The 121,998-nt window shown below is 45.2% G+C and overlaps 2 protein-coding genes and 1 pseudogene across 2 annotated transcripts in view; 1 reads left to right on the top strand and 2 right to left on the bottom strand.

Moving 5' to 3' along the window:
* The window catches only part of LOC115121665 (excitatory amino acid transporter 2-like), a 142,037-nt gene extending 111,040 nt beyond the window's left edge, over positions 1–30,997 (bottom strand). Inside the window, exon 1 of the mRNA XM_065010261.1 lies at positions 30,840–30,997. Within this exon, the coding sequence (XP_064866333.1) occupies positions 30,840–30,960 (121 nt within the window). The 5' untranslated portion in view covers positions 30,961–30,997. The remainder of the gene's footprint in view (positions 1–30,839) is intronic.
* Positions 30,998–39,066: 8,069 nt separating this feature from the next.
* On the top strand, positions 39,067–54,004 carry LOC115126257 (uncharacterized). Its single transcript, XM_029655867.2, has 2 exons — positions 39,067–39,673; positions 50,051–54,004. Exon 2 carries the CDS (start codon positions 50,070–50,072, stop codon positions 51,675–51,677), a length of 1,608 nt encoding a protein of 535 aa, XP_029511727.1. The 5' UTR covers positions 39,067–39,673; positions 50,051–50,069; the 3' UTR covers positions 51,678–54,004.
* A 593-nt stretch (positions 54,005–54,597) lies between these two features.
* LOC115110917 (liprin-alpha-3-like) lies at positions 54,598–95,005 on the bottom strand (annotated as a pseudogene).
* Between the last annotated feature and the right edge of the window lie 26,993 nt (positions 95,006–121,998).

Raw genomic sequence — 121,998 nt, forward strand, 5'->3', positions numbered from 1 at the left:
ATGATCAGTATCTATCACTGTGACTGTCACTATGATGATCAGTATCTATCACTGTGACTGTCACTATGATGATCAGAATCTATCACTGTCACGGTCACTATGATGATCAGCATCTATCACTGTCACTGTCACTATGATGATCAGCATCTATCACTGTCACTGTCACTATGATGATCAGAATCTATCACTGTCACGGTCACTATGATGATCAGCATCTATCACTGTCACTATGACGATCAGCATCTATCACTGCCACTGTCAATATGATGATCAGCATCTGTCACTGTCACTATGACGATCAGCATCTATCACTGTCCCTATGACTGATCAGAATCTATCACTGTCACTGTCACTATGATGATCAGCATCTATCACTGTCATCAGAATCTATCACTGTCACTATGATGATCAGCATCTATCACTGTCACTGTCACTATGATGATCAGCATCTATCACTGTCACTGTCACTATGATGATCAGCATCTATCACTGTCACTATGACTATCAGCATCTATCACTGTCACTGTCACTATGATGATCAGCATCTATCACTGTCACTATGATGATCAGCATCTATCACTGTCACTGTCACTATGATGATCAGCATCTATCACTGTCACTGTCACTATGATGATCAGTATCTATCACTGTCACTATGACGATCAGCATCTATCACTGTCACTGTCACTATGACTATCAGCATCTATCACTGTCATCACTATCAGCATCTATCACTGTCACTATGATGATCAGCATCTATCACTGTCACTGTCACTATGATGATCAGCATCTATCACTGTCACTATGATGATCAGCATCTATCACTGTCACTGTCTCTATGATGATCATCTGTCACTGTCACTATGATGATCAGCATCTATCACTGTCACTGTCACTATGATGATCAGTATCTATCACTGTCACTGTCACTATGATGATCAGTATCTATCACTGTGACTGTCACTATGATGATCAGCATCTATCACTGTCACTGTCACTATGATGATCAGCATCTATCACTGTCACTATCACTAGCATCTATCACTGTCACTATGATGATCAGCATCTATCACTATGATGATCATCTATCACTGTCACTATGATGATCAGCATCTATCACTGTCACTGTCACTATGATGATCAGCATCTATCATCACTATGATGATCAGCATCTATCACTGTCACTGTCACTATGATGATCAGCATCTATCACTGTCACTGTCACTATGATGATCAGTATCTATCACTGTCACTGTCACTATGATGATCAGTATCTATCACTGTCACTGTCACTATGACTATGATGATCAGCATCTATCACTGTCACTGTCACTATGATGATCAGCATCTATCACTGTCACTGTCACTATGATGATCAGCATCTATCACTATGATGATCAGCATCTATCACTGTCACTATGATGATCAGCATCTATCACTGTCACTGTCACTATGATGATCAGCATCTATCACTGTCACTATGATGATCAGCATCTATCACTGTCACTGTCACTATGATGATCAGCATCTATCACTGTCACTATGATGATCAGCATCTATCACTGTCACTATGATGATCAGCATCTATCACTGTCACTGTCACTATGATGATCAGCATCTATCACTGTCACTGTCACTATGATGATCAGCATCTATCTGTCACTGTCACTATGATGATCAGCATCTATCACTGTCACTGTCACTATGATGATCAGTATCTATCACTGTCACTATGACGATCAGCATCTATCACTGTCACTGTCACTATGATATCAGCATCTATCACTGTCACTGTCACTATGATGATCATCTATCACTGTCATGACGATCAGCATCTATCACTGTCACTGTCACTATGATGATCAGCATCTATCACTGTCACTGTCACTATGATGATCAGCATCTATCACTGTCACTATGACGATCACTGTCACTGTCACTGACTATGATGATCAGCATCTATCACTGTCACTATGATGATCAGCATCTATCACTGTCACTATGATGATCAGCATCTATCACTGTCACTGTCTCTATGATGATCAGCATCTATCACTGTCACTGTCACTATGATGATGAGTATCTATCACTGTGACTGTCACTATGATGATCAGAATCTATCACTTCACGGTCACTATGACGATCAGCATCTATCACTGTCACTGTCACTATGACGATCAGCATCTATCACTGTCACTGTCACTATGATGATCAGTATCTATCACTGTCACTGTCACTATGATGATCAGCATCTATCACTGTCACTATGATGATCAGCATCTATCACTGTCACTGTCACTATGATGATCAGTATCTATCACTGTCACTATGACGATCAGCATCTATCACTGTCACTGTCACTATGACTATCAGCATCTATCACTGTCACTGTCACTATGATGATCAGTATCTATCACTGTCACTATGACGATCAGCATCTATCACTGTCACTGTCACTATGATGATCAGCATCTATCACTGTCACTGTCACTGATCAGCATCTATCACTGTCACTATGACGATCAGCATCTATCACTGTCACTGTCACTATGATGATCAGCATCTATCACTGTCACTATGATGATCAGCATCTATCACTGTCACTGTCTCTATGATGATCAGCATCTATCACTGTCACTGTCTCTATGATGATCAGCATCTATCACTGTCACTGTCACTATGATGATGAGTATCTATTACTGTGACTGTCACTATGATGATCAGTATCTATCACTGTGACTGTCACTATGATGATGAGTATCTATCACTGTGACTGTCACTATGATGATCAGTATCTATCACTGTCACTGTCACTATGATGATCAGCATCTATCACTGTCACTGTCACTATGATGATCAGCATCTATCACTGTCACTGTCACTATGATGATCAGAATCTATCACTGTCACTGTCTATGATGATCAGCATCTATCACTGTCACTATGACTGATCAGCATCTATCACTGTCACTGTCACTATGATGATCAGCATGTATCACTGTCACTATGATGATCAGCATCTATCACTGTCACTGTCACTATGATGATCAGCATCTATCACTGTCACTGTCACTATGATGATCAGCATCTATCACTGTCACTATGACGATCAGCATCTATCACTGTCACTGTCACTATGATGATCAGCATCTATCATCACTGTCACTATGATGATCAGCATCTATCACTGTCACTATGATGATCAGCATCTATCACTGTCACTGTCACTATGATGATCAGCATCTATCACTGTCACTATGATGATCAGCATCTATCACTGTCATCTATGATGATCAGTATCTATCACTGTCACTATGATGATCAGTATCTATCACTGTCACTATGATGATCAGCATCTATCACTGTCACTGTCACTATGATGATCAGCATCTATCACTGTCACTGTCACTATGATGATCAGCATCTATCACTGTCACTGTCACTATGATGATCAGCATCTATCACTGTCACTGTCATCTACTGTCACTATGATGATCAGCATCTATCACTGTCACTGTCACTATGATGATCAGCATCTATCACTGTCACTGTCACTATGATGATCAGCATCTATCACTGTCACTATGATGATCAGCATCTATCACTGTCACTGTCACTATGATGATCAGCATCTATACTGTCACTGTCACTATGATGATCAGTATCTATCACTGTCACTATGACTGATCAGCATCTATCACTGTCACTGTCACTATGATGATCATCTATCACTGATCACTATGATGATCAGCATCTATCACTGTCACTGTCACTATGATGATCAGCATCTATCACTGTCACTGTCACTATGATGATCAGTATCTATCACTATGATCAGCACTGTCACTGTCACTATGATGATCAGCATCTATCACTGTCACTGTCACTGCATCTATCACTGTCACTATGATGATCAGCATCTATCACTGTCACTGTCACTATGATGATCAGCATCTATCACTGTCACTATGATGATCAGCATCTATCACTGTCACTGTCTCTATGATGATCAGCATCTATCACTGTCACTGTCACTATGATGATCAGCATCTATCACTATCACTGTCACTATGATGATCAGTATCTATCACTATCACTGTCACTATGATGATCAGTATCTATCACTGTCACTATGATGATCAGTATCTATCACTGTCACTGTCACTATGATGATCAGCATCTATCACTGTCACTGTCACTATGATGATCAGTATCTATCACTGTCACTGTCACTATGATGATCAGCATCTATCACTGTCACTGTCACTGTCACTATGATGATCAGTATCTATCACTGTCACTATGACGATCAGCATCTATCACTGTCACTGTCACTATGACTATCAGCATCTATCACTGTCACTGTCACTATGATGATCAGTATCTATCACTGTCACTATGACGATCAGCATCTATCACTGTCACTGTCACTATGACTATCAGCATCTATCACTGTCACTGTCACTATGATGATCAGCATCTATCACTGTCACTGTCTCTATGATGATCAGCATCTATCACTGTCACTGTCACTATGATGATCAGCATCTATCACTGTCACTATGATGATCAGCATCTATCACTGTCACTGTCTCTATGATGATCAGCATCTATCACTGTCACTGTCTCTATGATGATCAGCATCTATCACTGTCACTGTCACTATGATGATGAGTATCTATTACTGTGACTGTCACTATGATGATCAGTATCTATCACTGTGACTGTCACTATGATGATGAGTATCTATCACTGTGACTGTCACTATGATGATCAGAATCTATCACTGTCACGGTCACTATGATGATCAGCATCTATCACTGTCACTGTCACTATGATGATCAGCATCTATCACTGTCACTGTCACTATGATGATCAGAATCTATCACTGTCACGGTCACTATGACGATCAGCATCTATCACTGTCACTATGACGATCAGCATCTATCACTGCCACTGTCAATATGATGATCAGCATCTGTCACTGTCACTATGACGATCAGCATCTATCACTGTCCCTATGACGATCAGAATCTATCACTGTCACTGTCACTATGACGATCAGCATCTATCACTGTCCCTATGACGATCAGAATCTATCACTGTCACTATGACGATCAGCATCTATCACTGTCACTGTCACTGATCAGCATCTATCACTGTCACTATGACTATCAGAATCTATCACTGTCACTGTCACTATGATGATCAGCATCTATCACTGTCACTGTCACTATGACTATCAGCATCTATCACTGTCACTGTCACTATGATGATCAGTATCTATCACTGTCACTATGATGATCAGCATCTATCACTGTCACTGTCACTATCAGCATCTATCACTGTCACTGTCACTATGATGATCAGCATCTATCACTGTCACTATGATGATCAGCATCTATCACTGTCACTGTCACTATGATGATCAGCATCTATCACTGTCACTGTCACTATGATGATCAGTATCTATCACTGTCACTATGACGATCAGCATCTATCACTGTCACTGTCACTATGACTGATCAGCATCTATCACTGTCACTGTCACTATGATGATCAGCATCTATCATCACTGATGATCAGCATCTATCACTGTCACTGTCACTATGATGATCAGCATCTATCACTGTCACTATGATGATCAGCATCTATCACTGTCACTGTCTCTATGATGATCAGCATCTGTCACTGTCTCTATGATGATCAGCATCTATCACTGTCACTGTCACTATGATGATGAGTATCTATACTGTGACTGTCACTATGATGATCAGTATCTATCACTGTGACTGTCACTATGATGAGAGTATCTATCACTGTGACTGTCACTATGATGATCAGTATCTATCACTGTCACTGTCACTATGATGATCAGCATGTATCACTGTCACTATGATGATCAGCATCTATCACTGTCACTGTCACTATGATGATCAGCATCTATCACTGTCACTGTCTCTATGATGATCAGCATCTATCACTGTCACTATGATGATCAGCATCTATCACTGTCACTGTCACTATGATGATCAGTATCACTGTCACTGTCACTATGATGATCAGCATCTATCACTGTCACTGTCACTATGATGATCAGCATCTATCACTGTCACTGTCACTATGATGATCAGCATCTATCATCACTGTCACTATGATGATCAGCATCTATCACTGTCACTGTCACTATGATGATCAGCATCTATCACTGTCACTGTCACTATGATGATCAGCATCTATCACTGTCACTGTCACTATGATGATGCATCTATCACTGTCACTATGATGATCAGCATCTATCACTGTCACTGTCACTATGATGATCAGTATCTATCACTGTCACTATGATGATCAGCATCTATCACTGTCACTGTCACTATGATGATCAGCATCTATCACTGTCACTGTCACTATGATGATCAGCATCTATCACTGTCACTATGATCAGCATCTATCACTGTCACTGTCACTATGATGATCAGCATCTATCTGTCACTGTCTATGATGATCAGCATCTATCACTGTCACTATGATGATCAGCATCTATCACTGTCACTGTCACTATGATGATCAGCATCTATCACTGTCACTATGATGATCAGCATCTATCACTGTCACTGTCACTATGATGATCAGCATCTATCACTGTCACTATGATGATGTATCACTGTCACTATGATGATCAGCATCTATCACTGTCACTGTCACTATGATGATCAGCATCTATCACTGTCACTATGATGATGTCACTGTCACTATGATGATCAGCATCTATCACTGTCACTATGATGATCAGCATATCACTGTCACTGCATCTATCACTGTCACTATGATGATCAGCATCTATCACTGTCACTGTCACTATGATGATCAGCATCTATCACTGTCACTATGATGTCATCTATATGATGATGATCAGCATCTATCACTGTCACTGTCACTATGATCAGATCAGTCATCTATCACTGTCACTGTCACTATGATGATCAGCATCTATCACTGTCACTGTCACTATGATGATCAGTATCTATCACTGTCACTATGATGATCAGCATCTATCACTGTCACTGTCACTATGATGATCAGCATCTATCACTGTCACTGTCACTATGATGATCATCTATCACTGTCACTATGATGATCAGCATCTATCACTGTCACTGTCACTATGATGATCAGCATCTATCACTGTCACTGTCACTATGATGATCAGCATCTATCACTGTCACTATGATGATCAGCATCTATCACTGTCACTGTCACTATGATGATCAGCATCTATCACTGTCACTATGATGATCAGCATCTATCACTGTCACTGTCTCTATGATGATCAGCATCTATCACTGTCACTGTCACTATGATGATCAGCATCTATATCACTGTCACTATGATGATCAGCATCTATCACTGTCACTGTCACTATGATGATCAGCATCTATCACTGTCACTGTCACTATGATGATCAGCATCTATCACTGTCACTGTCACTATGATGATCAGCATCTATCACTGTCACTGTCACTATGATGATCAGCATCTATCACTGTCACTGTCACTATGATGATCAGTATCTATCACTGTCACTATGACTATCAGCATCTATCACTGTCACTGTCACTATGATGATCAGTATCTATCACTGTCACTGTCACTATGATGATCAGCATCTATCACTGTCACTGTCACTATGATGATCAGCATCTATCACTGTCACTGTCACTATGATGATCAGTATCTATCACTGTCACTATGACGATCAGCATCTATCACTGTCACTGTCACTATGACTATCAGCATCTATCACTGTCACTGTCACTATGACGATCAGCATCTATCACTGTCACTATGACGATCAGCATCTATCACTGTCACTGTCACTATGATGATCAGCATCTATCACTGTCACTATGATGATCAGCATCTATCACTGTCACTGTCTCTATGATGATCAGCATCTATCACTGTCACTGTCTCTATGATGATCAGCATCTATCACTGTCACTGTCACTATGATGATGAGTATCTATTACTGTGACTGTCACTATGATGATCAGTATCTATCACTGTGACTGTCACTATGATGATGAGTATCTATCACTGTGACTGTCACTATGATGATCAGAATCTATCACTGTCACGGTCACTATGACGATCAGCATCTATCACTGTCACTGTCACTATGACGATCAGCATCTATCACTGTCACTGTCACTATGATGATCAGAATCTATCACTGTCACGGTCACTATGACGATCAGCATCTATCACTGTCACTATGACGATCAGCATCTATCACTGCCACTGTCAATATGATGATCAGCATCTGTCACTGTCACTATGACGATCAGCATCTATCACTGTCCCTATGACGATCAGAATCTATCACTGTCACTGTCACTATGACGATCAGCATCTATCACTGTCCCTATGACGATCAGAATCTATCACTGTCACTATGACGATCAGCATCTATCACTGTCACTGTCACTATGATGATCAGTATCTATCACTGTCACTATGACTATCAGAATCTATCACTGTCACTGTCACTATGATGATCAGCATCTATCACTGTCACTGTCACTATGACTATCAGCATCTATCACTGTCACTGTCACTATGATGATCAGTATCTATCACTGTCACTATGACGATCAGCATCTATCACTGTCACTGTCACTATGACTATCAGCATCTATCACTGTCACTGTCACTATGATGATCAGCATCTATCACTGTCACTATGACGATCAGCATCTATCACTGTCACTGTCACTATGACTATCAGCATCTATCACTGTCACTGTCACTATGATGATCAGTATCTATCACTGTCACTATGACGATCAGCATCTATCACTGTCACTGTCACTATGACTATCAGCATCTATCACTGTCACTGTCACTATGACGATCAGCATCTATCACTGTCACTATGACGATCAGCATCTATCACTGTCACTGTCACTATGATGATCAGCATCTATCACTGTCACTATGATGATCAGCATCTATCACTGTCACTGTCTCTATGATGATCAGCATCTGTCACTGTCTCTATGATGATCAGCATCTATCACTGTCACTGTCACTATGATGATGAGTATCTATTACTGTGACTGTCACTATGATGATCAGTATCTATCACTGTGACTGTCACTATGATGATGAGTATCTATCACTGTGACTGTCACTATGATGATCAGTATCTATCACTGTCACTGTCACTATGATGATCAGCATGTATCACTGTCACTATGATGATCAGCATCTATCACTGTCACTGTCACTATGATGATCAGCATCTATCACTGTCACTGTCTCTATGATGATCAGCATCTATCACTGTCACTATGATGATCAGCATCTATCACTGTCACTGTCTCTATGATGATCAGCATCTATCACTGTCTCTATGATGATCAGCATCTATCACTGTCACTATGATGATCAGCATCTATCACTGTCACTGTCTCTATGATGATCAGCATCTATCACTCTCACTATGATGATCAGCATCTATCACTATCACTGTCACTATGATGATCAGTATCTATCACTATCACTGTCACTATGATGATCAGTATCTATCACTGTCACTATGATGATCAGTATCTATCACTGTCACTATGATGATCAGCATCTATCACTGTCACTATGACGATCAGCATCTATCACTGTCACTGTCACTATGACGATCAGCATCTATCACTGTCACTGTCACTATGATGATCAGCATCTATGCATCACTGTCACTATGACGATCAGCATCTATCACTGTCACTGTCACTATGATGATCAGCATCTATCACTGTCACTATGATGATCAGCATCTATCACTGTCACTGTCTCTATGATGATCAGCATCTATCACTGTCACTGTCTCTATGATGATCAGCATCTATCACTGTCACTGTCACTATGATGATGAGTATCTATCACTGTCACTGTCACTATGATGATCAGCATCTATCACTGTCACTGTCACTATGATGATCAGCATCTATCACTGTCACTGTCACTATGATGATCAGCATCTATCACTGTCACTGTCACTATGATGATGCATCTATCACTGTCACTGTCACTATGATGATCAGTATCTATCACTGTCACTATCACTGATCAGCATCTATCACTGTCACTGTCACTATGATGATCAGCATCTATCACTGTCACTGTCACTATGATCAGCATCTATCACTGTCACTGTCACTATGACTATCAGCATCTATCACTGTCACTGTCACTATGATGATCAGCATCTATCACTGTCACTGATCAGCATCTATACTGTCACTGTCACTATGATCAGCATCTATCACTGTCACTGTCACTATGATGATCAGCATCTATCACTCACTATCACTGTCACTCATGATGATCAGCATCTATCACTGTCACTATGATGATCAGCATCTATCACTGTCACTGTCTCTATGATGATCAGCATCTATCACTGTCACTGTCTCTATGATGATCAGCATCTATCACTGTCACTGTCACTATGATGATGAGTATCTATTACTGTGACTGTCACTATGATGATCAGTATCTATCACTGTGACTGTCACTATGATGATGAGTATCTATCACTGTGACTGTCACTATGATGATCAGAATCTATCACTGTCACTGTCACTATGACGATCAGCATCTATCACTGTCACTGTCACTATGACGATCAGCATCTATCACTGTCACTGTCACTATGATGATCAGAATCTATCACTGTCACGGTCACTATGACGATCAGCATCTATCACTGTCACTATGACGATCAGCATCTATCACTGCCACTGTCAATATGATGATCAGCATCTGTCACTGTCACTATGACGATCAGCATCTATCACTGTCCCTATGACGATCAGAATCTATCACTGTCACTGTCACTATGACGATCAGCATCTATCACTGTCCCTATGACGATCAGAATCTATCACTGTCACTATGACGATCAGCATCTATCACTGTCACTGTCACTATGATGATCAGCATCTATCACTGTCACTATGACTATCAGAATCTATCACTGTCACTGTCACTATGATGATCAGCATCTATCACTGTCACTGTCACTATGATGATCAGCATCTATCACTGTCACTGTCACTATGATGATCAGTATCTATCACTGTCACTATGATGATCAGCATCTATCACTGTCACTGTCACTATGACTGATCAGCATCTATCACTGTCACTGTCATCTATCACTGTCACTATGATGATCAGCATCTATCACTGTCACTGTCACTATGATGATCAGCATCTATCACTGTCACTGTCACTATGATGTCATCTATCACTGTCACTATGACGATCAGCATCTATCACTGTCACTGTCACTATGATGATCAGCATCTATCACTGTCACTGTCACTATGACGATCAGCATCTATCACTGTCACTATGACGATCAGCATCTATCACTGTCACTGTCACTATGATGATCAGCATCTATCACTGTCACTATGATGATCAGCATCTATCACTGTCACTGTCTCTATGATGATCAGCATCTGTCACTGTCTCTATGATGATCAGCATCTATCACTGTCACTGTCACTATGATGATGAGTATCTATTACTGTGACTGTCACTATGATGATCAGTATCTATCACTGTGACTGTCACTATGATGATGAGTATCTATCACTGTGACTGTCACTATGATGATCAGTATCTATCACTGTCACTGTCACTATGATGATCAGCATGTATCACTGTCACTATGATGATCAGCATCTATCACTGTCACTGTCACTATGATGATCAGCATCTATCACTGTCACTGTCTCTATGATGATCAGCATCTATCACTGTCACTATGATGATCAGCATCTATCACTGTCACTGTCTCTATGATGATCAGCATCTATCACTGTCTCTATGATGATCAGCATCTATCACTGTCACTATGATGATCAGCATCTATCACTGTCACTGTCTCTATGATGATCAGCATCTATCACTCTCACTATGATGATCAGCATCTATCACTATCACTGTCACTATGATGATCAGTATCTATCACTATCACTGTCACTATGATGATCAGTATCTATCACTGTCACTGTCTCTATGATGATCAGTATCTATCACTGTCACTATGATGATCAGTATCTATCACTGTCACTATAATGATCAGCATCTATCACTGTCACTGTCACTATGATGATCAGCATCTATCACTGTCACTGTCTCTATGATGATCAGTATCTATCACTGTCTCTATGATGATCAGCATCTATCACTGTCACTATGATGATCAGCATCTATCACTGTCACTGTCACTATGATGATCAGCATCTATCACTGTCACTGTCTCTATGATGATCAGCATCTATCACTGTCACTATGATGATCAGCATCTATCACTGTCACTGTCTCTATGATGATCAGCATCTATCACTGTCTCTATGATGATCAGCATCTATCACTGTCACTATGACGATCAGCATCTATCACTGTCACTGTCACTATGATGATCAGTATCTATCACTGTCACTATGACGATCAGCATCTATCACTATCACTGTCACTATGATGATCAGAATCTATCACTGTCACGGTCACTATGACGATCAGCATCTATCACTGTCACTGTCACTATGACGATCAGCATCTATCACTGTCACTGTCACTATGATGATCAGAATCTATCACTGTCACGGTCACTATGACGATCAGCATCTATCACTGTCACTATGACGATCAGCATCTATCACTGCCACTGTCAATATGATGATCAGCATCTGTCACTGTCACTATGACGATCAGCATCTATCACTGTCCCTATGACGATCAGAATCTATCACTGTCACTGTCACTATGACGATCAGCATCTATCACTGTCCCTATGACGATCAGAATCTATCACTGTCACGGTCACTATGACGATCAGCATCTATCACTGTCACTATGACGATCAGCATCTATCACTGCCACTGTCAATATGATGATCAGCATCTATCACTGTCACTGTCACTATGACGATCAGCATCTATCACTGTCCCTATGACGATCAGAATCTATCACTGTCACTGTCACTATGACGATCAGCATCTATCACTGTCACTATGACGATCAGCATCTATCACTGTCACTGTCACTATGATGATCATCTATCACTGTCACTATGATGATCAGCATCTATCACTGTCACTATGACGATCAGCATCTATCACTGTCACTGTCACTATGATGATCAGCATCTATCACTGTCACTGTCACTATGATGATCAGTATCTATCACTGTCACTATGACTATCAGCATCTATCACTGTCACTGTCACTATGATGATCAGTATCTATCACTGTCACTATGACGATCAGCATCTATCACTGTCACTGTCACTATGACTATCAGCATCTATCACTGTCACTGTCACTATGATGATCAGTATCTATCACTGTCACTATGACGATCAGCATCTATCACTGTCACTGTCACTATGACTATCAGCATCTATCACTGTCACTGTCACTATGATGATCAGCATCTATCACTGTCACTATGATGATCAGCATCTATCACTGTCACTGTCACTATGATGATCAGCATCTATCACTGTCACTATGATGATCAGCATCTATCACTGTCACTGTCATCTATCATGACTGTCACATCTATCACTATCACTGTCACTATGATGATCAGCATCTATCACTGTCACTGTCACTATGATGATCAGTATCTACTGTCACTGTCACTATGATGATCAGCATCTATCACTGTCACTGTCACTATGATGATCAGCATCTATCACTGTCACTGTCACTATGATGATCAGAATCTATCTGTCACTGTCACTATGATGATCAGCATCTATCACTGTCACTATGATGATCAGCATCTATCACTGCCACTGTCAATATGATGATCAGCATCTGTCACTGTCACTATGATCAGCATCTATCACTGTCCCTATGATGATCAGAATCTATCACTGTCACTGTCACTATGATGATCAGCATCTATCACTGTCACTATGATGATCAGCATCTATCACTGTCACTGTCACTATGATGATCAGCATCTATCACTGTCACTATGACATCAGCATCTATCACTGCCACTGTCAATATGATGATCAGCATCTATCACTGTCACTGTCACTATGATGATCAGCATCTATCACTGTCCCTATGATGATCAGAATCTATCACTGTCACTGTCACTATGATGATCAGCATCTATCACTGTCACTATATGATCAGCATCTATCACTGTCACTGTCACTATGACGATCAGCATCTATCACTGTCACTGTCACTATGATGATCAGCATCTATCACTGTCACTGTCACTATGATGATCAGTATCTATCACTGTCACTATGACTATCAGCATCTATCACTGTCACTGTCACTATGATGATCAGTATCTATCACTGTCACTATGACGATCAGCATCTATCACTGTCACTGTCACTATGACGATCAGCATCTATCACTGTCACTGTCACTATGATGATCAGTATCTATCACTGTCACTATGACTATCAGAATCTATCACTGTCACTGTCACTATGATGATCAGTATCTATCACTGTCACTATGACGATCAGCATCTATCACTGTCACTGTCACTATGACTATCAGCATCTATCACTGTCACTGTCACTATGATGATCAGTATCTATCACTGTCACTATGACGATCAGCATCTATCACTGTCACTGTCACTATGACTATCAGCATCTATCACTGTCACTGTCACTATGACGATCAGCATCTATCACTGTCACTATGACGATCAGCATCTATCACTGTCACTGTCACTATGATGATCAGCATCTATCACTGTCACTATGATGATCAGCATCTATCACTGTCACTGTCTCTATGATGATCAGCATCTATCACTGTCACTGTCTCTATGATGATCAGCATCTATCACTGTCACTGTCACTATGATGATGAGTATCTATTACTGTGACTGTCACTATGATGATCAGTATCTATCACTGTGACTGTCACTATGATGATGAGTATCTATCACTGTGACTGTCACTATGATGATCAGTATCTATCACTGTCACTGTCACTATGATGATCAGCATCTATCACTGTCACTGTCACTATGATGATCAGCATCTATCACTGTCACTGTCACTATGATGATCAGCATCTATCACTGTCACTGTCACTATGATGATCAGCATCTATCACTGTCACTGTCACTATGATGATCAGCATCTATCACTGTCACTGTCAGCATCTCATGATGATCAGCATCTATCACTGTCACTGTCACTATGATGATCAGCATCTATCATCACTGTCACTATGATGATCAGCATCTATCACTGTCACTATGTGATCAGCATCTGCCACTGTCAATATGATGATCAGCATCTGTCACTGTCACTATGACGATCAGCATCTATCACTGTCCCTATGACGATCAGAATCTATCACTGTCACTATGACGATCAGCATCTATCACTGTCACTGTCACTATGACGATCAGCATCTATCACTGTCACTGTCACTATGATGATCAGTATCTATCACTGTCACTATGACGATCAGCATCTATCACTGTCACTGTCACTATGATGATCAGCATCTATCAATGTCACTGTCACTATGATGATCATCTATCACTGTCACTGTCACTATGACGATCAGCATCTATCACTGTCACTATGATGATCAGCATCTATCACTGTCACTGTCACTATGATGATCAGCATCTCACTGTCACTGTCACTGTCACTGTCACTATGACTATCAGCATCTATCACTGTCACTGTCACTATGATGATCAGTATCTATCACTGTCACTGTCATCGATCAGCATCTATCACTGTCACTGTCACTATGACTATCAGCATCTATCACTGTCACTGTCACTATGATGATCAGCATCTATCACTGTCACTATGATGATCAGCATCTATCACTGTCACTGTCACTATGATGATCAGCATCTATCACTGTCACTGTCTATGATGATCAGCATCTATCACTGTCACTGTCACTATGATGATGAGTATCTATTACTGTGACTGTCACTATGATGATCAGTATCTATCACTGTGACTATGATGATCAGCATCTATCACTGTCACTGTCTCTATGATGATCAGCATCTATCACTGTCACTGTCTCTATGATGATCAGCATCTATCACTGTCACTGTCACTATGATGATCAGAATCTATCACTGTCACGGTCACTATGACGATCAGCATCTATCACTGTCACTATGACGATCAGCATCTATCACTGCCACTGTCAATATGATGATCAGCATCTGTCACTGTCACTATGACGATCAGCATCTATCACTGTCCCTATGACGATCAGAATCTATCACTGTCACTATGACGATCAGCATCTATCACTGTCACTGTCACTATGACGATCAGCATCTATCACTGTCACTGTCACTATGATGATCAGTATCTATCACTGTCACTGATGACTATCAGCATCTATCACTGTGACTGTCATCAGATCAGTATCTATCACTGTCACTATGATGATCAGCATCTATCACTGTCACTGTCACTATGACTGATCAGCATCTATCACTGTCACTGTCACTATGATGATCAGAATCTATCTGTCACTGTCACTATGACGATCAGCATCTATCACTGTCACTATGATGATCAGCATCTATCACTGCCACTGTCAATATGATGATCACTGTCACTGTCACTATGACGATCAGCATCTATCACTGTCACTGTCACTATGACTATCAGCATCTATCACTGTCACTGTCACTATGATGATCAGCATCTATCACTGTCACTATGACTCAGCATCACTGTCACTGTCACTATGATCAGCATCTATCACTGTCACTATGACGATCAGAATCTATCACTGTCACTGTCACTATGATGATCAGCATCTATCACTGTCACTGTCACTATGATGATCAGCATCTATCACTGTCACTGTCACTATGATGATCTATCTATCACTGTCACTATGATGATCAGCATCTATCACTGTCACTGTCACTATGACTATCAGCATCTATCACTGTCACTGTCACTATGACGATCAGCATCTATCACTGTCACTATGACGATCAGCATCTATCACTGTCACTGTCACTATGACTATCAGCATCTATCACTGTCACTGTCACTATGATGATCAGTATCTATCACTGTCACTATGACGATCAGCATCTATCACTGTCACTGTCACTATGACTATCAGCATCTATCACTGTCACTGTCACTATGATGATCAGCATCTATCACTGTCACTATGATGATCAGCATCTATCTGTCACTGTCACTATGATGATCAGCATCTATCACTGTCACTATGATGATCAGCATCTATCACTGTCACTGTCTCTATGATGATCAGCATCTGTCACTGTCTCTATGATGATCAGCATCTATCACTGTCACTGTCACTATGATGATGAGTATCTATCACTGTGACTGTCACTATGATGATCAGTATCTATCACTGTGACTGTCACTATGATGATGAGTATCTATCACTGTGACTGTCACTATGATGATCAGTATCTATCACTGTCACTGTCACTATGATGATCAGCATGTATCACTGTCACTATGATGATCAGCATCTATCACTGTCACTGTCACTATGATGATCAGCATCTATCACTGTCACTGTCTCTATGATGATCAGCATCTATCACTGTCACTATGATGATCAGCATCTATCACTGTCACTGTCTCTATGATGATCAGCATCTATCACTGTCTCTATGATGATCAGCATCTATCACTGTCACTATGATGATCAGCATCTATCACTGTCACTGTCTCTATGATGATCAGCATCTATCACTCTCACTATGATGATCAGCATCTATCACTATCACTGTCACTATGATGATCAGTATCTATCACTATCACTGTCACTATGATGATCAGTATCTATCACTGTCACTGTCTCTATGATGATCAGTATCTATCACTGTCACTATGATGATCATCTATCACTGTCACTATAATGATCAGCATCTATCACTGTCACTGTCACTATGATGATCAGCATCTATCACTGTCACTGTCTCTATGATGATCAGTATCTATCACTGTCTCTATGATGATCAGCATCTCACTGTCACTATGATGATCAGCATCTGTCACTGTCACTATGATGATCAGCATCTATCACTGTCACTGTCTCTATGATGATCAGCATCTATCACTGTCACTATGATGATCAGCATCTATCACTGTCACTGTCTCTATGATGATCAGCATCTATCACTGTCTCTATGATGATCAGCATCTATCACTGTCACTATGACGATCAGCATCTATCACTGTCACTGTCACTATGATGATCAGTATCTATCACTGTCACTATGACGATCAGCATCTATCACTATCACTGTCACTATGATGATCAGAATCTATCACTGTCACGGTCACTATGACGATCAGCATCTATCACTGTCACTGTCACTATCAGCATCTATCACTGTCACTGTCACTATGATGATCAGAATCTATCACTGTCACTGTCACTATGACGATCAGCATCTATCACTGTCACTATGATGATCAGCATCTATCACTGCCACTGTCAATATGATGATCAGCATCTGTCACTGTCACTGATCAGCATCTATCACTGATGATCAGAATCTATCACTGTCACTGTCACTATGACGATCAGCATCTATCACTGTCCCTATGACGATCAGAATCTATCACTGTCACGGTCACTATGACGATCAGCATCTATCACTGTCACTATGACGATCAGCATCTATCACTGCCACTGTCAATATGATGATCAGCATCTATCACTGTCACTGTCACTATGACGATCAGCATCTATCACTGTCCCTATGACGATCAGAATCTATCACTGTCACTGTCACTATGACGATCAGCATCTATCACTGTCACTATGACGATCAGCATCTATCACTGTCACTGTCACTATGATGATCAGCATCTATCACTGTCACTATGATGATCAGCATCTATCACTGTCACTATGACGATCAGCATCTATCACTGTCACTGTCACTATGACGATCAGCATCTATCACTGTCACTGTCACTATGATGATCAGTATCTATCACTGTCACTATGACTATCAGCATCTATCACTGTCACTGTCACTATGATGATCAGTATCTATCACTGTCACTATGACGATCAGCATCTATCACTGTCACTGTCACTATGACTATCAGCATCTATCACTGTCACTGTCACTATGATGATCAGTATCTATCACTGTCACTATGACGATCAGCATCTATCACTGTCACTGTCACTATGACTATCAGCATCTATCACTGTCACTGTCACTATGACGATCAGCATCTATCACTGTCACTATGACGATCAGCATCTATCACTGTCACTGTCACTATGATGATCAGCATCTATCACTGTCTCTATGATGATCAGCATCTATCACTGTCACTATGACGATCAGCATCTATCACTGTCACTGTCACTATGATGATCAGTATCTATCTATCACTGTCACTATGACGATCAGCATCTATCACTATCACTGTCACTATGATGATCAGAATCTATCACTGTCACGGTCACTATGATGATCAGCATCTATCACTGTCACTGTCACTATGACGATCAGCATCTATCACTGTCACTGTCACTATGATGATCAGAATCTATCACTGTCACTGTCACTATGACGATCAGCATCTATCACTGTCACTATGACGATCAGCATCTATCACTGCCACTGTCAATATGATGATCAGCATCTGTCACTGTCACTATGACGATCAGCATCTATCACTGTCCCTATGACGATCAGAATCTATCACTGTCACTGTCACTATGACGATCAGCATCTATCACTGTCCCTATGACGATCAGAATCTATCACTGTCACGGTCACTATGACGATCAGCATCTATCACTGTCACTATGACGATCAGCATCTATCACTGCCACTGTCAATATGATGATCAGCATCTATCACTGTCACTGTCACTATGACGATCAGCATCTATCACTGTCCCTATGACGATCAGAATCTATCACTGTCACTGTCACTATGACGATCAGCATCTATCACTGTCACTATGACGATCAGCATCTATCACTGTCACTGTCACTATGATGATCAGCATCTATCACTGTCACTGTCACTATGATGATCAGCATCTATCACTGTCACTGTCACTATGATGATCAGCATCTATCACTGTCACTATGACGATCAGCATCTATCACTGTCACTGTCACTATGATGATCAGCATCTCACTGTCACGATCAGCATCTATCACTGTCACTGTCACTATGACGATCAGCATCTATCACTGTCACTGTCACTATGATGATCAGTATCTATCACTGTCACTATGACTATCAGCATCTATCACTGTCACTGTCACTATGATGATCAGTATCTATCACTGTCACTATGACGATCAGCATCTATCACTGTCACTGTCACTATGACTATCAGCATCTATCACTGTCACTGTCACTATGATGATCAGTATCTATCACTGTCACTATGACGATCAGCATCTATCACTGTCACTGTCACTATGACTATCAGCATCTATCACTGTCACTGTCACTATGATGATCAGCATCTATCACTGTCACACGATCAGCATCTATCACTGTCACTGTCACTATGATGATCAGCATCTATCACTGTCACTATGATGATCAGCATCTATCACTGTCACTGTCTCTATGATGATCAGCATCTATCACTGTCACTGTCTCTATGATGATCAGCATCTATCACTGTCACTGTCACTATGATGATGAGTATCTATCACTGTGACTGTCACTATGATGATCAGTATCTATCACTGTGACTGTCTCTATGATGATCAGTATCTATCACTGTCACTATGATGATCAGTATCTATCACTGTCACTGTCACTATGATGATCAGCATCTATCACTGTCACTGTCACTATGATGATCAGCATCTATCACTGTCACTGTCTCTATGATGATCAGTATCTATCACTGTCACTGTCACTATGATGATCACTGTCACTATGATGCATCTATCACTGTCACTATGATGATCAGCATCTATCACTGTCACTGTCACTATGATGATCAGCATCTATCATCTGTCACTGTCTCTATGATGATCAGCATCTATCACTGTCACTATGATGATCAGCATCTATCACTGTCACTGTCACTATGATGATCAGCATCTCACTGTCACTATGATGATCAGCATCTATCACTGTCACTATGATGATCAGCATCTATCACTGTCACTGTCACTATGATGATCAGCATCTATCACTGTCACTGTCACTATGATGATCAGCATCTATCACTGTCACTGTCACTATGATGATCAGCATCTATCACTGTCACTGTCACTATGACGATCAGCATCTATCACTGTCACTGTCACTATGATGATCAGAATCTATCACTGTCACGGTCACTATGACGATCAGCATCTATCACTGTCACTATGACGATCAGCATCTATCACTGCCATCAATATGATGATCAGCATCTGTCACTGTCACTATGACGATCAGCATCTATCACTGTCCCTATGACGATCAGCATCTATCACTGTCACTGTCACTATGATGATCAGCATCTATCACTGTCCCAATGACGATCAGAATCTATCACTGTCACGGTCACTATGACGATCAGCATCTATCACTGTCACTATGATGATCAGCATCTATCACTGTCACTATGATGATCAGCATCTATCACTGTCACTGTCACTATGATGATCAGCATCTATCACTGTCCCTATGATGATCAGCATCTATCTACTGTCACTGTCACTGTCACTATGACGATCAGCATCTATCACTGTCACTATGACGATCAGCATCTATCACTGTCACTGTCACTATGATGATCAGCATCTATCACTGTCACTATGATGATCAGCATCTATCTGTCACTGTCACTATGATGATCAGCATCTATCACTGTCACTGTCACTATGACGATCAGCATCTATCACTGTCACTGTCACTATGATGATCAGTATCTATCACTGTCACTATGACTATCAGCATCTATCACTGTCACTGTCACTATGATGATCAGTATCTATCACTGTCACTATGACGATCAGCATCTATCACTGTCACTGTCACTATGACTATCAGCATCTATCACTGTCACTGTCACTATGATGATCAGTATCTATCACTGTCACTATGACGATCAGCATCTATCACTGTCACTGTCACTATGACTATCAGCATCTATCACTGTCACTGTCACTATGACGATCAGCATCTATCACTGTCACTATGACGATCAGCATCTATCACTGTCACTGTCACTATGATGATCAGCATCTATCACTGTCACTGTCTATGATGATCAGCATCTCATCACTGTCACTATGATGATCAGCATCTCACTGTCACTGATCATCTATCACTGTCACTATGACGATCAGCATCTATCACTGCCACTGTCAATATGATGATCAGCATCTGTCACTGTCACTATGACGATCAACATCTATCACTGTCACTGTCACTATGACTATCAGCATCTATCACTGTCACTGTCACTATGATGATCAGTATCTATCACTGTCACTATGACGATCAACATCTATCACTGTCACTGTCACTATGACTATCAGCATCTATCACTGTCACTGTCACTATGACGATCAGCATCTATCACTGTCACTATGACGATCAGCATCTATCACTGTCACTGTCACTATGATGATCAGCATCTATCACTGTCACTGTCTCTATGATGATCAGCATCTGTCACTGTCTCTATGATGATCAGCATCTATCACTGTCACTGTCACTATGATGATGAGTATCTATTACTGTGACTGTCACTATGATGATCAGTATCTATCACTGTGACTGTCACTATGATGATCAGTATCTATCACTGTCACTATGATGATCAGTATCTATCACTGTCACTGTCACTATGATGATCAGCATGTATCACTGTCACTATGATGATCAGCATCTATCACTGTCACTGTCACTATGATGATCAGCATCTATCACTGTCACTGTCTCTATGATGATCAGCATCTATCACTGTCACTATGATGATCAGCATCTATCACTGTCACTGTCTCTATGATGATCAGCATCTATCACTGTCTCTATGATGATCAGCATCTATCACTGTCACTATGATGATCAGCATCTATCACTGTCACTGTCTCTATGATGATCAGCATCTATCACTCTCACTATGATGATCAGCATCTATCACTATCACTGTCACTATGATGATCAGTATCTATCACTATCACTGTCACTATGATGATCAGTATCTATCACTGTCACTATGATGATCAGTATCTATCACTGTCACTATGATGATCAGTATCTATCACTGTCACTGTCACTATGATGATCAGTATCTATCACTGTGACTGTCACTATGATGATGAGTATCTATCACTGTCACGGTCACTATGACGATCAGCATCTATCACTGTCACTATGACGATCAGCATCTATCACTGCCACTGTCAATATGATGATCAGCATCTGTCACTGTCACTATGACGATCAGCATCTATCACTGTCCCTATGACGATCAGAATCTATCACTGTCACTATGACGATCAGCATCTATCACTGTCACTGTCACTATGATGATCAGTATATATCACTGTCACTATGACTATCAGCATCTATCACTGTCACTGTCACTATGATGATCAGTATCTATCACTGTCACTATGACGATCAGCATCTATCACTGTCACTGTCACTATGACTATCAGCATCTATCACTGTCACTGTCACTATGATGATCAGTATCTATCACTGTCACTATGACGATCAACATCTATCACTGTCACTGTCACTATGACTATCAGCATCTATCACTGTCACTGTCACTATGACGATCAGCATCTATCACTGTCACTATGACGATCAGCATCTATCACTGTCACTATGACGATCAACATCTATCACTGTCACTGTCACTATGACTATCAGCATCTATCACTGTCACTGTCACTATGATGATCAGTATCTATCACTGTCACTGTCACTATGATGATCAGCATCTATCACTGTCACTGTCTCTATGATGATCAGCATCTGTCACTGTCTCTATGATGATCAGCATCTATCACTGTCACTGTCACTATGATGATGAGTATCTATTACTGTGACTGTCACTATGATGATCAGTATCTATCACTGTGACTGTCACTATGATGATGAGTATCTATCACTGTGACTGTCACTATGATGATCAGTATCTATCACTGTCACTGTCACTATGATGATCAGCATGTATCACTGTCACTATGATGATCAGCATCTATCACTGTCACTGTCACTATGATGATCAGCATCTATCACTGTCACTGTCTCTATGATGATCAGCATCTATCACTGTCACTATGATGATCAGCATCTATCACTGTCACTGTCTCTATGATGATCAGCATCTATCACTGTCTCTATGATGATCAGCATCTATCACTGTCACTATGATGATCAGCATCTATCACTGTCACTGTCTCTATGATGATCAGCATCTATCACTCTCACTATGATGATCAGCATCTATCACTATCACTGTCACTATGATGATCAGTATCTATCACTATCACTGTCACTATGATGATCAGTATCTATCACTGTCACTGTCTCTATGATGATCAGTATCTATCACTGTCACTATGATGATCAGTATCTATCACTATCACTATGATGATCAGTATCTATCATTGTCACTGTCACTATGATGATCAGTATCTATCACTGTGACTGTCACTATGATGATGAGTATCTATCACTGTGACTGTCACTATGATGATCAGTATCTATCACTGTGACTGTCACTATGATGATGAGTATCTATCACTGTCACTGTCACTATGATGATGAGTATCTATCACTGTGACTGTCACTATGATGATCAGTATCTATCACTGTCACTGTCACTATGATGATGAGTATCTATCACTGTGACTGTCACTATGATGATGAGTATCTATCACTGTGACTGTGACTATGATGATCAGTATCTATCATTGTGACTGTCACTATGATGATGAGTATCTATTACTGTGACTGTCACTATGATGATCAGTATCTATCACTGTGACTGTCACTATGATGATCAGTATCTATCACTGTGACTGTCACTATGATGATGAGTATCTATCACTGTGACTGTCACTATGATGATGAGTATCTATCACTGTCACTGTCACTATGATGATGAGTATCTATCACTGTGACTGTCACTGTGATGATGAGTATCTATCACTGTGACTGTCACTATGATGATCAGTATCTATCACTGTGACTGTCACTATGATGATCAGTATCTATCACTGTCACTATGACGATCAGTATCTATCACTGTGACTGTCACTATGATGATCAGTATCTATCACTGTGACTGTGACTATGACGATCAGTATCTACAGTGTCTTCAGAAATCTACACACAATACCCCATAGTGACAAAGTGAAAAGAATGTTCTGAAATTTTTAAACAAATATTTAAAATTAAATACAGAAATATCTAATTTACATAAGTATTCACACGCCTGGGTCAGTAATTTCTAGATGCAACCTTGGCAGCGATTAAAGTATTTTTTGGTAAGTCTCTAGATTGTGCCACATTTGCCCATTATTATTTCAAAATTCTTTAAGCTCTGTCAAATTGGTTTTTGATCATTGCTTATCAACCATTTTTAGGTCTTGACATAGATTTTCAAGTAGATTTAAGTCAAAACTGTAACTCGGGCCACTCACATTCACTGTCTTCTTGGTAAGCAACTCCAGTGTAGATTTGTCCTGCTGAAAGGTGAATTCATCTCCCAGTGTCTGGTGGAAGCAGACTGAACCAGGTTTTCCTGTAGGATTTTGCCTGTGCTTAGCTCCATTCCATTTATTTTTATAATAAAAAACTCCCTAGTCCTTGTCGATCACAAGCATACCCATAACATGATGCAGTTTCTAAATATTTTTATTCTCTAAAGACATCCTTCTTTTCACTCTGTCAGTTAGGTTAGTATTGTGGAGTAACTACAATGTTGTTGATCCATCCTCAGTTTTCTGCTATTACAGCCATTAAACTCTGTAATTGTTTTAAAGTCACCATTGGCCTCAAAGTGAAATCCCTGAGCGGTTTCCTTTCTCTCTGGCAGCTGAGTTAGGAAGGACACCTGTATCTTTGTAGTGACTGGGTGTATTGATACTAAGGAATGACTTCACCATGCTCAAAGGTATATTCAATGTCTGTTTTTTTTACCCATCTAGCAATAGGTGCCCTTCTTTGTGAGGCATTGGAAAACCCTGGTCTTTGTGGTTGAATCTGAGTTTGAAATCCACTGCTTGACTGAGGGACTGTACAGATAATTGTATGTATGCGGTACAGAGATGAGGTAGTCATTCAAAATCATGTTAAACACTATTATTACACACAGAGTGAATCCATGCAACTTATTATGTTACTGGTTAAGCTAGTTTGTACTGCTGAACTTATTTAGGCTTGCCATAACAAAGGGGTTGAATACTTATTGACTCAAGACATTTCAGCTTTTAATTTTTAATTAAAATAATAATAATAAAACCATAATTCTACTTTGACATTGTGTGTAGGCCAGGGACACAAAATCTCAGTTTAATCATGTTTAAATTAAGTCTGTAACACAACAAAACATGGACAAAGACAAGGGGTGTGAATACTTTCCAAAGGCACTGTGTCAGTGGTGAATGAAGGATGGTCTTTAATGACAGTATATATATATATATATATATATATATATATATATATATATATATATATATTATATAAACATTATTTAACTTGGCAAGTCAGTTAAGAACAAATTCTTGTTTACAATGACAGCCTACCAGGGAACAGTGGGTTAACTGCCTTGTTCAGGTGCAGAATGACAGATTTTTACCTTGTTAGCTCAGGGATTCAATCCAGCAACCTTTCAGTTACTGGCCCAACGCTCAAACTACTAGGCCACCTGCCGCCTCAAAAGTATTAACCAATGACTGGGGTATTAATTGAACTCCACCATGCAGAGACCCACGAATGCTCTCATCCAATCAGTGACCCTCCCTGCCCCTGACCAATCAGTGATGTGGGTTTAAGAGACTGAACAGCTGTGTGATGGCGAGCCCACCGCTAAACCCCCACCCCTTGTCTACAGCCCTATTAACTAACAGGACACGGGAGTTTATATGCATTTACATTGAGCTCTGTGTATGTGTGTATGAGATTGTGTATGCATTTGTCTTTATCACATGAGCATGTTGTGTGTGTGTGTGTGTGTGTGTGTGTGTGTGTGTGTGTGTGTGTGTGTGTGTGTGTGTGTGTGTGTGTGTGTGTGTGTGTGTGTGTGTGTGTGTGTGTGTGTGTGTGTGTGTGTGTGTGTGTGTGTGTGTGTGTGTGTCTGTGAGGAGGGGATTATTTCCATTTGTTGACTGTTTGGTGTGATTTTTGCAGGGAAAGAGATATGATCCCATATCCCCGTCCCGTCTTCCAGAGAGAACAAGGGAGGGGGTCATGAAACTTTCAACTGGACACTACTACAACACTGCACTGATATGTATAGGTTAACAAGTCCATATAGAAACATAAAATCAAAGTTTATTGGTCACATACACAGATTTGCAGATGTTATCGCAAGGATCAATACAGGATTAAGATTGAATCCTACTACACTGGCTCTGATGTTCGTCGGATGTGGCAGGGCTTGAATACTATTACGAACTAGAAAGGGAAACCCAGACGTGAACTGCCCAGTGACGTGAGCCTACCAGACGAGCTAAATGCCTTTTATGCTCGACTGTGTGATAACGCTCTCGGTAGCCAATGTGAGCAAGACCTTTAACAGGTCAACATTCACAAAGCCGCGGGGCCAGATGGATTACCAGGACGTGTACGTGTCTTCACTGGCAAGTGGCAAGTGTCTTCACTGACATCTTCAACCTCTCCCTGACTGAGTCTGTAATACCTATATTCAAGCAGACCACCATAGTCTCTGTGCCCAAGGAAGTGAAGGTAACCTGTCTAAATGATTACCGCCCATAGCACTCACGTCGAAAGCCATGAAGTGCTTTGAAAGGCTGGTCATGGCTCACATCAACAGCATCCTCCCAGATACCCTAGACCCACTCCAATTCACAGATCGCCCCAACAGATACAAAGATGACGCAATCTCAATCGCACTCCACACTGTCCTTTCCCACCTGGACAAAAGGAACACCTATGTGAGAATGCTGCTCATTGACTACAACTCATCGTTCAACACCATAGAGCCCATGAAGCTCATCACTAAGCTAAGGACCCTGAGACTAAACACCTCCCTCTGCAACTGGATCCTGGACTTCTTGACGGGCAGCTCCCAGGCGGTAAAGATAGACAACAACACATCTGCCACGCTGATCTTCAAAACTGGGGCCCCTCAGGGGTGTGTACTTAGTCCCCTCCTGTACTCCCTGTTCACCCACGACTGCGTGGCCAAAAACGACTCCAACACCATCATTAAGTTTGCTGACGACACAACAGTGGTAGGCCTGATCACCGACAATGATGAGACAGTCTATAGGGAGGAGGTCAGAGAACTGGCAGTGTGGTGCCAGGACAACAACCTCTCCATCAATGTGAGCAAAACAATGTGAGCAAAACAAAGGAGCTGATCGTGGACTACAGGAAAAGGCAGGCCGAACAGGCCCCCATTAACATCAACGGGGCTGTAGTGGAGCAGGTCGAGAGTTTCAAGTTCCTTAGTGTCCACATCACCAACGATCTATCATGGTCCAATCACACCAAGACAGTTGTGAAAAAGGGCACAACAAAACCTTTACCCCCTCAGGAGAATGAAAATATTTAGCATGGGTCCCCAGATCCTCAAAAAGTTCTACAGCTGCACCATCGAGAGCATCCTGACTGGTTGCATCACTGCCTGGTATGGCAACTGCTCGGCATCTGATTGTAAGGCGCTACAGAGGGTAGTGCGTACGGCCCAGTACATCACTGGGACCAAGCTTCCTGCAATCCAGGACTTACATAATTGGCGGTGTCAGAGGAAAGACCATAAAATTGTCAGAGACTCCAGTCACCCAAGTCATAGACTGTTTTCTCTGCTACCGCACGGCAAGCGATACTGGAGCTCCAAGTCTAGGACCAAAAGGCTCCTTAACAGCTTCTACCCCCAAGCCATAAGACTGCTGAACAATTAATCAAATGGCCACCGACTGACTCGGTACCGGTACCCCCGTACCGGTACCCCCGTATATAGCCTTGTTATTGTTATTGTGTTACTTTTTTAGTATTTTTTACTTTCATTTATTTGGGAAATATTTTCTTAACTCTTCTTGAACTGCTCTGTTGGTTAAGGGCTTGTAAGTAAGCATTTCACGGTAAGGTCTACACTTGTTGTTTTTGGCGCATGTGACAAATAAAGTTTGCTTGTGTTTCTAGCTCCAACAGTGCAGTAATACCAAGCAATAAAAAAAAATACAAATACACACATACACTGAATACTGTGTGCAGCACACACACATGCGCACACAGGCATGCAGGCGGGCATCACACATAATCTCACCTCAGAAATTGTAATTCTAGGTTCAAGGAGTTTACTCATACAGCATATGCTCACACACACACGTGCTAAGGGCATATTCAGACCATATAGAGAAAATGGATGTAGTGGATTTGTATGTAGTGTATCAACTCTCTGTCTCAGGCTCAACGTTAATCAGATTTGGTCGTCGATCAGTAGAAAAACTCCACTTTAACCTCAGTGACAAACTCTGGAGTCAATAGACCATGACAGAGAGAAAACAATAGGGAGCTTGTGTATTTTTCATTGACTGTGTGTGTGTGTGTGTGTGTGTGTGTGTGTGTGTGTGTGTGTGTGTGTGTGTGTGTGTGTGTGTGTGTGTGTGTGTGTGTGTGTGTGTGTGTGTGTGTGTGTGTGTGTGTGTGTGTGTGTGTGTGTGTGTGTGTGTATGTGTGTGGCAGCCCCTCCATTCCTCTCTCTCGGACTGTAATCTGACTGTATTAATCTGTTGTTTGAACTCTTTAAGCACAGACTGTCTATCACATCTGCTCTCTTCACCCTTCTAAAGCTCTGCTATTTATAAATCCTCCCTCATACTCTCTCTTTCCTCTTTCCGTTCGATCTGTCATTGGAATGCAATTCCTCCAGCAGAACCTAGTTCTAGTTCTTCCCAATCCTCCAGAACAGTTTATCCATCCTCTCCTTCTGCCAAAAATATCCTTTGAATATTCTCCCAAAAGAAATTCTCCAAACGCAAACTCTGTCTTGGTTTTCTCTTGTTCTCACTCTGACTCTAAACACAACTGTTTGAAACGCAACAGCTGGGAAAGCACTTCATTGGAATGTAAATAGTCATATAGTCAGCTAATTCTGAGGTTCCATAGCACTGTTAATATCAAACCACTACCACTGAATACACTCCAGTGAAAGAAAAATGATGGTACAGAACATTCCATAAAATAGAATGAAGATGAACGATGTACACACACACACCTACACCTATACACACACACCTGCACCTATATACACACATCACCACAGACAAACTGGTAGCAGTACCAGGATATAAAGACAGTCAATGTGCAGCACATTCTGACTGAGAGAAACAGAGGGAAAGTGACATGAGCACCTGGACTCCAAATTCATAGCAATTCAGTGAATGAAAAATAGCACTGACAATGGTAGTACAACTACATTTCTGGTAAATCCCACATGGGTGGGGGAGGATTTGAGACGAACATGAAAGAAATGTCCAGAACATCACTCAGAAGAGGAGAAAGATCAGAGGGAGGATAGGTTAAGGGATAGAAGGAACGAAGAGTAGGGAGGTAAAGTCAGTCCTACCTGCTGTGTGTCGTCTCCCATCCAACCAGAGCAAGGCATCGGGAGAGACACAATGAAGAGATGAAAGGATGGAGCGGTAGAGAGAGACAAAGAATAGGCAAAATCCCAGTCCTTGCGTCATCTGAGAAAATTCGCAGATTAATAAAACAGCTTGGATCTCTGAGTCCCCTCGCTTGCTCCTTACTCTCTCTCCCTCACTCTCTCTATTTCTAGTTCTCTTTATGCTTCTTTTCTACTCCCTCGCAGAATTCCTAAGTTGAGTTGTTCCTCAAGGTCAACGTCTAGTGACAGACTACTAGCTCCTGATCAGCTGTATTACAGCCACTAGCTTTCCCTTGTTTTGGTTCTTTTAAGTGCTCATTTGGAAATAACTTTGGGCTGATAATACACAAAGAAATGTTTATTGTCACTATAATCATTACCATAGAGAGTGAGAGCAGGCTGTGGAGGGAGGGAGACAAAGTGAGAGAGAGATTTAGAGAGAGAAATGAGCTAGCAGTAAGAGACAGTTGAAAGAGAGTGGGAGTGAGGTTTCGACCCAATATTCTCTCCTTCCACCTGAAGTGTGCACTTGATCACTACTCTCGACAAGAGGGAGTTTCCATATACCAGTAATTTCCTTATAAATCCATGGAGGGACGTGAACAAGTGCACACTTTTGGAGGAAGGATAGATTATTAAGATGCAGAGTTACCTCATACTCATTAGTCATGTCAATCAATGGCTAACGCTTGACTTCTGATGCATCCAGGTGTACCTCCACCCTTCCACTTGGGGGCGATAAAGGGCAGGGGAACATTGATTCTACCTTCGCTAGTAGGTATGTAGAAGATAGAAGTTGCCCTTAACCACAGATCAGGATCAGTTACCCCATACTCCAATCATGAATAAAAGTGAGGTTTGCATTTGAGCATCAGATGTACAATAATATCTATAATAACGCTGAAATGAATGATACAGCAACAGTTATGTAATTGCATACTAGCATTTTATTACAGAAATGGAATAAGGAACAGTTCCTATTGTGTTATTTAAAAAAACACTCAAAGTCATTACTATGCAATTAAAGTGAAATAGCCATGATGTCAGTAGTGTTACTGAACAGACCAAGCACTATGTCAACCAAGCACTATGTCAACCAAGCACTATGTCAACCAAGCACTATGTCAACCAAGCACTATGTCATCCAAGCACTATGTCAACCAAGCACTATGTCAACCAAGCACTATGTCAACCAAGCACTACGTCAACCAAACACTAAGTCAACCAAGCACTATGTCAGCCAAGCACTGTGTCATCCAAGCACTATGTCAACCAAGCACTATGTCAACCAAGCACTATGTCATCCAAGCACTATGTCAACCAAGCACTACATCAACCAAGCACTATGTCAACCAAGCACTACGTCAACCGAGCACTACGTCAACCAAGCACTATGTCAACCAAGCACTACATCATCCAAGCACTATGTCAACCAAGCACTATGTCAACCAAGCACTATGTCAACCAAGCACTACGTCAACCAAACACTATGTCAACCAAGCACTATGTCAACCAAGCACTACGTCAACCAAACACTAAGTCAACCAAGCACTATGTCAACCAAGCACTACATCATCCAAGCACTATGTCAACCAAGCACTACGTCAACCAAACACTAAGTAAACCAAGCACTATGTCAGCCAAGCACTATGTCATCCAAGCACTATGTCAACCAAGCACTATGTCAACCAAGCACTACGTCAACCAAGCACTATGTCAACCAAGCACTATGTCAACCAAGCACTACGTCAACCAAACACTATGTCAACCAAGCACTACATCATCCAAGCACTATGTCAACCAAGCACTATGTCAACCAAGCACTACGTCAACCAAGCACTATGTCAACCAAGCACTATGTCAACCAAGCACTATGTCATCCAAGCACTATCTCAACCAAGCACTACATCAACCAAGCACTATGTCAACCAAGCACTACGTCAACCGAGCACTACGTCAACCAAGCACTATGTCAACCAAGCACTATGTCATCCAACCACTATGTCAACCAAGCCATATGTCAACCAAGCACTATGTCAACCAAGCACTACGTCAACCAAGCACTATGTCAACCAAGCACTACGTCAACCAAGCACTACGTCAACCAAGCACTATGTCATCCAAGCACTATGTCAACCAAGCACTATGTCAACCAAGCACTACGTCAACCAAGCATTATGTCAACCAAGCACTACGTCAACCAAGCACTACGTCAACAAAGCACTATGTCAACCAAGCACTATGTCAACCAAGCACTACATCAACCAAGCACTATGTCAACCAAGCACTACGTCAACCAAGCACCATGTCAGCGTTATTAAAGCAGTGTGCTACATTCTGTCTTGTGTGACGTAATAACAAGTCCGTGACAATGACAGTGTAACAAGGTACAAGGGATAAGGATAATGACAGGGTGATGTACGTAAGCGCATCACAGAAACCCCTGACCTCTGCTCTGTATTCATACACACGTACATGCAATGTCACATGGCTGACACACCTTCTGACACAGAGACACACAAATCCTCTGCCAAATGCAAAGATACACACACAAACCTCCTACAACACACACAAACACACACACACATGAACTGTCTACACAGACACACACGCACACACGCACGCACGCACGCACGCACGCACGCACACACGCACGCACACACACACACACACACACACACACACACACACCCTGTCCTGTGGGACTGACAGATGGAAAGGGGCAGAGGAACAGAACAGGGACAGAGGCTTGTGGAATTGGGCCTGTCCTTCCTTTGTGCAGTGGGTACGCTGTAAGTCTATCCTCTACTAATTGCCAGAGCGGTTCACATACAAAGTCTGCCTGTGAAACCCTATACTGCCGGGTGTCGTTCAGTGAGTAAAGTTTACAATGTGTAACAATGTTCCTCTGGCAGAAAGAGAGAGGGAGAAAAGACCGATGGATAAGGGCATGGAGAGAAAAGGCCGGAGATGTACGCAGTACGGAGAAGTGGAGATTCATAAGGGAGAGATAGAATCGAGGTACAAACATGAAGAGACATCATATTTTGCATTGATACCGTTATGAGTGAGAATCAACTGTCAACTACAGTATATACAGATCTAGGATATTAATTTGATCCCCCTGTTGCAGGAGAACTTGTAGTGTATTTAAGGTTTAAAAAAGTTCGTAATTTCCACTTAGAAATGTCATACTTGATTTTGACTTACGAAAAATATATTAACCCCTACAAAATGTACATTAATAATAATCCAAATAATATTTCCCATTTCCTGTTGCTGCAGGATTATTTTCCTGCTGTGGCAAACTGTCTCAAATTAAGATCCTACATCTGTAGCGTGGGTTGCCAGATAATGTAATGCAGAGCCCCCTCTCCCCTCAGCTCTAGTTTCTCTCCCATTCAAACCTGTTTCTCATTAAGGATTAAACTGAAGTTAGTCCTCTGTTCCCATAATTAAGACATTCCTTACATCCAACTCTTCTGATTTTTTAAAATTCCCCTAGCTCTCTCGCTCTCCCACACTTTCTCCCAAAGGTGAATATCACATACAGGATATAGACTTGAGGCTTTCTGTGTGTTCGTGTAGCTGTGTTAAATGTTTTTATGAGTGAGTATGTGTATAAATGTTTTTATGAGTTTGTGTGTGTGTGTGTGTGTGTGTGTGTGTGTGTGTGTGTGTGTGTGTGTGTGTGTGTGTTTCAGTGGCGGCTCCTCGGAGGAGAAAGGGGAGGACTCTGTGAATTTCATAAAAATGAAAATAGTGAAACATTAAGAAAGTTATCATTTTTAGATAAAACTATACTAAATATATTCACATGTTACCAAATAACTGATTAAAACATACTGTTTTGCATTGAAGGTGGTAGCCTTCTCACCCCCTTCCATAGACTTATGACTACTACTTATGACTACTAATTATGACTACTTCCGGAGGATGTCATCCAACCTATCAGAGCTCTTGCAGCATGAACTGACATGTTGTCCATCCTAACAAAGGATCAGAGAAAGATCGCATAAGCTACAGTTAGCTATAGCACTGCAGTGCATAAAATGTGAAGAGTAGTTGACTCAAAGAGAGAGAAAGACAACAAACTAATTTATTCAAAAATAAAGGAGAAAGAGAAAGAGAGGGAGAGAAATGTTGTTGTATTTCGTTGTATACATAGCGGAACTATATTAATGTAGCTAGCTGGCTAAGGCTATCCAACACTTTCAATTCAAGGTAAGCGACCGGCGTAATTGCTAAACTGATTGCTGTACACTACTGCATGATTGTACACATGGATTGGATTGATAGTAGCTATGTTGACTATGACAATAGCTAATATGGTGACAACTTTGTATGCTGTGTGCAGTGATTATGGTATGAAGGTTTGACTTGGAGAGGTTTTGTCCACAAGGGAATGGAAAATGTGAGAAGAGGAGAGCACGTAGATGTGATGATGCTGTTTGTATGGTTGCTATGAAAGTGAACTGTGCGATCAGGGGTGTATTAATTCCGCCAATTCTGTTGCAAAACTTTTCTTAAACAGAAGCAAACGCAACAAAACGGGGATGGACCTACCTGAATTTATCCAATAGAAACTATTGTTTTAGTTGCAAAACGTTTTGAAAACCATTTGGACTAATGACTACACCCTAGATCAGCTAAAGTGTGCAATATTGAATGTGTCACTGTCTGTCACCTTGATTACTCCAATTTGTCTCTTGACCTGTGCATCTACGTTAAACTTTCATTTGTAGGCTAGGATGTAGCAACCTCATGATGGTTATAGGACAAATTTCATTATCATGCAGTAGCCTACATCTATCACACTGAACTTTTTTTAAACCTTTATTTAACTAGGCAAGTCAGTTAAGAACAAATTCTTATTTTCAATGATGGCCTAACTGCCTGTTCAGGAGCAGAACGACAGATTTGTACCTTGTCGGCTCGGGGATTTGAACTTGCAACCTTCCAGTTACTAGTCCGACACTCTAACCACTAGGCTACCCTGCCACCCCGGAACTGGGTGAATGGAATAGGAATGACAGACAGACATTCAATATTCTGTAATAGAAATAAGGCCATGCTCATTAAAAAGAAGAAATCGTCCTCCCTAATGTTAAACGGCACCGACCACCACTAGTGTGTTAGTGTGTAGGCTATGTCTGGTCTGCTTTGGAACCCCATCACACAGCCTCTCTGACCCTCCCTTTCCTGTGAAATTCAATTTCCGGCTTAAGTGATTATTCCTCAGATATGTCTGCATTATGGTCAGACGTCTGTGGGGAGCTCACTTACTGCTGGGGGGCGAGGTGAGATGCTCCCCCCTCTCTCCTCCCTACCTCCACCCAGACAGAGCCAGTCACACGTTCATCATGAGATAGTATCCCCCCATCCCCTCAGTGAGCCGACCCTTTACCTCCGTACCACAGAGGGTAGTAGCGTGGCCGGTGAGGGTGACTGGGGCGTTTCCAGGAGTCGCAGGCTAATTGGGTCAGATTGCGGTGAGTGGAGCATTACGCCTGAAATTGGAAACACATGTGGCCGCTCTTCGTACTCAAGTCTGAAAAAGAGGAGGAACGGGGGATGGTGAGGTTCATGAAGAGAGAGTTTAGATGAAGTAAGAGAGCGAGAGTTGAGGAGATAATGTGAATGAAGGAGAAAGGGGGAATAGTGAGATGTGAGGAGATAAAGTGGACAAAGTGAGAGGGGAGAGAGACATGATATGAAGGGAGAGAGACATGGAAAGAGAGAGGCAGAGAGACATTACAATATAGTGGGCGGGTTAGAGAGAGTAGGGGGAGAAGGAATGAGAGTTAATGAAAGATTGACACAGCCTGGGGGAAAGGGTGAGTTCAATAATTGAAGTTAAGTCTGACGCGTCTGCCTTCATGCCCCTGGTCTCTGGTGGGGGGCAATCAGACTGTATAACCTCCACCCTGACAGCTCGGCTATTTGCAATAATTGCCACAATTACACTGATATTTGGCTGAGGTAAAATTGACGGGATATTCATTGCTATAGTAATAAATCCATGTTTGAGGACATTTTGTGTGAGGAGGAGAAAGATAGACTGATGAATCTGAAACATTAGGGTTTATTTGGAATTAGATAGACACAGTCTAGGGGTGTGTGAACGTGTATCAGATGATGTTGGTGCATTTCCAGTTTAAAATGTTTCTGTGTTTTTTGAGGTTATTGGATTGGTGCAAATTGCAATAACATGATTGTATTGTTATGTTTGTTTGTTAGTTATTGATGCCAATTAGCTACATGTACACGAGATGAATGAAAGACCAATGGATCACGAGCGTCGTTTATTTATTTATGACATTTCATGTGTCTGTGTGTGCATTTTAAAATGTGGCATGTATTTATGCAGCACGGTCTCTACATCTATTAGCAGAGAATGTTTGGATAATGTGATATGTGTTTCATGTGACAGAACAATGCTCCAGGTGAAAGGGTGTACTGATGTGGTTCTGGGAGAGAGAGAGAGAGAGAGAGAGAGAGAGAGAGAGAGAGAGAGAGAGACAGAGAGACAGAGAGAGAGACAGAGAGAGAGACAGAGAGTGAAATAACTTTTGTCCCTACATTTGTGTGTGTTAACCTTACTCTCACTGTCTTTGTTTGACTGTCATCTCTGTCAATACCTTGCTAACTCTTTCTCACTCTCCCTCTCTCACTGATGTAACCTCGGGCAGAAATATCTAAGTGTGTACAGAACAAGTTCAGACAAAAAAGCAGAGAGAGAATGGTGGGAGGGTTCCAAGGACTGCCAATGACTGCCACTTTTAGGGAGGAATGCCATGAGGGAGACACCAGGGAAGAACAGCAAAGAGAACAGCAAAGAGGTGAGGATATGAGGTAATAACATCCAAATCTTATTTCAGGGCTGCTCCTGTATGTGTGAGAGAGATTGAGTGTATTTGATGGAGTGTGTGCGGCTGTGCACATGTGTGTGTTGGGGGGAAAACAGTAGCAGTCAGTTACAGAGTGCTATCTATCAACATCCCTTTAGGTCTGACTGTATTGACAGTGGTAAGTACCCCCATCTTTGAGTGAGTTCTGCATTTTAGCTAGTTCCACTATACACAACTGACCCGTTTAGCAGTTGGAGTTTGAAAAGTTCTTTTCATTCTCCCCCTCTTTCTCTGTCTCCTTTTCTGTCCCCATCTCTCCCATCCCAAAAGTCTTTCATGAGCAGTCTCACAGGGGCAGGGTTGTAACACAAGCCTCCTCTCTTTTGTCTCCATTCTTTACCTTATCCTTTCATCTTTTTAAACATTCATGGAAAAAAAATGTTTTAGTGAGATGGAAACCACTACCTTGGTAAAGAAAGAAAGAGTGTCTGAGAGACGCAGACACAGGGAAAAGGTAAAGCCTTCCTCTGCTCATCTACCAATTTATGGTTTCCTTTTTAACAACAAACTTCAAGGTGGACAGACTCAGTGGACGCGCTGTTCTCCAAGGTTAAAAGAACATAGGCTACATACTCAGCTGGCGCGAAGACCCATCTAGATTAACTGTCTGTCATAACTCCACTGTCTTCACAGTAGCCTAGGTCTCAGCTCTCAGCCATGGTTTCATCTTCACCAGTTTGTTGTCGAGTCGGCCAAACCTCAAACGTTGGCCTAAAGACCTACACAGTAGCCTAGTATACTAGACATGTGGTCTGGTATATGTCAGCTATCTTCAAACAATCAGAAGATAGCTGTCCAAAGTCATCCAAACACCTCAAATTCTGATTAGGTACACTATTTACAGGTAGGTTATGTGTTATATGCACTAGTTAACCTGACTTATATTCATCAGCACCCAACATGTCCCACCTCATCCAATTACCTCAAATTGTGATTAGGTACAGTACTTATGGGTTGTGTTATGATGTGTTATATGTATTAGACAGTAGACAGTAGGCCTAGACAGTAGGCGAGTTATGAACCTTAACCCAGTTTAGCCTCATGATTTCCCAGGGAAAGGAAGGCTGAGGTAAAGGTAAATCATTGCTTAAATTATTATATTAAATCTATAATACTGTTTTTCTTTATCCCTAATAAACAGCCGTTAGGCTGTTTGGGGCTATACATTTTGTATTGAGAAAACTTGGCATTCGATATCCCTCTCACAGATGTTCCTCGTCCTGTTGTTTCTTCTGTGCTTTCTTTCCCCCTCTGTCCTTTACCCCTTTCAAAAAACTCGCTCGCCCCGTCTTGTCCTCCCTCTCCTCCGCTCCAAAAGCAACCAGAAGCTATTCGCGTTTAGGCTACAGGCGGAGTTTTTGAGAACTGGGAAGAAATCTGACAAACTTTGTTGATCCCAACGTAGCCTAAACGGACCGCAGCGCTTCACTGCCAGTCGTTATAGGGACATCGATTAGTTTACTGTGTATGTCGACTTCAATTTAAATAAATTACAGTTCCTCTTTTCATGGAATATGAAGAACAACGTCAGGAGGATGAGATCTTGACCGAATCATGCATAGATCTTTCTTTCTTTTTTATCAAACATCACGTTGTCTGTCTTGTTTAAAGCGCGGTTAGGACGGAGCGGTTTTTGCATATTTCTTTTTTCTTCCCGTCGTTTTTTAAAATTAGTGTTGTTTAATTCAAACGGACATGGCTAACTGATAGAATAAACTTTTTTTGTGACGTGGGAAGTAAATTTGAATTGAATATGAAAACGTAACTTTTCCATTTAAACCAATATTGAGTTTTACCACTTCGCCAACTCTCTCGGACCATTAGTCTATAACCAATGTGGTGTCAACTTGAAGGACGCGTGGTCCGGATCTCACCTAAACGGTACACATTTACTTGTCGTGTCCATTTGACAAACTGCAGTTCATGTATATGTTAATTTGTTTGCATATGTATTAACACGAGCTATGGACACTTTCGGTTAATACATCTACAGTTGGGTTTGCCACAGCGCATTTATTGGATAGCCTCATTTAAATCTCCTTCACTGTTTTGTTTTCTTTCACAAGTATTCAGATATGATAACAGGCTACGGATATAACATAATCCTAATCTGCAGGTGTATGCTCGAGATCACAGAAATTGACAGGTCATCAAGCCAATTGATCCACAATCTACTGAAATCTTGCCTATAGTCTACTCTGTGGCAATTTTTGAGATTTAGGTTGTTGCTTACCTCGTGTTAAAAGTAATCAATGGCATTAAGTGCATGATGTCCCTGAAATATTAGACTACTATGACTATGTCACTATACCAGTAGCAGAGTGCATTAAAGCCACAATCCTGAGTATGTGTTTCAGCCAAACATCAGACCCTTGGTTTGGTAGGAAGCTAAGAGATGGGGTTTAGAAAATGTAACCACTCTCGTATTCATAGTGGGGCTTTGAATGCAAGTACTGACAATCTATTGCATGCATGATAGTTTAAAACATTTTGCAGCAATACATTGTTTGTTTACTGAAGTAAATAAGGCCTACAACCCTATATTTTGTCTTGTGATGCAGTAAGAAGACAGTTATATTAAAGTCATGAGGAATAATACATTATATACAAGAATCAATGGTTATATCATTAATTGAAATAAAAATAACCAAAGAACAGCAGAATTTGCCGTGCAAACGTGGCCCTTTGCGTGTAAATAATACAATGTGCACCACCTTCAGTTGGTTAAATGCTTAAGGAAAACGTTGTGGGTTTTTCAACGCCGATTAGGTAAGAACATGGTACCATATGGAATGTTTCCTTCATGGACCCTCCCTTCTGGTAGACAGCTTCATTCACACTGCACTGCTGCTCTCCTTTCTTCCTATGGTCAGATTGACTGGCATTTATCCTTTGGGTCAGTGCCTGATTAGATTTGACAGGTCCTTGCACAGGTCCTTGCATATTCATGTTTATGTTGTGTGTGTGTGTGTGCTTTTTTGTGTGGGGTGTGTGTGTCCTAACAAAAAATGTATCAACCCCTACAAAAAAAATTTACATTATTTATAATCCACCTAATAATTCACATTTTGTGTTTCTACAGGATTATTTTCCTGCTATAGCAAACTGGCTCAAATTAAGATTCTGTGTGTGTGTGTGTGTGTGTGTGTGTGTGTGTGTGTGTGTGTGTGTGTGTGTGTGTGTGTGTGTGTGTGTGTGTGTGTGCGTGCACTTGCGTGCATGCGTGAGTGTGTGTGTGTGTGTGTATATGTGTGTAAATGTGAACTGAAAAAGCTGTGCACAAAGCCAAGGCCAGAGAGAGCCCAAGGTAGATTATTTTCCTGCTATAGCAAACTGGCTCGAATTAAGATTATGTGTGTTTGTGTGTGTGTGTGTGTGTGTGTGTGTGTGTGTGTGTGTGTGTGTGTGTGTGTGTGTGTGTGTGTGTGTGTGTGTGTGTGTGTGCGTGTGTGTGTGTGTGTGTGTGTGTGTGTGTGTGTGTGTAAATGTGAACTGAAAAAGCTGTACACAAAGCCAAGGCCAGAGAGAGCCCAGTTAGACTAAAGCGTGGAATGACACAATCATAGAATCCTAATTAATTGGCTGTTTGCACAGAAGGACCGCTAACCACTGTTACGTGCTCAAAAGTCATGAGCACAAGGCTTTTACTCCGTCTCAGGCCATAAAGAGACAGAGAAAAACAAAGACAAACAACCTGCTGTAGTGTTTCCTCTGCTCTAGGCACAGCAGGTGTCACAGGCGTGAAGTTGACCTCTGTCACAGTTAGGCTATGAAGAAGTCTACACATTGCACTGACTAATCTGGTCTATGGACGGATGATTTCAGTACACACACACATGTCCATAAGGTTACGTGTTGACTCCAAAGAGATATGATTATCCCGACTGGTCTGGGCCTTGACATAATGAATCATCTCAGACGGACAAATGGACATCCGGCCCATTACCCGGATTAGTTGTTAACAGGATAATTGCACAGTAGTCACTGCCAGGTGTGGAGCCAGCTTAATGGAATTCTCTCTCTTCTCACTGTTTCCTAACAGAGCCTCCCAGACTAATTCTAGCTTCCCAGTCTCATTCCTCTCCATCCTTTCTCTCACTCCTCCTTCTCTGTCATTTCATACCAACAATATACTTCTCAGGTAACCATCTAAAAGATCATTCAAACCAACAACCTTAAGGCACCTATCCCTAATCACCAGGTTTATTTGTGAGATTTAGGCCTAGCTGTAAGTTGTACGTGTGACTTTGTTGTAGCAGTGTTACTTTGTGTCTGTTTATTTGAAGATCATTTAAAAATGAGTATGTTTTTTGAACTGTTGGGCAGTTTGGTTTTCTGTAGGAACTTGGGGGAGTGTTTTGGTTTGGGGTTGGAAGGTTTGTTTTGACAGGGTTTGGGGTTTGGATTGTTTGTTTGGATAATGTTTGGAGGTTTTGTAAATTAGTTGGGAAAGTCTTGTGTTTTGAATCTGTGGTTTTGGGATATTTTTTCTATAGAGCGAGTGTGTTCGTTTCGGGGCTTGGGTTGTCTATTCATTTGTGAGATTGTTTGAGATTTGCTGGTTGGGACAGTGTTTGGGTCTTATCCAGACAGCTGAGGAGTGAGGAGGTCCTTGTCTGGCCATGCAGGGAGTGTAAATGGCGCGTGTCATTGTAGCAAACGGAGCATGATGATGAAAAGCTGTGCCACAGAGTACACTGATATGGTCTCCAGCGCGTGTGTCTGCCTGCCTGTCTGGTGTGTGTTCTCAGAAAACCTTACAACCAGCTCTTCCACTAAACACACACACAGCCTTAAAAGGTTGTTTTTATATACATGATCCCTATGTATAAAAATACATGGGGATCATAATGCCACTGATTGAATAATTGACTGTTGTTCACCTCTCTCTGTCTCTGTCTCTGTCTCTCTGTCTGTTGCCACATGTCTGTTGCCAGATGTCTGTTGTCTGTTGCCACATGGCACAGTGCATGTTCATCTATAATTGACAGTGCTCTTCTGCAGCTCACCATCTGTCTGGGCTGGAACTAACCAGAACCCAGAATGGCACTTCAGGACACTTTATCTGCATACAGCACACAGCACACCTGTGTTTACGAACTTACGGGTGGCCCTGTGCCAATAAGAGCAAACAGGTAAAGAGTCCTTTGATGTGATTTGTGTATCACCAGGGAACGAGGCCCACAGCATGCAAGCATAAATGCATGGCTGATGTGTCATCTAATGTCCCTGGTTCTTTTACTAATCACTACTGCATTGTGTCCCAGGTGTGGCCAGGTGTAGTGAATTTCCTGTCATTTCTCTTTCTCTCACTGTATCTTTCTTTCTCCGTCTCTGTCTAACTCTCTCAACCTCCTACCCCCCCCCTCCCTATCTATCCCCTCCCCCCCTTCTCAGTCTCCCCCTTCCCCTTTCTCAGTCTGCTGTCTGGTCTGGGGACACCTGAAGATAGCAGTAAACCCACATCACAGACATTCTGAGCATTCTACCTTTTTAAACTCTTTCTAAATGTCCTCCTCCCATTTTTCACACAACAACAGATAAATAGAAGTGACACATGACTCAGTCTTGGAAGTGGGTTCATCTTTTTCTGGGTGGAGGCCATATGCTCTCCCAGAATAATCCTCATAATCATGGTTGACTAGTCCTACATGATGTGTGACACCATCATGATATGCCACATATGTAGCAGGCCTCTTCAGACAAAACGTGAACCAGAGGAAGGCATGTGTTGTTGCTGTACTGATCAGTGTTTCCCTTATATTCCTTTAACAGTGGCGCATAGCCGCTGCTAAATTGTTGGCGCCAAGTTCAGAGTGACAAGTTCAGAACGACAAGTTATAACAAGTTACATATCTTCCTCAGATTCTCATCAGATCTTCCAAGAAACCTCCCAGGTAACTAGCTAGCTAGTTTGTAATCCTGGAAGTGCAGCCAACCATAGAGATAGTGCCCAAATCTAGTGCCCAAAATCCAGTTTGGGCATGGGCAGCGCCATTGAGGACTTTTACCATTTTGAAGTAGTCAACTGGGTGGGACTTCCTATGGGTTAAGGAAGGATCACATAATTCCATCCAGGTTATCAGGAGGGGGGGGGGGGGGGGGGATCAGCCATAACTGCAGGTGACAGTAAATCACCAACCTTGGCTTTATACCTTTTCAAACAACACACTCCAGGTGTCAGTATGCACTTTTTCAGTTTGTTTACCAACTCAGAAGTAGTAGAAGAAGAAAATGAACTATTTCAAAATGGAGATGGCCTCAATGGTGCTGTCCATGCTCTTACAGACGCCATAATGGGACATATACAATGTTGAGTCCTCTAACTATCTCTATGAGCCATCCCTATTAATACAGATGTAGGATCTTAATTTGATCGCCCTGCAGCACATTTTAAAACATGTTGTGTATTTGAGGTTTAATTAAAAGGGCTGCTGAAGTTTGTAATTTCCACTTTGAAATTTCAGACTTATTTTTCGTAAAGGGAAAATCATCAATCCCTACACAAATGTCCATTAATTATAATCAACATAATAATTTACATTTCCTGTAGCTGCAGGATTATTTTCCTGCTGTAGCAAACTGGCTCAAATTAAGATCCTACATGTGTAGATGTATGTAATAATGATGATACAGTAACTTTACGCTAGCTAAATTATTTTTAGGGTTCATATAGAATTGGCTGGTGATGTCATTGAGGTCATGAGATAAAAGGAAACTGTCCTCGATTTTCAGTAGAGGTCTAAAGGAAGAGAACATAATTACATTTTGGAGTAGAATGTCCTTTCAAAAAATCCTTAATGTTACACTTTTACATGAAACTACATGAAAGTTGACATACTAATATGACATTGAAGCTCAGTCAATAGACTATTATTGTAGTACCATATTATCTTGAAAGCGTATCAAGTTGAATATGATGGTCTGCTTTGCCCTCTGGTGGCAGGTGTGAGTGAGAGGACAGAGGATCGGGGAATTGGTTAAAATCACATTTTATTGGTCAGATACACGTGTTCAGCAGTTGTTATTGCGGGTGTAGCGAAATGCTTGTGTATTTAGCTCCAACAGTGCAATAATATCTAACAAGTCATATCTAACCATTTCACAACAATACACACAATACACACAAATCTAAAGTAAAGGAATGGAATTAAGAATAAATACATATTTGGACAAGCAATGTCAGAGCAGCATAGACTAAGATACAGCAGAGTAGAATAGAATACAATATATACATATGAGATGAGTAATGTAATATGTAAACATTATTCAAGTGACCAGTGTTCCCTTATTAAAGTGGCCAGGGATTTCAAGTACATGTATATAGGGCAGCAGCTTCTAAGGTGCTACTGATGGCTACAGTATTTAACAGTCTGATGGCCTTGAGATAGAAGCTGTTTTTCAGTCTCTCGGTCCCAGCGTTGATGCACCTGTACTGAGCTCGCCTTCTGGATGATAGCGGGGTGAACAGGCAGTGGCTCGGGTGGTTGTTGTCTTTGATGATCATTTTTGGCCTTCCTGTGACATCTGGTGCTGTAGGGCAGGTAGTTTGCCCCTGGTGATGCGTTGGGCAGACCGTACCACCCTCTGAAGAGCTCTGCGGTTGTGTGCGGTGCAGTTGCCGTACCAGGTGGTGATACAGGATGCATCTGTAAAGGTTTGGCGCTGTTGTGCCTTCTTCACTACAATGTCTGTCTGGGTGGACCATTTCAGGTTGTCAGTGACGTGTATCCCGAGGAACTTGAAGCTTTCCACCTTCTCCACTGCGGTCCCGTCAATGTGGATGGGGGGGTGCTCCCGCTGCTGTTTCCTAAAGTCCACAATCAGCTTTGTTTTGCTGACATTACGTGAGAGGTTATTTTGCTGGCACCACTCTCCCAGGGCGCTCACCTCCTCCCTTTAGGCTGTCTCATCATCCCTTTAGGCTGTCTAATCAGTCTTACTACTGTTGTGTCGTCTGCAAACTTGATGATTGAGTTGGAGGCGTGCGTGGCCACGCAGTCATGTGTGAACATGGATTATAGGAGGGGGCTGAGCACACACTCTTGTGGGGCCCCTGTGTTGAGGATCAGCGAAGTGGAGGTGTTGTTTCCTACCTTCAAACCTGGGGGCCCCAAGCTTAATGATGAGCTTGGAGGGTACTATGATGTTGGATACTGAGCTATAGTCAATGAAAAGCATTCTTACGTAGGTATTCCTCTTGTCCAGATGGGATAGGGCTGTGCGATGGCGATTGCATCGTCTGTGGATCTATTGGGGCGGTAAGCAAATTTAAGTGGGTCTAGGGTATCAGGTAAGGTAGAGGTGATATGATCCTTGACTAGTCTCTCATAGGACTTCATGATGACAGAAGTGAGTGCTACAGGGCGATAGTCATTTAGTTTAGTTACCTTTGCTTTCTTGGGTACAGGAACAATGGTGGACATCTTGAAGGAAGTGGGGACAGCAGACTCGGATAGGGAGAGTTTGAATATGTCCATAAACACTCCAGCCAGCTGGTCTGCACATGCTCTGAGGACGCGGCTTGGGATGCGGTCTGGGCCGGCAGCCTTGCAAGGGTTAACACGCTTAAAAGTCTTACTCAAGTTGGCCACAGAGAAGGAGAGCCCACAGTCCTTGGTAGCGGGCCACGTCGGTGGCACTATGTTATCCTCAAAGCGTGCGAAGAAGGTGTTTAGCTTCTCTGGAAGTACTAGGGAAGCGGTTAAAGGTTTATCTGGTTTCACTCATCATTCATCATTGGGTTCAAAGGAGGTTGTGATGTAAACTTTCAGAGAATTGGCCAAGGGCCAGGATTTTCTGGAGCCTTTGAGAAGGAAAACTGTTCTTCAAGTATTTCTGGTTTCACTTTTAAAATTTTCTAAGTTCAATATCTGTCACAACAACAATTAAGTGATTAGTTCAGTTATTACTGTGAAATTCCTTATTTTCTGCCACAAGGCAAAACATTTATTGGATCAAAGCTTGCGTATTTACTCGTATGCACATGTATGTTTTTGCAAACTGATACGCACCAAATCTGTTTATAGAATTGACCACTTCGCACTCAACCATAGATTGTGCACAGAGGACCAACTGCAACTAAAAACATTTGATGTTTTACGCCCTTAAAATTTGAATAAAGCCTTTCGAAACCCTAAGGCCTCATTATGACTGCTTGAGTTGTAATTAATTTCCTTTGGCTGTGAGATTAATGACCCACAGTCGACACACATAGCAGGATTATAGAGGCTCCATTTGAAGGCCAACAACCGGGCAGCCAACTGGGCAGGCAGGGGATCTGTTCTGCTGCATGTCCATTGTCCCACTGTCTCCTCACATGGATAAACTGAGCTTTCTGCAGTTTTCCCCATTTTCCATGAATTCTGCTAAGATTATAAAGCTACTTCTAGAGTTTACAGTTAAGCTACAGGTTAGCACCAGTAAAAAGGCTTGTTTTACCTTTTCATTGGAGTTCCACATTTACTGTATTGAATACTGTTTTAACCCCATTTCTCTTCTCTCCTCTCTCTCTCTCACCCCATACCCGTCTCTCCTCTCTCTCTCACCCCATACCCGTCTCTCCTCTCTCTCTCACCCCATACCCGTCTCTCCTCTCTCTCTCTCCCCATACCCGTCTCTCCTCTCTCTCTCACCCCATACCCGTCTCTCCTCTCTCTCTCTCACCACATACCCGTCTCTCCTCTCTCTCTCTCACCCCATACCCGTCTCTCCTCTCTCTCTCACCCCATACCCGTCTCTCCTCTCTCTCTCACCCCATACCCGTCTCTCCTCTCTCTCTCACCCCATACCCGTCTCTCCTCTCTCTCTCACCCCATACCCGTCTCTCCTCTCTCTCTCTCACCACATACCCGTCTCTCCTCTCTCTCTCTCACCCCATACCCGTCTCTCCTCTCTCTCTCACCCCATACCCGTCTCTCCTCTCTCTCTCTCCCCATACCCGTCTCTCCTCTCTCTCTCACCCCATACCCGTCTCTCCTCTCTCTCTCTCCCCATACCCGTCTCTCCTCTCTCTCTCACCCCATACCCGTCTCTCCTCTCTCTCTCTCACCACATACCCGTCTCTCTCTCTCTCTCTCACCCCATACCCGTCTCTCCTCTCTCTCTCACCCCATACCCGTCTCTCTCTCTCTCTCTCTCTCCCCATACCCGTCTCTCTCTCTCTCTCTCACCCCATACCCGTCTCTCTCTCTCTCTCTCTCCCCATACCCGTCTCTCCTCTCTCTCTCACCCCATACCCGTCTCTCCTCTCTCTCTCACCCCATACCCGTCTCTCCTCTCTCTCTCACCCTATACCCGTCTCTCCTCTCTCTCTCTCACCCCATACCCGTCTCTCCTCTCTCTCTCACCCCATACCCGTCTCTCTCTCTCTCTCACCCCATACCCGTCTCTCCCTCTCTCTCTCTCTCTCACCCCATACCCGTCTCTCCTCTCTCTCTCACCCCATACCCGTCTCTCCTCTCTCTCTCTCACCCCATACCCGTCTCTCCTCTCTCTCTCTCACCCCATACCCGTCTCTCCTCTCTCTCTCTCACCCCATACCCGTCTCTCCTCTCTCTCTCACCCCATACCCGTCTCTCCTCTCTCTCTCTCACCCCATACCCGTCTCTCCTCTCTCTCTCTCACCCCATACCCGTCTCTCTCTCTCTCTCTCACCCCATACCCGTCTCTCCTCTCTCTCTCTCACCCCATACCCGTCTCTCTCTCTCTCTCTCACCCCATACCCGTCTCTCCTCTCTCTCTCTCACCCCATACCCGTCTCTCCTCTCTCTCTCTCACCCCATACCCGTCTCTCCTCTCTCTCTCTCACCCCATACCCGTCTCCTCTCTCTCTCACCCCATACCCGTCTCTCTCTCTCTCTCACCCCATACCCGTCTCTCCTCTCTCTCTCACCCCATACCCGTCTCTCTCTCTCCCTCTCTCTCTCCCCATACCTGTCTCTCCTCTCTCTCTCTCACCCCATACCCGTCTCTCCTCTCTCTCTCTCTCACCCCCCCGTCTCTCCCGTCTCTCACCCCATACCCGTCTCTCTCTCTCTCACCCCATACCCGTCTCTCTCTCTCTCTCTCACCCCATACCCGTCTCTCCTCTCTCTCTCTCACCCCATACCCGTCTCTCCTCTCTCTCTCTCACCCCATACCCGTCTCTCCTCTCTCTCTCTCACCCCATACCCGTCTCTCCTCTCTCTCTCTCACCCCATACCCGTCTCTCCTCTCTCTCTCTCACCCCATACCCGTCTCTCCTCTCTCTCTCTCACCCCATACCCGTCTCTCTCTCTCTCTCACCCCATACCCGTCTCTCCTCTCTCTCTCACCCCATACCCGTCTCTCTCTCCCCTCTCTCTCTCCCCATACCTGTCTCTCCTCTCTCTCTCTCACCCCATACCCGTCTCTCCTCTTTCTCTCTCACCCCATACCCGTCTCTCCTCTCTCTCTCACCCCATAACCGTCTCTCCTCTCTCTCTCACCCCATACCCGTCTCTCCTCTCTCTCTCACCCCATACCCGTCTCTCCTCTCTCTCTCACCCCATACCCGTCTCTCTCTCCCCTCTCTCTCTCCCCATACCTGTCTCTCCTCTCTCTCTCTCACCCCATACCCGTCTCTCCTCTTTCTCTCTCTCCCCATACCCGTCTCTCTCTCCCCTCTCTCTCTCTCTCCCCATACCCGTCTCTCCTCTCTCTCTCTCACCCCATACCCGTCTCTCCTCTTTCTCTCTCACCCCATACCCGTCTCTCCTCTTTCTCTCTCTCCCCATACCCGTCTCTCCTCTTTCTCTCTCTCCCCATACCCGTCTCTCTCTCCTCTCTCTCTCTCTCTCCCCATACCCGTCTCTCCTCTCTCTCTCTCACCACATACCCGTCTCTCTCTCCTGTCTCTCTCTCTCCCCATACCCGTCTCTCCTCTCTCTCTCTCTCTCACCCCATACCCGTCTCTCTCTCTCTCTCTCTCACCCCATACCCGTCTCTCCTCTCTCTCTCACCCCATACCCGTCTCTCCTCTCTCTCTCTCACCACATACCCGTCTCTCTCTCCTCTCTCTCTCTCTCCCCATACCCGTCTCTCCTCTCTCTCTCTCTCACCCCATACCCGTCTCTCCTCTTTCTCTCTCTCCCCATACCCGTCTCTCTCTCCTCTCTCTCTCTCCCCATACCCGTCTCTCCTCTCTCTCTCACCCCATACCCGTCTCTCCTCTCTCTCTCACCCCATACCCGTCTCTCCTCTTTCTCTCTCTCCCCATACCCGTCTCTCCATCCTCAGTTGATACGTGTTGGGAGTGATGCACTGGCTTCCCCTGGTTGCCATGGTGATCGCCTCGGCCCTGCCCTTCCCTCACAGCCCTGTGACCAGTACTGTTGCTGCGATGACGGAGCCCGGCAGTAGCCTGGACAACCACACAGAGGACATCGATGACTCTTCCAGTCGCTCCCCCGGATCTTACTCCACACGTCCAGCTCCTCAGGCCTCTGTGGACTACAACTCCCACAGTAATGCTTCACTCAAGGACTACAATGTGACTGCTGATTCTGGAAGAGCAGACAGTACAAAACGCCTCAGCGTGACGGGTGTCAAGAAAGACTACAATAACCCCTCCATAATTAATGAGGAGGTGAAAACTTTGAAAGGGAAGCGAAAACAACAAAGTTATCTGTCAAAAAGCAATTTTCCTACAGAAAACACGAACAGCGTTGGTTTAAATAAATATTCTAACACTGATGGAGGAAAACTCAGGAGCACCAATGGCAGCAGTCATCAGGACTACCCCTCCCAGGAGAACTATGTACTAGGGGACTATAAACCAGACAGCAGCAGAGCTGGTGATGACAGCAGCTTTAGAGACATGGCTCAGAAGGAAAACCATCATAACTCTCTAGACCCCAGGACCGATGAACAGGATCTCAGACCTCCCAACATGTATGTGGTGGAAACTTACAAACCTTCCACTAATGCTGGATACCACAGTAAAACTGAGCCAGATCGCTCCAGTCAGAGGACCCCGCAGAGAGCAGAGGCTAGGACAGAGAGCAGTGATAACAGGGGAGAGGAGAGGAGGGAGGGTGGGCCTGGGGCAGTGGCTGGGAAAGGTCCAAATCTGTCAGAGGAAGGAATGGAAGTAGGACTAGGGTTAGGGCTGGGTCAGGGGCTGGGAGGTGTAAAGGAGAAGCAAGAGCTGCTGTTTTTAGATGCACACCCGCGGGTCCTTTTCTCTTCCTCTCCTCCAGAGCACCCGCCCCTCCTCCTCATGCTGGAGTCAGGCATGTTGCCCATAGAAGGAGAGGACAAGGAGGAGGAGGAGGAGGAAGTGTCGGACGCAGACGGACACATGGAGGGTCATGGGGACAGAGAGATGGACAGGAGTGTGCCGCTGAGCTGGGTGGACACTCTCAGGGGGGCCAGGGAGCCCCCCCTCCCCGCCCCCAGGCACAAGCGCTCGCACTTGTCCCACACCAGGCGGGGTGAGATGCCGGTGTGCGAGTCGGAGAGTGTGTGGGTAACGGACAAGACGACGGTCATCGACGATAGGGGTAAAACAGTCAACATCGTGCCAGAGATCAAGACAGTCAAGGGGGCGCTGAAGCAGTACTTCTATGAGACTCGCTGCCTCCAGGAGGGGCAGCAGAGGGGCGGTGGGCCGCAGCGGGAGGCAGGGGGGGCAGGGGCCTCGGCAGCAGGAACAGGGACAGGACCCGTAGGTGTGTCCGGGGCCAGCTGCCGGGGTGTGGACATCAGACAGTGGGTGAGTCAGTGTAAGGCCAAGGACACATATGTCCGAGCCCTCACTGTTGACAACAACGGTCTGCAGGGCTGGAGGTGGGTCCGCATCAACTCGTCCTGCGTGTGTGTCCTACTGTCCAGAGTAACCAGGAAAAACAGAGGAAGGGAGTGAGGGCAGGAGATGGAGGAAAGGTGGAGAGGATAATGTGGAAGAAATGTTAACACAGATAATGCTTGGGACATTGGATGTAATGTCAGTGAGACAGTAGGTGTTACTTTATAGGCCAGGGTGCCTCTTATCCAGAGCGACTTACATTGGTGCATTCTTCGTATGATAGTTGCACTCTTACAAAAAAGGGTTCCAAAAGGGTTCTTCTGCTGTCCCCATAGGATGACACTTTTTAGTTCTAGGTAGAACCCTTTTTGAGGTTCTATGTAGAACCCTCTGTGGAAAGGGTTCTACCTGGAACCAAAATGGGTTCTTCAAAGGGTTCTCCAATGGGGACGGCCAAAGAACCCTTAGGTTCTAGATAGCACTTTCTTTAACGAGTGTAGGCGAGACAACCCCTCCACCCATCACGGGCTCAGTGAGAGTGACTACACAAAAACAATAAAACCTCAACAATACAACTTAGGGAAAACTATCATATCAAAATAGCGATTTTAGAAAAGTACTGTTTGTTTCATAATTGTCTTCATGTCATACATGTTATTGCTGAGTAATACTGTATGTAAGCATGAGTTTTAAATTAATATATTTCTTTATATATGTGTACAATATGTGATCAGTATGTTTTTATGTATGAAAGTATGTATATTTATAGAGAAAGGTAGGTGGAATGATAGGTTTGTTGTTGTTACATGATTCCAGCCTCTGGCCTCTGCTCTGAATGGGAGAGGAAGGGACTGGCAGCAGCTAGTGATTTAGCCTGATACTGCTCAACACTCCATACTGAGCACTGACCATCCCCAGTCCTCCTTTGTGAAGTCTCACAGAGAACATTATCACCGCTTTAATAGTAAGATAGAGAGGAGAATTGAGCCATGTATACTGTGAGCACAATGCTGGGTGTCATCATGATGCCCATACTGTTGTCATGAGAGCAACAGTCCATTTACAGTGTAGCCAGTCATATGTGATCAGAACATTTGAGTGACCAATAGAAACCATGCAGCAGTGTGACAACCACAGAAGCATTTTATCTCTATCTCTCCCTGTAGTTAGATCATTAGATTGAAGAATTCCATTCGCCTCAGTTTGCAGTTTGAACTCTGCACTCTATAGTATATGCAGTACATATTTATACATCTGGATTTTTGTAATACATGTATGTATATTGTAAAGGCCTGTTTCTTATTCCATAAGTAAAAGATAAACTATTATAACTTATTTTATCATGATTTTTATGCATAATGGTCTTTCCCGGCAAGTGTCAATGGTGTGATCTATCGGTGTGTGTTGTCTCTCTTTCTGTCATATACACATACAGTATATACATGCTGAACATTCTTCTCACAAATACACAAACCACTGCCTCTCCTCCCCTTACACACTCTCCTGTTGTCTACACACGTGCCAACCCCAGGTACACAAAGTGAGAACACACACATTGGGATGTGTTGTACCACGAGTCCACTTTATTTAGTCTTTTTATCACTATAATCTTCATTACTGTTTCATTTGCAGGTGTTATTTTCAATTTGTATTATCATCTTTGTCATTCATATTTTTTTTCCAATCATAACACAATTTGTTTTCAAAATGTACACATACAGTAGCATATTTTATTGACCATTTTTAATGTTTCATATTTACTTTTCAAATTAGGTCAAATTAAATGAGTAAGAATTAAGTATTAAATGAACATGTACATACAATTATTCAATACATACATACATAACGAAAATAAATATAGTTATCATAAAAACATAAAAATAAAAATACACACATTTTACAAATTGTTCCCCAGGCTTTCATCCTCGTAGGTTAGATTTCTACAGATATATGTGTATCATCTTCACCCCCCAAAGTTGACTTCATTGTCATCTTGGTTGTTTGACATGCATCGTAACACAGAAGCTAAAGGTTTTTCTTGACTTCCATTAGTCTCTTTTTCTCTCTTCCTGGATCTGCTTATCATCCTTCCTCTCTTGGTTTCTGTTATGGCTGCGTGCAGTAAATGAATCGTCTCCATCCTCTTTTCTTCTGGTCACTTTGACTGTTTTATCTCGCCTTCGTCACACCTCCATCTTTCCCCTCGTCTTTCAGGGGCACCCAATGAACCTGAGCTGATGATGAGAGCTGTAAAGTCCACCACATCTAGAAAGCCATTACCCTGGGCTTTGTACTAGACCTGCAGTATGTAACCTGGCTTCAACAACATGTCCCCCCACTCTAATTTAGCTGGCTTTAGTGGATACCTACAAATGACTAAATGACATCACAGCTGTATGGCCCCTCCATCCCATCGTATCCTTGCTGCTGTGTGCCCCCCATCCCATTGTATCCCCGCTGCTGTGGCCCCCAAATCCCATCGTATTCCCGCTGCTGTGGCCCCCAAATCCCATCGTATCCCCGCTGCTGTGGCCCCCCATCCCATCGTATCCCCGCTGCTGTGGCCCCCAAATCCTATCGTATCCCCGCTGCTGTGGCCCCCAAATCCCATCGTATCCCCGCTGCTGTGGCCCCCAAATCCTATCGTATCCCCGCTGCTGTGGCCCCCCATCCCATCGTATCCCCACTGCTGTGGCCCCAAATCCCATCGTATCCCCGCTGCTGTGGCCCCCAAATCCCATCGTATCCCCGCTGCTGTGGCCCCCAAATCCCATCGTATCCCCGCTGCTGTGGCCCCCAAATCCCATCGTATCCCCGCTGCTGTGGCCCCCGTCCCATCGTATCCCCGCTGCTGTGGCCCCCAAATCCCATCGTATCCCCGCTGCTGTGGCCCCCAAATCCCATCGTATTCCCGCTGCTGTGGCCCCCAAATCCCATCGTATCCCCGCTGCTGTGGCCCCCAAATCCTATCGTATCCCCACTGCTGTGGCCCCCCACCCTATCGTATCGTAGCTGCTGTGGCCCCCACCCTATCATATCGTAGCTGCTGTGGCCCCCCACCCTATCGTATCGTAGCTGCTGTGGCCCGGCCTTTGATCTCCACAATAGATTCCATTCAAAAGAGATTACACTAGAGCCTCTCAGCTTTCAAGGTGCCAATGGATAAACCATGAGTAGAGGAGCGGCTTGCTGCCGCTCTGATGTGGCTGGAGCCAAGATGGCGGCCTGAATGGGGACATGGTTTTACTGCAGCACTCTAACCAACTTAGGAGAACCCCTGACAGCTAACAGATAGAGAGCCACAATGGGTGACATTGGATATCAGTATCCTCCTCCTCAGCACACAACTCCACATCGCACAATCACATATTGAGACAGAACAAAGAGAGAGATAAAACAGTCATCCTGCCTCATCCTACCCTCTATCCATGTACGTACAGTATATATCCTGTCAATATTTCATACATTCTTCATGTTCTTTTCCCTTTGTTGTTTCTCCATCTCTGTCATTTCTTCTTTATCTCTGTTATTGCAGAATGGTCAGACCAATAGATTTATATTTAATAAATGTATATATTCATTGCTTCTCTGCTGCTCTCCCCTCCTGTGAATGAATGAGAGGAGGGCAGTCCAGTCGTGATCCAGTCACCATGGCCCTGAGGAGAAACACAGGATTACTCTCACGCACACCTCTGTCCTCCTGACTTCACTCAAACCAAATCCCCACCAACCAATGAACCAAGCCCACCGCTAAAGACCTCACCCACAAACAATGATATAACCAAAGCTCACAACACAGCACCACAACAAACAATATAGCTTGAAAACAAGTCAAACCACTTGAATATGCACACATGCAAGCTATCTGGCATGCCTGAAGGTTTTATTGCAAATCCAACCATGAGAGAACTCTAACTAGCTACTACATGTGTTTAATGTGTTGGTTGAGGGCTTCTCACCTCCGTGTCCTTCAGCAAGAGTATGTCCTGACTGAGGCTACCTCACCGCGAGGCCCAGAGTTCACTAAGCGAGAAGGAGAGAGAAACATCAAAATAACAACTAAATAGCATTGAACTTTTCCATGATGTACTATTATAAAGTTGTGGGAGGGGGAATGTGTGGTTGCCTTGCCCTCTGAACCTGCTGTGTCCTGTAGGAGCGAGCCACTGGAGGTTTTGCACATGAATATCCAAGGTAATGCCATCAGTGTTGGAACAAGCCCAATAATGGACTGAAGGAGCCTAATGTTACTCCTTATAGTCCTAGGACCTTACATGTTCTGTTTATAGGCAAAATACTTCATCTAAACGTGATTCGACTCTCAATTGTGATAAGATTTTAGAAACACAACAACCTCTACTTTCATGTCACATCAAAATAATTTCACAAAGGAAAAATATACACTTACTGTAGACTATTTTAACCGGTTTTAAAACAGTTGAGCCGACAGTATCTTTCAGTGACACGTTTGTGGCGTCCGTCTTCCTTTTACACACAGTTGTTCTGAGACGCAGAATGCTAATTAGCACAGGTAGTCTACTCAGTCTTCTCTCTAATTCACACAGGTAGTCTACTCAGTCTTCTCTCTAATTCACACAGGTAGTCTACTCAGTCTTCTCTCTAATTCACACAGGTAGTCTACTCAGTCTTCTCTCTAATTAGCACAGGTAGTCTACTCAGTCTTCTCTCTAATTCACACAGGTAGTCTACTCAGTCTTCTCTCTAATTCACACAGGTAGTCTACTCAGTCTTCTCTCTAATTCACACAGGTAGTCTACTCAGTCTTCTCTCTAATTCACACAGGTAGTCTACTCAGTCTTCTCTCTAATTAGCACAGGTAGTCTACTCAGTCTTCTCTCTAATTCACACAGGTAGTCTACTCAGTCTTCTCTCTAATTCACACAGGTAGTCTACTCAGTCTTCTCTCTAATTAGCACAGGTAGTCTACTCAGTCTTCTCTCTAATTCACACAGGTAGTCTACTCAGTCTTCTCTCTAATTCACACAGGTAGTCTACTCAGTCTTCTCTCTAATTCACACAGGTAGTCTACTCAGTCTTCTCTCTAATTAGCACAGGTAGTCTACTCAGTCTTCTCTCTAATTCACACAGGTAGTCTACTCAGTCTTCTCTCTAATTCACACAGGTAGTCTACTCAGTCTTCTCTCTAATTCACACAGGTAGTCTACTCAGTCTTCTCTCTAATTCACACAGGTAGTCTACTCAGTCTTCTCTCTAATTCACACAGGTAGTCTACTCAGTCTTCTCTGTCAAGCGCTGTAACATTGGAAATATGGCCGTGTGGGAACCCTATAAATGTGTGGAGTAATTTAATCTTTTGTTTCCAAAACTGTACCGCAAGCGATGCGTGTTGACGTTTAGAGCGAGCGTCAGGGCTTTTAACAACACTTCCCCACACAGAAAATACTATCATCAATCGCAAAAACTATCATCAATCGTTAGTAAGCTTCTATGAATGGGGTACATCTGAACATACTCACATGTGACACTGGTCTTACACTTCTTCTCTAATGTAACATGCAACCCGCTTCTAGACAAAGTCAGTTGTTTTTCTCAATGAATAAATCAGTATGACTAGCCCATAGTAAATATGTGTTATCCAGGGTTTTAAGGGGTCATAAATTGTCTGAGTGATAATAGAAGAATAGCCCTGGAGGTGTAAGAAGCCGAACAAATAGGGATCTGAGAGCGTGGCCAAAGGGAAGGGTCAGAGGTTAGGGAGAGAGTTCATCCTTCTCACCGTCACTCTGAACCTTTCTCAGGGTCACAGAGGGCGTGGAGATGGCGGAGGCACGGAAGTTAGCAGGCAGGTTCTCCGATGAGTCCGAGGTCACCCCCCTAAGGTCCTTCTCCCTGAACATCTTCCTCCAGGAAGGGGAGCGGGTGAACGTCTTAGTCCCATCCTAATGGAGGGGGTGTAGAGAGACGGGGGGAAATGGGGAGAGAAAAAAAGGGGAGGGGAGAGGAGAGAGAGAAATAAAAAAAGGTTATGTCTATCAACATTGTCAAACTGTCAAGTTAGAAAGAATGACTTGTATGAGGTGGAAAATGCAGTCTTCACATAGTCTCTGAACTAAGCGTACTGTGTTCTTTAATACCTCATCTGGTCTTCTCTCTGTTCCCATAGAGATGAGGGAGTTGTATTCCTTCTCTAGGAGTTGTCTGGCCTAGAGGAGACATGAGAGAGGAGGGAGTACAGATTAGAATCAGGCTAGTCACTTCATTTGATATACACTACTATCAGTTTCACCTGCATGCCTGAGATACAACTGTCATCCACCAGCCAGCTGTTAGCCTGGGGACGCTGTTACTGAGATACAACTGTCATCTACCAGCCAGCTGTTAGCCTGGGAACGCTGTTACTGAGATACAACTGTCATCTACCAGCCAGCTGTTAGCCTGGGGACGCTGTTACTGAGATACAACTGTCATCCACCAGCCAGCTGTTAGCCTGGGGACGCTGTTACTGAGATACAACTGTCATCCACCAGCCAGCTGTTAGCCTGGGGACGCTGTTACTGAGATACAACTGTCATCCACCAGCCAGCTGTTAGCCTGGGGACGCTGTTACTGAGATACAACTGTCATCTACCAGCCAGCTGTTAGCCTGGGGACGCTGTTACTGAGATACAACTGTCATCTACCAGCCAGCTGTTAGCCTGGGGACGCTGTTACTGAGATACAACTGTCATCTACCAGCCAGCTGTTAGCCTGGGGACGCTGTTACTGAGATACAACTGCCATCTACCAGCCAGCTGTTAGCCTGGGGACGCTGTTACTGAGATATAACTGTCATCTACCAGCCAGCTGTTAGCCTGGGGACGCTGTTACTGAGATACAACTGTCATCCACCAGCCAGCATGGGTACGATGTTACTGAGATACAACTGTCATCCACCAGCCAGCTGTTAGCCTGGGGACGCTGTTACTGAGATACAACTGTCATCTACCAGCCAGCTGTTAGCCTGGGGACGCTGTTACTGAGATACAACTGTCATCTACCAGCCACTGGGGACGCTGTTACTGAGATACAACTGTCATCCACCAGCCAGCTGTTAGCCTGGGGACGCTGTTACTGAGATACAACTGTCATCCACCAGCCAGCTGTTAGCCTGGGGACGCTGTTACTGAGATACAACTGTCATCCACCAGCCAGCTGTTAGCCTGGGGACGCTGTTACTGAGATACAACTGTCATCTACCAGCCAGCTGTTAGCCTGGGGACGCTGTTACTGAGATACAACTGTCATCTACCAGCCAGCTGTTAGCCTGGGGACGCTGTTACTGAGATACAACTGTCATCTACCAGCCAGCTGTTAGCCTGGGGACGCTGTTACTGAGATACAACTGTCATCTACCAGCCAGCTGTTAGCCTGGGGACGCTGTTACTGAGATACAACTGTCATCTACCAGCTACTGGTGAAGCTGTTACTGAGATACAACTGTCATCCACCAGCCAGCATGGGTACGATGTTACTGAGATACAACTGTCATTCACCAGCCAGCTGTCATCCACCAGCCTGGGGACGCTGTTACTGAGATACAACTGTCATCTACCAGCCAGCTGTTAGCCCTGGCCAGCTGTTACTGAGATACCTGTCATCTACCAGCCACTGTTAGCCTGGGGACGCTGTTACTGAGATACAACTGTCATCCACCAGCCAGCAGTTGGGGACGCTGTTACTGAGATGGGGACGATGTTACTGAGATACAACTGTCATCCAGCCACCAGCCAGCTGTCATCCACCAGCCTGGGGACGCTGTTACTGAGATACAACTGTCATCTACCAGCCACTGGGGACGCTGTTACTGAGATACAACTGTCATCCACCAGCCACTGGGGCGATGTTACAGCTGTCATCACCAGCCCTGGGGACACTGTTACTGAGATACAACTGTCATCTACCAGCCAGCTGTTACTGGGGACGCTGTTACTGAGATACAACTGTCATCCACCAGCCAGCTGTTAGCCTGGGGACGCTGTTACTGAGATACAACTGTCATCCACCAGCCAGCTGTTAGCCTGGGGGGGACGCTGTTACTGAGATACAACTGTCATCCACCAGCCAGCTGTTACTGGGGACGCTGTTACTGAGATACAACTGTCATCTACCAGCCAGCTGTTAGCCTGGGGACGCTGTTACTGAGATACAACTGTCATCACCACCAGCCAGCTGTTAGCCTGGGGACGCTGTTACTGAGATACAACTGTCATCTACCAGCCAGCTGTTAGCCTGGGGACGCTGTTACTGAGATACAACTGTCATCTACCAGCCAGCTGTTACTGAGATACCTGGGGACGCTGTTACTGAGATACAACTGTCATCTACCAGCCAGCTGTTAGCCTGGGGACGCTGTACTGAGATACAGCTGTCATCCACCAGCCACTGTTACTGAGGCTGTCATCCACCAGCCACTGGGGACTGTTACTGAGATACAACTGTCATCCACCACCAGTTACCAGCTGTTAGCCTGGGGACGCTGTTACTGAGATACAACTGTCATCTACCAGCCACTGTTAGCCTGGGGACGCTGTTACTGAGATACAGCTGTCATCCACCAGCCACTGGGGACAGCTGTTACTGAGATACACTGTCATCCACCAGGGGACGATGTTACTGAGATACAACTGTCATCCACCAGCCACTGGGGACGCTGTTACTGAGATACAACTGTCATCCACCAGTCATCCACCAGCCACTGGGGACGCTGTTACTGAGATCCACCACAGCTGTCATACAGCTGTCATCCAGCCAGCCTGGGGACGCTGTTACTGAGATACAGCTGTCATCCAGCCAGCTGTTAGCCTGGGGACGCTGTTACTGAGATACAACTGTCATCTACCAGCCATCTACCAGCCAGCTGTCATCTACCAGCCCTGGGGACGCTGTTACTGAGATACAACTGTCATCTACCAGCCAGCTGTTAGCCTGGGGACGCTGTTACTGAGATACACTGTCATCTGTCATCCACCAGCCAGCTGTTAGCCTGGGGACGCTGTTACTGAGATACAGCTGTCATCTACCAGCCAGCTGGGGACGCTGTTACTGAGATACACTGTCATCTACCAGCCAGCTGTTAGCCTGGGGACACTGTTACTGAGATACAACTGTCATCTACCAGCCAGCTGTTAGCCTGGGGACGCTGTTACTGAGATACATCTACCAGCTGTCATCTACCAGCCAGCAGCTAGCCTGGGGACGATGTTACTGAGATACAGCTGTCATCTACCAGCCAGCAGTTAGCCTGGGGACGATGTTACTGAGATACAGCTGTCATCCACCAGCCACTGGGGACGCTGTTACTGAGATACAGCTGTCATCCACCAGCCACTGGGGACACTGTTACTGAGATACAACTGTCATCCACCAGACACTGGGGACATGTTACTGAGACTGTTACTGAGATACAACTGTCATAGCCAGCTGTCATCTGTTACCAGCCACTGGGGCCACTGGGGACTGTTACTGAGAGCCACTGGCTGTCATCCACCAGCCACTGGGGAGATACGCTGTTACTGAGATACAACTGTCATCTACCAGCCAGCAGTTAGCCTGGGGACGCTGTTACTGAGATACAGCTGTCATCTACCACCAGCCACACTGTCATCCACCAGCCAGGGGACGATGTTACTGAGATACAACTGTCATCTACCAGCCACTGGGGACTGTCATGTTACTGAGATACAACTGTCATCTACCAGCCACTGGGGACGATGTTACTGAGATACACCTGTCATCTACCAGCCACTGGGGACGCTGTTACTGAGATACAACTGTCATCCACCAGCCAGATACAACTGTCATCCACCACCAGCCCTGGGGACGCTGTTACTGAGATACAGCTGTCATCCACCAGCCACTGGGGACGCTGTTACTGAGATACAGCTGTCATCCACCAGCCAGCACTGGGGACGCTGTTACTGAGATACAACTGTCATCCACCAGCCACTGGGGAGCTGTTACTGAGATACAGCTGTCATCCACCAGCCACCAGCCAGCACTGTCATTACCAGCCTGGGGACGATGTTACTGAGATACAGCTGTCATCCACCAGCCACTGGGGACACTGTTACTGAGATACAGCTGTCATCCACCAGCCACTGGGGACGCTGTTACTGAGATACAGCTGTCATCCACCAGCCACTGGGGACGCTGTTACTGAGATACAGCTGTCATCATCCAGCCAGCCACTGGGGACGCTGTTACTGAGATACAGCTGTCATCCACCAGCCACTGGGGACGCTGTTACTGAGATACAGCTGTCATCCACCAGCCACTGGGAACGCTGTTACTGAGATACAGCTGTCATCCACCAGCCACTGGGGACGCTGTTACTGAGATACAGCTGTCATCCACCAGCCACTGGGGACGCTGTTACTGAGATACAGCTGTCATCCACCAGCCACTGGGGACGCTGTTACTGAGATACAGCTGTCATCTACCAGCCACTGGGGACGCTGTTACTGAGATACACCTGTCATCTACCAGCCACTGGGGACGATGTTACTGAGATACAACTGTCATCCACCAGCCAGCAGTTAGCCTGGGGACACTGTTACTGAGATACAGCTGTCATCCACCAGCCACTGGGGACGATGTTACTGAGATACAGCTGTCATCTACCAGCCACTGGGGACACTGTTACTGAGATACAACTGTCATCTACCAGCCAGCTGTTAGCCTGGGGACGCTGTTACTGAGATACAGCTGTCATCTACCAGCCCAGCCACTGAGATACAGCTGTCATAGCCTGGGGACGCTGTTACTGAGATACAGCTGTCATCCACCAGCCAGCAGTTAGCCTGGGGACGCTGTTACTGAGATACAGCTGTCATCCACCAGCCACTGGGCTGTTACTGAGATACAGCTGTCACTGAGATACAGCTGTCAGTCATCCACCAGCCAGCCACTGAGGGTCATCCACCAGCCACTGGGGACTGTTACTGAGATACAGCTGTCATCCACCAGCCACTGGGGACGATGTTACTGAGATACAGCTGTCATCTACCAGCCACTGGGGACGCTGTTACTGAGATACAGCTGTCATCCACCAGCCACTGGGGACGCTGTTACTGAGATACAACTGTCATCTACCAGCCAGCCACTGGGGACGATGTTACTGAGATACACCTGTCATCTCATCCCAGCCACTGGGGACGCCATGTTACTGAGATACAGCTGTCATCCACCAGCCACTGGGGACGATGTTACTGAGATACAGCTGTCATCTACCAGCCACTGGGGACGATGTTACTGAGATACACCTGTCATCACCAGCCACTGGGGACGATGTTACTGAGATACACTGTCATCCACCAGCCCAGCCTGGGGACGCTGTTACTGAGATACAGCTCATCCACCAGGGGACGCTGTTACTGAGATACAGCTGTCATCACCAGCCACTGGGGACGCTGTTACTGAGATACAACTGTCATCCACCAGCCACTGGGGACGATGTTACTGAGATACACCTGTCATCTACCAGCCGCTGTTACTGAGGGACAGATGTTACTGAGATACAGCTGTCATCCACCAGCCAGCTGTTACAGATGTTACCAGCCACTGGGGACACTGTTACTGAGATACAGCTGTCATCCACCAGCCACTGGGGACGCTGTTACTGAGATACAGCTGTCATCCACCAGCCACTGGGGACACTGTTACTGAGATACAACTGTCATCTACCCAGCCAGCTGTTTAGCCTGTCATCTACCAGCCAGCGCTGTTACTGAGATACAACTGTCATCTACCAGCCAGCTGTTAGCCTGGGGACGCTGTTACTGAGATACAACTGTCATCTACCAGCCAGCTGTTACCGCTGTTACTGAGATACAACTGTCATCTAGCCTGGGGACGCTGTTACTGAGATACAACTGTCATCTACCAGCCAGCTGTTAGCCATGGGGACGCTGTTACTGAGATACAACTGTCATCCACCAGCCAGCTGTTAGCCTGGGGACGCTGTTACTGAGATACAGCCACTGTCATCTAGCCTGGGGACCAGCCAGCTGTCATAGCACTGGGGACGCTGTTACTGAGATACAGCTGTCATCCACCAGCCAGCAGTTAGCTGTCATCACCAGCCAGGGGACGGGACGCTGTTACTGAGATACAGCTGTCATCCACCAGCCAGCCAGCCTGGGGACACTGTTACTGAGATACAGCTGTCATCCACCAGCCACTGGGGACGATGTTACTGAGATACAGCTGTCATCCACCAGCCAGCTGTTACTGAGATACAGCTGTCATCCACCAGCCTGGGGACGCTGTTACTGAGATACAGCTGTCATCCACCAGCCACTGGGGACTGTTACTGTTACAGCTGTCATCCACCAGCCACTGGGGACGCTGTTACTGAGATACAGCTGTCATCCACCAGCCACTGGGACGCTGTTACTGAGATACAGCTGTCATCCACCAGCCACTGCTGACTGAGATACAGCTGTCATCCACCAGCCACTGGGGACGCTGTTACTGAGATACAGCTGTCATCCAGCCCAGTCATCCACCAGGGGACGCTGTTACTGAGATACAGCTGTCATCCACCAGCCACTGGGGACGCTGTTACTGAGATACAACTGTCATCCACCAGCCAGCAGTTAGCCTGGGGACACTGTTACTGAGATACAGCTGTCATCCACCAGCCACTGGGGACGATGTTACTGAGATACAGCTGTCATCTACCAGCCACTGGGGACACTGTTACTGAGATACAACTGTCATCTACCAGCCAGCTGTTAGCCTGGGGACGCTGTTACTGAGATACAGCTGTCATCTACCAGCCAGCAGTTAGCCAGGGGACGATGTTACTGAGATACAGCTGTCATCTACCAGCCAGCAGTTAGCCTGGGGACGCTGTTACTGAGATACAGCTGTCATCCACCAGCCACTGGGGACGATGTTACTGAGATACAGCTGTCATATACCAGCCACTGGGGACACTGTTACTGAGATACAACTGTCATCCACCAGACACTGGGGACGATGTTACTGTGATACAGCTGTCATATACCAGCCACTGGGGACACTGTTACTGAGATACAGCTGTCATCCACCAGCCACTGGGGACGCTGTTACTGAGATACAACTGTCATCTACCAGCCAGCAGTTAGCCTGGGGACGATGTTACTGAGATACAGCTGTCATCTACCAGCCACCAGTTACCAGCTGTCATCCACCAGCCACTGGGGACGCTGTTACTGAGATACAGCTGTCATCTACCAGCCACTGGGGACGATGTTACTGAGATACACCTGTCATCTACCAGCCACTGGGGACGATGTTACTGAGATACAACTGTCATCCACCAGCCCAGCCACTGGGGGCTGTTACTGAGATACAGCTGTCATCTCCACCAGCCACTGGGGACGATGTTACTGAGATACAGCTGTCATCACTGTTACTGGGGAGATGTTACTGAGATACAGCTGTCATCCACCAGCCAGTTAGCCTGGGGACTGTTACTGAGATACAGCTGTCATCTACCAGCCACTGGGGACGCTGTTACTGAGATACAACTGTCATCTACCAGCCACTGGCCTGGGACGCTGTTACTGAGATACGTCATCCACCAGCCACTTACTGACTGAGATACAGCTGTCATCACCAGCCACTGGGGAGATGTTACTGAGATACAACTGTCATCCACCAGCCACTACCAGCCACTGGGGACACTGTTACTGAGATACAGCTGTCATCCACCAGCCACTGGGGACGCTGTTACTGAGATACAGCTGTCATCATCTACCAGCCACTGGGGACCAGCCACTGGGGACTGTTACTGAGATACAACTGTCATCTGTTACTGAGATAGCTGTCATCCACCAGCCAGCTGAGATACAGCTGTCTCCACCAGGGGACGCTGTTACTGAGATACAGCTGTCATCCACCAGCCCTGTTAGCTGTCTGGGGACGCTGTTACTGAGATACAACTGTCAGCCACTGGGGACCAGATACAGCTGTCATCCACCAGCCACTGGGGACGCTGTTACTGAGATACAACTGTCATCCACCAGCCACTGGGGACGCTGTTACTGAGATACAGCTGTCATCTACCAGCCACTGGGGACGCTGTTACTGAGATACAACTGTCATCTACCAGCCAGCTGTTAGCCTGGGGACGCTGTTACTGAGATACAGCTGTCATCCACCAGCCAGCAGTTAGCATGGGGACGATGTTACTGAGATACAGCTGTGGGAGCTGTTACCAGCCAGCCAGTTACTGGGGACGACTGTTACTGAGATACAGCTGTCATCCACCAGCCACTGTTACTGAGATACATACACGCTGTTACTGAGATACAACTGTCATCCACCAGACACTGGGGACGATGTTACTGTGATACAGCTGTCATCTACCAGCCAGCAGTTAGCCTGGGGACGATGTTACTGAGATACAGCTGTCATCCACCAGCCACTGGGGACACTGTTACTGAGATACAGCTGTCATCCACCAGCCACTGGGGACGCTGTTACTGAGATACAGCTGTCATCCACCAGCCACTGGGGACGCTGTTACTGAGATACAGCTGTCATCCACCAGCCACTGGGGACGCTGTTACTGAGATACAGCTGTCATCCACCAGCCACCGCTGTTACTGAGATACAGCTGTCATCCACCAGCCACTGGGGACGATGTTACTGAGATACAGCTGTCATCCACCAGCCACTGGGGACGCTGTTACTGAGATACAGCTGTCATCCACCAGCCACTGGGGGACGCTGTTACTGAGATACAGCTGTCATCCACCTGAGATACAGCTGTCATCCACCAGCCACTGGGGACGCTGTTACTGAGATACAGCTGTCATCCACCAGCCACTGGGGACGCTGTTACTGAGATACAGCTGTCATCCACCAGCCACTGGGGACGCTGTTACTGAGATACAGCTGTCATCCACCAGCCAGCAGTTAGCCTGGGGACACTGTGACTGAGATACAACTGTCATCCACCAGACACTGGGGACGATGTTACTGTGATACAGCTGTCATCTACCAGCCAGCAGTTAGCCTGGGGACGATGTTACTGAGATACAGCTGTCATCCACCAGCCACTGGGGACACTGTTACTGAGATACAGCTGTCATCTACCAGCCAGCTGTTAGCCTGGGGACGCTGTTACTGAGATACAGCTGTCATCCACCAGCCAGCAGTTAGCCTGGGGACGCTGTTACTGAGATACAGCTGTCATCTACCAGCCAGCAGTTAGCCTGGGGACGCTGTTACTGAGATACAGCTGTCATCCACCAGCCACTGGGGACGATGTTACTGAGATACAGCTGTCATATACCAGCCACTGGGGACACTGTTACTGAGATACAACTGTCATCCACCAGACACTGGGGACGATGTTACTGTGATACAGCTGTCATATACCAGCCACTGGGGACACTGTTACTGAGATACAGCTGTCATCCACCAGCCACTGGGGACGCTGTTACTGAGATACAACTGTCATCTACCAGCCAGCAGTTAGCCTGGGGACGATGTTACTGAGATACACCTGTCATCTACCAGCCACTGGGGACGATGTTACTGAGATACAACTGTCATCTACCAGCCACTGGGGACGATGTTACTGAGATACAACTGTCATCTACCAGCCACTGGGGACGATGTTACTGAGATACACCTGTCATCTACCAGCCACTGGGGACGATGTTACTGAGATACAACTGTCATCCACCAGCCAGCAGTTAGCCTGGGGACGCTGTTACTGAGATACAGCTGTCATCCACCAGCCACTGGGGACGATGTTACTGAGATACAGCTGTCATCTACCAGCCACTGGACGATGTTACTGAGATACAACTGTCATCCACCAGCCAGCAGTTAGCCTGGGGACGCTGTTACTGAGATACAGCTGTCATCCACCAGCCACTGGGGACGCTGTTACTGAGATACAGCTGTCATCCACCAGCCAGCAGTTAGCCTGGGGACGCTGTTACTGAGATACAGCTGTCATCTACCAGCCAGCAGTTAGCCTGGGGACGCTGTTACTGAGATACAGCTGTCATCCACCAGCCACTGGGGACGCTGTTACTGAGATACAGCTGTCATCCACCAGCCACTGGGGACACTGTTACTGAGATACAGCTGTCATCCACCAGCCACTGGGGACGCTGTTACTGAGATACAGCTGTCATCCACCAGCCACTGGGGACGCTGTTACTGAGATACACTGTCATCTACCAGCCAGCTGTTAGCCTGGGGACGCTGTTACTGAGATACAGCTGTCATCCACCAGCCACTGGGGACGCTGTTACTGAGATACAGCTGTCATCCACCAGCCACTGGGGACGCTGTTACTGAGATACAGCTGTCATCCACCAGCCACTGGGGACGCTGTTACTGAGATACAGCTGTCATCCACCAGCCACTGGGGACGCTGTTACTGAGATACAGCTGTCATCCACCAGCCACTGGGGACGATGTTACTGAGATACAGCTGTCATCCACCAGCCACTGGGGACGCTGTTACTGAGATACAGCTGTCATCCACCAGCCACTGGGGACGCTGTTACTGAGATACAGCTGTCATCCACCAGCCACTGGGGACGCTGTTACTGAGATACAGCTGTCATCCACCAGCCACTGTTACTGAGATACCTGTCATCCACCAGCCACTGGGGACGCTGTTACTGAGATACAGCTGTCATCCACCAGCCACTGGGGACGATGTTACTGAGATACAGCTGTCATCCACCAGCCACTGGGGACGCTGTTACTGAGATACAGCTGTCATCTACCAGCCAGCTGTTAGCCTGGGGACGCTGTTACTGAGATACAACTGTCATCCACCAGCCACTGGGGACGCTGTTACTGAGATACAGCTGTCATCCACCAGCCACTGGGGACGCTGTTACTGAGATACAGCTGTCATCCACCAGCCACTGGGGACAGCTGTCATTACCAGCCAGATGTTACAGATACAGCCGTCATCCACCAGCCAGCTGTTAGCCTGGGGACACTGTTACTGAGATACAACTGTCATCCACCAGCCACTGGGGACGCTGTTACTGAGATACAGCTGTCATCCACCAGCCACTGGGGACGATGTTACTGAGATACAACTGTCATCTACCAGCCACTGGGGACAGCCACTGTTACTGAGATACAACTGTCATCTACCAGCCACTGGGGACGATGTTACTGAGATACAAGCTGTCATCCACCAGCCTGGGGACACTGTTACTGCCTGTCATCCACCAGACACTGGGGACACTGTTACTGAGATACAGCTGTCATCTACCAGCCAGCAGTTAGCCTGGGGACGATGTTACTGAGATACAGCTGTCATCCACCAGCCACTGGGGACGATGTTACTGAGATACAGCTGTCATCCACCAGCCACTGGGGACGCTGTTACTGAGATACAGCTGTCATCCACCAGCCACTGGGGACGCTGTTACTGAGATACAGCTGTCATCTACCAGCCACTGGGGACGATGTTACTGAGATACAACTGTCATCCACCAGCCAGCTGTTAGCCTGGGGACGATGTTACTGAGATACAACTGTCATCCACCAGCCACTGGGGACGCTGTTACTGAGATACAGCTGTCATCCACCAGCCACTGGGGACGCTGTTACTGAGATACAGCTGTCATCCACCAGCCACTGGGGACGCTGTTACTGAGATACAGCTGTCATCCACCAGCCACTGGGACGCTGTTACTGAGATACAGCTGTCATCCACCAGCCACTGGGGACGCTGTTACTGAGATACAGCTGTCATCCACCAGCCACTGAGATACAGCTTTCATCCACCAGCCACTGGGGACGATGTTACTGAGATACAGCTGTCATCCACCAGCCACACCAGCCACTGGGGACGCTGTTACTGAGATACAGCTGTCATCCACCAGCCACTGGGGACGCTGTTACTGAGATACAGCTGTCATCCACCAGCCACTGGGGACGCTGTTACTGAGATACAGCTGTCATCCACCAGCCACTGGGGACGCTGTTACTGAGATACAGCTGTCATCCACCAGCCACTGGGGACACTGTCATCCACCAGCCACTGGGGACACTGTTACTGAGATACAGCTGTCATCCACCAGCCACTGGGGACGCTGTTACTGAGATACAGCTGTCATCCACCAGCCACTGGGGACGCTGTTACACAGCTGTTAGCCTGGGGACGCTGTTACAGCTGTCAGACCACCACAGCCTGGGGCTGTCATCTACCAGCCAGCTGGGGACGATGTTACTGAGATACAACTGTCATCTACCAGCCACTGGGGACGATGTTACTGAGATACAACTGTCATCCAGCCCTGTTAGGGGGACGCTGTTACTGAGATACAACTGTCATCCACCAGCCAGTTACAGATACAGCTGTCATCTACCAGCCACTGGGGACGATGTTACTGAGATACAACTGTCATCCACCAGCCAGCAGTTAGCCTGGGGACGATGTTACTGAGATACAACTGTCATCCACCAGTCAGATACAGCTGTTACCAGCCACTGGGGACGATGTTACTGAGATACAACTGTCATCCACCAGCCAGCAGTTAGCCTGGGGACACTGTTACTATGTTATAGCAATCTGGTCCCGAAGACACAGTCGATGACGTGGCAGACAACCATTGGTTGTTGCATGCAACATCTGAGCAGGGGAAGGCATTTAATCACTTCTGATTAGTGGGTGGGGTGAGGCTTGTGCATGCCTGTGTGTTCTGATTGGTTAGATGGGTGTACCTGTGTGTTCTGATTAGGTATCTGCAGCAGCAGGGCCAAGTCTGTGTAGTCGAAGGTGTCGTCCAGAGCCAGGAGGGCCCCATGGACCCCGCTCTCTGTCAGGTTGTCAGCATACTCCTTCAGCCCGATGTTCTGCACCCAGCACATCACACGCTCGTTGGACCACACCATCACATCTACGCAGAGGGGTAGTGGGACGAAGACATCTGTCAGAAAATATCAGAACACCTGATTCTCACTCAAAGAAACCCACAGGATGACTGGATCTTACACTGACAGGGCCAATGTGGGTGCAGACTTTTGCTCAAGCCAAGCAGTGAAACACCTTCTACTAACCATCAATCGAGGCTTTGATTGTTACTGAATGGAGGATTGGTTGGATGGATGGATGGATGAGAAGCACTAAATTGGAACAAAGGATTTAATGTCAGAGAGGAAGAACACACCTTTGTTCTGGTGCTGGCTGTCTTCTCTCCTCCTCTCTAGCTCTTTGCGGTCGTAGTTCAAGCGCTTCAGACACATTATGCCATAATGCAAACTAACCCTGAGAAAGGTCAAGAGAGGTCAAGAGGTCAGGCGGTTAATAGAGGGCATGGCGACTGACTCTCACCTGTACTCAGAGAAAGTATTATAGAGCACTCCGGTGTCTTTGACCCAGAGAAGGCCTGGAGACACACCTGCAGAGTGAGAGTGTCACAACAGCAGGAAATCTTTCAACATATCCTTTAACAACTGCATGTTTCCCATGCCACGAAACACACACACTCACACACCAGAGAGAGAGCTAGCGTGTCAACAGAGGGAGAGAAAGAATGACGGAGAGAAAAGGAAAGGCCATGAGTGAAGTGGGAGTGGGAAACAGTTGCAGAAGAACAATTCATTGTTCATTTGCAGAAACTGGAATTTTGTCTATTTGCTTTTCACCACCCCCTCGAGGCAGAAAAACGCCTCCCCACCCAGGTGCCGAGGTTAACAACAGCAACAGAAAGAGAAAGAGCGAGAGACAGATAGACGAGAGCAGGCCATACGTACCTATGGAAGCTGTCCACCATTTTGAGCTGTCCCCTCAGCTCCTTCTTGGTCAGGTGGTCCAGCATGCGGGCGTCCACCAGGGACTCCATGAAGTAGGAGCGGTACTGGGGCAGACCCAGGCTGGGCAGCCAGTCATTACCCACCCACTCATGGTTCATATCCCCATAGGCCAGGATCTGAGATGCAGAAGAGGACTCCTTCACTAGTGTCTCATTTGTTTCAGTTGTAGTTTGATTATTACTTATAGTACTTTTCTGTATGAATGATTTGTTTTTCAATGGCCACATACAATAGTGTAATTAGTGTGTTATATGTTGATGCCATTTAATACAGTGCTTCCATTCCTTACCTGATCCCAGCTAATCTCTTTCAGCTCCTTAGATGCAGCAGATGGACAGGAGAGAGAGAGACATGGGCAGAAAGAGCGAGAGAACAAAGGCAGAGCAGGATAGGGGGAGCAGGCAAGACAGATGGATGGAGGAAAAGCAGAGGGAGGAGGGGAGAAGACAGTAAACAGGAAGGAGAAGACAAAGGGGAGGAACAGTGTGTTAGTGAACGGGTCATTAGTGTGAAGCAGTTTAGTGAACGGGTCATTAGTATGGAAGCAGTTTACACTGAAACAGAAACTAGAGGGAGAGAAGAAGATGCTCAACACCAAGACCTAGTAGTCCCACAAACTCAGAAAAAGAGAGAGAGAGAGAGAGGGAGAGTCAGAGGGAGAGAGAGAAAGAGTTTAACTCCTAACTGAGCAGTATAAGTTATAACTGTAGAGCAATATATATTTACAGTGCATTCGGAAAGTAGTCAGACCCCTTGACATTTTCCACATTTTGTTATGTTACAGAGTTATTCTAAAATGTATTAAAATGTTTTTTTTTCCTCATCAATCTACACACAGTACCCCATAATGACAAATCAAAACAGGTTTTTAGAAATGTTTGCAAATGTATTACAAATAAAAAACTGAAATATGACATTTACATAAGTATTCAGACACTTTTGGCAGCGATTACAGCCTCAAGTCGTCATGGGTATGACGCAACAAGCTTGGCACACCTGTATTTGGGGAGTTTCTCACATTCTTCTCTGGCTGGGCCACTCAAAGACATTCAGAGACTTGTCCCGAAGCCACTCCTGCATTGTCTTGGCTGTGTGCTTAGGGTTGTTATCCTGTTAAAAGGTGAACCTTCACCCCAGTCTGATGTCCTGAACGCTCTGGTGCAGGTCTTCATCAAGGATCTCTCTGTACTTTGCTCTGTTCATCTTTCCCTCGATCCTGACTAGTCTCACAGTCCCTGCTGCTGAAAAACATCCCCACAGCATGATGCTGCCACCACCATGCTTCACAGTAGGGATGGTGCCAGGTTTCTTCTAGACGTGATGCTTGGCATTCAGGCCAAAGAGTTCAATCTTGGTTTCATCAGACCAGATAATCTTGTTTCTCCTGGTCTGAAAGTCCTTTAGGTGCCTTTTGGCAAACACCAAGCAGGCTGTCATGTGCATTTTACTGAGGAGTGGCTTCCGTCTGGCCACTCTACCATAAAGGCCTGATTGGTGGAGTGCTGCAGAGATGGCTGCCCTTCTGGAAGGGCAGCCATCTCCACAGAGGAACTCTGGAGCTCTGTCAGAGTGACCATTGCTCAGTTTGGCCGGGCAGCCAACTCTAGGAAGAGTCTTGGTAGTTCCAAACTTCTTCCATTTAATAATGATGGAGGCCACTGTGGTCTTGGGGACCTTCAATGCTGCAGAAATGTTTTGGTACCCTTCCCCAGATCTGTGCCTCGACACAATCCTGTCTCGGAGCTCTACAGACAATTCCTTCGACCTCATGGCTTGGTTTTTGCTCTGACATGCACTGTCAAATGTGGGACCTTATATAGACAGGTGTGCCTTTCCAAATCATGTCCAATTAATTTAAATTTACCACAGGTGGACTCCAATCAAGTTGTAGAAACATCTCAAGGATGATCAATGGAAACAGGATGCACCTGAGCTCAATTTCAAGTGTCATAGCAAAGGGTCTGAATACTTATTTATGTAAATAAGGTATTTCAGTTTTTTATTTTTAATACATTTACAAACATTTCTAATAGCTTGTTTTTGATTGCCATTATGGGGTATTGTGTGTAGATTGATGAGGAAAATAATAATTTAATCCATTTTAGAATAAGGTTGTAATTTAACAAAATGTGGAAAAAGTGAAGGGGTCTGAATACTTTCCGATTGCACTGTAGATCACAGGAGGCTGCTGAGGGGAGGACGTCTCATAATAATGTCTGGAATGGAGTGAATGGAATGGTATCAAACACATGGAAACATGATGTGTTCGATACCATTCCACTCATTCCTTTCCAGCCATTACTATGAGCCCGTCCTCCTCAATTAAGGTGCCACCAACCTCCTTTGATATACGTCAATGTTAGATGAACGTCAGTGTTAAATGTCTAGAGAATGTTGAGACATTAACATAACAGGACATACTTACCGGTTTGGTGGCTGCGTTTAACGACTCCATCTCAGCATGGGTCATCCACACGTTACTGGTCGACTGTGGTCACAAGACAGGAGAGAAAGAAAACATGATCGTCAGAAAAACTCAATTGTGTGTGTGTTGATGAGTCTGCTGTGAATGCATGTAACATTTTTATGTTAATCTCTACACATAATGTAAATGTGCATATACAGGTAACTGACAAAATAATGGAACTACTGTACTTCAGTAAATGAGGGACACAAAGTATATTGAAAGCAGGTGCTACCACACAGGTGTGGTTCCTGAGTTAATTAAGCAATCACCATCCCATCATGCTTAGGGTCATGTATAAAAATGTTGGGCAGGCCATTATTTTGGCTACCATTGCTATGCCGCCCCCCCATAGGATGACAATGCACCCATCCACCGGGCACGAGTGATCACTAAATAGTTTGATGAGCATGAAAACGATGTAAACCATATGCCATGGCCGTCTCAGTCACCAGATCTCAACTCAATTGAACACATATGGAAGATTCTGGAGTGGTGCCTGAAACAGCATTTTCCACCACCATCAACAAAACACCAAATAATGGAATTTCTCATAGAAGAATGGTGTCACATCTCTCCAATAGAGTTCCAGACACTTGTAGACTGTGTCAAGGCACATTGAAGCTGTTCTGGTGGCTCGTTGTGGCCCAACACCCTATTAAGACACTTTATGTTGGTGCTTCCTTTATTTTGGCAGTTACCTGTACGTATATGTGTGTATATCAATATAGTATCATGTGTACCCCTATAATTGTGTCTACATGGTTTGTGTTCTGTGAGTGTGTACTAGTGAGACTACTAACAGAGCGATTGCTGGCCGGGGCAGATGGGCTGGTGAGGGACACCATCTCCTGGATGGCCAGTCTCAGTTTGAGGCGGTGTAGGGGGTTACTGATGCCAATCTCCCTCTGGATCTCTGTGTCAGACAGGTTGGCCATGATGGCGCCACTCTTCACGTTGGCACGACAGGCTGCCACGTACCATGCTGGCATTCCCACCCACAGCTGGAGTAGAGAGGGAAAGAGGTGAGCTAGAAACAGATTGGCTAGAATGTAGTGATCGTGAGGGTTTATATGGCTATAAAGGTTTCCCATCTATCTATCAAACATCTATGATTACCTCTAGCCAGGAGACCACAGTGGGTCCATCCCAGGATGCAAAGGGAAGACCCTGACGACACGCCTCCTCCAGCAGCTCATGTCTGGGAGAGAGAGACCGGGGGAAACAGAGGTTGAATAAGCATAAAACGAAAAGTGCTTTCTGAAAGAGTGGAAGAAAAGCAGTGGAACAGAGAGTGGAAAGAGAAATGACTTCAGGAGAGAAATGAATCGGAGGGTGATATTCCCTGAGACCCACTTCCTTTTGCTGCGGCGGTTGTCAACAGTTCCTGTCATGCTTCCCTTGGTCAGTCCCATAGAATCCCCAGTACCCAGGTCCTCAGAAGGCGTAGAGGCTGAGAGACACAGGGGTCATGGGTTACAAAGACTACAAATATCGGTGTCAACACCAGGTGGACTTTGACCTGTTGCAGTTGAAACACATTTAAAGTCATGGACTATGTCGCTTTCGAGTATAATTTAAATTCTCTCTCACCCAGAGAGGCAGACTCTCGCCCAGCCGGGCCCATCCTTCCCTTTTCCTTCTTCCCAAAAAGGCGGCCAATGGAAGACTTGATGCTTTTCTTTTACTGGCTTTGTGGAGAGAGTCCTGACTGCTGTTGGAACTGCTGCCATCTGCTGACAGACTAAGAGACAGAAGAGACAGATGGAATAAGAGAAACAGGGAAGGACCGAATCATATGAGCACTACAGGGTTTCCTCGATGATGATTGGCTGTCATACCTGCGGAATTCCCTGGGGTCGTCCATCATGGCCCCTGGGTGGGTGAGGGTCATCCTGTCAAGTCGCAGCGCTCGGGGGGTGGGTGGAGGGGTGGAGTCAAGAAGGGCAAGGGACCGATCATCCTCTTTGTTGTTCTGGAGGGTAAAGTTGGAACACATTTAGGGGCGTTATACAGTATGTATACTGTACGCACGCATGTACACACACCACAGGAGGTTGGTGACCCCTTAATTGGGGAGGATGAGCTTGTGGTAATGGCTGGAGTGGAATTAGTGGAATGATATCAAATACTTCCAAGCATGGTTTCCATGTAGAAAAAGGAGGAAGGGTACAGGTACACAATAGTAGATTTTGGTAGACAGAAGGTGCTCTTTGGTAAAAGGGGTAAATGGGTTATCAAAAAGGAGGACCAAGACACTCTTCATATAATTCATTAAAATGCCTTTATTTGTATGGCATGTTCAATGGAAACAAAGTTTAAAAACTGGCCTTCGTCAGGGAGTACAAAGAAATGATAATACAATGTCCTCTTTTGAACAGCTTTTTCCAATAAACCCTGAATTGAAGAGGAAGTAGTTACAGCATTTATTAGACAACACCTAGTAAGCAATACTAAACACATTAAAAAGTGAAATCCTGTAAATATGTTCTCAAAAATGTGCTTGTTTAATGCCATTTCATTCACTCTGTTCCAGACATTATTATGAGCCGTCCTCCCCTTAGCAGCCTCCACTGACACACACACAAAGACTCACACATTCCCAACACACCCACACACAGACAGAGCAGCTGTACCTGTCTATCTGTCTCGCGGTGAGGGGAGTGGGACAGGCGAGGGGTGGAGACCCCAGAACTGGGGGGAGAAGGGGAGGCCAGGGTGGAGGAGGTGAGGGATTGAGGGATGAAGCCGCGTCCCATACTGTCCCTCCCCAGGGAGGAGGGTGGGATGGGGGAACCGTCCAGAGCCACACTGCTAACCCTGCTCTCGATCTCCTCCGCCCGCAACTCTGTACTCTCCTTCTCTTCCTGGATCAGCCTGACAGAGAGGGGGGAGAGGGGGAGAGAGATAGACAGACAAACAGGTCGGAGAGAGAGAGAGGGGGAGAGAGGGGGAGAGAGATAGACAGACAAACAGGTCGGAGAGAGAGAGAGGGGGGGAGAGAGGGGGAGAGAGATAGACAGACAAACAGGTCGGAGAGAGAGAGGGGGGAGAGAGGGGGAGAGAGATAGACAGACAAACAGGTCGGAGAGAGAGGGGGAGAGAGGGGGAGAGAGATAGAGACAAACAGGTCGGAGGGAGGGGGGGAGAGAGGGGGAGAGAGATAGACAGACAAACAGGTCGGAGAGAGAGAGAGAGAGAGAGGGTAAACAGAGTGAAAAGGGGAGAAGAGGGAAAGACGGGAGATTTAGGAGCATGTCAGACGGAAGACCAATGAATGTTGGTCTTGAATGTTGGTCTTGAATGAGAAAATGAAAAGAAACCTCGGATGAATCTTCTCCACCTGCATTTGACCTAAACTGCTTGTACACAATCACAGCACCTCTCTACATTTACATTTACATTTAAGTCATTTAGCAGACGCTCTTATCCAGAGTGACCTGCATCCCTTCCTCCACCTCCCTTACTTGATCTCCTTGTTGATTGCCTCTAGTTGTTCCTGCAGCATGATGGCCAGTGTCTGGACATCAGTCTGTCCGCTGGGAGACAGCAGCTCCGAGCCAAACAGTGTCTCTCTGTCGTCCTCATCGTCAGAGCAACCGTGGTCCACACCCCCCTCAAACCCGGTCCTCAGCAGCGCTGACCCACTGTCCCAGTCCCCGTACTGCACACATACACATACGCACAAACACACATGCAAGCATGCACACACACATACACACAGAGAAGGCTCAGTTTGTTGTGTTGTGATGCTTATGACCATATCAACTATATCAATGTGACTATATCATTATCAATATTAGACACATCAAAGGTGATCATGTGATCATGTGACCTCTGACCTTGCTGGTGTCCTCCCGGGCTGTGCTCCAGCGCCCGCGATGAGTCCGCCTGACCACGGCCACTGTGTTGGAGTTACCGTAGTGATCCAGGTGAGCGGTGGAGCCCGTGGGGAGGGAGCCGCCCCCGTGGGAGTACCTCAGCTCCAGAGCACTGCCTGGGAGAGACCTGAGAGAGGTAGGGAGGGAGAGAGGGAGAGGGAGAGGGAGGGAGATGGAGATGGAGAGGGAGAGAAAGAGAGAGAGAGAGAGAGAAACAGAGAGAGAGGGAGAAGAGAAAGATAGACTGATATAGACAGTGAGTGGGAGAGATAATTAGAATGTACATTCATCCAGCCTCTCTGCTCCATATGTACAGGCCACACCTGAACCTATACTGAGAGTAGGAGAGAGAGGTTATAGGAAGCACATAACACTGCAAACCACTTATACTACTTGGTTACAATACTGCCAGCCACATTCATAGGCAGCAGCTGTATGAGGTGTGTAGGAGGTGTGTTGAGGAAGGGAGGGAGACCTGGAATAGCAGGACCCGCCGGGTCTCAGTCTGAGCTGGTCCAACTCCAGCTGAATCCTCTCCAGCTCGGCTATCAGCTGGTCCTGAAACAGGGAAAGAAAGAGAGAATAAGTTAATACAATTGAAATATTTAATTATAGTATGTGAAAATGGAATTATCTCTTGATATACCTTGTTTGCTAGAAGGTCGTCCTGGATCTTCTTCATGTTAGAAAGTTCCTCAGAGAGAGCATTCTGAAAGGTTCACCATTAAAAAAAACTTGATTAGGTCTACTGCATAACAACAACATCTGTAATTACACATTATCACCATGAGGTCCGAACTGTATTCCAGAGTAGCTGTTTAGAGCCAGAGTGGGTTTAATATTGAAGTGACAACAGTCTTGAATAGAAACTGGATGAAGACGATTGTGTTGACTGTTTTGAGTGGGAACTCAGGTGTGTGTGAAATGAAGGGGTATGGGTTTTAGTTGAAGTGTTGACTGTTTTGAGTGGGAACTATGCTAAGTGTGAAGAGGTGTGAGAGGGTGTGAGTGGGCCGGTAAGTAGTACCTTGTCCTCCAGAGCAGCCATCCTCTCCTTGAGATGGAGCTGAAGCCTTTCGTTAGACTCAGACAGCAGCTTGTCCACCGTGTCAGACAGACGCTTGTTGTGTTCATCATTCATCCTCTCCCTCTGCCTCGCCTAGGGAAAGGAGAGGAGAGAGAGAGAGAGAGAGAGAGAGAGAGAGAGAGAGAGAGAGAGAGAAAGAGAAAAGAGAGAGATTAGGGAGCTAAATAGTGAGGTATTTTCATGTCTGTTATTGTTTCTACTGTTGATCCTGTTGCAATCTTGGACAAGGCCTCTCCAGTTGGGAAACTCTGTGTGCCTCCCTTGCCCTGAGGCAGGGAGAGAGTAAAATAGAAAATTGGACAGAGGGTGGGCGGATAGTTAACAACAACCTTTCTGCTTGACTGAGTGAGAGAGAAGGAGATTGGGATCTGAATACAGACTGACAAATAGAGGGTTTAGAACATTAGTATGCCATTGTAGAGTAACGAGTGATAAAGGAATGGTATGAAAGAGGGGGTGGAAGGGAGAAAAGGAAAAGGGAGAGCGAGCATGACTCACCCTCTGTAACTCCTGATTCTTCTCCTCTAGTTGCGCCTCCATCTGTCGTAGTCGCTCCTCAAAGTTACCATGACGCTCCTCAGCCTGTGATGCAAGAGGAGGAGGGTGGGGAGTCAAAACAGGCAGCATGTCAGAATGTTGATAGAATATAATTATGACTGCGCAACCTTGGGTTGGGTAAAACGTTTGATTTAAGTGATCTCCTGTCTGTGCAGATCATAGTCAAACACAGTAGGATGTTTTCTAGCATACACATTCACTTCTGATCTGTTTGCAGATGTCAGACAGTGGCGGTCAGTGCTGTTTAAGATTGAGTTTTTCATGAGCATGGCCTTATTTCTATTACAGCATATTGGATGACTGTCATTCATATTCCATTCACCCAGTTCAATGTAACAACGATAGGTTTAGGCTACTACAGGATACTCAAATTTGGACAGACAGTGACACATTCAATACCGCCTTCCACACTCTTGCCTGCATCTAGCTGATCTAGGGTGTAATCATTAGTCCAACAGTTGCAAACAAGAGTTTCTATTGAAAAAATTCAGGTATGTTCAATTTGCTTCCGTTTAAGAAACATTTCCCAACAGAATCGGATGAATGAATACACTTCTGAGCACGCGTAAACACAGTTCACTTTCATAGCAGCCACTTTGTATTCCTTCTTGCATCCATGCGCTCTCCTCCTCTCACCTTGTCCCCCTATGTGACCAGGCGAAAAAAACTTTCCAAGCCAAACCATATCATAACCACTACTCATAACCTACATGTTGTCACCATATTAGCTAAAGTAACGTCAGTCAACATAGCTAATACAACTAACACAATAGTAAACCCGCTACAATCATGAAATAACATTACACTGGCGGGCCCCGATGGCAATAAATTAGTAAAAGTTTACCTTGACTTGGAAGAGTTCCAGTGTTATGTTGGATAGTCATAGCCAGCTAGCTAACATAGCATCCCTCTGTTTGAGCAGGGTGTTTGAGTAGGCTAAACTAGCTAGCTGCATTTGCTAGCTAAGTAAGTGAAACTGAAAGTGGAATAAATGAATTTGTTCAAAACTGTTCAACTATTGTCTTTCTCTCTCTTTGAGTCAGCTAACATGCAGTATTTTTCTGTTACCCAAAATAAATTACTCACCACATGTATGCACTGCAGTGCTAGCTAGATGTAGCTTATGCTTTCAGTACTAGATTCATTCTCTGATCCTTTGATTGGGTGGACAACATGTCAGTTCATGCTGCAAGAGCTCTGATAGGTTGGAGGACGTCCTCCGGAAGTTGTCATAATTACTGTGTAAGTCTATGGAAGGGGGTGAGAACCATTTTGGGGGTATTGTATTGTACCCAGAGGAGAATAGAAGCTAGCTGTCCCCCATATACACCATGGTTCTACATTACAGAGTGATGTTATTGCAAAATAGTGGGCTTTAATCAATTATTTGGTGACGTGATTATATTTAGTATAGTTTTATCTGAAAATGATAACTTAAATGTTTTACCATTTTTTATTTTTTATGAAATTCACTGAGGAGGATGGTGCTCCCCTTCCTCCTCTGAGGAGCCTCCACTAATGTCAGTGTACATGAATATGATTTGGAGTGACATTTCAGGCATCTTGCCTCAACAAGTACTACATAATTGGTTCTTTAGGGTTATGCTGATGATTGAGACATTTACATCTCCTTGACAATCATGTTTGTTATAAATTACAGTTTTATGATACAAGCAATGAATTATCATACAGCTCTTGACATGTTCTGCACCTGAGGCTGAACTACAATGTGAACAATATGATGAATAGTGTGATGAAGCAGCATTCATTATCATGCAGGGCTCGAAGCAGCTATTTATTTATTTCAGATTTTGATTTGATATTTATTTGATTTGAGCGTTCTGTCAATTTTACACACAAATGCACGCTTGGATGTACTCACACACGCACGCGCGCACACACACACACACAAATGCATGCGCGCGCACACACACACACACACATCCACGCACGCACACACACACAGGTAGTGGAGGTGGTGTACCTTGTTGAGTGCAGCCACTCTCTGGGCGAGCTGGGCCTCTATCTCAGGCAGCGTCTCGGCCCTCTGCAGGGTCTGCTGCAGCTTCTGCTTGGCATCGTCTAGACGCTCCTGGAGCTGCCTGTTCTTCTCCTCACTCTGCAGGAGTGGAGGAGGACGAGGAGGAGGAAGAGGGAGAGGTAAGATGATGAGGAAGAAAAGGAGAAGGAATTGACCCTCACAGTCAGTTTCAAAAATAATTCTTAACCCTGAACGCAAAATGCAGAGCTTTTATCATTGCTAAACTACCATTCCTCTCCACTAGCAGAAACAACCAGGAGAAAGCAGGTCGCTTCACCCACCTGCCTGTAGAGGGAGTCTTTACTGGCCAGGTCATTCTCCAGCCTGTCTTTAATGTCGTGGAGAGACGTCGCCTCCCTCTGGGCACTTAGGTACCTGCAGGCACACAGCACAATGACATACAGCAGACACATCTTGAAGGCAATGTCGTACAACTGAACACAACAGACACAATTGCCTATGGCAAAAGACATTCCCTGGTGTATTCAGGGGGGGTGGATAGACAGTTGTATTTACCTGCGTTCTAAAGTAGTTATTCTCTCCTCCATGTCCTCTCTCTGACAAAGAGCCTGAGAGAGGAGAAAGGGGGAGGGACAGACAGAGGAAAAGAGAGAAATAGAAAAAGGGAGAAAAACATAAAAGTCGGACATGATCAAAGAGACTTGGCGCTGCTTGCTAAACCACTAGAACTGTAGCTGAAGTATGATAATGGTTAGTAGAAGGAAGTTGTTGACAGAGGAAAACACGTCTCTGCCAAGTGACAGATGTTATTGCACAAGTCCTGGAGGAGGGGGAGGAGGAGGGAAGAAGGAGGAGGGAAAAAGGAGGAGGAGGGAAGAAGGAGGAGGGGAAAAGGAGGAGGAGGGAAGAAGGAGGAGGGAAAAAATAGGAGGAGGGAAGAAGGAGGAGGGAAGAAGGAGGAGGGAAGAAGGAGGAGGAGGAGGGAAAAAGGAGGAGGAGGGAAGAAGGAGGAGGGAAGAAGGAGGAGGGAAAAGGAGGAGGAGGAGGGAAAAAGGAGGAGGAGGGAAGAAGGAGGAGGGAAGAAGGAGGAGGGAAGAAGGAGGAGGGAAAAGGAGGAGAAGGGAAGAAGGAGGAGGAGGAATGGGAGGGAGAGGAGGAGGGAGGAGGAGGTAGGGGGTGTGGTGACTGGGTGGCTCTGGGACCACTTGCCCCAAAATTCCTCCCAGTCCCAAGCCACCAATCAGCTGTGTGAGTGACAGCACCAGCTTCTATCCACGTGCTTGCCTGTTTACTAGTGATACTGTCGCCATGGCTACAGGGCAAGTCTCACACATACAGTACAGTACAGTAGCAGTTATTGCTGCCAAGTAGGAAAATGGCTCTGTTGCCACAGGAAACTGTTACATTTCTCTAATAGAGTAGGGAAAACAGACACACATTTCTCTCTAGCGCAATGAGATGCTGACACACACGCGTATTTTCCACCAATTGGGAAGTAGGCTCACCTCCTTCACATCCCTCTGCAGTTTCTGATTGGCTTCCTCTGACTTGGTCACCTCCCTCCTAGCTGCAGTCAACTGTTCCTCGATCTCCCCAACCTGGAGGGTGACATAATAGTTACACACAAGAAGCCACCATCTGGGTCAGTATCACATCTATGAAAGTCATATTCCTTATAACACATGTATGTCTGGTGTATGTATGACTCAAACTGTTAGTTATCTCTATTTGTCACTCACCTGTCTGCACATGAGGGCCAGTCTTTCTTTAAGCTGGGCCAGCTCTGCTCTCTGCCGCTCTATCTCTGTTTCTCTCTGTCTCTCTCTGTCAATCTCTCCATCCTCCAGGATGGAGGGTCCATTGGGCAGCCGCTGTGAGAGGAAGAAGGAGAGGAAAACGACAAGGAAAAGACAACATCATGTAAAGATGGAAATGTGATGCGACTCCTTAAACTCCAAGCAAACTATGCAGCACATGAGACACTAATACTTCAACATTTACTTCAGCCAATACAGCATAAATCCCCTCACCTCTTTCCCATTTTCTAAGCCTTGTTGGCGTCTTTTGATTTGGTCTCGTAGAGAATGGCACTAGGTAGAGATGGAGAACAGAAAGGTTTAGAAAAGATGCTTTATCTGCAGACAGAGGAAAAGGAGAACGAGCAGAGGAGGATAACTCACCTCATTTGAGGAGGACTCCAGCTCTTCCTCTAAAACAGTCACTCGCTCCAGAGCCACACGTAACCTCTCTCGCACCTAAGGAGGTCCCAGACAGACAGAGGGGGAGAGAAAGACGAGATAGTGGAAAGGGAGAAAGAGAGTGGGAGTGAAGGGGAGAGAGAGAGGTGGATGTTAGTACAGAAGGTTAAGAATAAATCCTGTGGAGCCAGCCCACTCACTCCTCCATTTAGCACCCAGACTGACCTTCTTGTCCAGCCCTTTACCACACACACACACACGCACACGCACACGCACACACACACACACACACCTTCTCGTCCAGGGCTTTGTGGTGTTCGAACAGGGACTTGAGGGCCTTGAGGACCTCCACCTCGCTGGAGACCCCGGCAGGAGACTGGGCCTGCCTCTTCACCACTGTCATCCTCAGACTGCGCTCATGACGAGACACAAGGCACTCCAGATGCTCCAGCAGCAGCTAGACACACAGAGAGCAGGGGCCACTTGGAATAAGGATCTGATCTACATGACAACAGAATTTCAGCATGCTTATAGGGAAGGACACTCAACAAGCACAGCACTTACACAAATGACTGATGACTGGCTGAGAGAAATTGATGATAAAAATATTGTGGGGGCTGTCTTGTTAGACTTCAGTGCAGCTTTTGACATTATCGATCATAGTCTGCTGCTGGAAAAACGTATGTGTTATGGCTTTTACTCCCCCTGCTTTAACGTGGATAAATAGTTACCTGTCCAACAGAACACAGAGGCTGTTCTTTAATGGAAGCCTCTCAAATATAATCCAGTTAGAATCAGGAATTCCCCCAGGTAGCTGTTTAGGCCCCTTGCTTTTTAAAATATTTACTAATGACATGCCACTGACTTTGAGTAAAGCCAGAGTGTCTATGTATGCGGATGACTCAACACTCAACACGTCAGCTACTACAGCGACTGAAATGACTGCAACACTCAACAAAGAGCTGCAGTTAGTTTCAGAGTGGGTGGCAAGGAAAATAAGTATTTCTAAAACTAAATGCATTGTATTTGGAACAAAACTCTCACTAAACCCTAAACCTAAACTAAATCTTGTAATAAATAATATGGAAATTGAGCAAGTTGAGATGACTAAACTGCTTGGAGTAACCCTAGATTGTAAACTGTCATGGTCAAAACAAATTGATGCAGTAGTAGCTAAGATGGGGAGAAGTCTGTCTATAATAAAGCCTTCTTAACAACACTATCAACAAGGCAGGACCTACAGGCCCTAGTTTCTACCTTCTTAACAACACTATCAACAAGGCAGGACCTACAGGCCCTAGTTTCTACCTTCTTAACAACACTATCAACAAGGCAGGACCTACAGGCCCAAGTTTCTGCCTTCTTAACAACACTATCAACAAGGCAGGTCTTACAGGCCCTAGTTTCTACCTTCTTAACAACACTATCAACAAGGCAGGACCTACAGGCCCTAGTTTCTGCCTTCTTAACAACACTATCAACAAGGCAGGTCTTGCAGGCCCTAGTTTCTACCTTCTTAACAACACTATCAACAAGGCATGACCTACAGGCCCTAGTTTCTACCTTCTTAACAACACTATCAACAGGGCAGGACCTACAGGCCCTAGTTTCTACCTTCTTAACAACACTATCAACAAGGCAGGACCTACAGGCCCTAGTTTCTACCTTCTTAACAACACTATCAACAAGGCAGGACCTACAGGCCCTAGTTTCTACCTTCTTAACAACACTATCAACAAGGCAGGACCTACAGGCCCTAGTTTCTACCTTCTTAACAACACTATCAACAAGGCAGGACCTACAGGCCCTAGTTTCGACCTTCTTAACAACACTATCAACAAGGCAGGTCCTACAGGCCCTAGTTTTGTCTCACCTTGACTATTGTTCAGTCGTGTGGTCAGGTGCCACAAAAAAAGGACTTAGGAAAATTGCAATTGGCTCAGAACAGGGCAGCACGGCTGACCCCTGGATGTACACAGAAAGCTAATATGAATAATATGCATGTCAATCTCTCTTGGCTGAAAGTGGAGGAGAGATTGACTTCATCACTACTTTTATTTATGAGAGGTATTGACATATTGGTTGCACCGAGCTGTCAGACTAACCCGTGTGTTGTTCCTCTCTGCCTTGAGTTCTGCTATCTCCTCCTCTCTCTCCAGCAGCTGCTCCCGGCAGACATTCAGCTCTTTGGTCAGCACTGCAAACTCCTGCAGAGACACAAGGGGGTGACATTACTCACAATACACTGTGTGTAGCCATAATCATATACAGTATAATAGCACACATACATACAGCACAATTACAAACAGTTCAAAAATTAAGCACAAAAACATTTAAACAAGAAAAAAAATAAACATTTAAATTACAGACCTGTGACACACTGGTGTCACACATACACACACAGTGGAGGCTGGTGGGAGGAGCTATAGGAGGACGGGCTCATTGTAATGGCTAGAATGGGATGAATAGAAGGGGATAACACACAAAGATATGGAAACCACGTTTGACCCCATTCCAAGCCTTCCAATCCAGCCATTACAATGAGCCCATCCTCCTATAGCTCCTCCCAACAGCCTCCAATGTGTGTGTGTGTATGTGTGACACCACTGTGTCTATAGTATGACGTTGAGTTTCCAACTACGTATATCTGGGAGCAGATAATGTCTATGTTCCTGACCTGGGTTGCTCATAACACTCCAGTGAACACCTCATGGCCATTCCTCATGGCCATGGCTGGGCCAGCCACATTGTGTAGGCTAGGCTGACATATATATGACACTGTACCATCCTCTGTCCTGACGGCCATCTTGGCTCAGATGGACTTTACCCGTGCGTGACCAAGCCGTGACATACATTCACTATCATAGTAAGGAAAGGCAAGCAACCGCCCGTGTCCTGGAGCATGTGAAGACTGAATCATGGGCGTTTCCACAAGCCACTGGGAGGCATTGGTGCTCAGTCCAGCTCTTCCAGTATATGGTGTAATTCTACATGCCCTGGAGCATTATAACATAACACTGTTGATTATTGTGTTCAGTGGACTGGTAGGAAGATTAGGGACTGGGCTGTCAGTATGCACATCAGTGGTAACTACTGATAGAGGAGAAAAGAGAAAAAGAAGACAGGGGAAAACGAGAAAAAGAAGACAGGGGAAAAAGGAAAAAGAAGACAGGGGAAAACGAGAAAAAGAAGACAGGGGGAAAGAGAAAAAGAAGACAGGGGAAAACGAGAAAGAGAAGACAGGGGAAAAAGAGAAAAAGAAGACAGGGGAAAAAGACAACAGGGGAAAAAGAGAAAAAGAAGACAGGGGGAAACGAAAAAGACAACAGGGGAAAAGGGAAAAAGAAGACAGGGGGAAAGGAAAAAGACAACAGGGGAAAAAGGAAAAAGAAGACAGGGGAAAAAGAAGACAGGGGAAAAGGAAAAAGACAACAGGGGAAAAAGGAAAAAGAAGACAGGGGAAAAAGGAAAAAGAAGACGGGAAAACGAGAAAAAGAAGACAGGGGAAAAAGGAAAAAGAGGACAGGGGGAAAAGGAAAAAGAAGACAGGGGGAAAAGAGAAAAAGAAGACAGGGGAAAAAGAAGACAGGGGAAAAGAAAAAAGACAACAGGGAAAAAAGGAAAAAGAAGACAGGGGGAAAAGAGAAAAAGAAGACAGGGGAAACGGAAAAAGACAACAGGGGAAAAACAAAAAAGAAGACAGGGGGAAAGGAAAAAGACAACAGGGGAAAAAGGAAAAAGAAGACAGGGGAAACGGAAAAAGACAACAGGGGAAAGAGTAAAAAGAAGACAGGGGGAAAAGAGAAAAAGAAGACAGAGGGAAAAGAAGACAGGGGAAAAGGAAAAAGACAACAGGGGAAAAAGGAAAAAGAAGACAGGGGGAAAAGGAAAAAGAAGACAGGGGGAAAAGAGGACAGGGGAAAAAGGAAAAAGAAGACAGTGGGAAAAAAGAAAAAGAAGACAGGGGAAAAAGAAGACAGGGGAAAAGGAAAAAGACAACAGGGAAAAAAGGAAAAAGAAGACAGGGGGAAAAGAGAAAAAGAAGACAGAGGGAAAAGAAGACAGGGGAAAAGGAAAAAGACAACAGGGGAAAAAGGAAAAAGAAGACAGGGGGAAAAGAGGACAGGGGAAAAGGAAAAAGAAGACAGGGGAAAAAGGAAAAAGAAGACAGGGGGAAAGGAAAAAGACAACAGGGGAAAAAGGAAAAAGAAGACAGGGGAAACGGAAAAAGACAACAGGGGAAAGAGTAAAAAGAAGACAGGGGGAAAAGAGAAAAAGAAGACAGAGGGAAAAGAAGACAGGGGAAAAGGAAAAAGACAACAGGGGAAAAAGGAAAAAGAAGACAGGGGGAAAAGAGGACAGGGGAAAAGGAAAAAGAAGACAGGGGAAACGGAAAAAGACAACAGGGGAAAAAGTAAAAAGAAGACAGGGGAAACGGAAAAAGACAACAGGGGAAAAAGTAAAAAGAAGACAGGGGGAAAAGAGAAAAAGAAGACAGAGGGAAAAGAAGACAGGGGAAAAGGAAAAAGACAACAGGGGAAAAAGGAAAAAGAAGACAGGGGGAAAGGAAAAAGACAACAGGGGAAAAAGGAAAAAGAAGACAGGGGAAACGGAAAAAGACAACAGGGGAAAGAGTAAAAAGAAGACAGGGGGAAAAGAGAAAAAGAAGACAGAGGGAAAAGAAGACAGGGGAAAAGGAAAAAGACAACAGGGGAAAAAGGAAAAAGAAGACAGGGGGAAAAGAGGACAGGGGAAAAGGAAAAAGAAGACAGGGGAAACGGAAAAAGACAACAGGGGAAAAAGTAAAAAGAAGACAGGGGGAAAAGAGAAAAAGAAGACAGAGGGAAAAGAAGACAGGGGAAAAGGAAAAAGACAACAGGGGAAAAAGGAAAAAGAAGACAGGGGGAAAAGAGGACAGGGGAAAAGGAAAAAGACAACAGGGGAAAAAGGAAAAAGAAGACAGGGGGAAAGGAAAAAGACAACAGGGGAAAAAGGAAAAAGAAGACAGGGGGAAAGGAAAAAGACAACAGGGGAAAAACAAAAAAGAAGACGGGGGAAAGGAAAAAGAAGACAGAGGGAAAAGGGAAAATAAGACGGGAAAAAGGGAAAAAGACGACAGGGGAAAAAGACGACAGGGGAAAAACAAAAAAGAAGACGGGGGAAAGGAAAAAGAAGACAGGGGAAAAAGGGAAAATAAGACGGGAAAAAGGGAAAAAGACGACAGGGGAAAAAGACGACAGGGGAAAAACAAAAAAGAAGACAGGGGAAAACGAGAAAAAGAAGACAGGGGAAAACGAGAAAAAGAAGACAGGGGGAAAGTTAGGGGTGATGTACAGATGGTACACAGCAGACCCATAGGAATTTGGATTTCTGGGATTGATTCTAGCTGAAAAGACAGCTTTTGGCACCAATATCCCACAATTATTTGCTTTCTCTCTCTAGAGTTCTCTCTTTCTACTATCCTTGTCTCACTCCCCCTCCACAGTCCAAGACACAATGTGATCATAAACTACCTCAAGGTGTCTCGACTGTACCGAGCCTCCATCTCTCCCTCTCACCCTCTCACTCGGCCTACTCCGATTTCATCCTCACAATCCTTCATCCATCTCTATCTCTCCATGTGATAACCCAGAACACCTAAGAATAGATGCCAGAAGCTCCATCATTAATATGCAGCAATATGCAAATTGGCCTGATTCGTTAGTCTGTGTGTGTGTTTCACACCACCAGTTCTCTCTCTGTACCATGCTCTTATTCTCACTCTGCAGCTCTCTCTCTCTATCAATCTGTCTCTCTCCACTCTCCCTCTCTCTCTTTCTCAGCAGTGGCGGCACACTCTGAGCAGACGCACTCAATGAACCCTGCTGGTGTTGAATCTATCACAGCGCTCTGTGCTGCTAGCTCTAGTGTTGAATCTATCACAGCGCTTGTGGTTGCAGGTATGGCACATAGACAAATGCATAAGATATATGGAATAGTTGAACACTAAAAACAGACTACATGAAGGAAAGGTGACATAGCTGCCAGGATAGCTGGACATACCAAGGCCAGAGGGATATAACAAAGGAGGGGGTCAGCCAAATGACTAACTGATGGATTGCAGGCATCAGTCACATCACAGGGGAAACACAAGTCTGTTTGACCTTAGACAAACCATATGAAGAGCAGGGGACCAGAACAAATGGGAACCCTAAAGCTAAATGAGATGAAAGACACATACAATAGGGACACAGGGTTAATTACAGGGTCTGAGCACAGGCCACAGGAAGGGGGGATGTATATTATCTTTAGGTCAAAGGAAGGGTCTTGACATCATATAATCTGGCCGAAAGCAGATGTGGGCGTTACTGGGCTGAACAAGCAGGACGAACAGATTGGAATGTAAGGGGGATTTGCATTGGGGGATGAATCGATAATGTATGCAAGGAGATAAAAAGGAGAGCGAGAGCTCTGGAGGTTGTGAGTCCCGTGGGTCCTGCGGGGCTCTCCGACTTACGATACAAGGGTGTATTAAAAGTCTATCATTGAATTCAAAGTTCCTGGTCGTGTCGTATTTGAACTGATTGGCCACTACACGCTCTGTGCTGCTAGCCCTAATGTTGAATCTATCACAGCGCTCTGTGCTGCTAGCCCTAGTGTTGAATCTATCACGGCGCTCTATGCTGCTAGCTCTAGTGTTGAATCTATCACAGCGCTCTGTGCTGCTAGCTCTAGTGTTGAATCTATCACAGCGCTCTGTGCTGCTAGCCCTAATGTTGAATCTATCACAGCGCTCTGTGCTGCTAGCCCTAATGTTGAATCTATCACAGCGCTCTGTGCTGCTAGCCCTAATGTTGAATCTATCACAGCGCTCTTCTGCTAGCTGCTAGCTCTAGTGTTGAATCTATCACAGCGCTGCTGTGCTGTTGAATCTATCACAGCGCTCTGTGCCTAGTGTTGAATCTATCACAGCGCTCTGTGCTGCTAGCTCTAGTGTTGAATCTATCACAGCGCTCTGTGCTGCTAGCCTAGTGTTGAATCTATCACAGCGCTCTGTGCTGCTAGCTAGTGTTGAATCTATCACAGCGCTCTGTGCTGCGCTAGTGTTGAATCTAGCGCTCTGTGCTGCTAGCTAGTGTTGAATCTAGTAGCCCTAATGTTGAATCTATCACAGCGCTCTGTGCTGCTAGCCCTAATGTTGAATCTATCACAGCGCTCTAGCGCTCTGTGCTGCTAGCCCTAGTGTGTTGAATCTATCACAGCGCTCTGTTGAATCCGCTAGCTCTAGTGTTGAATCTATCACAGCGCTCTAGTGTTGAATCTATCACAGCGCTCTGTGCTGCTAGCTCTAGTGTTGAATCTATCACAGTGTTAGCTCTATGTTGAATCTATCACAGCGCTCTGTGCTGCTAGCCCTAATGTTGAATCTATCACAGCGCTCTGTGCTGCTAGCTCTAGTGTTGAATCTATCACAGCGCTCTGTGCTGCTAGCCCTAGTGTTGAATCTATCACAGCGCTCTGTGCTGCTAGCCCTAGTGTTGAATCTATAGCTCTGTGCTGCTAGTGTTGAATCTATCACAGCGCTCTGTGCTGCTAGCCCTAATGTTGAATCTATCACAGCGCTCTGTGCTGCTAGCCCTAATGTTGAATCTATCACAGCGCTCTGTGCTGCTAGCCCTAGTGTTGAATCTATCACAGCGCTCTGTGCTGCTAGCTCTAGTGTTGAATCTATCACAACGCTCTGTGCTGCTAGCCCTAATGTTGAATCTATCACAGCGCTCTGTGCTGCTAGCCCTAATGTTGAATCTATCACAGCGCTCTGTGCTGCTAGCTCTAGTGTTGAATCTATCACAGCGCTCTCTGCTAGCCCTAGTGTTGAATCTATCACAGCGCTCTGTGCTGCTAGCTCTAATGTTAAATCTATCACAGCGCTCTGTGCTGCTAGCCCTAGTGTTGAGTCTATCACGGCGCTCTATGCTGCTAGCTCTAGTGTTGAATCTATCACAGCGCTCTGTGCTGCTAGCCCTAGTGTTGAATCTATCACAGCGCTCTGTGCTGCTAGCCCTAGTGTTGAATCTATCACAGCGCTCTGTGCTGCTAGCTCTAGTGTTGAATCTATCACAGCGCTCTATGCTGCTAGCTCTAGTGTTGAATCTATCACAACGCTCTGTGCTGCTAGCTGAATCTAGCTCTAGTGTTGAATCTAGTGTTATCTATCACACGCTCTGCTGTGCTGAATCTATAGCTCTAGTGTTGAATCTATCACAGCGCTCTGTGCTGCTAGCTCTAGTGTTGAATCTATCACAGCGCTCTGTGCTGCTAGCCCTAATGTTGAATCTATCACAGCGCTCTGTGCTGCTAGCTCTAGTGTTGAATCTATCACAGCGCTCTGTGCTGCTAGCCCTAGTGTTGAATCTATCACAGCGCTCTGTGCTGCTAGCCCTAGTGTTGAATCTATCACAACGCTCTGTGCTGCTAGCTCTAGTGTTGAATCTATGACAGTGCTCTGTGCTGCTAGCCCTAGTGTTGAATCTATCACAACACTCTGTGCTGCTAGCCCTAATGTTGAATCTATCACAGCGCTCTGTGCTGCTAGCTCTAGTGTTGAATCTATCACAGCGCTCTGTGCTGCTAGCCCTAGTGTTGAATCTATCACAACGCTCTGTGCTGCTAGCTCTAGTGTTGAATCTATCACAACGCTCTGTGCTGCTAGTGTTGAATCTATCACAGCGCTCTGTGCTGCTAGTGTTGAATCTATCACAGCGCTCTGTGCTGCTAGTGTCGAATCTATCACAGCGCTCTGTGCTGCTAGCTTTAGTGTCAAATCTATCACAGCGCTCTGTCCTGCTAGCCCTAGTGTTGAATCTATCACAGCACTCTGTGCTGCTAGCCCTAATGTTGAATCTATCACAGCGCTCTGTCCTGCTAGCCCTAGTGTTGAATCTATCACAGCACTCTGTGCTGCTAGCGCTGGTGTTGAATCTATCACAGCGCTCCGTGCTGCTCGCATCATGTGTGTATGTGTGTATGTGTGTGTCCGTAGATGTGTGCACCATATTGATCTCCCTCTCAGTGAGGTAATATGGCCCTTTAATGTCCAGTCATTCTCAGTAAAAACACATTGTCCAATCACATCTGTTATTGCTTTCAATAGTTCAGAGAACATATGGGTTCTAACAAAATAAACCGCATCACTCATCTTAGGCATCCAGGGAGACTGCCTGTCTGAAATCCAAGATGGAGTCCTTTTCGCATGTTCAGTGGCGTCAGTCACATTAGAATGATTACTCCACGGGCATAAGGATGTGGGCTAATATTGGCCTGGGTATTATAGAGGTCTTTACTCAATCGAATGGAACCGCCAATAATATGTAACAGTCTGTCATGAAGTCTAAGTCATGATTCAGCCACAGCCCTGCTCAGTATGCACCAGAAATGGTCCGTAGGAGCAGGAACAACCACATACCAACAAGAACAGACGGAACAGCTAAGTACAGCTGGAACAACTCAGTAAAAAACTGAACAGCTCATTGGTGAGTCCAGTAGATAGCAGGATAGCTCAGTATGGATAAGATAAGCAACATAAAACCAGAACCATGTTAAAGTCTAAGCATAAAAAACTGAAATATAACATTTACATAAGTTCAGACCCTTTACTCAGTACTTTGTTGAAGCACCTTTGGCAGCGATTACAGCCTCGAGTCTTCTTGGGTATGACACTACAAGCTTGGCACACCTGTATTTGGGGAGTTTCTCCCATTCTTCTCTGCAGATCCTCTCAAGCTCTGTCAGGTTGGATGGGAAGCGTCGCTGCACAGCTATTTTCAGGTCTCTCCAGAGATGTTCGATCAGGTTCAGGTCCGGGCTCTGGCTGGGCCACTCAAGGACATTCAGAGACTTGTCCCGAAGCCACTCCTGCGTAGTCTTGGCTGTGTGCTTTGGGTCATTGTCCTGTTGGAAGGTGAACCTTTTCCCCAGTCTGAGGTCCTGAGCGCTCTGGAGCAGGTTTTCTGTACTTTGCTCTGTTCATCTGTCCCTTAATCCTGACTAGTCTCCCAGTCCATGTCACTGAAAAACATCCCCACAGCATGATGCTGCAACCACCATACTTTACCGTAGGGATGGTGCCAGGTTTCCTCCAGACGTGACACTTGGCATTCAAGCCAAAGAGTTCAATCTTGGTTTCATCAGACCAGAGAATCTTGTTTCTCGTGGTCTGAGAGTCCTTTAGGTGCCTTTTGGCAAACTCCAAGCGGGCTGTCATGTGCCTTTTACTGAGGAGTGGCTTCCGTCTGGCCACTCTACCATAAAGGTCTGGTTGGCGGTGCTGCAGAGATGGTTGTCCTTCTGGAAGGTCCTCCCTTCTCCACAGAAGAACTCTTGAGCTCTGTCAAGAGTGACCATCGGATTCTTGAGGCCCTTCTCCCACCATTGCTCAGTTTGGCCGGGCGGCCAGCTCTAGGAAGAGTCTTGATGGTTCCAAACTTCTTCCATTTAATAATGATGGAGGCCACTGTCAACTGTGGGACCTTATATAGACAGGTGTGTGCCATTCCAAATCATGTCCAATCAATTAAATTTACCACAGGTGGACTCCAATCAAGTTGTAGAAACACCTCAAGGATGATCAATGGAAACAGGATGCACCTGAGCCCAAACAAACAGGATGGAGTCTCATAGCAAAGGGTCTGAATACTTATGTAAATAAGGTATTTCAGTTTTTTTTTAAATCCTAAAAACCTGTTTTCACTTTGTCATTATGGGAGTGTATTGTGTGTAGATTGATGAGGGAAATATTTAATTTATTTTAGAATAAGGCTGTAAAGTAACATAATGTGAAAAAAGTCAAGGGGTCTGAATACTTTCCGAATGCACAGTATACACTCACACTCTTTTTCACACTCACAATGTGTTTGCAGCGAGGCAACAGGAAGGTCTCTATAGATTCTTTCTTCAGATCTCACACTTAGTAAGTAAACACACATACAACACACACTCATGCACACAGAAACACACACACACAGGCAGCCACATATGCAGCAAGTGCACGCACAAACACGGACACACGAATGTACACACACACACACACAGACACACACCCCCTCCCCGTGTGTACCTGTGGTAGGGCAATAGACAGCTGTCTTGAGAGGGAGTCCTTCTCATGGCCCAGGTCTCGGAGTCGAAGCTGGGCTGTCCCCAGACTGTCCTGGGTCTCCCTCAGGCTGTCCAGCAGTCTCTCCCTCTCCGTCAGCATGTTCACCATCAGAGATTCCAGATTCCCGGTGCTGCCCCCTCGTCACCTCCGCCCCGGGGCTCCCCTCTGCCCCCGTACCCACCCCCCATACCGCCTCCCATTCCCCCGCCACTCCCTCCCGGAGATGAAGGCCCTCCCCCACTTCCGCCACGCCCATCCTCAGAGATGGTGGGCATCACCTCGCACATCATCTTGAGGCCGGAGAGTGTGTGGGGTGTTAGCTGAAAGTTAGTTGGTGTCGGTGGAGAGTGTGGGATTGTTCTGGGAAAATTTGCTTCAAGGAGCCCACAGAATATTTTTTCAAGTGCTTGTATGAGGTAAGGTGTGAAGGGCACTCTATTCTCTTTTGTCTCTCTCTATTTCTCTCTGCCTAGCTTTGGCCCTTGGTCTCTCTCTTATGTTTGTGTCCTTGTCCTTTTCTCCTGTTACTATGTGAGAGAGGTTGGTTGACAGGCAAGCAGAATGGTGGCACTCTGTTACCCTTCTCTCACCTCTGTACCTCACCTCTCTGTGAATAAGACGTCACAGTCATCACTAACAAGCCTGTGTTTGTTTGGTTAACGGCTTGTCACTCTGTACCTTGCTACTTCCTCATCTCTACTTCCTGGCTTCACCGAATTAGCTCCTTTGGATGTATTGCTACAATAGGAATAGCTCTGCTGTGTCTAGCAAACACCTGATTGGCTCTCTGCTTGTGGTGATAATAACTGATTGGTTGTCTCGGTGAGTCTGGCTGAGTGACAGGGCCCATGTAATTGTGATATACCTTTGGGGTACGGTGTGTGTCTTTGGGTGGGGTGCAGTTAGGTTTCCAAAGGCAAGGTCTAGAGTGGTAGGACGAGATAGGAGGAGTTCATGGGGGTGAAAGAGTTTAGGGAAGGGGTAAGAGGGAGGGCAGGTGTAGTGGAGGGCGTTGGACACCCCAGGGTGGTCTTCAGACAGATGAGAGAAGCAGCTGGAAAATAGAGAACAAGATGATCGTAAACAGGGGAAAAGAAGAGAGAAGCAGGGGACAATAATAGAGAAACAGGGTAAAGGAAGAGAGAAACAGGGGCCAATAATAGAGAAACAGGGGAAAGGAAGAGAGAAACAGGGGAAAGGAAGAGAGAAACAGTGTAAAGGAAGAGAGAAACAGGGGACAATAATAGAGAAACAGGGTAAAGCAAGAGAGAAACAGGGTAAAGGAAGAGAGAAACAGGGGAAAGGAAGAGAAACAGGGGAAAGGAAGAGAAACAGGGGAAAGGAAGAGAGAAACAGGGTAAAGGAAGAGAGAAACAGGGTAAAGGAAGAGAGAAACAGGGGACAATAATATAGAAACAGGGGAAAGGAAGAGAGAAACAGGGTAAAGGAAGAGAGAAACAGGGGAAAGGAATAGAGAAACAGGGTAAAGGAAGAGAGAAACAGGGGAAAGAAAGAGAAACAGGGGAAAGGAAGAGAGAAACAGGGTAAAGGAAGAGAGAAACAGGGGAAAGGAAGAGAGAAACAGGGTAAAGGAAGAGAGAAACAGGGGAAAGGAAGAGAGAAACAGGGGAAAGAAAGAGAGAAACAGGGGAAAGGAAGAGAGAAACAGGGGAAAGAAAGAGAGAAACAGGGGAAAAGAAGAGAGAAACAGGGGAAAGGAAGAGAGAAACAGGGGAAAGGAAGAGAGAAGCAGGGGAAAGGAATAGAGAAACAGGGTAAAGGGAGAGAGAAACAGGGGAAAGGAAGAATGAAACAGGGAAAGGAAGAGAGAAACAGGGAAAGGAAGAGAGAAACAGGAAAGAGAGAAACAGGGGAAAAGAAGAGAGAAACAGGGGAAAGGAAGAGAGAAACAGGGGAAAGGAATAGAGAAACAGGGTAAAGGAAGAGAGAAACAGGGTAAAGGAAGAGAGAAACAGGGGAAAGGAAGAATGAAACAGGGGAAAGGAAGAGAGAAACAGGGGAAAGGAAGAGAGAAACAGGAAAGAGAGAAACAGGGGAAAAGAAGAGAGAAACAGGGGAAAGGAAGAGAGAAACAGGGGAAAGGAATAGAGAAACAGGGTAAAGGAAGAGAGAAACAGGGTAAAGGAAGAGAGAAACAGGGGAAAGGAAGAGAGAAACAGGGGAAAAGAAGAGAGAAACAGGGGAAAGGAAGAGAGAAACAGGGTAAAGGAAGAGAGAAACAGGGGAAAAGAAGAGAGAAACAGGGGAAAGGAAGAGAGAAACAGGGGAAAGGAAGAGAGAAACAGGGGAAAGGAAGAGAGAAACAGGGGACAATAATAGAGAAACAGGGGAAAGGAAGAGAGAAACAGGGGACAATAATAGAGAAACAGGGGAAAGGAAGAGAGAAACAGGGGACAATAATAGAGAAACAGGGGAAAGGAAGAGAGAAACAGGGGAAAGGAAGAGAGAAACAGGGGAAAGGAAGAGAGAAACAGGGGAAAAGAAGAGAGAAACAGGGGAAAGGAGGAGAGAAACAGGGTAAAGGAAGAGAGAAACAGGGGAAAGGAAGAGAGAAACAGGGGAAAGGAAGAGAGAAACAGGGGAAAGGAAGAGAGAAACAGGGGACAATAATAGAGAAACATGGGAAAGGAAGAGAGAAAGAGGGGACAATAATAGAGAAACAGGGGAAAGGAAGAGAGAAACAGGGTAAAGGAAGAGAGAAACAGGGGAAAGGAAGAGAGAAACAGGGTAAAGGAAGAGAGAAACAGGGGAAAGGAAGAGAGAAACAGGGTAAAGGAAGAGAGAAACAGGGTAAAGGAAGAGAGAAACAGGGGAAAGGAAGAGAAAACAGGGGAAAAGAAGAGAGAAACAGGGGAAAGGAAGAGAGAAACAGGGGAAAAGAAGAGAGAAACGGGGGAAATTAAGAGAGAAACAAGGGAAAGGAAGAGAGAAACAGGGGACAATAATAGAGAAACAGGGGAAAGGAAGAGAGAAACAGGGGAAAGGAAGAGAAACAGGGGAAAGAAGAGAGAAACAGGGGAAAGGAAGAGAGAAACAGGGTAAAGGAAGAGAGAAACAGGGGAAAGGAAGAGAGAAACAGGGGAAAGGAAGAGAGAAACAGGGGAAAGGAAGAGAGAAACAGGGTAAAGGAAGAGAGAAACAGGGTAAAGGAAGAGAGAAACAGGGGACAATAATAGAGAAACGGGAAAGGAAGAGAGAAACAGGGGAAAGGAAGAGAGAAACAGGGTAAAGGAAGAGAGAAACAGGGGAAAGGAAGAGAGAAACAGGGGACAATAATAGAGAAACAGGGGAAAGGAAGAGAGAAACAGGGGAAAGGAAGAGAGAAACAGGGGACAATAATAGAGAAACAGGGTAAAGGAAGAGAGAAACAGGGGAAAGGAAGAATGAAACAGGGGAAAGGAAGAGAGAAACAGGGGAAAGGAAGAGAGAAACAGGGGAAAGGAAGAGAGAAACAGGGTAAAGGAAGAGAGAAACAGGGGAAAGGAAGAGAGAAACAGGGGACAATAATAGAGAAACAGGGGAAAGGAAGAGAGAAACAGGGGAAAGGAAGAGAGAAACAGGGGAAAGGAAGAGAGAAACAGGGGAAAGGAAGAGAGAAACAGGGGAAAGGAAGAGAGAAACAGGGGAAAGGAAGAGAGAAACAGGGGAAAGGAAGAGAGAAACAGGGGACAATAATAGAGAAACAGGGGAAAGGAAGAGAGAAACAGGGTAAAGGAAGAGAGAAACAGGGGAAAGGAATAGAGAAACAGGGTAAAGGAAGAGAGAAACAGGGGAAAGAAAGAGAAACAGGGGAAAGGAAGAGAGAAACAGGGTAAAGGAAGAGAGAAACAGGGGAAAGGAAGAGAGAAACAGGGGAAAGGAAGAGAGAAACAGGGTAAAGGAAGAGAGAAACAGGGGAAAGGAAGAGAGAAACAGGGGAAAGGAAGAGAGAAACAGGGGACAATAATAGAGAAACAGGGGAAAGGAAGAGAGAAACAGGGGAAATGAAGAGAGAAACAGGGGACAATAATAGAGAAACAGGGGAAAGGAAGAGAGAAACAGGGGAAAGGAAGAGAGAAACAGGGGAAAGGAAGAGAGAAACAGGGGAAAGGAAGAGAGAAACAGGGGAAAGGAAGAGAGAAACAGGGGAAAGGAAGAGAGAAACAGGGAAACAGTAAAGGAAGAGAGAAACAGGGGAAAGGAAGAGAGAAACAGGGGAAAGGAAGAGAGAAACAGGGAAAGGAAGAGAGAAACAGGGTAAAGGGGAAAGGAAGAGAGAAACAGGGGACAATAATAGAAGGGAAAGGAAGAGAGAAACAGGGGAAAGGAAGAGAGAAACAGGGTAAAGGAAGAGAGAAACAGGGGAAAGGAAGGAGAAAAGGGGACAATAATAGAGAAACAGGGGAAAGGAAGAGAGAAACAGGGGAAAGGAAGAGAGAAACAGGGAAAGGAAGAGAGAAACAGGGGAAAGGAAGAGAGAAACAGGGGAAAGGAAGAGAGAAACAGGGGAAAGGAAGAGAGAAACAGGGGAAAGGAAGAGAGAAACAGGGGAAAGGAAGAGAGAAACAGGGTAAAGGAAGAGAGAAACAGGGGAAAGGAAGAGAGAAACAGGAGAGAAACAGGGGAAAGGAAGAGAGAAACAGGGGAAAGGAAGAGAGAAACAGGGTAAAGGAAGAGAGAAACAGGGGAAAGGAAGAGAGAAACAGGGGAAAGGAAGAGAGAAACAGGGGAAAGGAAGAGAGAAACAGGGGACAATAATAGAGAAACAGGGGAAAGGAAGAGAGAAACAGGGTAAAGGAAGAGAGAAACAGGGGAAAGGAATAGAGAAACAGGGTAAAGGAAGAGAGAAACAGGGGAAAGAAAGAGAAACAGGGGAAAGGAAGAGAGAAACAGGGTAAAGGAAGAGAGAAACAGGGGAAAGGAAGAGAGAAACAGGGGAAAGAAAGAGAGAAACAGGGGAAAGGAAGAGAGAAACAGGGGAAAGAAAGAGAGAAACAGGGGAAAAGAAGAGAGAAACAGGGGAAAGGAAGAGAGAAACAGGGGAAAGGAAGAGAGAAACAGGGGAAAGGAATAGAGAAACAGGGTAAAGGAAGAGAGAAACAGGGGAAAGGAAGAATGAAACAGGGGAAAGGAAGAGAGAAACAGGGGAAAGGAAGAGAGAAACAGTGGAAAGAAAGAGAGAAACAGGGGAAAAGAAGAGAGAAACAGGGGAAAGGAAGAGAGAAACAGGGTAAAGGAAGAGAGAAACAGGGGAAAAGAAGAGAGAAACAGGGGAAAGGAATAGAGAAACAGGGGAAAGGAAGAGAGAAACAGGGGAAAAGAAGAGAGAAACAGGGGAAAAGAAGAGAGAAACAGGGGAAAGGAAGAGAGAAACAGGGGAAAGGAAGAGAGAAACAGGGGAAAGGAAGAGAGAAACAGGGGAAAAGAAGAGAGAAACAGGGAAAGGAAGAGAGAAACAGGGAAAAGAAGAGAGAAACAGGGGAAAGGAAGAGAGAAACAGGGAAAGGAAGAGAGAAACAGGGGAAAAGAAGAGAGAAACAGGGAAAGGAAGAGAGAAACAGGGGAAAGGAAGAGAGAAACAGGGGAAAGGAAGAGAGAAACAGGGGAAAGGAAGAGAGAAACAGGGTAAAGGAAGAGAGAAACAGGGTAAAGGAAGAGAGAAACAGGGGAAAGGAAGAGAGAAACAGGGGAAAGGAAGAGAGAAACAGGGGAAAGGAAGAGAGAAACAGGGAAAGGAAGAGAGAAACAGGGGAAAGGAAGAGAGAAACAGGGAAAAGGAAGAGAGAAACAGGGGAAAAGAAGAGAGAAACAGGGGAAAAGGAAGAGAGAAACAGGGGAAAGGAAGAGAGAAACAGGGGAAAGGAAGAGAGAAACAGGGGAAAGGAAGAGAGAAACAGGGGAAATAATAGAGAAACAGGGAAAGGAAGAGAGAAACAGGGGAAAGGAAAGAGAGAAACAGGGGGGAAACAGGGGAAAGGAAGAGAGAAACAGGGGAAATAATAGAGAAACAGGGGAAAGGAAGAGAGAAACAGGGGAAAGGAAGAGAGAAACAGGGGAAAGGAAGAGAGAAACAGGGGAAAAGAAGAGAGAAACAGGGGAAAGGAAGAGAGAAACAGGGGTAAAGGAAGAGAGAAACAGGGGAAAGAAGAGAGAAACAGGGGAAAGGAAGAGAGAAACAGGGGAAAGGAAGAGAGAAACAGGGGAAAGGAAGAGAGAAACAGGGGAAAATAAGAGAGAAACAGGGTAAAGGAAGAGAGAAACAGGAGAAAAGGAAGAGAGAAACAGGGGAAAGGAAGAGAGAAACAGGGTAAAGGAAGAGAGAAACAGGGGAAAGGAAGAGAGAAACAGGGGAAAGGAAGAGAGAAACAGGGGAAAGGAAGAGAGAAACAGGGGAAAGGAAGAGAGAAACAGGGGAAAGGAAGAGAGAAACAGGGGAAAGAAGAGAGAAACAGGGGAAAGGAAGAGAGAAACAGGGTAAAGGAAGAGAGAAACAGGGGAAAGGAAGAGAGAAACAGGGGAAAAGGAAGAGAGAAACAGGGGAAAGGAAGAGAGAAACAGAGGAAGAGAAACAGGGGAAAGGAAGAGAGAAACAGGGGAAAGGAAGAGAGAAACAGGGTAAAGGAAGAGAGAAACAGGGGAAAGGGAGAGAAACAGGGGAAAGGAAGAGAGAAACAGGGAAAGGAAGAGAGAAACAGGGGAAAGGAAGAGAGAAACAGGGGAAAGGAAGAGAGAAACAGGGAAAGGAAGAGAGAAACAGGGGAAAGGAAGAGAGAAACAGGGGAAAGGAAGAGAGAAACAGGGGAAAGGAAGAGAGAAACAGGGGAAAGGAAAGAGAAGAGAGAAACAGGGGAAAGGAAGAGAGAAACAGGGAAAGGAAGAGAGAAACAGGGGAAAGGAAGAGAGAAACAGGGGAAAGGAAGAGAGAAACAGGGAGAAAAGGGGAAAGGAAGAGAGAAACAGGGAAAGGAAGAGAGAAACAGGGGACAATAATAGAGAAACAGGGGAAAGGAAGAGAGAAACAGGGTAGAGAAAAGGAAGAGAGAAACAGGGAAAGGAAGAGAGAAACAGGGTAAAGGAAGAGAGAAACAGGGGAAAGGAAGAGAGAAACAGGGGAAAGGAAGAGAGAAACAGGGGAAAGGGGGAAGAGAGAAACAGGGGAAAGGAAGAGAGAAACAGGGGAAAGGAAGAGAGAAACAGGGGAAAGGAAGAGAGAAACAGGGAAAGGAAGAGAGAAACAGGGGAAAGGAAGAGAGAAACAGGGGAAAGGAAGAGAGAAACAGGGGAAAGGAAAGAGAAACAGAAAGGAAGAGAGAAACAGGGGAAAGGAAGAGAGAAACAGGGTAAAGGAAGAGAGAAACAGGGGAAAGGAAGAGAGAAACAGGGGAAAGGAAAGAGAAACAGGGTAAAGGAAGAGAGAAACAGGGGAAAGGAAGAGAGAAACAGGGGAAAAGGAAGAGAGAAACAGGGAAAGAAGAGAGAAAGAGAAACAGGGGAAAGGAAGAGAGAAACAGGGGAAAGGAAGAGAGAAACAGGGGAAAGGAAGAAACAGAGAAACAGGGGAAAGGAAGAGAAACAGGGAAAGGAAGAGAGAAACAGGGGAAGGAAGAGAGAAACAGGGGAAAGGAAGAGAGAAACAGGGAAAGGAAGAGAGAAACAGGGGAAAGGAAGAGAGAAACAGGGGAAAGGAAGAGAGAAACAGGGAAAGGAAGAGAGAAACAGGGGAAAGGAAGAGAGAAACAGGGGAAAGGAAGAGAGAAACAGGGGAAAGGAAGAGAGAAACAGGGGAAAGGAAGAGAGAAACAGGGGAAAGGAAAGAGAAACAGGGGAAAGGAAGAGAGAAACAGGGGAAAGGAAGAGAGAAACAGGGGAAGAGAGAAGAGAGAAACAGGGAAAGGAAGAGAGAAACAGGGGGAAGAGAGAAACAGGGGAAAGGAAGAGAGAAACAGGGAAAGGAAGAGAGAAACAGGGGAAAGGAAGAGAGAAACGGGGGAAAGGAAGAGAGAAACAGAAGAGAGAAAAGGGGAAAGGAAGAGAGAAACAGGGGGGAAAAGAAGAGAGAAACAGGGGAAAGGAAGAGAGAAACAGGGGAAAGGAAGAGAGAAACAGGGGAAAGGAAGAGAGAAACAGGGGAACAGAAGAGAGAAACAGGGGAAAGAAGAGAAACAGGGGAAAGGAAGAGAGAAACAGGGGAAAGGGGAAGAGAGAAACAGGGGAAAGGAAGAGAGAAACAGGGTAAAGGAAGAGAGAAACAGGGGAAAGGAAGAGAGAAACAGGGGAAAGGAAGAGAGAAACAGGGGAAAGGAAGAGAGAAACAGGGGAAAGGAAGAGAGAAACAGGGGAAAGGAAAGAGAAACAGGGGAAAAGAAGAGAGAAACAGGGTAAAGGAAGAGAGAAACAGGGGAAAGAAGAGAGAAACAGGGGAAAGGAAGAGAGAAACAGGGTAAAGGAAGAGAGAAACAGGGGAAAAGAAGAGAGAAACAGGGTGAAGGAAGAGAGAAACAGGGGAAAGGAAGAGAGAAACAGGGGAAAGGAAGAGAGAAACAGGGTAAAGGAAGAGAGAAACAGGGGAAAGGAAGAGAGAAACAGGGTAAAGGAAGAGAGAAACAGGGGAAAGAGAAGAGAAAAAACAGGGGAAAAGAAGAGAGAAACAGGGTAAAGGAAGAGAGAAACAGGGGAAAGGAAGAGAGAAACAGGGGAAAGGAAGAGAGAAACAGGGGAAAGGAAGAGAGAAACAGGGGAAAGGAAGAGAGAAACAGGGGAAAGGAAGAGAGAAACAGGGGAAAGGAAGAGAGAAACAGGGGAAAGGAATAGAGAAACAGGGGAAAGGAAAGGAAAAGGAAGAGAGAAACAGGGGAAAGGAAGAGAGAAACAGGGGAAAGGAAGAGAGAAACAGGGGAAAGGAAGAGAGAAACAGGGGAAAGGAAGAGAGAAACAGGGGAAAGGAAGAGAGAAACAGGGGAAAGGAAGAGAGAAACAGGGGAAAGGAAGAGAGAAACAGGGGAAAGGAAGAGAGAAACAGGGGAAATAAGAGAGAAACAGGGAAAGGAAGAGAGAAACAGGGGAAAGGAAGAGAGAAACAGGGGAAAGGGAAGAGAGAAACAGGGGAAAGGAAGAGAGAAACAGGGGAAAGGAAGAGAGAAACAGGGGGAAAGAGAAGAGAGAAACAGGGAAAGGAAGAGAGAAACAGGGGAAAGGAAGAGAGAAACAGGGAAAGAGAAGAGAGAAACAGGGGAAAGGAAAGAGAGAAACAGGGAAAGGAAGAGAGAAACAGGGGAAAAGAAGAGAGAAACAGGGGGAAAGGAAGAGAGAAACAGGGGAAAGGAAGAGAGAAACAGGGAAAGGAAGAGAGAAACAGGGGAAAGGAAGAGAGAAACAGGGGAAAGGAAGAGAGAAACAGGGGAAAGGAAGAGAGAAACAGGGGAAAGGAAGAGAGAAACAGGGGAAAGGAAGAGAGAAACAGGGGAAAGGAAGAGAGAAACAGGGGAAAGGAAGAGAGAAACAGGGGAAAGGAAGAGAGAAACAGGGGAAAGGAAGAGAGAAACAGGGAAAGGAAGAGAGAAACAGGGTAAAGGAAGAGAGAAACAGGGGAAAGGAAGAGAGAAACAGGGTAAAGGAAGAGAGAAACAGGGGAAAGGGGGAAGAGAGAAACAGGGAAAGGAAGAGAGAAACAGGGGAAAGGAAGAGAGAAACAGGGGAAAGGAAGAGAGAAACAGGGGAAAGGAAGAGAGAAACAGGGGAAAGGAAGAGAGAAACAGGGTAAAGGAAGAGAGAAACAGGGGAAAGGAAGAGAGAAAAAGGAATAGAGAAACAGGGAAAGGAAGAGAGAAACAGGGGAAAGGAAGAGAGAAACAGAGGGAAAGGAAGAGAGAAACAGGGGAAAGGAAGAGAGAAACAGGGGAAAGGAAGAGAGAAACAGGGAAAGGAAGAGAGAAACAGGGGAAAGGAAGAGAGAAACAGGGGAAAGGAAGAGAGAAACAGGGGAAAGAAGGAAGAGAGAAACAGGGAAAGGAAGAGAGAAACAGGGGAAAGGAAGAGAGAAACAGGGGAAAGAAGAGAGAAACAGGGGGAAAAGGAAAGAGAGAAACAGGGGAAAGGAAGAGAGAAACAGGGGAAAGGAAGAGAGAAACAGGGGAAAGAAGAGAGAAACAGGGGAAAGGAAGAGAGAAACAGGGGAAAGGAAGAGAGAAACAGGGGAAAGAAGAGAGAAACAGGGGAAAGGAAGAGAGAAACAGGGAAAGGAAGAGAGAAACAGGGAAAGGAAGAGAGAAACAGGGGAAAGGAAGAGAGAAACAGGGGAAACAAGGAAGGAGAAACAGGGGAAAGGAAGAGAGAAACAGGGAAAGGAAGAGAGAAACAGGGGTAAAGGAAAAGAGAAAAGGGGAAAAGAGAAACAGGGGAAAGGAAGAGAGAAACAGGGGAAAGGAAGAGAGAAACAGGGAAAAGAAGAGAGAAACAGGGAAAGGAAGAGAGAAACAGGGGAAAGGAAGAGAGAAACAGGGAAAGGAAGAAGAGAGAAACAGGGGAAAGGAAGAGAGAAACAGGGGGAAAGGAAGAGAGAAACAGGGGAAAGGAAGAGAGAAACAGGGGAAAGAAGAGAGAAACAGGGGAAAGGAAGAGAGAAACAGGGGAAAGGAAGAGAGAAACAGGGAAAGGAAGAGAGAAACAGGGTAAAGGAAGAGAGGGGAAAGGAAGAGAGAAACAGGGGAAAGGAAGAGAGAAACAGGGGAAAGGAAGAGAGAAACAGGGGAAAGGAAGAGAGAAACAGAAACAGGGGAAAGGAAGAGAGAAACAGGGGAAAAGGAAGAGAGAAACAGGGGAAAGGAAGAGAGAAAGGGGAAAGGAAGAGAGAAAAGGGGAAAAGAAGAGAAACAGGGAAAGGAAGAGAGAAACAGGGGGAAAGGAAGAGAGAAACAGGGGGGAAAGAGAAGAGAGAAACAGGGGGGAAAGGAAGAGAGAAACAGGGGAAAGGAAGAGAGAAACAGGGGAAAGGAAGAGAGAAACAGGGGAAAGGAAGAGAGAAACAGGGGACAAGGAAGAGAGAAACAGGGGAAAGGAAGAGAGAAACAGGGGAAAGGAAGAGAGAAACAGGGGAAAGGAAGAGAGAAACAGGGGAAAGGAAGAGAGAAACAGGGGAAAGGAAGAGAGAAACAGGGGAAAGGAAGAGAGAAACAGGGGAAAGGAAGAGAGAAACAGGGAGAAAAGGAAGAGAGAGAAACAGGGGAAAGGAAGAGAGAAACAGGGAAAGGAAGAGAGAAACAGGGGAAAGGAAGAGAGAAACAGGGGAAAGGAAGAGAGAAACAGGGAAAGGAAGAGAGAAACAGAAGAGAGAAAAAGGAAGAGAGAAACAGGGGAAAGGAAGAGAGAAACAGGGGAAAGGAAGAGAGAAACAGGGGAAAGGAAGAGAGAAACAGGGGAAAAGGGGAAGAGAGAAACAGGGGAAAGGAAGAGAGAAACAGGGGAAAGGAAGAGAGAAACAGGGGAAAGGAAGAGAGAAACAGGGAAAGGAAGAGAGAAACAGGGGAAAGGAAGAGAGAAACAGGGGAAAGGAAGAGAGAAACAGGGGGAAAGGAAGAGAAACAGGGGAAAGGAAGAGAGAAACAGGGGAAAGGAAGAGAGAAACAGGGGAAAGGAAGAGAGAAACAGGGGAAAGGAAGAGAGAAACAGGGGAAAGGAAGAGAGAAACAGGGAAAGGAAGAGAGAAACAGGGGACAAGGAAGAGAGAAACAGGGGAAAGGAAGAGAGAAACAGGGGACAATAATAGAGAAACAGGGGAAAGGAAGAGAGAAACAGGGGAAAGGAAGAGAGAAACAGGGAAAGGAAGAGAGAAACAGGGGAAAGGAAGAGAGAAACAGGGGAAAGGAAGAGAGAAACAGGGGAAAGGAAGAGAGAAACAGGGGAAAGGAAGAGAGAAACAGGGGAAAGGAAGAGAGAAACAGGGGAAAGGAAGAGAGAAACAGGGGAAAGGAAGAGAGAAACAGGGAAAGGAAGAGAGAAACAGGGGACAATAATAGAGAAACAGGGAAAGGAAGAGAGAAACAGGGGAAAAAGGAAGAGAGAAACAGGGGAAAGGAAGAGAGAAACAGGGGAAAGGAAGAGAGAAACAGGGAAAGGAAGAGAGAAACAGGGGGGAAACAGGGGAAAGGAAAAGGAAGAGAGAAACAGGGGAAAGGAAGAGAGAAACAGGGAAAGGAAAGAGAGAAACAGGGAAAGGAAGAGAGAAACAGGGAAAGGAAGAGAGAAACAGGGGAAAGGAAGAGAGAAACAGGGGAAAGGAAAGAGAAACAGGGAAAGGAAGAGAGAAACAGGGGAAAGGAAGAGAGAAACAGGGGAAAGGAAGAGAGAAACAGGGAAAGGAAGAGAGAAACAGGGGGAAAGGAAGAGAGAAACAGGGGAAAGGAAGAGAGAAACAGGGGAAAGGAAGAGAGAAACAGGGGAAAGGAAGAGAGAAACAGGGTAAAGGAAGAGAGAAACAGGGGAAAGGAAGAGAGAAACAGGGGAAGGAAGAGAGAAACAGGGGAAAGGAAGAGAGAAACAGGGGACAATAATAGAGAAACAGGGGAAAGGAAGAGAGAAACAGGGGAAAGGAAGAGAGAAACAGGGAAAGGAAGAGAGAAACAGGGGAAAGGAAGAGAGAAACAGGGGAAAGGAAGAGAGAAACAGGGGAAAGGAAGAGAGAAACAGGGAAAGGAAGAGAGAAACAGGGTAAAGGAAGAGAGAAACAGGGGAAAGGAAGAGAGAAACAGGGGAAAGGAAGAGAGAAACAGGGGAAAGGAAGAGAGAAACAGGGAAAGGAAGAGAGAAACAGGGGAAAGGAAGAGAGAAACAGGGAAAGGAAGAGAGAAACAGGGGAAAGGAAGAGAGAAACAGGGAAAGGAAGAGAGAAACAGGGGAAAGGAAGAGAGAAACAGGGAAAGGAAGAGAGAAACAGGGGAAAGGAAGAGAGAAACAGGGGAAAGGAAGAGAGAAACAGGGGAAAGGAAAGAGAAACAGGGGAAAGGAAGAGAGAAACAGGGAAAGGAAGAGAGAAACAGGGAAAGGAAGAGAGAAACAGGGGAAAGGAAGAGAGAAACAGGAAGGGAAACAGGGGAAAGAGAGAAACAGGGGAAAGGAAGAGAGAAACAGGGAAAGGAAGAGAGAAACAGGGGAAAGGAAGAGAGAAACAGGGGAAAGGAAGAGAGAAACAGGGGAAAAGAAGAGAGAAACAGGGGGAAAGGAAGAGAGAAACAGGGGAAAGGAAGAGAGAAACAGGGGAAAGGAAGAGAGAAACAGGGGAAAGGAAGAGAGAAACAGGGGAAAGGAAGAGAGAAACAGGGAAAGGAAGAGAGAAACAGGGAAAGGAAGAGAGAAACAGGGGAAAAGGAAGAGAGAAACAGGGGAAAGGAAGAGAGAAACAGGGTAAAGGAAGAGAGAAACAGGGGAAAGGAAGAGAGAAACAGGGGAAAGGAAGAGAGAAACAGGGGAAAGGAAGAGAGAAACAGGGGAAAGGAAGAGAGAAACAGGGGAAAGGAAGAGAGAAAAGGGGAAAAGGGGAAGAAGAGAGAAACAGGGAAAGGAAGAGAGAAACAGGGAAAGGAAGAGAGAAACAGGGGAAAGGAAGAGAGAAACAGGGGAAAGGAAGAGAGAAACAGGGGAAAGGAAGAGAGAAACAGGGAAAGGAAGAGAGAAACAGGGAAAGGAAGAGAGAAACAGGGAAAGGAAGAGAGAAACAGGGGAAAGAAGAGAGAAACAGGGGAAAGGAAGAGAGAAACAGGGGAAAGGAAGGAGAAACAGGGGAAAGGAAGAGAGAAACAGGGAAAGGAAGAGAGAAACAGGGGAAAGGAAGAGAGAAACAGGGGAAAGGAAGAGAGAAACAGGGGAAAGGAAGAGAGAAACAGGGAAAGGAAGAGAGAAACAGGGGAAAGGAAGAGAGAAACAGGGGAAAGGAAGAGAGAAACAGGGAAAGGAAGAGAGAAACAGGGGAAAGGAAGAGAGAAACAGGGGAAGGGGAAGAGAGAAACAGGGGAAAGGAAGAGAGAAACAGGGGAAAGGAAGAGAGAAACAGGGGAAAGGAAGAGAGAAACAGGGGAAAGGAAGAGAGAAACAGGGGGAAAGGAGAGAAACAGGGGAAAAAGAGAGAAACAGGGGAAAGGAAGAGAGAAACAGGGGAAAGGAAGAGAGAAACAGGGGAAAGGAAGAGAGAAACAGGGGAAAGGAAGAGAGAAACAGGGGAAAGGAAGAGAGAAACAGGGGAAAAGAAGAGAGAAAAGGGGAAAGGAAGGGAAACAAAAGAAGAGAGAAACAGGGAAAGGAAGAGAGAAACAGGGGAAAGGAAGAGAGAAACAGGGGAAAGGAAGAGAGAAACAGGGGAAAGGAAGAGAGAAACAGGGGAAAGGAAGAGAGAAACAGGGGAAAGGAAGAGAGAAACAGGGAAAGGAAGAGAGAAACAGGGGAAAGGAAGAGAGAAACAGGGGAAAGGAAGAGAGAAACAGGGGAAAGGAAGAGAGAAACAGGGGAAAGGAAGAGAGAAACAGGGGAAAGGAAGAGAGAAACAGGGGAAAGGAAGAGAGAAACAGGGGAAAGAAGAGAGAAACAGGGAAAGGAAGAGAGAAACAGGGGGAAAGGAAGAGAGAAACAGGGGAAAGGAAGAGAGAAACAGGGGAAAGGAAGAGAGAAACAGGGGAAAGGAAGAGAGAAACAGGGAAAGGAAGAGAGAAACAGGGGAAAGGAAGAGAGAAACAGGGGAAAGGAAGAGAGAAACAGGGGAAAGGAAGAGAGAAACAGGGGAAAGGAAGAGAGAAACAGGGGAAAGGAAGAGAGAAACAGGGGAAAGGAAGAGAGAAACAGGGGAAAGGAAGAGAGAAACAGGGGAAAGGAAGAGAGAAACAGGGAAAGGAAGAGAGAAACAGGGGAAAGGAAGAGAGAAACAGGGAAAGGAAGAGAGAAACAGGGGAAAGGAAGAGAGAAACAGGGACAAGGAAGAGAGAAAAGGGAAAGAAGAGAAACAGGGGAAAGGAAAGAGAAACAGGGGAAAGAAGAGAGAAACAGGGAAAGGAAGAGAGAAACAGGGGAAAGGAAGAGAGAAACAGGGGAAAGGAAGAGAGAAACAGGGAAAGGAAGAGAGAAACAGGGGAAAAGAAGAGAGAAACAGGGGAAAGGAAGAGAGAAACAGGGGAAAGGAAGAGAGAAACAGGGGAAAGGAAGAGAGAAACAGGGGAAAGGAAGAGAGAAACAGGGGAAAGGAAGAGAGAAACAGGGGAAAGGAAGAGAGAAACAGGGAAAAGGAAGAGAGAAACAGGGAAAGGAAGAGAGAAACAGGGGAAAGGAAGAGAGAAACAGGGAAAAGGGGAAGAGAGAAACAGGGGAAAGGAAGAGAGAAACAGGGGAAAGGAAGAGAGAAACAGGGAAAGGAAGAGAGAAAAGGAAGAGAGAAACAGGGGAAAGGAAGAGAGAAACAGGGGAAAGGAAGAGAGAAACAGGGGAAAGGAAGAGAGAAACAGGGGAAAGGAAGAGAGAAACAGGGAAAGGAAGAGAGAAACAGGGTAAAGGAAGAGAGAAACAGGGGAAAGGAAGAGAGAAACAGGGGAAAGGAAGAGAGAAACAGGGGAAAGGAAGAGAGAAACAGGGAAAGGAAGAGAGAAACAGGGTAAAGGAAGAGAGAAACAGGGAAAGGAAGAGAGAAACAGGGGAAAGGAAGAGAGAAACAGGGGAAAGGAAGAGAGAAACAGGGGAAAGGAAGAGAGAAACAGGGGAAAGGAAGAGAGAAACAGGGGAAAGGAAGAGAGAAACAGGGGGAAAGGAAGAGAGAAACAGGGAAAGGAAGAGAGAAACAGGGAAAGGAAGAGAGAAACAGGGGAAAGGAAGAAGAAAGAGAGAAACAGGGGAAAGGAAGAGAGAAACAGGGAAAGGAAGAGAGAAACAGGGGAAAGGAAGAGAGAAACAGGGAAAGGAAGAGAGAAACAGGGGAAAGGAAGAGAGAAACAGGGTAAAGGAAGAGAGAAACAGGGGAAAGGAAGAGAGAAACAGGGGAAAAAGAGAGAAACAGGGGAAAGGAAGAGAGAAACAGGGAAAGGAAGAGAGAAACAGGGGGGGAGAAAAGAAAGGGAGAAACAGGGTAAAGGAAGAGAGAAACAGGGGAAAGGAAGAGAGAAACAGGAAAGGAAGAGAGAAACAGGGGAAAGGAAGAGAGAAACAGGGGAAAGGAAGAGAGAAACAGGGGAAAGGAAGAGAGAAACAGGGGAATAAAAGGAAGAGAGAAACAGGGAAAGGAAGAGAGAAACAGGGGAAAGGGAAACAGGGGAAAGGAAGAGAGAAACAGGGGAAAGGAAGAGAGAAACAGGGAAAGAAGGGAAACAGGGGGAAGAGAGAAACAGGGGAAGAGAGAAAAGAAAGGAAGAGAGAAACAGGGGAAAGGAAGAGAGAAACAGGGGAAAGGAAGAGAGAAACAGGGGAAAGGAAGAGAGAAACAGGGGAAAGGAAGAGAGAAACAGGGGAAAGGAAGAGAGAAACAGGGGAAAGGAAGAGAGAAACAGGGGAAAGGAAGAGAGAAACAGGGAAAGGAAGAGAGAAACAGGGGAAAGGAAGAGAGAAACAGGGGAAATAAGAGAGAAAAGAAGAGAGAAACAGGGGAAAGGAAGAGAGAAACAGGGAAAGGAAGAGAGAAACAGGGGAAAGGAAGAGAGAAACAGGGGAAAGGAAGAGAGAAACAGGGGAAAGGAAGAGAGAAACAGGGTAAAGGAAGAGAGAAACAGGGGACAATAATAGAGAAACGGGAAAGGAAGAGAGAAACAGGGAAAGGAAGAGAGAAACAGGGAAAGGAAGAGAGAAACAGGGGAAAGGAAAGAGAAAAGGGAAAGAAGAGAGAAACAGGGGAAAGGAAGAGAGAAACAGGGAAAGGAAGAGAGAAACAGGGAAAGGAAGAGAGAAACAGGGGAAAGGAAGAGAGAAACAGGGGAAAGGAAGAGAGAAACAGGGAAAGGAAGAGAGAAACAGGGGAAAAGGGAAGAGAGAAACAGGGGAAAGGAAGAGAGAAACAGGGGAAAGGAAGAGAGAAACAGGGGAAAAGAAGAGAGAAACAGGGGAAAGGAAGAGAGAAACAGGGAAAAGGAAGAGAGAAACAGGGGAAAGGAAGAGAGAAACAGGGGAAAGGAAGAGAGAAACAGGGGGAAGAGAGAAACAGGGAAAGAAGAGAGAAACAGGGGAAAAGAAGAGAGAAACAGGGGAAAGGAAGAGAGAAACAGGGTAAAGGAAGAGAGAAACAGGGGAAAGGAAGAGAGAAACAGGGGAAAGGAAGAGAGAAACAGGGGAAAGAAAGAGAGAAACAGGGGAAAGGAAGAGAGAAACAGGGGAAAGGAAGAGAGAAACAGGGGAAACAGGGGAAGAGAGAAACAGGGGAAAGAAGAGAGAAACAGGGGAAAGGAAGAGAGAAACAGGGTAAAGGAAGAGAGAAACAGGGGAAAGGAAGAGAGAAACAGGGGAAAGGAAGAGAGAAACAGGGGAAAGGAAGAGAGAAACAGGGGAAAGGAAGAGAGAAACAGGGGGAAAGGAAGAGAGAAACAGGGAAAGGAAGAGAGAAACAGGGTAAAGGAAGAGAGAAACAGGGTAAAGGAAGAGAGAAACAGGGGGAAAGGAAGAGAGAAACAGGGGAAAGGAAGAGAGAAACAGGGAAAAGGAAGAGAGAAACAGGGGAAAGGAAGAGAGAAACAGGGGAAAGGAAGAGAGAAACAGGGAAAAGGAAGAGAGAAACAGGGAAAGGAAGAGAGAAACAGGGGAAAGGAAGAGAGAAACAGGGAAAGGAAGAGAGAAACAGGGGAAAGGAAGAGAGAAACAGGGGAAAGGAAGAGAGAAACAGGGGAAAGGAAGAGAGAAACAGGGAAAGGAAGAGAGAAACAGGGAAAAGGAAGAGAGAGAAACAGGGAAAGGAAGAGAGAACAGGGGAGAAACAGGGAAAGGAAGAGAGAAACAGGGGAAAGGAAGAGAGAAACAGGGGAAAGGAAGAGAGAAACAGGGGAAAGGAAGAGAGAAACAGGGGACAATAATAGAGAAACAGGGAAAGGAAGAGAGAAACAGGGGACAATAATAGAGAAACAGAAGAGAGAAAACAGGGGGAAGAGAGAAACAGGGAAAGGAAGAGAGAAACAGGGTAAAGGAAGAGAGAAACAGGGAAAAGGAAGAAGAGAGAAACAGGGGAAAGGAAGAGAGAAACAGGGGAAAGGAAGAGAGAAACAGGGAAAGGAAGAGAGAAACAGGGAAAGGAAGAGAGAAACAGGGGAAAGGAAGAGAGAAACAGGGGAAAGGAAGAGAGAAACAGGGGAAAGGAAGAGAGAAACAGGGAAAGGAAGAGAGAAACAGGGGAAAATAAGAGAGAAAAGGGGAAGAGAGAAACAGGGGAAAGGAAGAGAGAAACAGGGGAAAGGAAGAGAGAAACAGGGTAAAGGAAGAGAGAAACAGGGGAAAGGAAGAGAGAAACAGGGGAAAGGAAGAGAGAAACAGGGGAAAGGAAGAGAGAAACAGGGGAAAGGAAGAGAGAAACAGGGGAAAGGAAGAGAGAAACAGGGAAAGGAAGAGAGAAACAGGGAAAGGAAGAGAGAAACAGGGGAAAGGAAGAGAGAAACAGGGAAAGGAAGAGAGAAACAGGGGAAAGGAAGAGAGAAACAGGGAAAGGAAGAGAGAAACAGGGGAAAGGAAGAGAGAAACAGGGGAAAGGAAGAGAGAAACAGGGGAAAGGAAGAGAGAAACAGGGGAAAGGAAGAGAGAAACAGGGAAAGGAAGGAAAGGAAGAGAGAAACAGGGGAAAGGAAGAGAGAAACAGGGGAAAGGAAGAGAGAAACAGGGGAAAGGAAGAGAGAAACAGGGGACAATAATAGAGAAACAGGGGAAAGGAAGAGAGAAACAGGGAAAGGAAGAGAGAAACAGGGGAAAGGAAGAGAGAAACAGGGGAAAGGAAGAGAGAAACAGGGGAAAGGAAGAGAGAAACAGGGTAAAGGAAGAGAGAAACAGGGGAAAGGAAGAGAGAAACAGGGGACAATAATAGAGAAACAGGGGAAAGGAAGAGAGAAACAGGGGAAAGGAAGAGAGAAACAGGGGAAAGGAAGAGAGAAACAGGGAAAGGAAGAGAGAAACAGGGGAAAGGAAGAGAGAAACAGGGGAAAGGAAGAGAGAAACAGGGTAAAGGAAGAGAGAAACAGGGAAAGGAAGAGAGAAACAGGGGAAAGGAAGAGAGAAACAGGGGAAAGGAAGAGAGAAACAGGGGAAAGGAAGAGAGAAACAGGGGAAAGGAAGAGAGAAACAGGGGAAAGGAAGAGAGAAACAGGGTAAAGGAAGAGAGAAACAGGGGAAAGGAAGAGAGAAACAGGGGAAAGGAAGAGAGAAACAGGGGAAAGGAAGAGAGAAACAGGGGAAAGGAAGAGAGAAACAGGGAAAGGAAGAGAGAAACAGGGGAAAGGAAGAGAGAAACAGGGTAAAGGAAGAGAGAAACAGGGGAAAGGAAGAGAGAAACAGGGGAAAGGAAGAGAGAAACAGGGAAAGGAAGAAGAGAGAAACAGGGGAAAGGAAGAGAGAAACAGGGAAAGGGAAGAGAGAAACAGGGGAAAGGAAGAGAGAAACAGGGGAAAGGAAGAGAGAAACAGGGAAAGGAAGAGAGAAACAGGGGAAAGGAAGAGAGAAACAGGGGAAAGGAAGAGAGAAACAGGGGAAAGGAAGAGAGAAACAGGGGAAAGGAATAGAGAAACAGGGGAAAGGAAGAGAGAAACAGGGAAAGGAAGAGAGAAACAGGGGAAAGGAAGAGAGAAACAGGGGAAAGGAAGAGAGAAACAGGGAAAGGAAGAGAGAAACAGGGGAAAAGAAGAGAGAAACAGGGGAAAGAAGAGAGAAACAGGGGAAAGGAAGAGAGAAACAGGGGAAAAGAAGAGAGAAACAGGGGAAAGGAAGAGAGAAACAGGGGAAAGGAAGAGAGAAACAGGGGAAAAGGAAGAGAGAAACAGGGGAAAGGAAGAGAGAAACAGGGGAAAGGAAGAGAGAAACAGGGAAAGGAAGAGAGAAACAGGGGAAAGGAAGAGAGAAACAGGGGAAAAGAAGAGAGAAACAGGGAAAGGAAGAGAGAAACAGGGGAAAGGAAGAGAGAAACAGGGTAAAGGAAGAGAGAAACAGGGGAAAAGAAGAGAGAAACAGGGAAACAAAGGAAGAGAGAAACAGGGAAAGGAAGAGAGAAACAGGGAAAGGAAGAGAGAAACAGGGTAAAGGAAGAGAGAAACAGGGAAAGGAAGAGAGAAACAGGGGAAAGGAAGAGAGAAACAGGGGAAAGGAAGAGAGAAACAGGGGAAAGGAAGAGAGAAACAGGGAAAGGAAGAGAGAAACAGACAATAAGGGAAAAGGGAAAGAAGAGAAACAGGGGAAAGGAAGAGAGAAACAGGGGAAAGGAAGAGAGAAACAGGGAAAGGAAGAGAGAAACAGGGGAAAGGAAGAGAGAAACAGGGAAAGGAAGAGAGAAACAGGGGAAAGGAAGAGAGAAACAGGGTAAAGGAAGAGAGAAACAGGGGAAAGGAAGAGAGAAACAGGGGAAAGGAAGAGAGAAACAGGGGAAAGGAAGAGAGAAACAGGGGAAAGAAAGAGAGAAACAGGGGAAAGGAAGAGAGAAACAGGGGAAAGGAAGAGAGAAACAGGGGAAAGGAAGAGAGAAACAGGGGAAAGGAAGAGAGAAACAGGGGACAAGAAGAGAGAAACAGGGAAAGGAAGAGAGAAACAGGGGAAAGGAAGAGAGAAACAGGGAAAGGAAGAGAGAAACAGGGGAAAGGAAGAGAGAAACAGGGGAGAACAAAGGAAGAGAGAAACAGGGGAAAGGAAGAGAGAAACAGGGGAAAGGAAGAGAGAAACAGGGGAAAGGAAGAGAGAAACAGGGGAAAGGAAGAGAGAAACAGGGAAAGGAAGAGAGAAACAGGGGAAAGGAAGAGAGAAACAGGGGAAAGGAAGAGAGAAACAGGGGAAGGAAGAGAGAAACAGGGGAAGGAAGAGAGAAACAGGGGAAAGGAAGAGAGAAACAGGGAAAGGAAGAGAGAAACAGGGGAAAGGAAGAGAGAAACAGGGGAAAGGAAGAGAGAAACAGGGAAAGGAAGAGAGAAACAGGGTAAAGGAAGAGAGAAAAGAGAAGAGAGAAACAGGGAAAGGAAGAGAGAAACAGGGGAAAGGAAGAGAGAAACAGGGGAAAGGAAGAGAGAAACAGGGGAAAGGAAGAGAGAAACAGGGGAAAGGAAGAGAGAAACAGGGGAAAGGAAGAGAGAAACAGGGAAAGGAAGAGAGAAACAGGGGAAAGGAAGAGAGAAACAGGGGAAAGAAGAGAGAAACAGGGGAAAGGAAGAGAGAAACAGGGGAAAGGAAGAGAGAAACAGGGGAAAGGAAGAGAGAAACAGGGGAAAGGAAGAGAGAAACAGGGGAAAGGAAGAGAGAAACAGGGGAAAGGAAGAGAGAAACAGGGTAAAGGAAGAGAGAAACAGGGGAAAGGAAGAGAGAAACAGGGTAAAGGAAGAGAGAAACAGGGGAAAGGAAGAGAGAAACAGGGTAAAGGAAGAGAGAAACAGGGGAAAGGAAGAGAGAAACAGGGGAAAGGAAGAGAGAAACAGGGGACAATAATAGAGAAACAGGGGAAAGGAAGAGAGAAACAGGGGAAAGGAAGAGAGAAACAGGGTAAAGGAAGAGAGAAACAGGGGAAAGGAAGAGAGAAACAGGGGAAAGGAAGAGAGAAACAGGGGAAAGGAAGAGAGAAACAGGGGAAAGGAAGAGAGAAACAGGGGAAAGGAAGAGAGAAACAGGGGAAAGGAAGAGAGAAACAGGGGAAAGGAAGAGAGAAACAGGGGAAAGGAAGAGAGAAACAGGGGAAAGGAAGAGAGAAACAGGGGAAAGGAAGAGAGAAACAGGGAAAGGAAAAGAGAAACAGGGGAAAGGAAGAGAGAAACAGGGGAAAGGAAGAGAGAAACAGGGGAAAGGAAGAGAGAAACAGGGGACAATAATAGAGAAACGGGAAAGGAAGAGAGAAACAGGGGAAAGGAATAGAGAAACAGGGTAAAGGAAGAGAGAAACAGGGGAAAGAAAGAGAAACAGGGGAAAGGAAGAGAGAAACAGGGGAAAGGAAGAGAGAAACAGGGTAAAGGAAGAGAGAAACAGGGGAAAGGAAGAGAGAAACAGGGGAAAGGAAGAGAGAAACAGGGGAAAGGAAGAGAGAAACAGGGAAAGGAAGAGAGAAACAGGGGAAAGGAAGAGAGAAACAGGGGAAAGGAAGAGAGAAACAGGGAAAGGAAGAGAGAAACAGGGGAAAGGAAGAGAGAAACAGGGTAAAGGAAGAGAGAAACAGGGGAAAGGAAGAGAGAAACGGGAAAGGAAGAGAGAAACAGGGGAAAGGAATAGAGAAACAGGGTAAAGGAAGAGAGAAACAGGGGAAAGAAAGAGAAACAGGGGAAAGGAAGAGAGAAACAGGGGAAAGGAAGAGAGAAACAGGGGAAAGGAAGAGAGAAACAGGGGAAAGGAAGAGAGAAACAGGGGAAAGGAAGAGAGAAACAGGGAAAGGAAGAGAGAAACAGGGGAAAGGAAAGAGAGAAACAGGGAAAGGGAAGAGAGAAACAGGGAAAGGAAGAGAGAAACAGGGTAAAGGAAGAGAGAAACAGGGGAAAGGAAGAGAGAAACAGGGGAAAGGAAGAGAGAAACAGGGGAAAGGAAGAGAGAAACAGGGGAAAGGAAGAGAGAAACAGGGTAAAGGAAGAGAGAAACAGGGTAAAGGAAGAGAGAAACAGGGGAAAGGAAGAGAGAAACAGGGGAAAGGAAGAGAGAAACAGGGGAAAGGAAGAGAGAAACGGGGGAAAGGAAGAGAGAAACAGGGGAAAGGAAGAGAGAAACAGGGTAAAGGAAGAGAGAAACAGGGGAAAGGAAAAGAGAAACAGGGGAAAGGAAGAGAGAAACAGGGGAAAGGAAGAGAGAAACAGGGGAAAGGAAGAGAGAAACAGGGGAAAGGAAGAGAGAAACAGGGGACAATAATAGAGAAACGGGGGAAAGGAAGAGAGAAACAGGGGAAAGGAAGAGAGAAACAGGGTAAAGGAAGAGAGAAACAGGGGAAAGGAAAAGAGAAACAGGGGAAAGGAAGAGAGAAACAGGGGAAAGGAAGAGAGAAACAGGGGAAAGGAAGAGAGAAACAGGGGAAAAGAAGAGAGAAACAGGGGAAAGGAAGAGAGAAACAGGGGAAAGGAAGAGAGAAACAGGGGAAAGGAAGAGAGAAACAGGGGAAAGGAAGAGAGAAACAGGGGAAAGGAAGAGAGAAACAGGGGAAAGGAAGAGAGAAACAGGGGAAAGGAAGAGAGAAACAGGGGAAAGGAAGAGAGAAACAGGGGGAAAGGAAGAGAGAAACAGGGGAAAGGAAGAGAGAAACAGGGGAAAGGAAGAGAGAAACAGGGGAAAGGAAGAGAGAAACAGGGGAAAGGAAGAGAGAAACAGGGAAAGGAAGAGAGAAACAGGGGAAAGGAAGAGAGAAACAGGGGAAAGGAAGAGAGAAACAGGGTAAAGGAAGAGAGAAACAGGGAAAGGAAGAGAGAAACAGGGGAAAGGAAGAGAGAAACAGGGAAAGGAAGAGAGAAACAGGGAAAGGAAGAGAGAAACAGGGAAAGGAAGAGAGAAACAGGGAAAGGAAGAGAGAAACAGGGAAAGGAAGAGAGAAACAGGGGAAAGGAAGAGAGAAACAGGGAGAAAAGGAAGAGAGAAACAGGGGAAAGGAAGAGAGAAACAGGGAAAGGAAGAGAGAAACAGGGGAAAGGAAGAGAGAAACAGGGGAAAGGAAGAGAGAAACAGGGGAAAGGAAGAGAGAAACAGGGGAAAGGAAGAGAGAAACAGGGGAAAGGAAGAGAGAAACAGGGGAAAGGGGAAAGAGAGAAACAGGGGAAAGGAAGAGAGAAACAGGGGAAAGGAAGAGAGAAACAGGGGAAAGGAAGAGAGAAACAGGGGAAAGGAAGAGAGAAACAGGGGAAAGGAAGAGAGAAACAGGGGAGGAAGAGAGAAACAGGGAAAGGAAGAGAGAAACAGGGGAAAGGAAGAGAGAAACAGGGAAAGGAAGAGAGAAACAGGGGAGAAAAGGGGGAAGAGAGAAACAGGGGGAAAGGAATAGAGAAACAGGGAAAGGAAGAGAGAAACAGGGGAAAGGAAGAGAGAAACAGGGGAAAGGAAGAGAGAAACAGGGGATAATAGAGAAACAGGGGAAAGGAAGAGAGAAACAGGGGAAAGGAAGAGAGAAACAGGGGAAAGGAAGAGAGAAACAGGGGAAAAGAAGAGAGAAACAGGGGAAAGGGGAAGAGAGAAACAGGGGAAAGGAAAGAGAAACAGGGGAAAGGAAGAGAGAAACAGGGGAAAGGAAGAGAGAAACAGGGGAAAGGAAGAGAGAAACAGGGGAAAGGAAGAGAGAAACAGGGGAAAGGAAGAGAGAAACAGGGGAAAGGAAGAGAGAAACAGGGGAAAGGAAGAGAGAAACAGGGGACAATAATAGAGAAACGGGAAAGGAAGAGAGAAACAGGGGAAAGGAAGAGAGAAACAGGGTAAAGGAAGAGAGAAACAGGGGACAATAATAGAGAAACAGGGGAAAGGAAGAGAGAAACAGGGGAAAAGAAGAGAGAAACAGGGTAAAGGAAGAGAGAAACAGGGGAAAGGAAGAGAGAAACAGGGGACAATAATAGAGAAACAGGGGAAAGGAAGAGAGAAACAGGGGAAAAGAAGAGAAACAGGGGAAAGGAAGAGAGAAACAGGGGAAAGGAAGAGAGAAACAGGGTAAATGAAGAGAGAAACAGGGGAAAGGAAGAGAGAAACAGGGGAAAGGAAGAGAGAAACATGGGACAATAATAGAGAAACAGGGGAAAGGAAGAGAGAAACAGGGGAAAAGAAGAGAGAAACAGGGTAAAGGAAGAGAGAAACAGGGAAAAAGAAGAGAGAAACAGGGAAAGGAAGAGAGAAACAGGGTAAAGGAAGAGAGAAACAGGGAAAGGAAGAGAGAAACAGGGTAAAGGAAGAGAGAAACAGGGAAAGGAAGAGAGAAACAGGGGAAAGGAAGAGAGAAACAGGGAAAGGAAGAGAGAAACAGGGAAAGGAAGAGAGAAACAGGGGAAAGGAAAGAGAGAAACAGGGGAAAGGAAGAGAGAAACAGGGGAAAGGAAGAGAGAAACAGGGGAAATAAGAGAGAAACAGGGGAAAGGAAGAGAGAAACAGGAAGAGAGAAACAGGGGAAAGGAAGAGAGAAACAGGGGAAAGGAAGAGAGAAACAGGGGAAAGGAAGAGAGAAACAGGGGAAAGGAAGAGAGAAACAGGGGAAAGGAAGAAGAAACAGGGGAAAGGAAGAGAGAAACAGGGGAAAGGAAGAGAGAAACAGGGGAAAGGAAGAAGAAACAGGGGAAAGGAAGAGAGAAACAGGGGAAAGGAAGAGAAAAAAAGGGGAAAGGGGAAGAGAGAAACAGGGGAAAGGAAGAGAGAAACAGGGAAAGGAAGAGAGAAACAGGGGAAAGGAAGAGAGAAACAGGGGAAAGGAAGAGAGAAACAGGGTAAAGGAAGAGAGAAACAGGGGAAAAGAAGAGAGAAACAGGGGAAAGAAGAGAGAAACAGGGGAAAGGAAGAGAGAAACAGGGGACAATAATAGAGAAACAGGGGAAAGGGAAGAGAGAAACAGGGGAAAGGAAGAGAGAAACAGGGAAAGGAAGAGAGAAACAGGGGAAAGGAAGAGAGAAACAGGGGAAAGGAAGAGAGAAACAGGGGAAAGGAAGAGAGAAACAGGGGAAAGGAAGAGAGAAACAGGGTAAAGGAAGAGAGAAACAGGGTAAAGGAAGAGAGAAACAGGGGAAAGGAAGAGAGAAACAGGGGAAAGGAAGAGAGAAACAGGGTAAAGGAAGAGAGAAACAGGGGACAATAATAGAGAAACAGGGTAAAGGAAGAGAGAAACAGGGGAAAGGAAGAGAGAAACAGGGTAAAGGAAGAGAGAAATTAGTGTTTTTCCATTAAACTCTCAAGGCTCTCAATCAACTTATATAATTGTAATTGACAAGTTGAAAGAGCCTCATCCTTGGATCTAATAATTAGAGGTTGACAGATTAATCGGCCGATTCATTCATAACAATCGAAAATCTGTATTTTTTTTACACCTTTATTTAATCTTTATTTAACTAGGCAAGTCAGTTAAGAACACATTCTTATTTTCAATGACGGCCTAGGAACAGTGGGTTAACTGCCTCGTTCAGGGGCAGAACGACAGATTTTCATCTTGTCAGCTCGGGGGATTCAATCTTGCAAACTTACAGTTAACTAGTCCAACGCTCTAACCACCTGCCTCTCATTGCACTCCACGAGGAGACTGCCTGTTATGCGAATGCAGTAAGCCAAGGTAAGTTGCTAGCTAGCATTAAACTTATCTTATCAAACAATCAATCAATCAATCATAATCACTAGTTAACTACACATGGTTGATGATATTACTAGTTTATCTAGCGTGTCCTGCGTTGCATATAATCGTTGCGGTGCGTATCGTTGCTCCAATGTGTACCTAACCATAAACATCAATGCCTTTCTTAAAATCAATACACAGAATATTTTTTAAACCTGCATATTTAGCTAAAAGAAATCCAGGTTAGCAGGCAATATTAACCAGGTGAAATTGTGTCACTTCTCTTACGTTCATTGCACGCAGAGTCAGGGTATATGCAACAGTTTGGGCCAACTAATTTGCCAGAATTTTACATAATTATGACATAACATTGAAGGTTGTGCAATGTAACAGGAATATTTACACTAATGGATGCCACCCCTTAGGTAAAATACGGAACGGTTCCGTACTTCACTGAAAGAATAAACGTTTTGTTTTTGAGATGATAGTTTCCGGATTCGACCATAGTAATGACCTACGGCTTGTATTTCTGTGTGTTATTATGTTATAATTAAGTATATGATTTGATAGAGCAGTCTGACTGAGCGGTGGTAGGCAGCAGCAGGCTCGTAAGCATTCATTCAAACAGCACTTTCGTGCGTTTTGCCAGCAGCTCTTCGTTGTGCGTCAAGCATTGCGCTGTTTATGACTTCAAGCCTATCAACTCCCACGGTTAGGCTGGTGTAACCAATGTGAAATGACTAGCTAGTTAGCGGGGTGCGCGCTAATAGTGTTTCAAACATCACACGCTCTGAGACTTGGAATGGTTGTTCCCCTTGCTCTGCATGGGTAACGCTGCTTCAAGGGTGGCTGTTGTCGTTGTGTTCCTGGTTCAAGCCCAGGGAGGAGCGAGGAGAGGGACGGAAGCTATACTGTTACACTGGCAATACTAAAG

This window comes from Oncorhynchus nerka, linkage group LG26, assembly GCF_034236695.1.
Source record: "Oncorhynchus nerka isolate Pitt River linkage group LG26, Oner_Uvic_2.0, whole genome shotgun sequence".
NCBI classification, from domain to species: Eukaryota; Metazoa; Chordata; class Actinopteri; order Salmoniformes; family Salmonidae; genus Oncorhynchus; species Oncorhynchus nerka.

Excerpts from the sequence above, each read along its gene's own strand:
- LOC115126257 (XM_029655867.2), top strand. The coding sequence starts at position 50,070 with ATGCACTGGCTTCCCCTGGTTGCCATGGTGATCGCCTCGGCCCTGCCC.